A 120,041-nucleotide genomic window follows, 5' to 3' on the forward strand; every position below is an offset into this window, starting at 1 on the left:
TGTTCCTGGGACCACATAGATGATGTTCCTGGGACCACATAGATGATGTTCCTGGGATCACATAGATGATGTTCCTGGGACCACATAGATGATGTTCCTGGGACCACATAGATGATGTTCCTGGGACCACACAGATGATGTTCCTGGGACCACACAGATTATGTTCCTGGGACCACACAGATGATGTTCCTGGGACCACACAGATGATGTTCCTGGGACCACATAGATGATGTTCCTGGGACCACATAGATAATGTTCCTGGGACCACATAGATAATGTTCCTGGGACCACACAGATGATGTTCCTGGGATCACATAGATGATGTTCCTGGGACTGCATAATATGCTGATATAGCTTACTGTGTCATTAAAGCTAAACTGTCAGGTCCAGAACTTTGCTGCTAAGTTAATATAAAATGGACTGCTTCTGGGTTAACACAGCAATCCTATATGATGTCTTTAAGTACATTTTAGGCATGATTTTCCTAAAACTGCATAGGTCGGCTATCTATGCTAGCTATCTAGCTAGGTAATGGGTATGCAAGCTAAAAGATCCAGCAACTGTGTTACTTTCAGTATTTGAAAGACTGTTGGAAATCATTGTTCCAAGCAAACTAGCTGGCATAGCAAAAACTATGAGAGATTAGCCAAGCCAAGGCTACAATATCTAAAATATTATTCTGTGTAAGCAGAACCAGAACTACTACATGTTAAAAGCATGTATAACAAGGAACTTCTAAAAGAAATATCTTACCTTCTGCAGGGGATTCAGTGCGTGGCACGGAGCTTCTCTGGTTGAGGTTAAAAATAAAAAAAATAGAAAGGCCCGGCAAATGTGGTGATGTCATAGCAGCTAGTTTGTGATTGGTTGAACAATTTCAATTTAAGCACCTCCCCTGTTGACCCAGGGCCACATCTCACTCTGCAATATCAGGACGTGCGGTGTGCCAGCACAAAGTCCCCACATCAACTGAACTCCAAAAGCTTTGGGGTAAACTGAAACATCGATTGTGAGCCAGGCCTTTTTATCTAACATCAGTGCCGTACCTCACAAATGCTCTATTGACAGTCTTGTGGAAAGACTTTTTAGAAGAGTAAAGACTGTTATAGCTGATAGTCAGGCTGACAGTCAAATGTCCAGGTACTTTTGGCCACTTAGTGTAATTGCATTCCTAGTGAATTTTTAAGAACTAAGCTTTGAAAACATCTGATCTTGAGACTAGATCCCGAAACCTTTCCAAATAGTAAGCTTGGCCAGTGTAGAAATAAATTGGATTGAAAGGGTCTTCATTTAAGCTCACGGCTCCTGCCTATTGCTAGCTCAGGTAATCACAGGTGCCTTGTTTTATCAGCACCCCCTGCTGACCCCCACAAAATAAATTCTCAGATGATGTGACAAGCTCGAATAAGTGCTACAAGAAAGAAGAAATATAAAAAGACTCTGCATTACAAGCCCAAACCTTAGAAACAGCCAAAACCATTACTTCCCACTAGCAAACTTTACATTTGGGTTTTAGCAGGTGCCATTTTTGTGGTATGTTTGTTTGTCAGACTAAAATTATCATTTAAAATATGAATTTAATGCTCAGGGGTTCTACTGTGATGTGCTATATGCAGCTCTACCTGACACTTGAAATTTCACATAATGGTCCTAGAATGGTGTGCAGTTTCTCAGTCATAGAAACAAAATAAATGAACATAAATAAAATTTATATTTTCTTGTACTGATGATGCTCCCTGAGACAGTTTGGAATTTAGTAGTGTGTGTTCCAACTAAAGACAGATAAGAGGTAGATCAAATGGGTTCCTCTGTCATGGGCAAAGTATGGCCCATCTTAATAGTAAACAACTAAGTCATCGTGTTTCATTTTGACCCTGAAAGCTTTCACTCGTTAAACTCCTGAATGCTGCCTGCACTTTCGTGGCAGTTGTGCCAGCACCGTTAAACAAGCTGTTTGGCTGTTTTATTAAAAACAAATCTCCCGCTATTGACAGATGCCAGAAAAAACAAAGCACTTGGTGGCTTTGCGCAGTCATGTGGAGCAGTCATATGAGAAAAAGAGAAAGCAAACAGAAGCCCAAAGAGACTGTTTACTTGTAAATATTGCAGCTGGCAACCAAGTCAGATCAGCATATAGATATCTATAACAAATGAGAAATGTGGGGAGAGGGCAGCAGGAGTGAGTGATGTCCTTTTGGAATCAGATTATGTAAAATGTTTTTACTCAGGGAGGGTAAGTATTAACCATAAAGGTGGGTCAGGGTTGGTTGATTGGTACAAGGCTGTAGCCATGAACTTAAATTGTAAATAAAATATAAATAAAATGCAAACACTGCTGGATCACATTACACAAAGCTAGTAAACAGAATATTTTTATTTAAAATTTTACATCAACATATTGTGGAGGCATTTTAATCATATCTAAATATTAATGTATGTTGTGATTACAGCCTTGGGTAAGTAGTTAAGTCAGTAGGTAGGTAGGTAGGTAAGTAAGTATGAGAGTAGGTAAGAAGGTAGGAGAGTAGGTGAGTAAGTAGGAGAGTAGGTAGGTAGGTAGGTAGGTAGGTAGGTAGGTAGGTAGGTAGGTAGGTAGGTAGGTAGGTAGGTAGGTAGGTAGGTAGATAAGTAAGTAGGAGAGTAGGTAGGTAAGTAAGTAAGTAGGAGAGTAGGTAGGTAGGTAAGTAAGAAAGTAGGTAATAAGTAGGAGAGTAGGTAGTAGGTAAGTAAGTAGGAAAGTAGGTAATAAGTAGGAGAGTAGGTAGTAGGTAAGTAAGTAGGAAAGTAGGTAGGTATGTAGGTAAGCAAGTAGAAAAGTAGATAGGTAAGTAAGTGGGAAAATAAATATAGGTAGGTATGTAAGTAAGTAGAAGAGTACGTAGGTAGATAAGTAAGTAGGACAGTAGGTAGGTATGTAAGTAGGAGAGTACGTAGGTAGGTAAGTAATCAGGACAGCAGGTGGGTAGGTAAGTAAGTAGGTAGGTAGGTAGGTAGGTAGGTAGGTAGGTAGGTAGGTAGGTAGGTAGGTAGGTAGGTAGGTAGGTTGGTGGGTAGAAGGCAAAATGTAGCCTCCATGGCAGTTACAGCTCCACTATTGACTGGTGAAAAGAAGTGTCTAATGGCTTCACATGTGTCGGGCGAGATGTGTGCTAGTCTTCTTTGGCCAGCATGAATGTTAATTATGAAGCAGAGATTGACAATGCAATGGTCTGATAATAATTTGCTGTAATAGCTGCTAAACGTTGCTTAACAAAATTAGGGTTTTGGGATCAAGTCTACCCCAAAGTGAACACTAAGTAGCCTACGTAGTAGCCAGACTAATAGCTCCATACTGTTGTGCGAATGGTTAAAGTTTGTCTATTATTTAATATGTTATTTTGATGTCGATAGCTAGCCTGAATTCTAAGTTTTGCTAAACGTTTTGCTTTTAATAAAAGCAATACCAGTTGCATACCGAGTATTACAGAATGTGTCAAAATGTCACTATGGATTCCACACTAAATAACAAATGACATGGAACTCTGGAGGATTATGTGTGTTGGGATACAGCTAAAATGTTAGCTATTGTGATTTTTAATGATTGTAAGTGAACACGTATTTACATTTCCTGAGATTTTCAAAGAGACTAAAGGCATATAGATGTTCTCCTACAGACTGTGGAATTTAAAGGACAAAATACGATACTTTACCTTACTTACTACAAAAGCTGTTATTTCACATCATCTACAGTTCTCTGTTTACTTTTAGTTTTGAATCATTATAAAGGAGGTTTAAAGTAAGATCTTGTGGATTGAATTAGTCAAGTTTATCCAAAAACGCCTCCACTTCCAGTACAAAACTGCTGTATCTTGATATACTGATATACTGGTATAGATTTTCCTCAAGCATCAATCTTTATTAGTGCATTCTGCTGAAATGGTTATATCATCATTCCGCTATTTTATTGGCAGAATTAGTTGGCTGATTCTATCCTGGATCATGTTTGTAGAGAATTAGTTTTCCAGGCGGTGTGCGGTGAGCTCAAACCAGGGTGAAATGAGGCGTCACTCTTTCTGGTTCACATCCCACACATCCGGTCAAATGTTACTAAACACATCATCTATTTTGATCTCATCGAAATTGGAAAACTACAGCTGCCTGTCATGTCTCACATCCCGGCCCCGGCTGTCACCTCCAACTCCGAAAGTATTTAATCAGTGTGCTAATAATGTCATTCGATACTTTTAGCTTGGCGTGAAATCTAAAGCCCTGGCGTATAATGATGCATTGTTATTTGGGCTAAATCAAGAGCTCCGAGCTAATGTCCATGCTATCACAATCACATCTCTTTGTCTGACAAATAGTCCAATCAGGGATTTCATTCTGGGTTATGGTGTGTCTTCCTCGAGCTATACATCTTCAGGAGTGCCTGCTGGAGCTCAGATACAGGAACAAGAAGTTAATGGTTGAACAGTGCCACCTTAAGACCGCTGCCTAAATTGCTGTGGACTCTGGAGGCTGTAAATCATCTGATCCTGGTCCGGCCTGCAGTAATCCAGCTGCTCTGCTACTCGTGAAATGAGACTTGGGTGCTATCTGTGTCTGGAGATATAGAAGGAAAAAATATGTAATACTTCCCGTGCCACACACACACACACACACACACACACACACACACACACACACACACACACACACACACACACACACACACAGGTGCCAACTTCAGCGCTTGATATATGTTTTACTGTGATAGAGATCTATAAAATTCACAGATGAATGAAAAATATTTATTAAGTTGCAGTTTCTATGAAAAGTTTGCTAAAGTAAAAAGCCAGGCTATGCAAATGTACTCTACACTTACTGAAAAACCTGGTCAGGGTAGTGGTGGGTCCGGTTTCACTGAAAAACACTGGGAGCAAGGCAGAAATACCCTGAATGGGACATTCAGCACAGGGCTTCGGCCATCCATTCCTTAGATATTGCAGGCGGCACGGTGGCTCAGTGGGTAGCACTGTCGCCTCACAGCAAGGAGGTCCTGGGTCCTTTCTGTGTGGAGTTTGCATGTTCTCCCCGTGTCCGCGTGGGTTTCCTCCGGGTGCTCCGGTTTCCTCCCACAGTCCAAAGACATGCAAGTGCAGTGAATTGGAGATACTAAATTGTCCATGACTGTGTTTGATATAACCTTGTGAAGTGATGAATCTTGTGTAATGAGTAACTATCGTTTCTGTCATGAATGTAACCAAAGTGTAAAACATGACGTTAAAATCCTAATAAACAAACAAACTTAGATATTGCCAAATCATGTCTGTGTAGATGCCTGGCAGGCCGATAGCACCGCTGAGCTATTCTCTTCTCAGCATTGACAGTGGATGTTTCAAATTCTTAACACCACTACACCTGCTAATAGTATTATACACCTGGGCACTCAGGTCGTGCAGTGGTAAATCATGTTACCTAATCATCCCACTACTACTGGGATCTAAGGTTCAAATGATTTGCTATGTCTGAGGGGAGGGTGGCCAAGGCCCCACAAGGAATTGGGGTGTGTTACACAGCATTGAGCCCTGTGAGCCCAGGAAAACTGGACATACCGTGACCCTGACCAGGATAAAGTGGTGGTAAAGCATTAAAAAAAACATAAAAAGGTTAAATGAAAATTATATACAGTGTATACCTCATTCTTTGTCCTAAAAACGTTTACACAGTCGAGCCAGCTTTACATCACCGTGAAGTTAAAGGTTGCCATGACAGGAAAAAATCCTTTACATTTACAGCATTTAGCAGATGGTTTTATCCAAAGCAACTTACAGTACTGTGACAGTATATTGTCTAAGCAATTGAGGGTTAAGGGCCTTGCTTAAGGGCCCAACAGTGGCCACCTGGCAGTGACGGGGTTTGAACCAGCACCCTTTCCATTACTAGTCCAGTACCATAACCACTAGGCAACAACTGCCTTGACTTCTTTTTGCTAAGAAATCCCACTATGGTTGTAATGTTATATTAAAAGTACAGCTGAGTTATTATCATATTTATTATTATTTAATTTATTTATTATATAAAACACTTTACAAACTGTTACATGAGCTAAACTCCCAATCTTATAGTGGATTTCAGTTCAGAAATCCATCCTAGAACTGCTGCCACATTAAAATTCCACTGCAGTCGAACTCTGAAACACCTGGCTGAACTCTTGAGGCTTTAACTCCAGCTGAATCTTCTCTAACACAGCACCGTGTCCTGCCTGAGGGGGGGACTCTGCGCTCTTTACAGGGCTCAGTCCACTTCCTCACACCCTTTTGCATCAGACCGGCTGCCTGATTTGACATCTGAACCGTTGCCTCGTTCTCAGACCCTCGGCATTACTCTGGCACTTGTGAATCACTAACTGTGTTTCAGTATAGCTCCACGGCTTTTTTATTCATTAGCTTTTTCATCTCCCACTTTCAAGTGTCAGCACCTTCACAGCTTTCTGAGCAGGACATATCAGAGTTTCAGTCAGAATATTTCTCTGGCTGCCAGGATGACAGCCAGGTTCAGTTTAGGAAGAATGAATCTGGCCTGTCAAAATTTAAAAAGACAGATAAGAGAACCTGAGAATTCTATAGCATGGGAATTCTATAGCAGAAAGTATTTGTCGATATTTGTGCTGTCAAAGAAGATACGCCATTGTTTGCCCACTAAATGCTCTATAAATCATTCATTTACTGTCTGTTTATCCTGGTCAGGGTCGTAGTTGGTCAGATTATTTTGGTGAAAGGCAGAAAAAGCCATGGATAGGTCGCCAATCCATCACACATTCACACTTAGGGCAATTTTTAGTACCTCCAGTTAGCCTGGCGGCATGTTTTAAGACTTGTGGGAGGAAACTGGAGCTCATAAAAAAAATTAAAAAAAAACAAGGACAAAGGGAAAACATGCAAACTCCAAAAAAATGACCCTAGCTGTCTGGCCGGGGAATCAAACCCAGACCCTTTTTGCTGTGAGGTGAGGTGAGGTGACAGTGCTAGCCACTCTGCAACCATGTTCTAAACCATGTATAATGTTTTAATGTTGGTTTTAGGTATAAGCAGATGATATGCAGATGATGCTTAGCTCATTCTGTCATTTCCTCCTTCAGACACACAAGTCTGTGAGATATCTCACTATGGATGTCAGCTCATCATCTAAAACTCAATCCCAGCAAGACAAAGCTGATACTTATTCCTGGAGATCAATTTCCAACCCAGGACCTAGTCATCTTTCTTGATGACTCCTAGATCAGACCATCTGATAATGTACGAAACCTTGGTGCTGTCAACTGGATAACCAGCTGACCTTCTCTCCTCATTTAGCCAACAAGCTGTTTCGGTCATTCAACCATTTCTCTCTATAAACGCCACTCAGATTCTTGTGCAGTCACTTGTAATCTCTCAGCTGGACTACTGCAACTCCCTCCTGGCAGGTGCTCCCATTTCCACTACTACTATAACCCTTGCAACTCATTCAAAATGCAGCTGCTCGCCTGGTTTTCATCCAACCTAAACGCTGCTACATTACCCCACTGCTGCGTTCCCTTCACTGGCTACCTGTAGCCGTGTGCTCACCTACAAAGCCAAAAATGGACCAGCTACAAACTACCTTAGAGAACTCATCACACCCTGCTCTGTACCACGCAACCTCTGAGCCACTAGTCTCACTCGCTGTGATCCTCCACCCAGAAACTTTGTTCTAACAGGGTTCCAGCAGATTTGTGTCCTTGGACTGGTGTCTACTTAACCTAGAGTAAGATAATGTTTACTGTGGAGGCACTTCTGTGAGTCCATCTGGATAAGAGCGTCTGCTAAATGTCATAAATGTAAAAGAGCTAGCTAGCCAATCTTTTTATAAGCTAAACAATTCCGTTTGGTCTGTCTGTCTGTCTGTCTGTCTGTCTGTCTGTCTGTCTGTCTATCTATCTATCTATCTATCTATCTATCTATCTATCTATCTATCTATCTAATATCTATCTACCTACAGCTCTATCTATCTACCTACATCCCTATCTATCTACCTACATATCTATCTGTCTATCTAAAAACTGAAAACCTACAACCTTCATGTCTGAAGTGCCCTACTACTAATACACTACTGAAGATGTAATTAACATGCCTAGTAATGGACCCAAGAGAATGTTGTCCTAACCACAGTAAGAAGAATCACGGGTAAGGATTTGTAGAACATGGTAGCATTTTGAGGTCTCTTGTTCTCCAGTACAAATAGATGCCATTTATATGTCAACAAACTATTTCAAATGTGTGCCAGAGGAAAGCATTTTCTTTTATCTACGCACAACAACAAGTGCCCGAGGTTTGCTAAACTCTAATGGAGCTTTAACTGAAACTGGGCTTATGGCTATGAAACACAGACCACAAATGGGCTCCGATTTTCTAACACAAATATAAAAACGATCCATAAGAGAAGATTTAAATGCCTGGAGAGTCGGGAGAGATAATTTATTTGTAAATTAGTGCTCTTATTTTCATTCTGTTTTGGTTAGTTATATTAAAGAAGCTATAATTTCATCTCTACTCACCAAGCAAATGTGCACATTAGTGTATTAAAAGTGCTTGGGTGGTGCAGTGGTAAAAGTACGCTAGCACACTTTCGCTGAGATCAGGGAATCCGTGGTTCAAATCTCGGCAGTGCTACCGGCGGCTAGTTGGGTGTCTACATGTAAACGATTGGCTAATGACCGCAGTGGGGGGATGGTCCAAACAGCCTAGCCACTGGTCCCAATCCTGGATAGAATAGAAATAGAAACTGTAGCATTGGGTGCTCAGGTGGCGCAGTGGTAAAACATGCTAGCACACCAGTGCTAAGATCTCAAGTGTTGCAGGGTTTGTGTTAAGTACAGCTCTTCTCGACCAGGGTTGGGGTCTGCAGCAGTAAAGGAGAGACATAATCAGGGTAATTGGATACAACTAAATTGGGGGAAAATGGGAAAAATTCATAAATAGAACTAAAAAACACTCTGCCAAATCTGGTATGTGGACCAGATCCAATGTGTCGACCCCTTAATATAGGATCAACAAAAAGAAAGAATGTTAATGACGTTTAATGTTAAACACTTTTAATGATATATGATAGATAGCACCATAAAGAAGTATACTGGGTTTATTACTTCTCCCCTTTTATATGAATGGCCTTTTTATGTTTGGAAATACCCTTTATTGTGGTCATTTATAAATGTCAATCCTGATGATACAGAAATAAATGGTAGTCACAAACTTGAAACTAGCTTGTTGTCTTTAAAAAACTGGTGGCAAAAAACGTCATTCATCATTTTACATTCATCAGTGTAGACAAACAGAATGCAGTCATTCTCATCCAAAAATATCTCTATCACACTTCATTAATACTGCAAATGGCTGTACTGGCATACACATTTATGTCCACTGTGGTATATTTGGGGCTAATTTTAAAGTTAAATACACTTGTAAGGGATGTGTAGGTCATGGCAGTCTTGGGATTTCAGTTTTCAGGGATTTCTATAATATTTTGCTGTGACAATGATGAATGAGTACAATTTCGATGTCGTAAAATTAAAACACCTTGATATAACTGGTTAAATGTCAATTGCCTGTGTTTTATTACAAAAAAAGGACAGGATGTATCATTGATATTTTAAAGCAGAGACTATTGTAGGAATTTATGTAGCGAATAAAATCATCATGTTGTCGTCCTTATTTTATTACTTTATAGCAATTTGATGTTTATGCATTTTCTCCCCTTTTTGCATTTTCTTCCCTTTATGCTTTCTCTCTACTGATGCTGATCCCCGCCCTGATTGAGAAGAGCAAGACTGACACGCCCCCTCCGACACGTGTGCAGTAGCCGACTGCATCTTTTCACCAGCACAAGGTGAGTTCATATGCGGATCTGCTTTGTGTACGGAGAGCCACACCATGATCAACGCATTATCCCTCGACTTTGTGTAGGCGCCATCAAGCAGCCAGCAGAGGTCAGAATTGCATCAGTTATGAGGTCCCTATCCGGCTCCCACCCTGTATGAACAACAGCCAATCGTTGTTCTTGTAGGCGCCCAACCCAGACGGATGGCAGAGCTAAGTTTTGAACCAACGAGTTCGAAATGTCTGCTCTGATGATTGTTCTGATCTAAGAATTTCTCTGTAATGTATTGTTTTCACCTTTAATATTATTAAATCCACTATAGTTTAATGTACAGTTTAGTTATTCATTAATGTAATTTTTACAATGTATGGTCATATGGAAATAGGCATTTTTAAGTATATAAATATAAACTCATCACGTTGTCTCACTTATTTTATTACTTCATAGCAATTTGATTGTTCTGATCTAGGAATTTCTCTGTAATTTATTGTTTTTACCTTTAATATGATTAAATCCAATCTTTTTATTGTACTGTATTGTTTCACTGTTTAGTTATTCATTCATGTAATTTTTACAATAAGTGTGTCTTATAGAACTAGGACATTTGATCTGTTTTTCTTTAATATCCACAATATTTTACATAAAAATATGATTATATGGAAATAGACTTATTTTTGTATACTGTTTCATCTACTTTAAATATAGACTATGTTCGAGGAAATCACATGAGGCTAATTATACAAAAGAAGAGACAAAAATATCTCTGAAGAACGATGCACTCAAGCAAGCAAGTCAGCCACTGAAACACAGCTTCCCATACGCAAATCTAATACATATACATATATAATTTTTTTCATATATAAAATATTCGCCCAAATCTGTGCAAACTATATATAAAACCTATTAAAAATTGGAACAATTTCATATATTGACATATATGTGTGGCCCATTGAAATAGGTATAACACCATATAAAAATGAATCCTATAGATATATTTAATATATGTACATACACACATTTTATTATGGGTATTTCACATATGTTATAAACTAATTGTATATCTACATACACCGATCAGCCATAACATTAAAACCACCTCCTTGTTTCTAGACTCACTGTCCATTTTATCAGCTTCACTTACCATATAGAAGCACTTTGTAGTTCTACAATTACTGACTGTAATCTATCTGTTTCTCTACATACCGTTTTAGCCTGATTTCACCGTTCTTCAATGGTCAGGACCCCCACAGGACCACCACAGAGCAGGTATTATTTAGGTGGTGGATCATTCTCAGCTCTGCAGTGACACTGACATGGTGGTGGTGTGTTAGTGTGTGTTGTGCTGGTATGAGTGGATCAGACACAGCAGCGCTGCTGGAGTTTTTAAATACCATGTCCACTCACTGTCCACTCTATTAGACACTCCTACCTAGTTGGTCCACCTTGTAGATGTAAAGTCAGAGATGATCACTCATCTATTACTGCTGTTTGAGTTGGTCATCTTCTAGACCTTCATCAGTGGTCACAGGACGCTGCCCACAGGGTGCTGTTGGCTGGATATTTTTGGTTGGTGGACTATTCTAAGTCCAGCAGTGACAGTGAGGTGTTTAAAAACTCCATCAGCGCTGCTGTGTCTGATCCACTCATACCAGCACAACACACACTAACACACCACCACCATGTCAGTGTCACTGCAGTGCTGAGAATGATCCACCTAAATAATACCTGCTCTGTAGTGGTCCTGGGAGAGTCCTGACCATTGAAGAACAGCATGAAAGGAGGCTAACAAAGCATGTAGAGAAACAGACAGACCATAGTCAGTAATTGCAGATCTACAAAGTGCTCATATATGGTAAGTAAAGCCGATACAATGGACAATGTGTGTAGAAACAAGGAGGTGGTTTTAATGTTATGGCTGATCTGTGTATATGCCCCTATATCAATAATGGTCACATATTACATTTCCATGAGGGTAATATTGTCACTGTACAGATATCTGATGAACATGCTAAATCGGGTAACGTGGTTCCGCTTGCTGCTTTTATTCTCTGCCATTTTTGCTTCCCCAGAAGCCTCTTATATGCTTTTGTTCTACATTGTGCTGAAATTTCCATTTCTGGGCTTTATTATTATTCCACAGCTGTGGCCTAGTTATGACAAAATGCCCTATTTGTGTACAGATATCTCAGTGGCTTTAATAGCGGATTTATTTCAAACAGTGAATTCTGGTCCCTGGGTGCACTATTACAGGCGTGACAGATATATGGGAGAAAATAAAGACGGAGAGGGTGTGTGGGAGGGAAAACTTAATCTCTGCTCATCTCTGAAGACGTCCACGGAAATCACGAAGTGCATGGCAAAGTAATAAAGCAGCTCATAATTGCTTAATGTGAGGAGCCAAACCCATCATGGATACTCGCTGTGCCGCTTCCGTATTAAGGCATATTTTAATAGGAGACCTTTTAAGAGAGTGTTAAGATGACTTAATGATCGGGGCATTTACATTGACGTAAATGTTTATGTATTATTTTTTATGCACTAAGAGGAATTTAACGGGATTTGGTAATAAAACACAGAAATTAATGAGTAATCAGTAACTTATATATACTTATATATATATATATATATATATATATATATATATATATATATATATGCGCAGTACAATACTTTAATCATTATGATCAATAAAATGCTGCCATTTAATTTCTAGCTTATGCTTTTAAGAACACTCTCATTCACTTTCTTAACCGCTTATTCAGTTAGGGTTGCGGAGGGGTGCTGGAGCCTATTCCAGCTTTTCAATGAGCGCAAGGCACACAGTAACACCCTGGACGGGGCGCCAGTCCATCGCAGGGCGGGCACACATACACACACCCATTAAAAACACCTAAAGTCAAAAACATTAACTATTTAAATAGATTTTTAATATAGCTAATTTTTTTCCTAAAACCTACATTTTTTAAATATTATTCTATTTTTTGCATTCCCCCTTTTTCTCCCAATCTAGCTGTATCCAATTACCTGCCACAACTTCTCCTCTACTGCTACAGACCCCTACCCTGACCTAGAAGGGCGTTACCCAACACCTGCCCCCTCTGACACATGTGCATTCTCCAACCGCTTCTACTCACCAGCACAATTTGGGCTCACACAGGAATAGGGATCAGCTTTGCATATGGAGAGTCACGCACTGATCTCCATTATTCCCTGTTTCTGTGCAGGTGCTGTCGGCCAGCCAGCAGAGGCTGCACTTTATAAGACATAGCCAATCATGTCTGTGTAGGCGCTCGGTTGGCTGATAACAAAGCTGAGGTTTAAATTTGAGATCTCAGCAGTGACTGACTTGTGTGTTTTACCACTGCACCAATTGAGTAAAACCTTTTAATAAACTGATTCAATTTAATTTTCATTGTTTTAAACTCAATCATTTGTATTAAAATGTAATACTTTTTTTTTTTTTAACTCTGGCATTATGCAGATTTGGGATTGGGTGTACTTTGGGAGTTAAAGAATAAAGCAGCAATATTCTCCTTATTTAATCTTTTTCCAGATTTTTTCTTCTCATTGTTTTCCCTCCAGCAGAAAGAAAATTCAGAGTCAACACTACTAGCTTATCTTCCCCCTTAAGGTATTTTACCCACATGCAATCTTACTGGGTCAGAAACAGAAAGCAGGGAGACAACAAGGACTTAGTGGACTTATGTTGTGCCTTGTGCTATCCTCTCGTCTGCTAGAGAGAGAGAAGTGCTAGTCTGGCATCAAGTACATCATCTTTTTCCCAGACCTAATGAGCGGAGGAGGCTTTGCAGCTCCGGGTAAAGCTGCTATGCTAGCCTAATGAGCTCTGACTGCGTGTGACTGCGGCGTGTTCCCTGAGCATCCATTTTTGTTTATCTAGAATAATTGGTGCTAATGATGAGGTTTTCATGCTGGCTCTGTCTTTGGAATGTAAATGCACGTTAGTGAGTAATCAGGACTAGCCTTCAAGGCAAGAGTTTACTTTGATGCTGACTGATGTGTGTTAATATTGACGACTGGATAAGATTAAATTAAGAGTGATGTAAAATAATGTTTAATACTTTCATTAGTCTTATCAAAATAATTGATTAGTTTAGAGTAGTTGGGGTTTTGGAAATATAACATTACAATCAAGTGAGCAATGGCAGATAATTTATTTAAAATATGTTAAACATAAATTGTAATTATAGCCTGTTGAACCAAAATCAAGGTGTTAGGTTTTTGCTTGTGTGAATGATAATAGGTTATGTGACCAGAGCATAGATATTGAAGAGAAATCATAAATAGTGTAATATAATAACTGGCTAATCTCACCTTTCTCTGTTATATAATGGTTATATTTTACATAGAAATGTTGTATGATTGTTTAAATGATATGATGATAAAAAAACAGGTCTTTAGACAGATGAATATTTGGCTATAAAGTGTAAGATGAGCTTTTATAACAACTGGACCCAAATGCCAATTTATATAATAACAATAAGCAATCCATAATGAACTATTTATTTATTAATTCTATTTTTCTGAGCATTTATTTTACATCACCATTTTCAGTTCACCATCAGAAATCCAATGTAGCATGTGACCAGTCCATATTGCTGACTACAAACCAATTAGTGGATGACTAAAGAGCTAAATTAAGCCTTTACTCTGAACTTCAGGTGAAGTAAGCTTCTAAATTATGAGCAGGCATTTCTAAGTGAGAACAAGGTGCGATATTGCTTTAAGGTGCAAACTGGGATTTTATCTTAATGATTTGAAGCGAGTGTTTGATAAAGGTCAGTGTGCCACGATGTAGCCCGGCTCTGCCCCGCAAAGTTATTCATCATAGCGGCGTCTCATGGGTTTTAACCTCAACATCTCACTGCCCCAATTTCCCAGTCTCGCTGCCAAGAAAAATACAGCAAGCTGTTGTCTTTATCACCTTAATTGGAGAGAAATCTCAGCTGCTGTGAGAGGAAGATGAAATGTAACCTGGAAATAGTTCGTCCTAATGTGAGCCAAGTTATAGAGAGAGGTAGGTATAAATGTAACATAAAACTGTGCTGAAAGCTAATTACATATAATAACAATCATATATGCTGCAATGAACTCACACTGTGTCCAGTGTTTCCAGGTGGCTCCAGATGAATTACAACTTTGACCAGGATTATGCAGTTAGTAAAAATGTAAGGAATGAATAAATAAATGAATGATCACACAGGATATATGCAGCAAGCAAACCCAAACAGTTTATGCTTCTTCAGTTTCTCCTGACTTCAATAATGCATTTCTTCATCCAGTTATCTTTAGTAAACCCTTCTGATTAGGGATGGCACCTGTGGGCATTTTAGAATAAACACAAATCTTGATTCATATATTAACTCAATTTTTAATTTACTCGTTTATCAGAGGTATGAATTAATGTTTTAATTAATTATTTATTTATTCATGTTGAATACTTATCCTAATTAGGATCACAGCGGGACCAGAGCTTATTTTAAATGCAGGGCACAGGGTATGAATACTCCCTGGACAAAGCACTAGCACAACCATTAATCCACCCTCACTCATGCATATATACAGTTCAGACTGAATAGAGAATATATAAATGTATACAGTACATAGTGCTAAATATTATAACATAAAGTTGTATAATAAATAATGGGCAACTTAATCCGAAACATGGCCAAAAAATAAGTGTGCACTGCTGCAGATAATTGGGTTCAGATGTTTTTGCCACACCCATTGCTAAAAGATATATAACATTAAGCACTAGCCATGCAATCTCCAAGGAAAAACACAGGTAGTAGAATCAGCTACTGCAAAATGGAAGAGTCTGGATGTAACAACGTCTTATTACAAAGTGGTAGCCCACTTGGTGTGTAATTCTGGGTTTGCTGAATGGCAGGACAATGCTGTTTACCAGAATGTGTGTTGCCAACATTAAAGTTTGATGGAGGATTGAAAATTGCCTGAGGTTGTTTAGGATTTGGGCTGGACACCTTAGTTTGTCAGAAAGGAAATGTTAATCCTACAGCATACTAACACAAATTAGACAATCATTTGCTTAAAACTTGGTTTGTTTTAAAATATAATGTCTAACATTGGTCGTATAGTACATGTTAGCTTACAAAATGTAAAAAGAACTGGAATATACAGTATCTGCCCCTTTTAAACTTGATTTGTAAAGCCATCTTTAACAGGTTAGTGTTAGCAGCAGGCATTTGCTCACTATTGATTTACTATCTGAACAGAAAAGGTCATGCTCATCCCTGAGTTTCAGTATTCACCTTTTATTTAGTCTGGTTTATGTCCTTTAGTGGTTTCACTGTTCACCCGGGGGCCTTATGGGCATGAGAATAACTTATGATGTTAGCAGACATTCCAAGCCCCTTCGCTCAACCCAGAGGAGCGTAAATTAACATTTTTAAGAGCTGGAGAGGAAAATACATGGTCCCTCATCTTCCACTTTATTACTAAACGGCATTTCACCACAGGCAGATTGATTTAGGCATTCAATGAAGATTTGATTTCTGCACTTTTTATTTTTATGCTTTAGATGAGATCCTAGTTTGGAACTAATTAAGATTTACTAAACCTGATGGTTTTAAAATTGGATGTCCAACAAACTCATGACCAGATGCTCATGTATTTTAGGTCATACAAACATGTTGTGAACTCTGCTAACTGTTGTGAAAAAAGTCGAGACTTAAAAAATCTGCTGGATAAAAATATGCATACAGCACACTTAACATTTGCTCATATACTTTTGGAATAAATGGGTACCCTGTTTATGTGTATTCCTGCCTTGTGACCCATGTTTTTGGGTGCACTGTACACAGATTAAGTGGTTAGTAAAAGTAAATAAATGTATATATTAATGCACTACACTCATAATCTCTTAGAGACTATTATAACCCCTTGTGTGTCCCACCATCTGCATGGACTCAAACTAAAACAGAACCATTTTAAACACCTCACAGTAAAGACAAGGAAGTTTTCTATATTTTGAAAATAATAAAGGTAATGTAATAAAACCTACAGCACACATATTATAGCATGGCTGTGCTTTAGAAAGCAGGCTAAGTCAGTTTATCCTCAGCAGTAAATAACATTTCCTTTTATACCCCAGGCAAGCGCACTGTATAGATCTGCTGTATTTTACTGTGGGTAATATAAGAAATTACTCAGTAAATCACATTAATCCTTCTGAGTGTAGCCTTGAATATGGACTATTAGAATTCCTCACCACAGTCAAGAAACCTCAAGGGCTGCTTAAATCAACAGCAAATTAGCAGGCAACATTTTTCAAGTGTTGAAAGCACTGATTCAGTAGATAAAGCTGACAAAAGCTATCATCAAAAAACAACACATTGCTCACCCCATGCCCTCTCTTAGCCATTTCATCCCATGCCGGCTAATTGCGCTGCATGTACATTTTTGTGATTGGAAATTTAATAGGCAATCAAGTTCCACCAAATGTGTTTTTCACTGAAAAGCATTTTTCTAATTAACTTTGTTTTTCACACGCAGATTGACACATTGTCCATGAATATGAAAATTGCCAGATAACTTCTTAAAGCACTTGAGATTCGGACAGGGAGCCTTAGATAGTTTGCAGGCTTTTTTATTAGTGGTTTACATAATATGAGTTGGTAAATTGCTACCATTATCACTAAAAGAACAAGTGAGAAATCTTGCACTTGAAGTCATATACACTTACACACATGGCCTTCAGACAAGAATGGCCTCGGTCAGGGAGGTAAGAAGAAAGGAAGAACATTTTGGATGGACAGTCGTCTCTGCAGCACTTTATGAATCAGTTGCAAGACAAAAGACACTGGTGAGTAAAATGCATATGATGGCTTGCTTAGAGTTTACTAAGCAGCAACATAAAGATAAAGATTCTCTGGTCTGATGAAAAAAAAGTACTATGTCTGCCAAAAAAACAGGTAATATACATAACCTGGCTAATCCTACAGTGAAACACGGTGGTGGCAGCATCATGATATGAGGTACTTCTTAACAACAGGGACATGAAGAATTAAGGATATTATAATTAATTTACAATAACATTTTCACTTTACGGGTGTAGATTGGTTGTTAATATTGGCAACTGTTTGTAGGTATATTTTTCCTACTTAAGCAGCAAAAATCTCTACATAATGGGAGCACTATTGTTACAATACTGCAAGTAAGACTAAAGTATTTAATTAAATCAATGTATTTAATATGTTATAATAGGGACTGAGGCTAAATAACCTACAACTGACAATGCTCCACTTCTAGCATATTTACAAATTCTAAAAATAGGCAGAAAGATGAAGCTACTGCTCTTATTTGCTTCTGTGATCAAAGCTGCAGACAGTAAATGATGCTCTTCACACTTCAAGCCCTGGCAAGGGCGAATGTTGTTTTTGGTGTTGTGATTGTGTATCTGTATGCCAGGAAAATATTGACTGCTTTTTAAGTCAATTCAAGGTCAATGTCTAGGTGTCTAAAACTAAGAACTGATGATCAAAACTCTGTCTAGAGTCTGGTTAGATTAATGCTTTATTAAAATAATTCTTGATGCATTAAATGTATTAAATTTAAAAATAAAAATCTACACATATTTGGTATGTGTATATATAACCACATATATATTTGGTTTTAGCAATCATTTGCAATCAATCATTACATTCCAATATACACTATTCTCTGGTCATTTCTGGACGGATTGATAAAGAAATATGGGATCCATATTTCTATTTTCCCATTCCTTTCATACACTACCAATACAGAAGCATCAATACTAGTTGATCACTACTGCTAATTCAGTACAGACATCTTCACAGTAACTCTTCTGACTTTGCATGCCAATGCACTTATTCTGACTTGGCCTTGGCCCTCCACAGGATTGTCTAACAACTCTGAGTTAATTTAGTATTAGCATATAGAATAGTGAAGGGAAGTCAACCAGGATCAGCTAAAACAGTACTGAAATGCTATTTTTTGTGTTTGTGTGTTAGTGTGCTTTTTGGATATTTTATCAGAAATTTTTAAAAGTAAGTTTGTGGTGTAATTCTTCAGTCAGAAACACATGCAGGTCAGCTCTCTAGTGGCATAATGGAGAGACATGCTGTGCAACACTAGAGCAAATGTAGGCCAAGCTGAGGCCAATGCACTATCCTGAACAGATATGCCCAGGGGAATTTCTTAGACCAATATAAACTAGTTTTTTACACAAATACATAGTACATACTGTATTAAAATTTCAGTTTAAGTTGGTCCATTTAGCTGTAATAACAGCCACCACTATTTTTCTACCAATGCTTTCCACTATATTTTGGAAATGGATTTACTTTCATTCAGCCAAAAGAACATAATTTAGGTCAGACAATATGGCATGTTGTCTCAATTTATCCCAAAAGTGGGTACTGCAAAAATGGAATTACTAAGTTCTTTAGAAACATTATTCCTGACTGTTTTTCCTTCACCACTCTTTACAAGCGTGCCATACATGCATCTAGCTTCCATCAAACACAAACTTCCAGCTGGTAAAGCACTGCTTTCTACATACATAATGTCATTTCCCTTATCAAGTCCTTTGTTTATATGTTTAAACAGATAAAACTAAATGAGAAAGGGTATTTAGACACCAGCAATTGTATTAAAAAAGCTTCAGAGCCATAGCAAACATCTTAAACATCCGTGTCAGTTTAATTGGTCTAAGAATCTACAAAGTAAAAGGTGCTTTGCAGCAGATGGTACCAGGCCAACACTTGTAATAAAAGATAAAATGAATAGAGTAACATACTGAGACAACTTGGTGACAGCTTACTTTCACCAATTAGGACTTTCAACATCACTTCTCCAAAGATGAAGCCAATAGCTCAAGATAAGTTTCTACAAATAAAGATATGTTATAATTAGATTTGTCAGAATGACCTTGCAAGCACCTTCTCTAAGATAAGAAGAAATCCATAAGGATTTAAAGATGTAAAGATAATGTTGTCATGAAGAAATGAATGTTGTTAATTTGTGGTGTGTTGATAATTTTGCTTATTTGATTTGAGTCAATTTGCTCTCATACAGAGATGTACAAGGGCGACAGCAAATCAATACTAAGTTATTGTCGGTAAATTACATAATAGAATATTTCCACACAAGACCATCCAAAAAGACAATCAATGTTGATTTTATTTTATTTATTTAGTTGCATGTGTACATTTTATGCTTTAGGCGAGCGTCTTCAAGTGACATTTCATGATATTTTACAGGTTGACCAGCTTAATATAAAAAAAAGAAAAAAAAGTGTTTAGTGTTTTTAGTGCTGATGCTGAGAGAAATGTGGGCTCCCTGGAGTAAAATGAACATCCTAGTGATGCAGAGTCTTGCATCAATATTTTAAATGTGGCCTGGGTAGCATTGTGGAACAGACAGTAGGGTTGGAACTGAAGAGCTTCAGGTTCCCAGATAAACAAAATTAAACTGTGTATGGGTGAGTCGGATGATGGCAATAGATTGGGGGATCTAGAACAGTCTGGGGTCTGAGGAGTTTGGTATGTTTTCCACTTGTCCTTGTGTGTTTCCTCTCAAAACACATTTCCAAAACATGTATGAATTAGATGGCTAAATAACCCCTATCTGTGCATTGCACCTAGTGCCTCTGAGTGTCCCTGGCAGTGGCGTAACTAGGTGCTCATGGGCCCCAGTGCAAAAAAAATTTATACACACATATTTACATATATACACATATATTATATATTACTATATATATATAATACTGTATAAATAATAATGTAATGTATAAATAATGTATGAATAATTATATATATATATATATATATATATATATATATATATATATTAAAAATGAAGAGGTTTGTGGTTTGTAAAAATAAATAAATTAATAAATGAAAGAATATCCGCATGTTGTTTACGTTTCCGTTATTTTGTCCCTCGCCATTTAATTCAAAACTTCATGAAGGCTGTTTCTTGTGAATACTTTGCATACTACTCTGAGGAACAGTGTGTAGTATTTATTTTAGACCGGTTTAGTATGCAGTACACAAGTATGCAGATTTGAACATAGGCACTGTGCCTGTAAGGGCGGGAAAAGCAGGACGCGTGCGCTTCACGCGCATCATTGTCGCTCGCTGCCGGGCGCGCGCGTTGCCGCGAGAAGACAGAGGCGCCTCCGAAGAATAAAACGGAACCGTTTCTCCAAAAGTAAGTCCATAAATTCACACACATTTCAGTGTTTACGGTATTATTATTCTTTTAGTGTGTTTAACCGTTTCGCTTAAGCTGGGTTTAGAGTGAAAACCGTGGTATTACTCGTACAGCTCCATGTTCGTTGATTTCTTTCGACTTTTTTTCGACCGTCGCTGGAGGATGCTCTCCATATAGCCTGTGAAAAACCAGTATAGACATGTCTGAGGTAAAATTCAGTCTAATACACTGTTTGTCTGTAAACTAATAATTCTTCATTGTTAAGTCGTTGTAATGTATTAATAAAATGCAGAAACTGAACAGGCTTCGTGACAAATCAAGTTGAGAATTGCTGCCAGCCTCAGTGTGTCAAAACTTTTGGCCATGCTGCTGTATTATTATTCCAGCAGAAAGGTCAGAGCCTCTTTATGCTGTCAATCAGAATCACATCCCTGCTCTTTAGAATACAACTACTTCATGCTTTCTAAAGGTTACCTTACTTTAAATAGAAAACTGCTATATTTCTTTTTTCCAAAAAAAAAAAAATGATAAGTATTAATTTGCATTTTATTCATTTTACCTATTAAACCCGACCATTACTGTGATATGAAAGGCAACCTGAAATTAAACCTGACATTAATGGCTTGTTAGTTTATTGCCTTGTCAAAGAGAGCACCATTCAGGAGTATCAGGTAGTAATGTCATGTTCCTATTTTTAAAATAATCCTTACATAATAATACCACCATCCGTACAGTAAGAGGTAACTTTTTACAATTTCTAATAGGGTTATTTTCTAATCCTGTATATTTTAGGGACTGGGCTATATTTACACAATAGGTCATTATTTACAGATGATTATTATTACAGTTTGTAATTAAATAAAGTCCTGGGTAAGTAAAATCACTCTCTGCCAGTTCTGCAAATTAATTATGTCTACATCTGTTTTATAATAATTTAGCGGCCTAATGATCTATCTAGAACGTGATATAAGCAGCACTGACACATCTCTACTGATACATATTTCTGTTATCTCATGGGATACAAAGTTTCTGTAAAGTTTAAAAAGTTTACACACTTAAGTTTACTGTTAATACACTTTTATACGAATACTCTTGTACTAATACCAAATATCTGGATGTTGACTAATGTTTAATACTAATCTAATACCAACAATCACATGTTAAAGGTCTCTTCAGATCCATGTGTTAGTGAAAGCATTTCATCTGACTGAAAATATATCAAGTAATGTATAAAATGTATCAGGTTCAGTTTTTTAAAAGGTAATTCAATTTAAAATCTCACAAAAAGCCAAATAACATTATGTTGCTCCCACCCATGCTCACTGTTAGATCGGTAATTTTGGCCTCAATCCTCTGGTAACTTTTTGAAATGCATGTTCAGTGTCATGCAAGGTAAAATATGTTAGAACATTGTAAAATATATAACATTGATTTGTTTCAGTGATTTAGGCCAGTATTCCAATAAAACAGGTACTAAACAACTAATAGTGGTAAATACCTAGTCTTAGTAACTAAAAAAGGTAAAAGTATTGTTCTTCCATCTACTGTCCAGTTCAGAAATGATAACAAAGGTATATACTGGATATACCTTTTGTATACCTACTTTAACATGCTAGTTACAACACTTACCTGGCTGCTTATTAAAATGCCCTCAAAGTGAACTTTTAGTACGTAATACAGTTATAGCTTTTACCCATAAACTTTTTGTAATACAAACACACCTTTCGCTTGTTTTATAGAGTTTAATATATTTAGTATATGGTACCACATTATTGCCATCCAGTGGTTTTGTAATTAGAGGTGCTTTAGAAAGCTAACTAGAAAACAAAAAATAAATGCAAGTACATGAAAACAAGTAATACGGAGCCTTACAAACCAGCTTTTAAATGAAACGTAATTGATATGATATGATGAAGTTCAAATGTGTGTAGCACATTTGGAGCTTGTCATATCTAAATTTGTAGACATAGCAATCTCTAAAATGTAATTCTTTTGATATATGATGTAGAAGAAAGGTTTTATACTTCCGTTTCCTTCCTATGTATTTTACTAATGTTCATTTAATACATAAATACATACTCATATTAGTGGATAGGCCTTTGGTCTATAAATTGGATTGTTGTTGGTTTGAATCCTGGTTCTGCCAAGCATTATGTTTTCTTTGACATCATGTGGACCACTGGGTTTGTGGGCATTACTTACCTGGGGAAACACATGGCACCAGAATGTACAATTGCAATAATGTGGAGGCATAATAATCCGTGGATAATAATCTGAGCCTCACTGTAAAAATTGTTGGAATGATTTGAGGAACATGACAAACATTTCATTTGGCCTGACTTGGACTTCAAATTCTCAAGACCTCAATCTGATCAGCATCTGTGGTTAAATCCATTCAGGCCCCATCTTGCTACTTATGAATTAACACATCTGGTGCTAACATGTTGGTGCCATATAGCACAGGACACATGTAGAGGTCTTGAGTAGTCCATGTTTTGAGGGGTCGTAGCTGTGTCGGTGAGAGCTACAGAATATTAGGCGGTTGTAAGTGGTTTTAATATTATGGCTGATTGGCATATTTAGACAGTTTATTGTGAAAATATGAGCATCAGATTTTAAGATTTATTGTGCACATATCATTTTGCTTTTCAGTCATTTTTGTCTGTATCTTGTCTCACTGAAAATCCTGTTATTCTTTTAAGCTGTCTTGACTAAATGGATGCATACAGTCATCTCTGAATGTTTGCTGTTTGGTACAGTAAGCCAACTTTCAGAAGTTTAGCTCTAACGTGCTGGTCTAAAAATACCTCAGGGGAATATAGCACTTCTGCTGATCGAAGGATCCATGGGACTTAAAACTCATACCTCCTCTACAAAGGCATTTCCATTGCAATTAGTTGTTAGGCATTTAGGGCTTGCACTTTAGAGAGACTTATCCCTAGCTCCCAGCTTTAATCTTCTTCCAGAACGCTCTCTTCATCTTCTCATTCTCCTTCTCATTATTCTCTGGCATTTACATTCAAATGGGAGCTTAAAACCATGATAATTGATTCTGCTCCACTGTCTCTGAAGAAAGGCTTTTTACCAGCACAATTCGTTTGACAAATAATTTATTATATGACTGTGATGAATATAGCATGTACGAAAATATCGGCCTGTGAATTTAGCAGACTGGAAACTAAATCTGCTAAATTTGGGTGTCTACATGAAGACCGCAACCCTGACCAGGATAAAGTGTTGATAAAACATAAGAAATAAAATAAAAGAGTAAAATAATATAAACAATGTTCTGGCCATTTAGTGTACTCAAACAGTTTATGAATGTCATACCAGTTTGGCTTGGGACAATTCTTAAAAATTGTATATATAAGACTTTATAAGAATCTGATTCACAGTACAAACAAGAATACATGTCTATATGCTTTTTGTGCAGTTTCTTAAGCCAGCAGTTTCCAAATTAAGTTCTAAAAATTACAGACCTACTTCCTGCAAAACATCCGATTAGCCTAAAATATGAAGCTCATGCATATTAATCCATCCTGCTTGGAGGGCACCGTTTTCAAATTAAACCTTTTGAGTGGTTTATTCTTTGGTGTGAGCAAATTCTAGCTGGCTAATTGTCTCCAGTGCACAGCAAGCCGCATTTGTTTTGGTAACAGACAACCCGAGGTATCGCCCACGCGTTGCGTTATGCCTGATGATCTTTTGAATATTTAATATCACACCCATGCAATCCTCCTAGACTTCAAAAGAAAATGAACAAGAGTACAACGGTAATGAAATTTTAAACTGTGCAGGGGCTCATTGGTATGAGCGGATCACAGTGTATCCGTATCATGCACCCAAGAGCTGAATCCACGGTTGCTATGGAAATGGTCGGCTCTGCTACAATTGCCACTGACCCTGTGAAGAACGTAAACTCAGAAGTGTCCATAAGTGATAACTTTGACTCTTTGATGTCCAAGAGAGGATTGGTCATTTTTTTAGCATCTTGAGGGGAACTGGGTCATGACACAATTTTAGAGTGTAAAGATCCAATTTGATGATTGCTGTGTAGACAGAGAGGGTAGATTTGTAGGTCTCAGTTCACATGCCCTGCTGCATGCTCATTTAATCTTCTGCGGTGAAAAGAGCTACATAAATTCTGTCAGGTTAACAAGTGTTGGAGCAAGAAAATCAATGCTTGAAAGCTTACTGCAAATATTACTTCCTCTTAATTACAGTATTGCTGGCTCTGGAGGAAAAAAATTAGAACACAACCCTCATCCAAAGTACAGTTTGTTTGTTTATTAGCATTTTAATGTCATGTTTAACACTTTGATTACATACATGACAGGACAGGTAGTTACAGGTTACACATGATTCATCAGATTACGTTCAATGTCAAACGTAGTCACTTTTGTACTGCGAATGGAGAGGCAGGGTAGATTACCAAAAAAACCTAGAGCTAATGTCAGATCTAATTTTGTCAACCAAGTTTATTTCAGGGTATTAAATGCAGTAGTGTAATGCAGTTTACATTTATAGAGGATGTGATTCCTTTCGGCCACTCCCATTGAATGCGGACCACAGCGGATCATTCATCCGCATTTTTAATTTGGCACATGTTTTGCTCCAGATGCCTTTCCTGACGCAATCCTCCTATTTATCCAGGCTTGGACCAGCTCTAAGGGTGCACTGATACATGTCTTCCCAATGGCTAGGTTCACATTACGCTACGCTACACTCTAACATATTTTCCATGGCTGATTCTGCTGTGGTTTGGTGTGTGTTGACATTGTTGAAAAATACCTATAAAAACTTGCATGCTGGATTATATGAGTGCTTAAATGTCCAACTAAATATCATTTATCTCTCAGCAAGCGCTGTAATAGGGACAGTCAGACTAGACATGTCTTCACAGAAGGCATTTAGAAGTCTCTCCTTCTCTGAAATATAAAAGTGAGATACGGAGAAGGCCATCACACCGAGGAGGATTCCCCAGAAGCACATAAACACTACAGAGATAAACCAATAAAACTGATCATCTCCGTCTTGCCACTGCAGAGCTTTGATTGAGACGTGCACATCTGTGCTTCTGAGAGTAAGCAGTATTTGAAAACTGGCAGGCTAATTAAATGGGAGTCAATAAAATTGGTACCTGCTGCGCAGCAGAGGCCTGAAGGAAGGATGACAAAAACACTTTAACTGCTGCATTCAGCTAAAGCTCATTGAATAATATGAAGTGAATGGCTCACCAAAATAAAATTAGTCTCAAAGTTAAGTCTATGTTTAAAAAAGTGGAGAGCATAACTAAATAAAAGTTTGTAAGCAAATTACTTTCTAGGCACTTACAGACAGACTGTTGATCTTGTGCTTTTCTAGCAGTTAATTAAAAAAGAGGAAAGCGAAGGAAATCAGTGACAAATTAAAATGAATGTGCTTTTTAAGGCATGCCAGTAGAAAGCGATTCACTTGGTTAACTAAAGGCTGCAAAAATGGTTTTGTTTATTTGTTGATCCATTATTTAAACTGAACTAGCCATGCCAAAGAAAAGGAAAAATATGAGGCATGTTCATCTTCTCTGTGTTTCTATGGCAACACACCTCTACATCATTCAGGAGCAGGCAAGAAAAGGCGTCAGTAGAAATGTCCCTTTCCTTGAGCTTTCTTTTATGTCGCTGTCTCCCAGTGGATGAATGTGACAGCTTGCTTTTAAATGATCAGGGAGATAAAAGTCCATAGTGCATAGCTGGGAAAGTCACAGTGTGAAAAAATGCCCCTAGCCTTGGGAAATGAGCCATTTTTAAATCCTTCAGTCCCAGAAAACACAAATGTTTCAAAACAACTCCTACTATACTTTATTTATCATTTAGTTTATGGATTTTATTCCTTGTTGACGTGTGTGATGTTTTACAGATGTGACAATATCACTGGCTAATTGGATAAGCTTTCATGTGTTTGGGTTGTACAGTATTTTGCTTGGTTTGGAATAGGAAAAGAAAACAAGAAAAGTGAAGGTACTCTGGTAGCACAGCACTAAATTACGCTAAGCCACTACTACTGCTGACCAGAATAAAGCAGTGGGAGAACACAAAAATCAAATAACAATGAACAAGGAAAGTAATGCCATTACATGTATTGTCCCACAGGCACTAATGCAGTTGCATTTTATTTACCATTTTATTTAACCTAATACACTGGTGATCCAATTTATTGTATATTACAGTATGTAGAGCATGTTTTGTTTGAAGGGGAAACAGTACATTTTATGAAGAACTCGTTTTAATTACACATTAGTGTAAGTGAACATTTAAGTTTATAATAAAATTATATTGCATTCATACTGTTTAGTGCATGGTTCTTCTGTCTGTTGTTAGTCAATAGTATGATTTTTTATTACTAGTTATTTTAAGTGATTGAAATCCAAAAGATGTTTTATTATAATTTGTTTACTATTTTATGACAAATGTACAACCACACAAAAATTGAACTCAGTTCTCTTAGTGGCATTGTCATGCTGAAACAAGCAGACACATCCTGAAAAAGACATCTAAATAGCAGCATTTGTTGATTAGGGTGTTTATATGCCTAAGCATAAATGATGTCTTTACACATGGGAACCCATGACTTTGACACTAAACCCTTATACCATTACTGTATGTGCCCAATTAAAATTGTTGTTGTCCTACCGTAGAGATTTAAAGTTCATCTGCATTGTTAAATTTAGTCAGAGGGGTCATTATGGAGCTGTGAAAATAGGTATAAGATTTATAAGGAAATTGGTATGAGAGTATAAGAAAATTAAAAAAAGAAAATAAAAAGAAAAGAGAGCTTAAGAGAGAAAAGAGAGCCCACCCTATTATTTACAGCATGATTAGGGTTGATTAAACGCTCACCACTTGATATACACTCCATCACCAGAGGCCCAAAACACCCTTTGTGTTGCAGGCCAGTCAAATTCTTATAACAGTACATTTACATGGTACACAATATGACTAGAGCTGCTAAAATGTGTCTGTTTGGTATTCATACTTTTCTTTAAGCCCTTCAGGGAATTTTCTTCTGCATGAAAGGCAAAGATTGACACAGAACTGTGTTTTCATGAAGGACACAATGCATGTTTTTTTTATAAAGGAAGCGATGCATAGCTGGTTAGTATCAAAGTAGCTAGGAGCTTAGTGCTGCATGTAATATTAATTAGTTTTGACTCCAAAGTCTGGTGCTGTGTTATGCTAAGTAAGTTGCAGGTCTCCAATGAAATGGCACTGGTGTAATGAGAAATCCATGGTGCTTTACAATGCTTCAGGGAAAGCCGTTACTGTATTCATTTAAAGGCTCTCATTGTTGGTGTCCTTGTAAGATGAAAATCATGGGAGTTGTGGCTTAGTATAAGCTATGGATGAGGCAGATGGGGAAAGTGGACAAGATGGTTGCTTGGTTACTGATGTGATACTAGGCTGTGGAATAACAGCCCACTTCAAGCTAATTGTGTACACAGCTGAGGAAAGCCACAGCAGAATAGTGCAAAATCGATTGCATCAACAGCCGGACTGTGCAGCAGTCCTGTAACTATTACTCTCCATTTCTCTCTTTTCCTCAATAGCTCTCTCATCCTCGCCACAGATAGGAATGTCTGGCTAAACATGACTGTAATCATATCATTTCAAAGAGGTAACACAATACTGATTGAACAAGTTAAAGGAATGTAATGTATTTTTATTTAAACCATTATATGTGTCCCAATTTAATAATAATAGTAAGATAGCCTTTTATTATCCCATGGGGGGAAATTTGCAATATAAATAAATAATAATAATAATAAGTCTTATTTATATAACAGCTTTCACAATCTCAAGGTCACTTTACAACAGAAGTACACATAAAAATTACCTAAAGCAGGAAAGGAGAAAAAAAAAACATTAAAAAAAAGAAACAATATGGCAGAATTAGCACAGAAATACTGATTGAAAAGTAATGCCTTAAAGAGAGACTTAAAAGAGGAAACAAAAGTAAAGGCACAAAGGGATTGGGGCAAGGAGATCCAGAGTTGCAGCACTAAAATATCTGCCTCCCATTGAGGATAGCAGTATAAGGATCGATGAACCAGTGTTTTGGCATCAAAGTGGGTAATGGCTGCTGATGGCAATGTTATAGAAATGGAAAATACAGATTTGTTTTTTGAGCTAAAGTAAGACTCAAAGTTGAATGATGAATCAAACTGAACTCTGAGGTTTTTAAAGCTCTTGAGGGCTTCCTTGAAACACCGGTGGTAATGTGTGACATTTTATTAATGAAGTTCTTGTGCCCAACTAACATAAGCTCTCTTTTGTCTGTGTTTAATTTTAGAAAATTGTCATCTTGTATTTTAGTTCATACATTTGTTAAACCTATTGTAAACTTTAATAGCGTAAGGAATCCCAAAATGCAAACAGCATGCTAAAATGTGTCTCTGAAAACATGAATAATTTGTGTTGTATTCTTGTGTTCCATAATTAAATGAAAAATCCCACTCAAAACATTTGGGCTTTAAATTTAAAATTTAAACAATTTAAAATTGTTCTCATCAGGTTACATTTAACGGGCTTTAATGTTGTCTCTGATAACCTTTTCTTTTACCTTTTTAGCCCAACAAGAGGTGGTTGGCCGGGGCAATGGCAGTGCCCGGGGCCCACGAATTCCACTGGCAGAACCTGGCACGTCTCTCGAGTGGGCGTGTGTATCACTCTTTGGCCGAGATCGGGGGTCAGCTCTACATACTGGGAGGTTGTGATGCCACTGGACGAGCCACCAGCTGTTTTGAGCTTTACTGTCCAGAGGTGGACCAGTGGGTTAGTCTGCCCCCGATGCCCACGGCCAGAGCAGGTGCTGCCGTAGCAGTGCTGGGCAAGCAGCTGCTTGTGGCAGGAGGCGTGGGAAAGGAGCAGCACCCTGTCAAGGCTGTGGAGGTGTACAACACGGAGGAGGGCAAGTGGAGGAAGAGGAGCTCACTAAGGGAGGAGCTGATGGGGCTTGCCATCACCATTAAAGGTTGTAAAGGAGCAATTATAGCTCATCTTGATCTCATAACCTCAGCTTGTGCTTTTACCTTAGTAGCTTCCCCAATAAATATTATTAACACTGAAGACAAGCTAAGGTTTTTATATAACTTTTAAACTGTTGTATTTGTATGTCTGTATTTTAGCATTTGTAAAGCATTATTAATGTTTATGTTTTATTCCATGCTTTATCCTGGTAAGAGTCCTGTTTCCCTGAAATCATTGGGTGCAGTGCAGTCACACACCCAATGCAGTAACTGCTGGCCAGCCAGGCATCTACACAGATATGATTGGCTATTTGTCCTGCAATGAATTGGCACCCTTTTTAATATATTATTGCCTTGTGCCAAGTGTTTCACTGTGGAACCTGACCTGAATAACATGGTAAATGAAAATAAATGAAAACTTTTTCCACTATTTTGGCCACTTTGTTATTTTTCTTCCCCCATTTGTTTGTGGTTCTTTAGCTTGGGTTAGGTATCCTGCAATTGGGTTCTGTACCATACAATTATCAATTAGTTTGCTGTAAGAAGTCAGTAAATTTAATAAGCAATATACAGTAACTTTTTATATGCCTTATTGGTTTGTATTTTGTGTGATCAGATGGCAGAGCCTTCGCTGTTGGGGGAATGGGAGCGGACCTGCTTCCCAGAAGCATTCTTCAGCAGTATGACCTTCGCAAGGACGTGTGGGCCCTTCTGCCGCCCATGCCCACCCCTCGCTATGATGCCAGCATCTGTCTTCAGGGATCTAAGCTATACGTAGCAGGTTGGCACAGCAGAAAGTGTGTGTGTGGCTTTATAATTGTCAGAGCGTTTCAAACATGCTTGTGTGTGTGTATTCTCTTCTCCATCTGTCAGAACATTTCACGGCTGTTATTTTGTTTGGGTGCGTGTGTGTGTGTGTGTGTGTGTGTATGAATGTGTATGTGCTTTTATCCCACTTATGCATGTCATCCTTATTCAAAAAATCTTTCTCCCTCCAGGTGGTCGTCAGTGCAAGCGCTTGGTAAAAGCATTTGAATTCTTTGACATGGATAGTCGCACCTGGTCCACTTTACCCAGCTTGCCCTGTAAGAGGTCTTATTCAGGGGTCTTGTGGGATAACACAGGACGCCTTTACTGGTTGGGAGGCCTTCGTCACGGAGGCATCCACCAGAGCTCCAAGTTCACCAAAAATGTCAGTATCTTTGACACTAACCAGGGTAGGTTACTAATTTGATTTATAGCATATACATGACACACAGTGGATTCAGAAAGTATTGATTACACATGTGCAAATGGGTTCTATTTTCTATCTAGTAGGTTTGTAAGGATTACGTCTTGTTTTCTCTAGAGAAGCATATCCAGCCCCATTAAAACGTATTAATGACAAATTGATGTTATTGATTATTTATTTTAAAAAAACAAAACTATAAAACATGTTTTCACTGTCAGTATAAGTAATTAAATGCAGATTGATGGGTAAAAATGTAAATTATATCCATTCAAAATCAAATCCACAATACAAAGTGTAAACAAGGTGTTTGAATACTTTATGAATCCACTTTTTTTTTTAAAGTTAGAGATTAAACAGATCACTTGGCTGAAAGATTATTTTGCACAGCTTTCAGTGAAAACTTATAATTTTCTGTTAGATTTTGATTCACGTAAAAAAAAGTAAAACAGACGGTGGAAAGAAACAAGGTGTGACAAAATGTACTACTGGCTGAAATGAGTTATCGATTTCTCTGCAGGTACTTGCCTTTTGCTTTTGCCCTCTACTGTTTCCGTTCAAATGTGATCACTTCTAATCAGGCCTGCCGAGCAGGAAAATTGCATATAGACCTTTTTTTTCCATTGAAGACCTAAAGGCACATGCTCTCCTAGGAAGGTAAACATTATGTGGTCATTTTAACCTGATCTTTACTGCACATCCAACAGTAATAAATCATTTATCATTTTTAATAATTTTACTACTGTCTCATGTGTCACCCAACAGGTGTTGGAGACATGTGCTGAATAAATCTGGGAGATAAAGTTCCAATCTAATTTCTCTCAGCCTAAAATCCAGCAGAGACCCTCACATAACTCTCTCAATCTAATATAACAAGCCAATAAGATATCAGTCTGTGTTGCACGGGAGGGTTTCAACAATGTGACTCAGAACCAAAATGCTATTCCTTATTTACAGGTCTAAAGCCGTTTTTAGCACATCCACATCAGCTCCATCTGTTCTTCTGTCATCACACAGCTTGGCACTAAAAAATTCACAAGCATGACATTCCACAATCAAGACTGATATTTTTTGATATATACACATTAAGTTGTAGTATATATTGTAGCTGTAGTTTATTAGGAAATTTCATGATTTGGAATCCAGCTGGGTTTTATGGTCCAGTGGATCAGATTTAAGAAATATTTGGACGTTTTCAAATTACCACCTTGCAAAACAAAAGCCTTAGGATTCTGGCCAGCCACAGAGTAGATGCAGCCAAGAACTAATCAATGTCTAGTCCAAAGTTTCTAAGCTCCCCATTTTTAGTCAAGTCAGGCATCAGAGCTGAGAGACTTAACCACCCAAGCCAAACTGATTAATTTACTTAAAAAGCAAACAGGGCAATGTTGGCTGGGGAAATCCAGGTTGCTATTTGAAAGAGCAAATCTTGGCTTTATCTCTCATCTGATTAATAACAAACCTGGGAAAATCATCAGGACTGGGACTGATCTGCTGTTCCTCCATGTGCCAGAATGAAAATAAATCTGTTGTGGTGTTAGAGATATGGAACAATCACAGCCAAATGGATTTAAAGTCTGGCATATTTTATAATTGCTACTGATCTGGAATTGTATCTTGTCTTTTGGCTCAAATGCTCCCTAACTTCCATTATAGTTACTAATAAAGGTATGAGTTTGGCTATTAGCGTTTTCTTAAATAGAATACATTATATCAAATGTAATCCCAAACTGTCTCAAAAGTTCATCTGCAAGGCTTCTTGGATTCATCTATACAAACTTCATAAATCTGTAGGTGCAATACGTTGTTATATAAATAATGACTGGAGTCTATATATTTCCCATGCACAATTTTTCATACCACTCTCTACCCATACATCAGTGGAAAAGCAATCAGCACACTCCACTACTTACCAGGTATGGATGGTGGCCTATTAATATTATCGCAGCAATGACAACAGAGCAGAGTTATTGCCAAAGACTTTTTACTATTTTGTTTTGTGCTCTGATTTATCTAAATACTTGTGTGTATCTTATCTCCTTTTTTAGCTGAGAAGTTTTATGAAGGCTATTGTGATGGAGACAATTGCAGGACACTTCGTTGCTTATTGTGAACTGTGTAACTGTTCCTGCTGTTTTCAGTTCATCCTGCAACTATATTTGTGACTACTGGCTCTTTCTGTACATTATAATTTATAAAATCATCCATACATGGGTCAATTGCTTCAGTTATGTTTACTGAGTAACTTTGTTCTCAGTTGTTGGTGTCTGACAGATAGGTTTAAGTGATTCAGAAACTGCTGATCTCCTGGGAGACCACAATTTAAAGGAATGTTGAAAAATGCTAAATAGCTTTAGGACTATGTGACATGAATTTCAAAGAGGGAGCAACCTAGTAAAACATGGTGTTCCTAATAAAGTGACCAATGAAATTTGTAATAGAACAATTCATAATTGTAAGTCGCTTTGGGTAAAAGCGTCTGCTAAATGCAGAAAAAATGTAAATGTAAAAAAAAAAACATACGTATACGCTAACACAGTCGTGCTCGACAGGGGGGCCCACTCGGGGACCTCAGTGAGCCTAGAGGGGGGTCCTGTTGCATTTTAAAAAGTAATAATACTTACGCATGATGGGACAGGAAAACCACAAGGCTATTAGCATACAGAAGCTGCTTTGTGATTTTATATTAATCTACTGTATTTTAAATAACTTATAGCCTACATTGGGTCTTCAGGAATGGACACACTTGATTTGCCCTTCTCAAAAGTGAAAAGGTCAGCAGATGGGCACTAAGAATAATTCAGATACAGCTGCTGATGCAGATCCTGCTGAAGTAGACTCAGGTGAGGAAGTTTCCACCACCAGTGATACAAGCTCTGCAAGCCCTAGCAATAAAACCCATTACATCAGCCAAAAGTTCTGTTCATTAAGGATTCATCAAATTTCCCCTAAGGAAGAAGGCTGCTAAACGCTTGTTTGAAAACAACAGATTTTGTCATCCTTGCTGAAAGCATAGGAATAATAGTATAAGTTGTGACAAAGGGGCCTGAGAAAAGTTTTCTGAACACAGGAATCTAAAGAAAAAAAGGTTGCAAGCTCTGCGTCAACAGACTTGAATAATCTTTATGTATAAGGTTGATTTTGGAGTAAAAAAAATTGTTAATACTTATAACAGGATCCTGGTTGAAGTCTGAAGACACTGTTTCCATGAAGACCAAGAGGGCGGACTTTGCAGCAGCCATTGTACGAGGAAGAGTAGTTGTGGCTGGTGGACTGGGTATGTTAGAAAAGTGGCACAATACAGTAAAAAACTAATAAATTATTATAAATATGGACAGGATTTGAAAAAAAAATAATCTTTTACACCTCTTTTATACTCTGTTCAAATTACTTTCAAAGTGAATAATTTACCCATCCAGAAAGTGTCAACCATCATACATTATTAAAATCTAATATTTTTACATTATTACACCTACTAAAAACTAATATTTCTTTGTATTCCATAATACACTTTAATCCTAAATATTCTTTCCTGCATGTAAACCTAGGTCATCAGCCCTCAGTGCTGGACACTGTTGAGGCCTTCCATCCCCAAAAGAGGAAGTGGGAGAGCTTGGCTCCCATGGCAACACCCCGCTGCTCCGCCTCTAGCATCGTGATTCGTGATCGCCTATTGGTGGTGGGAGGAGTCAATCAAATCCCGAGCTCTGCACACGAGATTCTTTATGTAAAAGATGAAGAGATCATTTAGCTGTTCCAGTTTTGTAGCCTGTGAAATTTAGCCTTTAGCGACACAGTAGAGTGCTAAACAAGCACTTCTGTTTGTTTGTGATTGCAATACTATGTCAAGGAAAAAAATGACAGCGTTGTCTCACAGGGTCCTCACCTACCTGTTGCACAAATGGTAAGGCACCAAGTCTCCTGTGTTTGTGCCAGATGTGTACTTTTGTTATAGTTTACAACATGGAGCAAAAGACAATCCATGTGTAAGTTTACCATATTGTAACACAGGGTCATATTCAGAGTGGTTGGGTAAATTAATTTAGCAACCAATGCATTCAGGTTTTTGGAAGAATTCTAATGTATATAGAATTAAAATAAGCACTTAAACAGTTAAATATACTAAAGACAGCATGCAACACTATTATGGTACAGACAACAGCATAAATCAAGCGTTAGACATTTAAAATTGCATGTACAGTATATCTACAACCCTAATTTCAAAAAGCTTAGGACAGTAGACAAAAACTTGAAACTTGTATTCAATAAAAACATTATAAAGACAGTGAGTTAAAAAATGTTTGGACATAAAGGCATGATTGGCTAAATCTGGAGACTGGGAGATGGATTGGCGTCCTGTCTGGGGTGCGTTACTGCATTATACCCAGTGATTCTAGATAAAAGTGGATCCATCATGACCCAAGCATAAAGCGGTGGTAAAACAAGAAAATGAATGAATGGTTGCAGAGACTTTACAGGTAAAAGGTCATGTTAGTATTGGATTAGTATCAGTCTCTGCCTTTAATACTGTTGTTTTATGCAGGGAAAAAGCACTGAGGTTTTAACTTACAGACTGCAATAAAACACTTGTTTCTCGAAGAAAAAACAAGGTCTACATGTACTGTAGGTTTGAGTAGCATTTACGTTCAGAAATAATTATAAGCTGAACAGTGATATGTGCATTTTGAGTAAGAAAATCTACCTACATGTGTATACATCAACTCTGAATAAGACCCTTAATAAATACTGTAGCTGTCAAACAAGCGTTTAAGATGTGAAAGTGTTTACCAATTATTTGTAACTGACTGGATTCAGTGTTATTCTAAAGAAAAAGTGTGTAAAAATGTTTACAGGGTATTTTTGTAGCTTTACTTTAAACTGTCAGGTTGTTAATGCTCTAGTTTCTATTCAGATTTTATTACAGCCTTCAGTATTTTCTGTTTTATATGAAAGTAAAGTTTATAGCAGAAGAGGTGCATATTTGAGGTAGCATTACAGCGTTTATTACTTCCACCATCAGTTTGGTGCCCACTTAGTGATGAATTGTGCATTTCGAATGTCTTACAGTGTCAGAGTTTTAACTGAATAATTGTATGTGTTAAGAAATATATTGTTGAATGTACAGTACATGGACATAGTGTGTGGACACTCCCGATAGTAAGCTGGTTCTGTTTTTCCAAAGACAAATGCTGGCAGTATGATGGTTCATGATTCATTTTTAATGTGGCACTGTTATAGGATGGCACCTTTCCAACAAGCATCAGCCAACTTTATGTGCTGTTGATGTAAAGTTCAAATAGACCCTAAAGCAAATACACTTCCTTTGGAGTGTTAAATCATGCATCATCATCTGGCAGTCTGACAGACAAATGACAGTTTACTAGATACTAAAATGACGCTACCTGAATGCTAAGTGCCAGTTTTATTGCCACAGAATGTTTTTTTTTTTAAGATTATGTTTAAGATTTAAGCTTTGCCCCAGTGCCAGTAAAGAGAAATTTTAGTTTGTCCTATAATTGTGTGTTTTAACTTAGCCATGATGATGACACCCAATACAAACAGATCCACAAACACATGCTTTGACAAGGTTAGGGGTAAAAGAAGTGACCCCTGACCTTAACACCATCTAGGCCATGCATTACTACTCAAAGCTGGCAAATATATTTGCAGCAGTATAGAAGTAGGTAATATTTTAATATTCAAATTAAAACCAAGCCAGATGATTAAAGACTGGTATACCAGCAAACAGGGGGAAACTCCATATTAATGCTTAGTGTCCACATACTGGCCCTGTAATGTATTTTGTAAAAGTTACAGTATATCTTAAGGACATACCAAGTAATTTAATGAAGTCAAAAGTTTACATACACTGGTACGGATCATTTGTTATTAGGATTGTCTAAACTGGTGACTTAAATAAATAGGGCTACTTTGCATGCATTAAAAACTATATGGATTAGCGGTCTGTTGCCAAGATTGGCCCAAAAAAACCCTAACACCTTACACTTAAAGGAAAATTGGGTTTTTTATATGTAATCCAACAACCACCCTGCTGTGATTTAAAATTGCTGGAACAGGGGTGAAACTGCATGGAAAATAAGGCTGTGCTTCAAATTTTACACCCTAAAGCCAGACTGAGGCTTTTTGCTGATCACATGAACAAAAAAGCAAGTACAGGGGCTTGTTTGTCACCAATGTTCCAGTAACATCAAAGCATGCCAGACTTGTTTTGGAGTTAATTTCCTTGAAGCATAAGGTGACTGATCCATTGCAAAGGTTGGGAACAAAACCCGGACCGTGTTGAAGCAACAAGACTGACATGACGTGTGTCTCTTAGAAAACTGATGCAAACTTTTTATTTACACTTTATATACATAGATTGCATATGTTATTTATTTGATGGATGATGTATATGGTGCCAAGAAGTGAACTTTGACGTCGGATTAATGAACTGTTAGCTAACAGCTAGTATGTTAGCAGGTAATACTTCACTATTAGTATTTGTTCTGTATATTCATGGCAATCACAGCAATAAAAGTCCAGCACAATGTAACACAACTGATTTTGTAGACAGTCATGTACCATAACATTTTAGTCAATAAACGAGCTATATTGATCATTTAAGTCCCTGAATCTTTACTTTTCAGCAGGTTCGACTGAACGTAGGAATTGAATTTGAATGCTGTGCAGTTTAAAAGCTTGATTTGATCCCCATAGGCCTTGCTTTAGTCTCCTTTGACTCCTCTATGTGACATACATGCTACCGTCTTCCTAATCTTTGCAGAAGACTTCACGGTAAGTGAGAGGTACTTTACGGTGAGAGGAGACTCTGAAGTCCTGGCCGTGGGGTTTATTTTTTTCTTTATTGATTTTCCCCGCTTTTCTTGTTAGTTTGCAGAATTGAATGGCTCGTGGTCACATCTCAGCTCAGTCTCAACACTTGTTACAGGAGCTCAGCTAAACCCACTGCTGCAGTTAGAAGGTGGTTCATCAGCTAAATGAGCTTCCAGATGATAGATGAGGCACTTTAAGTCTAATTAGGCAGTGCCACCGAAGCCAGATTTTAATGAAGTCGGAGTTCCACTTGCCGCAAGCTGAGCAGCTGGTTGAAATAAGGATCATCCTGGCTAATGTTTTTTATATTGACTTGTCGAGGCATACAGACAGCATATTTAACTTTGTTCTTGGACTGCCCATCATATATGGACACGCTTTACAGAACAGTGCTCTTCTGGATCTGTTTTTGGCACAGAGTCAGTATTCAGTATAACACGAGCTATAGTACAGTATAAATGAATTCTGGATTAAGGGGTGATTAATTATCTCCTCTGCTTCTTTCAAGAAGTTGGTGCAGTATGTTATTATATTTTCTACCACCCGGTGGCAGTGTTAACCTGTAAATGAATCCTTGATGTCCAGCAGTAAAATCGACCACAGGAATGCACCCCATCATCAGTACTCTGGCAAAAAGTATGTAGACACCGATCTTAATTATTGAATTTAAGTGTGTCAGCCACATTTATTGCTATCAGGTGTAAAAAAATAATTATATGCTTAAATTGTGTGGTAGCAGTTTGGAAAGGCGACACATTGGTTATCCAAAATTGTCAAGTATGAGTGAATAATGTTATGCAGTGAATTGTCACTTTGTAAAGGGTGTTATCATGAAGTCTGACTGTATAAAAAAGCTATAGAGCCACTGTGACCCAAATCTAAATAAAACAGCTAAAGATGAATAAGCGTGTTACCTTTTTTTTTTTAATCTGCTTGATGTTTCTTCATATCAAAAGTCAATGCACACCTTCCAGTGTTTGCCAGTTCATAATATAAAACCATTAAATCATATTGGTTAAATACCTTAGTGGCCAACCATATAAAATCTGCAATGCCATGTATTAATGTTGATTCTGACTCCATTATGTAGATTAGTTTATATGGATAGTGTTTCTCCAGAATGTCCTGTTTTCTGTTCGGATCATTCAAAACTACATTTTAATTTGGTTTTCTTGGTAGAGTACTGAAGCGGTTTAACTTTGCCTTTTTCAGTGCCTTTTTCAGTGTGTTGCCGCTGCCAAATCTTGATAAGGTTTAGTCTGGCACCTTGAGTAAAACCTTTTTGCCATGGGTGACCCTGACAGGAGATAAAACTTCAGGTTTCCCTGATTCATGCAAGCCTTCTTGCCTTAACAAGGCACAATACCATGTACAGTAGTTATGTAAAATGTAATGCGCTGGTCCACCACCAATGAGATCCTTTGAATCACAGACACGACTGATTGTGTGTGTGAGGGAAGAAAAAGTCATTGTTGACTGGCACTCTCCATACATGATATTGCTCTTTGTAAGATCCTGTCTCTAAAAAGAACAACTGGCAACTGTGCCAGTGTTGGAGAGGGTGCTTGATAGTTTAAGAAGTTTTCTTGACCTATTGTTTGGTGTATACAGATAATAAGTAGTTAAACTGTGTTTGTTCACCGAGGAAGCATAAGAATGGTGACTTACATTTCTGCATCTGTTGATTCTTGAACCAACTACACAAGTGGCTAGCTTAGCAAGCACAGATTCTTTATCCTGGAAAGCTTAAATTCAAAGCATTAAAGGCAACACACATTGCAGTTGAAGTACCTTTTTAAAGACGTAGTTAATGCTAGCCATCATGTAGTCAGGCTATTCTATAACCAAGCCTTCCTGTGCAAGGTGCCTCCTGGCTACTTCCACTCAGGCACTTAAACTGTCATGTGACGTCCCTAAGCCTTAGATGCTTGCTGACCTCCTATGCAAAGTGGGTCATTTATTGGGGATGGCGCCCATACTGTAAGCAGTTCGCCACTGGAGTTTTTTCCACATTAAGCAGGATAAGTAGTGTGGTGCTGCTTGGAATGTAATCTGGAACAGCTTTAGACACAGGGTATGTCTGCTTAATAATAATGGGGCAGCAGGGTAAAGTTTAGCAAGTCCTGGTACAATAGCTCAGGACACCGAAATGGATCAATAGAAAATATACTGACTGATTTAACAACGGGAAATAGTTTACTATAAGTAGTTAGTGTTTGTGTTTGTAACTAATCATGAATACAGCATATTACATTTACTATTTTTTTAAATGTCATAACATTAAAACCACCTCCTTGTTTCTACACACACTGTCCATTTTATCAGCTCCACTTACCACACAGAAGCACTTTGTAGTTCTACAATTACTGACTGTAGTCAATCTGCTTCTCTGCATGCTTTGTTAGCCCTCTTTCATGCTGTTCTTCAATGGTCAGGACCCCCACAGGACCACTACAGAGCAGGTATTATTTGGGTGGTGGATCATTCCCAGCACTGCAGTAACACTGACATGGTGGTGGTGTGTTAGTGTGTGTTGTGCTGATATGAGTGGATAAGACACAGCAGCGCTGCTGGAGTTTTTAAAACACCTCACTGTCACTGCTGGACTGAGAATCAAAAATATCAAGCCAACAGCGCCCCGTGGGCAGCATCCTGTGACCACTGATGAAGTTCTAGAAGATGACCAACTCAAACAGCAGCAATAGATGAGCGATCGTCTCTGACTTTACATCTACAAGGTGGACCGACTAGGTAGGAGTGTCTAATAAAGTGGACAGTGAGTGGACACGGTATTTAAAAACTCCAGCAGCGCTGCTGTGTCTGATCCACTCATACCAGCACAACACACACTAACACACCACCACCATGTCAGTGTCACTGCAGTGCTGAGAATTATCCACCACCTAAATAATACCTGCTCTGTGGGGGTCCTGACCATTAAAGAACAGGTTGAAAGCAGGCTAAAAAGTATGTAGAGGAACAGATGGACTACAGTCAGTAATTGTAGAAATACAAAGTGCTTCTATATGGTAAGTGGAGCTGATAAAATGGACAGTGAGTGTAGAAACCAGGAGGTGGTTTTAATGCTATGGCTGATCAGTGTATACTTCATCCATACTGTACAATTGATACCTTTTGCCGAACATTCACACGAGCACAATTATGACTAATTATGACTTTATAAATGAGCAAAAATCATAAAAGCAGAAATTTTTTAACAAATATTGACAAAGTTAAAAATAGCTCTTCACCCGCAGATAAGTAAAATATAAGCAACAATGATGATGAACATCAATATTTTTCTTGCTTGATGATAAATGGCAGATCTAAAGGGTGCTAACTAACAGAACAGCTGTATTTACACAGCCTATGCTGTGTTTTGCATGGTTGAAGTCTGGTACTGTTATTCACACTTGTAGCCTTGGTAGTGTAAAAGCAATGCAATTCCACAGCAGTAATACTACACAAAAACTTTAAATAAGATAACTGTAAGATCACATACATGTTAATGTGGGAGCTAAACAGCAGTCCTTTAGTATAAGAAGTATATTTTTTAAATGGTTCATCGACTGACCACAGGCAACGTTATGATGTAAACACTTGAAAGAACTCAGTAGGAGAGCATACCATGTCAGAGGAGCTGCTATGACCCACTTTGAAATCCTATATGCTGGGGTCATACAGACATAATGACCTTTGTTAGGCAAGAAGAGCGTACGCTGCTCTCTTCTCTCTCCCCTTCAATTGTCCCAGTGTAAATACAGGGCATTGTCAATAAGGCCATCAGGGTTCAAGAGGACAGTGTAAATACATTGGTCACTTCGTGTTATGTACACGAGTGGAGAGAAAATGTGGTTTATGCTTTATTAGAGGAGCTCCAGAAAGACACCCAAAACACACTTCGGAACTCCAGGAGAATTAACAGTTCATGGTGGATCAATCAACTGGCAGTCAGATGATCATTTTTATACTTATTTTAATGTTTTTGGGCAAAATGCAGTTTTATCTAAAGAAAACAATTCCTAAATTATGCTTTTGACCTCAGATACAAAACTTGAATATGATTTATTAACCGAATAAATGTGTTCAATACCTTTGTCACTAAGATAATAAATCAACCTGTATCACACCAGTTTTCTTAAACATCTTTAAATGGTGAACTTCTTAGTGCTATTAATGACTTTAACTGTGACTTGAAGAAATATTAATTGTTAAAGACCACAAAATGTTGCCATTTGCCAGTTGATGTTTAATAATTTTGTCCCTAAACAGCTAATTATCCATTATATTAAAATTATTAATGGAACAGAATAATAACAATAAAAACAATAATAGAATAATAATAATAATAACGGAAAAAAGAGCCATATCAAACACCTTAAAAATCTATGTCAGTACAATTAGTTCAATAATTTGTAAACAGAAAACACAAATCACTAGGGATGTAACGATGCACCACAAGACAGTTAAAAATCGGTGCACATGTGCCACGATTCGAATCGGTTATTCATTTAAGATCAATTGATACTCAATTTAAACAGCAGAGGGCACTGGCGCTAATCACCTCACCTGGTTGACGGCACTTCACAAAGTTGCCAGGTACGGGAGTTTCCAGCCAAATTTATTTATGTGAGGATACTTTATATAAATAAATGAATAACACAAATAAACATTGTTGGATTTGTTTTAAAAATGTATTTAAATGTTTTTACACAATAAGCATTATTTGGCATAGTTTGTACCTACCTCAGAAATAAAAGGGCATTTATTATTTAGATAAATAAAAAATAAGCACAAATACAGTATTTTTTTTTTTTTTAAGAAATAATAAAAGGAAACTTTGTCATAATTTGTCTTCAATTTCATTTTGTTAAAAGAAAAATTGGGAAAAAATTGTATTGTGAACCCACTATCGTGAATCGTATCGCATCGTGGGTAGAGTGTATCGTTACATCCTTACAAATCACCCATGAACAAGTGCATCATGTGATAATGAGTGATAGCAAAGATAGGAGAGAAATTTTGCACACTATAAATTAGCCAAATCAGATCATTTTTTTTAGAAATAATGAAAACGACCTTTTTGACCCTAAACCAGCTTGTTTTGATAGAAGAAGAAATGGTTATTGTGATGGTCTGAAGCGTACCATGCTCATAATGAAGTAACAACCATTTTCTGCAAACAGTAATTACAATGTTCTGTGAAAGAGGAGAATTTAATCAGACTTTCATCAGACAAAAACACAGTCAGGACATTACAACATGCCCAGACATAAGATCAAAATAATTCTACAAAAAAAATACAAAATCAGTAACCTCCAATGGCAATGCAGCACAATTTAATGTTATTGATTTGTGGTGTCCCAATACTTTCTGAAATATTCTCTATAGTATATTTTTGTTTAAATTCACACAATGTCTTTTCACTCTGTACTTATGAATATAAAGTTGATATACATGCACAAGAGAAAGACTATATGAACTGTATGTATACTTTCTCTTACGTATATTTGTCATTTCTAATCTTGCCGCCTGCTTTGGGCTTCAGCTTTGATTTGGTTTAATTTTGTTCTTTATTTTTTATTCACTTGGTCAGTAAGATTTTTCCTCTTTTGTGGTTCTTTAGCCATATATTATTATACTGTTCTGCCTTGGTTAAGTGTTCTGCAACTGGGTTGAACCCTTACCCCCCATTTCCAGTTTAGACATAATACCACCCACATAACAGACCAAAAAAGATTTCTGTATCATGAAATATTTTGCCCAAATGACTTTGCTCAGTTTGCTTAGTCTGCAGGGCTAATTTGGTAAATTATTTTGTGTCCTAAGACAAACTAAACCAAAATACACCTTTAACAACAGACCCGTAAATTAGTTTATTTGTGTACAAAACATATAATTTAGGTACAAAGTTGTGCAGGGTGAGGAAATAGACAAAACACACACATTGTGACAGCCATGTTTGTTCCTGTGGGCCTTGCATTGCCTAAAGTAAAGGGGCTGCTAAGGGTGGCACAGAGCTATTCAGGGGGAAGAGAGAAAAACAAAAAAAAGAAGTGCCAGAGATGGAGCTGGCCAAAGTTTTCTGAAAGTTGCTATAGGAAAGAGCATTGGTGAAATCTTTGCTATAAGGACATTTTTTTTTTTTTTTAACTACATACTTTTCCTGCTTAGAAAAAATGTGTGTCTATATAGTTTTAAACCTTTTAGATTCATATGTGATTTGTTCATTTACCAAAAACCATTTGACCTTGCTATTTTCAGCAAACAAGCCATCGGACTGTGCTGCAGTCGTATGTCATAGTAACCGTCTGAGAGGTATAAGGAGTTAAATAGAGCACTGAGATGGCTACTGTTTCACCAACTGTAAAGTGTGATGAAGGATAAGTAATAATCTTAGTGATGTATTGAATGGTTTGGGCCCTACATCCTTAATAAATGTTATTTAAATGCTACAGCATAGCTTAGCATTCTGAAGAATTGTGTTTATCCATCTTTACGACAGTGTAAAAAAAAATCTCCACAGTCAGCACAAAACCTGAACCTCAGTGCTATAGAAATAGCAAAACGAACTCCCCATCCAAACGGATTCATGCTTGGAGGCAGCCAAAGGATGTTATTAACCCGCAATATATACTGTCATACTGTTAGTACAGTGGGAATCCATAATGGTAATAACAGCATCTAGTGGGCATCATCAATGAAAATGATTGCTTTGCCTGGTTGGTTGTCCAACAGTCAACAAATAGGTGCTTCTACAGGACCAGGCGACTTTTATGGTTCAAGCTCTCTCCTAAAAGTGTTCTGATATCCCAGGATGATGCATACCACACCATCTTATTCTGTACTCTGTATCTTTGTCTCTATAATAAACTCCCGAGTCTTGTCCATCCTCATCACTCCCAATGAGAATCTCAACATCTTCATCTCTGCCACCTCCTCTCCTTTTTCCCCTCTGTCTTTTACCCAGTGTCACCACCTCCAAGCAATTAAACCTAGCAGGCCTCACTACTGTCTTGTAAACTTTCTCTTTTGCTGTGACACAGTGGTCCCCAACCACCGGGCCACGGACCAGTCATTTATTAATTAAAGATTGCTGCAAAAGCAATGAAAACATTGCTTTCATTTCCAACAGTGACGGCAACCAAAACAAAGTTACAGAGTAGACTGGACATAAGGAACACACTTCGCGTGTTATTGTCTCCTATCACCCCTAGGTGGGAGCGTCTAGTGCAGGGGGAAAAGCTCAGGGTTCCCACAGATTTTCCATCATTGGGGGGAAGTATCGTCATGTACTTACTTGTTATGTTTTTATTATGCTCGTCGTATAGATTAATTTTAAATCCTCCCGCCCCGCCGGTCCGTGAAATTCTGTATTTCTTAAAACGGTTCCGTGGTGCTGTGGTAGAACTTTTCTGTCCACAAGAGATTCTTTTTAGTTGAATTGAAGTTTTATAGAAAGCACAGTTGTGGATTCTTACATACAGCATAGAAGCATACCGCAGTTAGAACAACAAAGTAATTTTACATAAGTTCCTTACTCATTAATTTCTATCACAGTGCAAAAAAGGTTGAGGACAGCTGCATACCCTTAAATCACAAATCACTCCTGCCACTCCTGTCTCTCTTCATCACCTCTCTACCACACTCTTTATTACTCTGTACAAAAAATGTCTTTTACTGTTACAATTTTGTTATTAATATGTATCTTAATCCAATCACATCTCAGACATCTTGCAAATAAGAAAAACAAACAAAACGAGTTGCTAAACCTGTGGACACAATGATCCTAAAATAACAAAGAAATGGTGAAGGCAGTTGCCCTGCTGTCTGTTTTTGACCACTCGGGTAGTTGCATAATGAGATAATGAGTATGTACACGTAATTACACACTGATTATGGTTTTTCATAATTTACTCATTTAGGAAGAGGGTTTGATTGAGTAATGTCTGCATTGGACAAACCAGTGTGAAATCGGTAATTAAATAAGCCCACACTAGATTTTATTCCATTCAGATTACATAAAATTGTCTGGAAAACAGCTAATTATTTTAGGCATCAGTTTTGCAATGTCATAGATTTAAATGTTTGAAGAACAATTAAAACATTATTAATATTTATTTCCACTAGCCACTTTATCCAATTATTTAAGGGTTGTGCTGGGTCCAAGGCCACATATGGATGTCATGTAAATAAGGTTGTTTTGGGGTGTTGCACAAGGTTCTGTCTCTTGATAAGATTATCTGGCTGAAAGCAAGGGTTTTGAAGGGTTTTTGTTTGCTGGATCCAGATACAGTGTCCTCTCTATAGCTGTCACAAGATAGTGAGTATTTTGAAAAGAATCTTATCATTATAATGACTTATAATCACTTTGATAGTAGGAGTAAACAAGCTTCACTTCAATGAAGTGCATTCAAAACATACAATTGATGAATTCAATTTCGTTTACACTATTTTACACTATTGCTCAACACACAGCAAAGATAAACCAGTCTTAGTAATTGTAATAGTGACATTCGGTGCAGTAGAATTGAATGACCAGTTACCTGTAATGATTACTTCTAATTATTTGTTAATACATTTATTACTTTTGACGGATAATATGATTAACCAATACACAGAGTGCACGTGCTTGCCTGGCCTGCCTGAAGTCCAGATGTGTCTCCTATTGAAAATGTTTTGACATCACAAAGAGCAGAATCAGCCAACAAAGACCACAGACTGTTGATCAGCTAAAGTTTACCTTCAAAATTGCAACTATTATTATTTTATATCACTATTATTATTTGTTTATATTTTCTAAACTATTAAAAGTGGAATTAATAGGAAGGGTAATGTAATACAGTGGTAAACATTTCTCTGTCCCAACCTTTTTGCAGGCATTAGATTTAATTGTATTTTGTTAATTATAAGAAGTTTGTAAGTAAAAACATTGAATATATTGAAATATTTTTTGTACTATTGTCAGTTGAACAAAGGTTTAAGAGAATAAACAGATCACAGATTGTTGTTTGTATTGTATTTTACAAAATGTTCCAGGGCGGCGTGGTGGCTCGGTGGGTAGCACTGTCACCTCACAGCAAGAAGGTCCTGGGTTCGATCCCCAGGCGGAGCGGGGCGGTCTGGGTCCTTTCTGTGTGGAGTTTGCATGTTCTCCCCGTGTCTACGTTGGTTTTCTCTGGGATCTCCGGTTGCCTCCCACAGTCCAATGACATGCAAATGAGGTGAATGTAACCAGAGTGTAAAACATGACGTTAAAATCCTAATAAATAAATAAAATAAGCAAAATGTTTTTTCTGAGAATGTGGTTTGTAAAACACCTGGCAGGTATTGATAATTTAATTCTAGGCAAAGAATTCTGCCTAACCCTGGTGTTGGCTGGGGTTGAAATAATTTAACTATTTCAGCTTTTATTTGGTTTTTATATTTGGGATTAAGCTATTCTTTTAAATATATATATATATAACTAACATGATGATGGTACCTTAATTATGTATCTAAGTAAGAAGTAAAACACTCTTTACCTAACATATGTTAACTGTTTTAATTTCTGTAAAATCTTGTAATTTTATCTGATGTAAGCAGGTCATAGGGTCACAAAAAAAGACGTTTTGCCAGCATGCATGGCCTAGGGGTGGAAAAAATGTTTGTAATGTATCTGTCCCTGCCCTGTCTGTTATAAGTTGTGAACAGTGAACAAAAATAATAACTTAATTATAAACATCACACTTTCTATTACGAAAGTATGTTGTTCAAACAGCTGCTTATTAAATTCAAATAAATTCTGTTCTGCTCAAAAGGTTGCAAGTTGTTTGTGACACCAAGTAACCTGCTGTCTCCTCTGTAAACTGAAGATTTTATGGAGTGCAGGAGCTGTACCTTGGGATCTTGTTAGGGCCAGTACATAGTGGTTCATGTTAATGCCTTTGGGAATAAGTACTGCGTGTGGTGATCCCATGAGAACAGCCTGATCTGCTTTGTGATAACTTCCTGTCAGGGTGATAGCCTTGGGAACAAAGTGCTGAGTTCTGACATTGTCTGTTCTTGGGAAAAAAAAAACATACCTGCATGTCATTCAACCTGAGACGATGGCATATTTTCATAATGCAGGGTTTGAAATGAAAATGTCAAATATCAATGACGACTAAGATTTGTAATTTGCAACTTTTTTTACCTGGCTGTCTGTGTTAATTGCTATTATTGTTGGACTGCAATAATGTTGTATTACTGTTAAGTTTTAGTTATAGATTATGCCATTTGGCCATTACCTGTCAATTGCTTAAATTGTATTCAGTCATAATTGTAAGTCGCTTTGGATTAAAGCGTCTGCTAAATGCTGCAAACGTAAATGACAAAAGATAACATACAAACACAATGTAGTGGTAAATCATTGTGTATTCAAATTTCAATCTTTAAAAAAGCAACGAATTATCAAAACAAAGGGAAGACTAGGATTAGTGGCACTGTTAGCTGAGCTAAACACACACACACACTTTACCAGCTCCACATCTGTGCATTGTCTATGTCAAGATGCCTACATGTTGTATGAGGGGCAACGAGTCCTGAATTTACCTTTCCCATCCCACATTCTTCTTTTGACCAAAGTACAAACTAAATACATTTTTGTTAATGATTAAACTGTCTCAAAGCTGAGAGAAAAGTCTCAGCAACCAAGACACCTACTGTAGTAAAACCTTTTGTTATGAGTATAACCTTAATGTTATAAGATGTTATGAGCACAGTTAGGGTGCTTTTCGACCAATCTGAGACTGAGTGGTCAGAACTACCTGTTGTATAAAAGGTGTATCAAAAAGGATGTATTTTGTTCATGTTGAGCCAAGATATACGTTTACATTTTTAGCATTTAGAAGACGCCTTTATCCAAAGCAACTTAAATTACAGTTACAGTATACAGTCTGAGCAATTGAGGGTTAAGGGCCTTGCTCAAGGGCCCAACAGCAGCAACCTGGCAGTGGTGGGGCTTGAACCAGTGACCTTCTGATTACAAGTCCAGTTCCTTAACCACTATATTATCTGTCATATATACATATACACATGTACAGCACAATGAAATTCTTTCCTTGCATATCCCAGCTTGTTTGAAAGTTGGGGTCAGAGAGCAGGTTCAGCCGTTGTATGGCACCCCTGGAGCCGAGAGGGTTAAGGGCCTTGCTCAAGGGCCCAACAGTGACAGAGCTGGGATTTAAACTCTTAACCTTTCAACTGATAGCCCAAAGCTCTACTCACTAGGCTACCACTGACCTTATAAGTCCTTTATGTCCCAATATAGTTGTTCTATTAGAAACTGTGGTCTATTAGTTTGGGTCTTAGATACGAAAATAAGAAACAGAAGTGGTTGAACACTTGTTCCCCTCAGTGTCTCCCACACACACATCTGTATGTAAACTTCTGACTGCAGCTGTATTGTATAGAGCGCTATAGGCTGCAGACCGCGCTCCTACCGAGCGGCCGGTGTGATCACGTGGTGTGGATTTCGCAACACTGGAGCTGGTGCGTTCCCAAACACGCGGTGGGCGAGCGGTGGCGCGATTGGTTCACTTTGCGGGCTATATATTATAGATCTAGGTTCTTGTAGCGGCACTTCCTTGTTAGCGCGGCTTACACAGATTCGCAGAGTCCGAGAAGCGTCATATGAAGCCATGTAACGGATCGTGCATGTTTTAACCCGCGCTAATGATTAACCCGTATCCGGCCAGGCTGCTGGTGTATAAAGCATGCGGAGCGGCTCTCGCAGCGCTGGATACCCGACACGCTCAGGCTCTCACACTCACTGTGAATGTGTGTGCCTTGCATTTCTATCACACTCAGCTCTGAAAGGTAAGAACATGGTTCTTATACAGCCTCATGCTTTCTGATTAGATACACATTACTGCACAATAGCAGATCTTTAATTTTACTTTAATTAAAAAAATTACATCTCATATTTACTGAAGATCTGATGTCACGTTGTGTGATCAGTACATCTAACACAGTAATGTTCATGATTACACTGCTTAAATGTATGATGACCAAAAAATAGAACATGGATCATCTCTTAATCTGGTTTTAATCAGATATGTAGATTTGTTTACAGTTAATGTATTTATCATTCTTAATAATAAGTTCTAGGATGTCCACTAATGGTAATGATCACACTACTTGGGCTCATGATGATATTCTTGATTGTATGATGACCAAAAATAGAACATGGATCATCTCAATGTGATTTTAATCAGATATGTAGATTTGTTACAGTTAACGTATTTATAACTCTTAACAATAAGTTCTAGGATGTCTAGTAATGTTCATGATCACACTATTTGGGCTTATGATGATTTTCTTGATTGTATAATGATCAAAAAATAGAACATGGATAGTGCCAACCTGTTTTGCCAAATTTCTGTTTGTAAAATGTATTGTAATGAGACAAAACAAATATTTGCTACACCTGTCACTTTTTGTTCAGTATATCAATAAGTTCCGATTCTAATGTGTAGCTTGTTTCCATTGTTAACCTAAAGACGATGTGTTTTTTTTCTTCTTTTTTTTGTATAGTAAATCAACAGTACATACATTCTGCCCTGAGGTGTCTAAACTTTCACATACAACTGGATGTCTAACTTTCTTTAAAAAAAAAAAATAATAATAATAAAATAAAATGTGCATTTTAAATGACTAATCTGACAGGAACACTGAACCCTTTATAAATAAGTAGATGTTAATGTTTCTTACATGTGAGTGGTAAACCAGCAGCAACTGTTTTAATTTATACTTGTCAGTCGCTCTTGGCTGTATTTGATTAGACTACTAAGTAGGGACTTAGTTTCGGTGTGGAAGAAGGGAACAAACTTCCAATGCAACTCCCATGAAGGCCTATAAAACAGAATTATATTTCTCATCAAGTAGATTTAATAGACTTGTTTTGACTAGTTTAAAGTTAAATGTTTACACAACATTTCACGGCGGTTTCTGCAACTGTTCTTTTTATTTGCTTAAATAGTAAAAATGCATCATTTTTTGTCCAAAAAAAGCTATGTAAATGTGTAGTATAGCATGGCAACTTCTTTCTCTGTCTCCATGTTGATTATGATTGACTTCTATTGGTTGTCTAATCTATGTCAATAAAACTTGGGTCAGTTTGCATCATCAGACTACAATAGCAAAGTCACATTGGAGATTTTCAAGTCAGGAAGGTCAACCGATTTGGTGCAGAAAACCAAGAGATCAAATTTTAGATGTGCTGTATGTAGATTTTTGACCCATGAGAGTCTTTTTTGACAAATAAAAATATGTTCCAATAATCTAGTCATTTCAACACTTAAAATCTATGAAAGCACAAGAACTGCCATGACCATCATTATTATGTAAACTTGTAACCTAAACTGTAAATGTATGACGTAAAACTCATCCAGATAGCAGTAACTTAATGGCAACAATTCATTTTTACTTACATCCCTAAAAAGGAAGTCTCGAAAAGCTTTTTTTTACACCAATGACAGACAAACCACATTTGGTTTCTTAAAATAATCAAATGGTATGTTGTTAGTTTTTGTCATTGCTAAAATGCTCAACTTATGCTCAAAAGTTCAACTTTTTTGTTACAACCACTCCATTTGCTAATTTTAATTATTTTTTTCCTAGCTATAAATATGGGAAAGTAAAAAAGAAACACCTCTACAGTTGTCAGTGCAGTTGTTGCACAACTTTATATGATGCCCACTCACATCTGAATTTCCCTGGCCATATTCTGATTCTATATGTTGATACTAATATGCTTAATATAATATTGAAAGAATATATCAATATTATCCTAATTATAATTCTTCTAAAACATTTTAAAAGTGTTTATTGAAGTATGGCTAATAAACCCTACTTTTGTAAGTAAAGGTCATGGTTTTACCTTCTAAAAAAGACATGATTGTAAAGGAACTAGCGCTGGATCAGCTCAATCCTAAACCTACACCTTACACTGTACTCTAATACATATCAATTTTTTCTGTTTCGTAGGTGACCACGGGACAAGCCAGCCTTACGCACATTTTCTGAGCTTTGTAATGCAATCCCCCAGCTCTGAAAACCTTTAAATACATTTCAGGATCCACGTGGTGTAAAGTGAGCCAGTGCAACTGTACAGAGTAGTGTGGGACATTTCAGTCAAGTGCCTTCAGCAGGACACAGAAGAGGACAGGCAGTTCAAGGATCTTCATTTAACAGGATCTTTCTCAAGCTAAGAAATCTTATAACTTAAACTTATAGAACTGTAAGGAAATCAGACTTTTGCTTGTGTTTAGAACTTTTAAAATGCACCCCACTTTTATCTGTCTGCCTTAAATGAAATAGCAGTGAATGGGGAACCTAATTTGTATGCTACCCAAGTTCAGGCAGGATCTTTTGCAAAGCCTGGCGTGGGCTACAGCACCTGCCTCTTTTACTCAACCTGTAGGGGGCAAATTTTAATTTGCCAGGAGCCGGGATCTACCTCTTGAATGGGATAGATCAGTGCTGTAGATCAGGTAAAGCACTGATCTAAGTGAAGTCTAACTAAAGCAGTCTGTCAGTTTCTTGTTTTCTTCATCAAAACTCCTAATTCCAAGGCTTCCGCATGGTCCTCTGGTCGAAAGAACAAGACAAACTGTCCGACATGTCCGCGGGGGCGGAAATAATAGAGGTGAAGAAAGACTTCATCTCTTCAAACGGCTCGGTCCACCCGGTCATTCTGGCCGAAGGGGTCGAGGAGAGGCAGTCCAGCACCGTAGAGTACGAGCTCACGGAGGTGACGTCCTTCCCTGAGCATCCAGAGGCGGAAAACGAGCGGACGGAGGTGGTGGTGATTGACTGTCGGCCCAATGCCAAGGGCCAAAGGGAAGAGGACGCACTGCTGGAGAACACCAGCCAAAGCAATGAGAGTGATGACACGAGCACGGACCAAAGCCCAGTGCCGCCAGTTCCTCTAAAGGAGACATCATTCTCCATTGGACTACAGGTCGTGTTCCCTTTCCTGCTGGCCGGGTTTGGGACAGTGGCTGCTGGAATGGTCCTTGACATAGTTCAGGTGAGTGTTTTGATTAAATAAATAATGATCTCTACTTCTGGATTATTATAGATGCTTATAAAAGATGTTGCCATTGGTAAGTAACAAGTAGTAACCATGGTGCAGGAAAGTAAAGGTTTCTTTCTCACCTTTCTTATTGGCTTCTTTAACTTTTTACCAGTGAATTATCAACTTTTTACAGTCACTTAAAATGAATTGCAAGATTACTTGAAGGCAGCAGGAACGATAGTTCATTGCACTAGCCAACTACCGCTGGGATCCAGAGTTCGAATCCTCAGCAGTGCTGTCGCCAGTTGAACGTCTACTTACAGACATGGTTGGCTATGTGGTACATTAATTTATTGCTCCCAGTGACCCACTGTGACTCTGACCAGGATAAAGCGATGGTAAAACTTACATAAAATGAAAAATAAAAGCTTAATTTATTCTCAAGTTTAAAGTTTATTTATGCACTGTACATATATTAAATAATAAAAAGGTGGGTGGCTGGTTGTTTTTCGTCACTGTATTTTACCATATTACACAGCCCTGGTTTTACTTGTGTCTGTAATTTATTATTGTTTCTGTTCTAGCACTAAAATATAAACCATCTTATATTTGCAGATTAACACAACCATGTAGATACAAAGCCCTAATTTAAATGTGCATTAGAAAATCTGGATTGTCTTGCTCACTTGCCTAGAATGGGGGCATCACAGTCTTGGTAAAACACTTAGAGACAGAATAGCAACTCTCATCAGCCAAACATTAGCTTATTACTGTATTAGGATTCTGCCATTACCCAAACATTTATAACTAATCTCATTAATTCCATTATGTACCCTTTAATTTTCAGGTTTAGTTTAACTGCATTGTAGTTTAATTGCATTAAGAAAGCTGGCAAAGCCAGAATTAGCTCCTAAACTAACTGGCCACGTTCATCGAGATAAGAACAGACACAAGTCCCTTTAAAAAAAAAATTTATATAGTGAATGTATTTTAAGCTTTGAAACGCTGCCAAACCTCAGAGCTATTATGAAATGGAATGATTTTAAATGGTCAGTGTTTAAAACTGCTATTATTAGTATTGCTTATTACAACATGTGCCCAAAAGTATGTTGATGCCGGATAATAAGCTTGTTGGACATCCAGTTCCAAAGTGATATGCATTAATTGGTCTCTTTTTGTGGCTTGAGAAGCCTCCACTATTCTTTGTTTGTGAGAAGTTGAGGCCATTCAGTTAAAACATCATTTGTGGACCACACTTTGTATAAAGGGGTACAATTATGCTGGAACTGGAAGGATCCTTCATCAAACTGCTGTCACATGCCATTTTTTGTAGTAAGTAATTGATATTAAGGCACTCGTGTGGCACAGCAGTCTATCACCACTGCTGAGACCTAGGTCTAATGGCTGAAGCCCTGCGATGGAATACACCATGGTATTCCTGCCCTGCCCCCTTGTTTTCTGGTGTAACCATACCTGCTATGACCTTGACCAGGATAAAGAGGTTGATCAAAATGAAATGAAAAACTGATTCTACCCAATTTTACACTTGTTAGCAATGGCTGGCGTCCAGCGATGAATCACCCAAACTTAGTAATTAGAAGAGGTGTCCACAAACCTTAACTAACTGGTTTGACTAGACATGGTTTGACTGGTTTGGTGTAAAGATCCTCCAGTGGCCTGCACAGAATGTTGACCTTAACCCCTCTGAACATCTTTGTTATGACTCGAAAGGTCGATTGCAAGCCAGGCCAGGCCTCTTCACAAATATAAATGTCACAAATGCTAATTCGACTGAAGCTCTTACAGCTGCCCTTGGTCTTGTAATAGGATGTCCACCAAGCTCATGGTCAGAATGCAGGGTGCATTATTGATGAGTAATATGCTTATAATTACATTATAACAATGAGTCAGAAGTGAGTCAGGATCGAATCATCTCTTATCTGAAGATTCCAACACCTATATTATTGCATTTGAGAAAGTAATATTCAGCTGATATGACGTGAATCGTATGACTGAACTTCTACCAGGCAGAGTAAACATTCTGTATGTTAATCGAGAGTCATGTTAAAAAGAATTAAGTAGCTCCTGCTTTTCCTTCTTGGGTAATTATGAATAAGTGCATAATGTTTGTTCAGCGAGTTAACTATCCAGGGAATCATGCAAAGCAAGATCAGTTTGAGATGTTAATAGTCACCAAGCGACAAGAAACACAGCAGACGTCATTTGAACTGATGTGTACTTGCGTTCATTCTGGCAATATGGAAATAATCCAGCCTCAGTGCAAGAAGTTTGCATATTTTTTGGAGTTACAGTTGGATTCTCTAAAAATATGACAAGCTGTCTTAAATTAGTTCATTTAATTTACACTTTATGGCCAAAAGTTGTTAAACACATGACTGTAAGCTAGATGGATATCCTATTGCTAAGCCACGGACAATTATAAGGAGCCTTCACTATTCTAGAATGGCTTTTTACAAGATTTCGGAGTTGCAAGATGTCTATGAAAAAGCATTGTAAGAAATATCTGCTGATGTAAAAGCCAGTGTTTATGTGCCTTGTCATGCTAAAACAGGCAAAAATCTGTTGCCACAAAAGTGGAATCAGTCATTTGTTTTACTGATTACAGATTTAACAGAAAAAAAACATTGTAATGTATGCATTTATCTTTAGTATGTTCATCCCAGTCTGGACTATGGTTGATTTAGGGAACCCATCCTGAAACAAACTATGTGTGAAATGAGAATACAGCCTTACCAGGTTGTCAGTAGAAGATTAGTTAACTTACTGTTCATTTAGAAGATCATCAAAACATGAACTTTGACCAGCGGGAGTTTAAACTTTTGTTTAAACTGTATGTTTTGCATAGCTGTCAGTACTTTGGGGTTTATAATGTCAGGTATTTACAATTATATTTGCTATTCAACTTACAGCTGTGCCTTGCTGAGTACTGACTACTTGTCCTGTACCCTAAGTGCTAATCTGCCGCTGCCTTTATACCCTAACAAAAAAAAAAAAACTAGACTTTTCTAAACAGCCTCAGTGCCTCGCAGAACTTATTAGCAAATCATGACTAGATGATGACGCTGTGCTAATGTGCTAATGGATGATAGATTCCTTTCATATAATCTGTATTAAATCAGTTATTTTTCTGTATTTCAAAACGTTTTGCAATAATTTACACTTAATACACTTCAGGCCTTGCACTTACATTTAGCTATCTGGAATGCTAAGTTGCCAAAGCTAAAACTTTATTCTATAGTTAATCAGTATTAATGGTACCATGGTTAGTGGATATGTGGAGAATATGGAATGCATGATTTCTGTTGGGCCATTTGCTCAAATACTATTGAGCCTTTCGTAAATTCTTATTTTAAACCCAAACGCAATAGCATCCATCACCTGTTTACCTGTTTTGCTGGCATAATGTTTGGTTAGATGTCTCTTGTAGATTAGAGAATACTCTTACGTAAAGGAATATAAATAAATAAAAATCAGTTGGCTCTAGAATCTGCACACTTTCATTACATAGCATTATTGGCTTAAATCATTGTTTATTTATACATTGATTCACTATCTACATTAACTACTTCATCCTGGTCAGGTCAATGCCACCTTGAAATGATGGGCATAAAACTGAGAACTAGTCAATCACAGAGCAACTAAAACATATACTTAAGTCTATTACAGACATCTACAGACAATTTATAGCAACCAATTCACCTTATTTCATTATTAGGCATTTAATTACATTAGTGTATTTAAATGTTTCTATCTATTTTTATGTATTTCGTTGTGTGTCAACACCTGACCATGAGCTTGTTGGACATCCCATTCCAAAACACTGATCATCAAATTGCCTCACCTTCTGGTCAAGACACCAAAGTTCCTCCATGCCAATCTCATCAAACCATGTCAATATCTATCTCAGTTTATATGTTTATGAAAAATTAATTTCATACATTATTTTAGTAATGGCTGTGGCTAAAACACAAACTCCATAACTAGGAAGGATATTGAAAAACCTTTGTCCACATGGTGTAAATACCTTTGGTGATTGAATATGTACACTATGAATATGTAATAAATAGCAGTTAGCCATACAAAAGGTGTTTGAAGTTATTAGCTTAGCAACCACAGCACAGAAACATCAATGATACGTTCATCTACCCACAAATGTTAGAAAGTTTGTTTATAAAGAGTCTGTGTTGTTTGGTTTGACGAACGCCAGGCGAGAACTGTTTGCGTCCCCAGTGGGCTGGCCTATTTTTACCTCGGGAAAACAGACTCAACATGAAGTCCTCACGCCAGTCTCTCCACACTCCCACAGGAAGCCATTTTGGGTCTACCACATCCAGACTGTCACCCCATTCTTACAGGAATCAGAGTAGATAAACAAGCGTGGGCAGCCATGTCCTCTCGGAGTACGTAGTTCCTGTAAAGACTATGAGATCAGAGTCTAGCACTTTCTACAGCTTGTTCTGACACCTAGTTTAACACTTTTTTTTTAATAGAGGGTGTGCTTTTATTGTCTATAAATATCCATGTTGTTTTGTTGTGGAACTCAAACCAGAATGAGGGATTTAGTCTGTGGAAAAAACATAGTAGGAAATCAGGAAGTGGAGTTTTCCGTTGTGGTGTGACTGGAAGAATGAGTCTGTGAGGTGACATAAAACCAGCTTCTAAAACGATTGGTCTATGATGTTAACTATCGTCTGGCTGCCTAGTCAATAGAAGTAATTTAAACAATAGAAGTAGTTTAGGGATTTCTTGAATTTCTACCATAAATGCTTCTTTCCAATCTTCATCCAATCAATGTAGACACCTGACCATGAGCTTGTTTGACATCACCTTTTTAACCAGTGGGCATTAATATGGATACAACAAATATGGAATAGGCGTGTATATAAGAATTTGTGCCCAACTGAGGTTCCAGTTCATTCTAGAGGTGTTCAGTGGTGTCAATACACGTTGGATTCACTGTTTTCCACAACATTAGAAGAACACAATTTCTGATCAGCTAGTGGTGCATCATTATTGCACTGTAACTCGCCCCATGACACTCCTTCTCTGCTACTGATGCGTCACTGAATTCTTCTGTGACCATATATATTAAGCTTCTTAAACTGCAATCTGAGCCTCTACAAACCTGCAAGTTCACAGAAGCCAGGCTTTCAGGCTGCGTTGGCCGGGGCAGCACAGTTCCCGGGAGACAACACCATATATCTCTGAACCCAGCAAGAGAAGAGGGGCTCTTGGTACAAGAAAGCCAGAGCCAATGTGGCAAATAGCCAAGTTTAAAGCCTTTTTTTCCTCCAGAGTGGCCCATGTTCTGCCAAAGACCTGGATTACTTTAAAAAAAAAAAGCCTAGATTAAAACATGCCTGTTCCTTAGAGCCTGCCAGATAGAAAACCCCAAAGTATAATTCTTGCTATATTTTAAAGAGAATTGCTTTTTGTTTACTCTAAAGTGTCTCATTTCAGCTGAATAGTTCAGCACTTTTCTATCATATTAGCGCCCGGTGAATCCTTTGTATTGATTGAGTTGTGTAACTTCAGTGCTGTAATTGCAGTGCGCCACTGAGGCAGGCTCTAAAGATAAGCACTTTCTCCACATATTGATCCAATAAGACCGCTGCTGCATTGCATCTGAGCTCAAAAAATAGCCGTGGCTGCCAGTTACCATAGTCATCGACTCTGCGATGAAACTGAAGGATTAGGCTTGGACGAGGTTCAAATGGATGCTGTTAGTGAAGGATCAGATCTACCTTCGTCGAATAATGCTTTTGAGTTCCGGGTCAGCCGAAAATTTTGTGCAGCGTAATTTGTTTATATTTTTGATATTCTTAAATGAAACTGGATATTGCGCAACACAAACTGAAGCAAAAACACAATACAGTTTATTATTTTATACACCTGTTAGCAATATGAGTGCCTGAAACACCCAAAATCAATAATTAGGAGCTGTGTCCACATACTGTTGCCCATGTAGTGTATTTCTAATGCACTCATAGTAATGCGTCAGCTTGCTCTTACAGGGGATTTTAATGGCTTAATATCCATCAGATGAGCCGTACTAAGTAACACCACAGTAATGAAGGTCACTGATAATCCATCATTCTCTTGTACTTGTTGATCTGACATTTATCGACGGCATGTTTAGAATTAAATGAAATAAAAATGTTCAAATCTCTGTCTGCAGCATTGGAAGGTTTTCTCCGAGGTGAATGAGGTCTTCATCCTAGTACCAGCTCTTCTGGGCCTCAAGGGGAACCTAGAGATGACACTCGCTTCTAGACTCTCCACAGCGGTAAGTAACAGTTTTCCTTTTGAAAATGGATCGTTTCTGTATCAGATCATGCACTGGTCACTGTAGTTACATAATGATTGGTTGACCATTTCAACAAAACCATTAACATGAAGTTCATGAGTGCCAGGAATTACCAGAAGGTCGGGCAACATTACTTTACCTTACTCGGGCCAGCTGACCTTCTCTTATTGCTCTGATGTCCAGTTCTGGCGCATGTATGCCCATGGTGGGGTTTAACAGTGGACAGGAGTTAGCACAAGCACTTTAAGCTGTTCTGTGTATGGGGCTGCATAGTCGCAGGCCAGTCAATGCACTGTCACAGTGTTGTGATGTATTAACCTCATCAGTAGCATTAAGATTAAAACTGGTAGAGACCAACCAGAAGGGCTACTGTGGCCCAAATTGCATTTTCAGTTTGTCCCTCCTCGGACCACTGTCTGTGGGTACTTAACTTTGTTTATTTTATTGAGACCATGTCAAGCCATATTCTGTATGTGAAACAGATTCTAAATCTTTTACTTGTTATGGACTGTAGATGGCGGAATCCTTGCCATTTAGAAACATTCATCTTAAACTATTAGGTCATGCAAAGTAGGTCATTTCGACCCCCTCTTGGTTGTTAATGACTAAGCCTTTTGTTAATGCTACTTTTATGCTCAGTTGTGATAGCGTTAACTGTTATCTAATTGCCCGTTTACCTGTGGAAAGTTGTCATTTATTATTCTACAAGGATCCCAGCCCTACATTCTCCCTGTCCTAACGTTTTGGAATATGTTACAGGCATCAATTACAACAATCAGTAGTTAAAATTTTTAATTTAATGCTTGTGAATGTACATAACCACTGCCTTTAATCTACTGTCCCAACTTTTTGGGGATTAATTAATGCTACTAGAGTAGCAGAATATTTTGTTACAACTGGCATGTCCCAATTATTCAACCCCAACATCATATTGCTGATCTTAAAACCCACTGCCAGGCTGTATGACCTAAAGTTGGGTTACAACTTGAGTAAACCATTGGGAACTCAATAACAACCATTAATTTGCTTTAGTTCTGTGATGTATTAAATGAAAACATATTAAAATAATATTTTAATTAATGAAAATAATTAGTTTAATTAATTAGTCTGTAATAGTGCAATATATAGTACACAATTTATATAGTACACTCAATATTTTGTTCTCACAATTGCTTGTATCAATAAATATTTTCTCAATTTACTGAGAGTTCTTGTTGTATATTTACGTTTAACTCCATACACATCTCTATAATACCTTCTAAGGAGAGGGTTTGAATGTGTATAAATAACTTGATGCATCTAACTCTCTTTATGACCGTTTACAATATCAGACCTTTAGTAATACCTGGAGAAAGATAAACCTCCTGGAAGACCAAGGCAATAAACACTAATAAGACAAATCAATATCTACCAGTTTATGACTTTCTGCGTGGCTTTTCTTATTCATTCAAGCAAGTACAATTTTATTACTGGAGCTTGACCTTTGGACACCTGAGCCATGTAAACAGTTAGGTGTGCTTTGATCTTTCGGAAATGTGTGACCTTGGAGAGTGTTTATCTACAGGCTAGGGTTCGGCCATCCCTTATTTGTGGTTTGAGACCAACAGCAGTTACACTGGCCGTTTCTTTTCACCTGCCAAAGGCGGAGTTTTACAAACGTATTGCAGACATTTGGGACACGCTGTTCTGCTATGCAGGCGCCTTGATCAGCCAGCTCAGTTCAAACAATCAGATGCTGCTTTGGTAACTATGCAGCAGATCCAAGGCACGCTGAATTTGTCTCAGTAAATCTAGTTAAGTCTGAACCCACAGAAAATCAGTCGACAGAAAATCAGTCGGGACTAGAGAGAGGACTTAAGAAGCAACAAAACCAGCTCAATGGTGCACTCATCAGCAGACGACACCAGACAAATATAATTAATAGGTGATGTGGATGTCTAGTGCCGTCTGGTGGTAACACGGGTGAATTGCAAGTCTGAATGAAAAATCTTTTCCACAGTATTACATTACATTAACATTTTTATTACATTTTTGCCATTTAGCAGACGCCATTATCCAAAGCGAATTACAGAACTATGACGTTATATTGTCTAAGCAATTAAGGGTTAAGGGCCCCGCTCAAGGGCCCAACAGTGACAACCTTTTGATTACTGGTCCAGTACCTTACCCACTAGGCTACAACTGCCTACAGTAAATATCTGATTGTGTGTCGTAAAATTTTGGTTGTGTTAAAAATATGTAACTGTGGAATAACAAGAAGTAGTTGCTCTAACTATCGATATTTCTCGAAAGCACAAGATTTGTCCTTTATGCTACTTTTCCTTTACTTGTGTTTTCAGCTTTTAAGGTTTAAAAATGTTCATAAATGGTTTTACTTTATTTCCTTTTCTGTTTGCTGCTTTTACTCTAAATTTAACAGTAAGTAGACAAGGAAGGGTAACACCAAACATCAGCAAGTGTGTGAACAGAATTAAGTTCAGTGATTAAGTCCAGGTGTAGCAATCACACCTATTTCTAACAGGGGTATAAATTAATCATATACAATAAATTAAATGCCCTTTGCTGGTGCACCATTCTGCACAGATGGTCTACAAAGACTGGGTATGAATGTCACTGAACACTTTTGAGATGTGTTGGACAGTGCCATAATCATAATATATACTGGGGGGAAGCCCTTCCCCAATATTCAAAGATGCTCAAAATGCCCCCACCAGTATACTGATGTAAACATTTTAAATAAACATATTCCACTGACTAGCTTAGAAAATGTTAGGATCGGTCACGGTCCCAAACAGTTAAAGGGCAGTAATGTTTTACAATTTGGGACACTCTCCACAATGTTCTGTTCATGGCTACGCCCTTGGTGTTGGAACATTAATTTGTAGACCAGACTTTCTAATCCAGCATCTGTGCCTGACCAAAAAAAATGCTGATGGCTGTTCTAGCAGCAAGTGGTTGAGTAGTGTGCAACCTCATGTTAATGTCCCTGGTTTTGGAATGAGATGATTAACAGGTTCATGATTAGGTGAACACCACCAACCAACAGCAGCACCAATAAAATAACTAGATTATTAGATGATCAGACTGTGACTAAAATGTAGAGCAGTGATGTGAAATTAAGGCTTGTGGTTCCAACACATGTAGGTCTGTGTAAACCACACAATACAAGGTTAACACCTCAGTATTCCCGCTGTAGCCGTTGCCCTAAATCTGCTTGTGGTTTTAAGTTTTACTGAAAGTTTACACGCATTTCATGACAGTTCTAAGATTTCAGTCATTTCTGCAACTGTTCTTTTTCCATGACATGTTTAATACATACTTCTTTCCTGTAAAAAACGTTGTAATTTAGAATGTAATCCAGGATAAAATCATACAGCAACTGCCGTAACTTCATGCCATGTCTTCCAATTCCTCATTAGTGATTGACTGCCTTCTCTGTGCCCATATTAATAGGGCTAGTTTTACTTCACCCATTGAAAAGCACACGACACATTCATGTTGTTCCTCGCCAAGGCTAAGTAGAAAACCCAGAGTCACCTAATGCTTAAAGAATTTCTGCAAATGGACAGATGTAATCCAGGTTTCACCAAACGACTGCTGCAACATGTGACATTGTCCACAGTCAAACAAGCCTTGCCTAGTAATTGGCTTTAGAGGTTTTAATGCTTATTTTGGCTTTTACTTTTACCATGTGCTTAACAGTTCGGTTCAATCGAGCTTTGAGGTGCAAATTTTGAAACAGGTTGATTGGAATGCACACTAGTCAAAGAACCCTTCATTGATTTGACTCTTTATATAGGTTTAGCCATGTCCTGGCCAAGGAGAGTTGCAGACCATCATGTACTCTCACACACATGTAGACACATCTTGACTTTCTTCTACAGTCTCATTATCTTACAAGTTGTAAGTCCTGATAAGGACAATGTTTGAAGGCCATACAGAGAAAACACTGGCACCTTTTACTAACCAGCTGGTAACATGAGTAAAGGCCATGTCGGAAAGATCACAGTTGTGTCTGCTGTTCCAACAGCAGTGTACGGGTTATCTCGACTGTATGGGGGAATGTCAGGCAGCCTGCCTCCACCTACACACTGTGACATGACCCTCGTCTTATCTCGTTGCTTGTTATCCGGGCACGGTCAGCTTTTAGCTTCAGATGGCTGCTAGTTACAGCATCGGTGCCAGACTTGCCGGAGTTCCCTTTTCACACCACGTCAGATTTCATGCTGCGGAAGAGAGGCACTGTAAACTTTTGGCACCAGCTCAAGACCGGTTTCCTTCAGTTCCCTGGGCCTCCGCTCCCCCCCACACAACGTACCAGGATAATCCACATATGGCGCTTCCCACTCAGAATGGCCTCGGCAACCTTTGTCCTGTTGCCAGGGATATTTGTTACATAGCGGTGTAGCTGATATTCCAGCGTTGTAGCCGGTCTTAAAATAGCAGAGAGCAATCACGAGAAATGATCAGACTCTGATTTACTTGGTAAACTCTTTGGTAAATTAATTTGGTCCACTGTGTTGACTAACGTTTTAGGTTCTAAAAATATGCTGGTTGCAATACAGAAAGCGAAGGGCTTCACAGGAAGTGCCCAAGCACTACTACTCCTTTGAAAAATAATGAAAGAAGCTTGGCTCGATGGCCGTGAGAGGCCACTCTTTGAGAAACGTATTCCTGCCTCGTCCTCACGCCTTTGTCTCGCCTCTCCTGTTTGGCCAAAGCTACACATCCACTATACTTCAGTGGGAGGCCACTGGTCAGTGCTGCTAAGGTGTAAAGCACTTAACCACACACACTACAATTCAACATACACTTAACCCTTCTACTGTTTTATTTGACAGGTCCTATTTGAAATATTTACTTTATTTATGCTATATGGTCAAAAGTGTATGGACACCCCTCCTAATTAAGTTAGGCCCTTTCCTGTTCCAGCATGACTGTGGGTTGACAAGTTTGGTGTAAAAACAAATATTCAGTGGCCTGCACAGATTGCCGACCTCAACCCTTTTGGAAATAAATTGGGAATTTTGATGTTGGACTGGAAGACCTGTTTTGCAATTAATCTCTGACCTTATTAATACTAATTTGACTGAATGGGCACCATCTCCTTACAGACATTTCCTTCCCAGCCTTCCTATAGCCAGAAATGTGGTGAGGGAAATGTGCAGAGAAACATTATTTCTTATCACATAGGTTCTACCAGATTCTGCAGCAAAATTGAGCCACTGGTCTGGGTTAGTGCTCTACAATAAGGGTTGGATGTGTCTGAAAAAAGGAAATTGCTTCTTGGCTGCTGTTCCAGTGACTTCTTCGGGCTGGTTGAGGTGTTGACTAAGGTGGTGGAGAGTGTAGTATGATCCTCTGTAAATGTTCTTACAGAGCTTTCTGTAAGAATCTGTGTCAGAAATGGTGTGTGGTAGACTCTGGTTCTCCCTTATCAGCAAGGGTATCGAGCAAAGGTCAGGACATGCAGAGAGCTTGGAGGTTTTTAATCTTAGTTTGAGCAGAATGTGTTTCTGCATTACTCACGTTAGATGTTTTACCAAAATAATAGACAAAGTTCACTCAACTGTAAATGATATGATCGTGCATTGTTGTTAAATTACTCAGAGTTTGGGTTGGACCTCAGGAAGGAGGATTTCTAACACTCCGTGACCCATGCCGGGTCTTATCCTATTCCGCAGAGCTCTAAACTTCTCAGCATTGGTGCTAGAGAGAGTAGTGAGAGAAGAGAGATGAGATAAGTGGGGTCGGGCAGCAGAAGGAAGATCAGATCCGTGTATGTCCGTAGCTCAATTCCCCTATTGTCCTGAGAACTGACTACTGTTTGTTCTAACAAAGCCTGAAAAAAAACCCTGTGAACACTGGGTATCCTCACTGTCTAAACACCAAGGTAGATACTCAGCTCAGAACTTATAATATTAGTATTAGAAGGACTGGATTATATGATATGAAGATATAATATGATGATACAGTATATAGTAAAAAGTATGTGGACACCTGGTCTTGAGGTTGTTGGAGATCCCTTTTTAAAACAATGAGTATTAGATGGAATTAGATGGACTATTGGCTAGCCGGGTGTCTACACAGACATGATTGGCGATTGGCCATTGGAAGGTGCATTGATCATTGCGCTCTCAGTGCCGGTCCCAAGTCTAGATAAAAATAAAGAGGGCTGCATCAGGAAGGGCATCTAGTGTTAAAAAAGAACTATCAGGTCAGATTTGCAGACCAGAATGATTCACTGTGATGACCCCTAAATACAAGAGCCGTATTTTGCATACATTGTGTATTATAACCAGGTCCAATGCTAAATAATTCATAAATTATATGAGAATAAATTATTGAAGGGAACTAGTGCTGAAACATCATAACACAGTAATGGCCCTGCACGGTGAATATTAAAGCTTTGCTATTAGCGGCGTAGCTCTCTTGCCCACACAGTAGAAAGCTTTTTGTGGTTACTCTATAATGGGATCTACTTCACATGTACCTCCTGACTTCTGTCTCTCCAGGCTAACATTGGACAGATGGACACAGCCAAGGAGATGTGGAAAATGATCATCGGAAACCTCGCTCTAATTCAGGTACGAGACTTTCTAAGAATAAAAATGGACGTCCTGTGTATATGTCATCTATTGTTTTTAGCATGGTAGCTTTTTTTGTAATATTAAAATCAGGATTTGAATTTTACCTGTACATATTTGTCATTTTACCCACCGGTCTACACTTAATTACCCGTAATGATGGAGTGAAAACATAATAAAACAAAGAGGTCTAATTTTTTTTTCTCTTTAAAGTCCTCTTTAAAATGTCTTTGCGGGGCTCCCAGGTGGCAAAGTGGGATAATCCGCTAGTGCACCTGTGCTGGGATCCTGAACCCCCCGAGCTCGAAACTCAGCACTGCTACAGGTCACTACAGGTCGCCCCCTAGTGGGCATAATTGGCAGTGCCTGCAGCAGACAAAATTGGCCATTAAAGTCTGCAGGGTGGGAAAAGACTGGACGGAAAAATGGGTCGGGTCTTCGATGCTGTTCAAGGACCCTGGTTAGCAGCCCAAGCCCATCATCAGATCTCCTCAAAAATGCTTGATTGGGTTTAAGTCTGGACTTTGGCTTGACCAGTTTAGGCCGCTCCAGGTGTCATTTTGGCGCTGAAACTTTGAGTTTGCATGTGTGGAGGAGGTTTCTATATTTGTCTGCATTCATCCATTTTTCAATTAGTCTTACGGTCCCTGCTGCGGAGAAGCACCCCTGTAGCATGGTGCTACCACCACCATGTTTCACTGTACGGCTGGTATTAGCCAGCTAATGTGCAATGCCCGTTTTTGCTTGAGAACATAAGAATGTACACAAGAGAAAAACAGCAGTGTGAGATGTACTGTATCTCATGATTCTATCACAGGTTCAGGCCACTGTGGTGGGCTTCCTGGCCTCCATCGCTGCTGTCATTTTCGGCTGGATTCCAGAGGGCCACCTTAAGATAGGTCACGCTGTTCTGCTCTGTGCCAGCAGTGTAGCCACGGCCTTCATCGCCTCCCTGCTGTTAGGTGAGAATCTTCTGTTCTTTGCTAATCACAACATGTCCTTCATTTAATAGAAATAAGATAAGTTAGTTTAGTAACCGATATGCCAATCTTTAGTACCCGTTATCCAAACATGCTGATGGGAGGAGGAGCTGTTATGGAATTTTATTTCAAACATAACATTTCCAAAATAAGTACCAGTCCTCAATTACAGTGGAAATGTGTAATACACACCCGGAACAGGAGACATCAGAATTCCCTAACAGCCCCACTCTCATTGTGTGTAAATTACACATTTTCCTGTTCATCTCAACACCAGCATGGTCAATATTTCCTTCACAAACAGGCCTTATCATGATCGGGGTGATCATCGGCTCCAGGAAGGTTGGCATCAACCCGGACAATGTGGCCACACCCATTGCAGCCAGCCTCGGAGACCTGATTACGCTAGCCTTACTAGCCGGCATAAGCACGGGACTTTACAAGGAACTGGGTAAGTGAGGGGATTCTGGGAAATCTGTTGCACAGTATTTTGGGTATCAACAGATAAGAAAGCACCGTTCTCTCCTGTAAGCTTTTATTGGCAGGTGTGTTATAGTTGCCAAAATTGTGTGGACATTCATTCAAATTAGTAAGTTAAGGTGTTTAACCTTACATTCATTATGTAAAAATGTTTCCAACGGTTTGGGAAAGGCCCTTTATGTTTCCAGTGTGGTTTGACAGGTTTGGTGTGTAGGGACACCAACGGCCGAAAAACAAACTGGTGAGGCCTAAACATTAAGGGTTTAGAAACCACAAATGAATGAAATTAGTCCTATGTAGCATTGTAGTTAAATTTTGGCCCAATCTTCTCGACTATTCCCAAAAGTTATGAAGGTCTCTGATAGATTAAAGCTTTAAAACTTCCTTTTTATAAACCACTGGAGTTGTTTTAGCTTCATGTTTGGGTGTGTTGTCTGGGTAAAGCAACCAGAATTAGTGTGTCGGTTGCGAAGCTGTTCGGTCAGCAGTGGAGGGTTGTATCAGTGTCGCAGTCAGGGTAATTGGATACGACTAGATTAGGGAAGAAAATTGGGGAGGGGAATAGAGAAGAGAGAGAGAAAAAAGTATTTAAATGGTGCTGAGGTCAGAGCTCTGTGGAGACCACTGGAGTTTTTCCACACCAAACCTGTCAAACCACGTCTTTCTGAACCTCACTTTATGCTCAGGGCCTTTCCCAAACTCTTGCTACAAACTTGAAAGCACATAATTGATTGTATACGCCTGTAAGCAATTGGTGTGACAAACACCTAACCTCTAAAAAACGAGGTGTCCACAAACTTTTGGTTAAATAGTGTATTTTTATGGTTTCATTTATTTAACTAAAAAGAGGTCGTTGACAGTATATCATTGGCTTCGCACACAAACTGATCACTGGATGACTCAGATCTGTAACCACAGACTCTACAAAGGGACTTTTTACGTTGTATTGTGGTCTGTGAGGACTTTTATAGTAAAATTAGCAGTATTTTGTGAGTCAGAATTTCTGTTACCAATGGAAACACTCCACACAAAATTGCCTGCACTATATAGGTCACTACTAATACAGGAGCAGTCAAAAATGGGTGGTGGTGGGCTAGCGTAACAGACTGCTGTTCCACCCAAGCACCTACATAAATTTATTCATTACTTTATAGGCTACACTCACTATACAGTTTAAGTGTACATCTCAGGTCTGTGTACCTAATAAAGTGCTCAGTAAGAGTACATAAACGTACCACAGAAATAGAAATACGTGTGTGCTGTCTGTGGCCACAATTTGAATGTAATCAGTGCTTTTGCAAGTCGTAGTTACTGTCATTTGCTTCAGAGAATGAAAACAGCTAATTAAGAGTAATTGCGTGTTTTCTTTAATTAGAGAACCAGTACTTTTCTTTTGCTCAGTGTGGGCTGGAGGTCTGAATCCTGGAGTTCACCTGGTTGCAAAACTGTTTGTGTAAAATTCACGAATCTGCAGGCACTGTGTTAACACGATGGCCTTAAAACATATGGCCAAACACTATAAGGCCAAAAGTATGTGGACACCTCATATAATAAGTTTATTGTTTTGTTTTAAACAGTGTTAAAAATCTATTAAATAAATATAAATAAAATACAATACTGGGACATACAGTCTGAGCAACTGAGGGTTAAGCGCCTTGCTCAAGGGCCCAACAGTGGCAACCTGGCAGTGCTGGGGCTTAAACAAGTGACCTTCTGATTACTAGTCCAGTTTATATGACAGTTGTAGCTCAGTGGTTAGGGTTTTGGACAAAATGATCAGAAGGTTGTTGGTTCAAGTCCCACCCACTTCAAGGTTTCCTTAACCTTCAGTCACTCGCATTGTATTCGGTCACATTTGTATGTCGTTTGGGATAAAAGCATCTGCTAAATGCCGTTACCATAAATGTACTCAGTAATTTTTTACTTTGATGTTTGACACTTGGTTTCATTTTATTAATCTTTTAATATTTTTTTCATTTAATTTCAAATGGTTCTTTATAAAATTCTATTCTAAACATCTTTATTGCCTTATTGATTAGAAATTATTTATATTTGTATATACAAATTCAGAAATTCAATCATATTAAAATCAATGAGGAGTTTAAGAAATTTGTCCTTGTTTGTTCCACACAGATTATAACGATTACGCCAACCCGCTGGTTTGTGTGTTTTTTGTCGCTTTAACACCCATCTGGATCCTGATCGCCCGACGGATCCCCTCCACCCGAGAGGTGCTCTACTCGGGGTGGGAGCCTGTCATCATTGCCATGGCAATCAGCAGGTACAGAACATCGCCTACTTATTTTATTTATCCACCACCTCAATCGTTCCATTATCCACTCTTGTTGTTTGACTATTTTTAATGACATTGTATTATTTTTCTTCTCTCAGTGTTGGTGGACTCATTCTGGACAAGACGGTGTCTAATCCCAACTATGCTGGAATGGCAGTGTTCACTCCTGTCATCAATGGTGAGAATTTCAGCCTAGTTGACACCACAACATTAGATCATGGAAATGCCGCATTCACAATGCAAGAATGCATTGTGATCAAAGTAAAGGAAAACATGTCACTGCAGCTTACGTAATCTGTTGTGATTTTAACCAACTATACGGGCACAGAGAATGCATCTGTAAACATAAACAAAGCTGGTTTGACTGCATGTACAAAAAAGTAAAAGTCTCTTGCCAATGTCTGTAATAAAATCCAAACTGCCCTGGTCTGCTGATTGGAATTTTGGCTGGGATGTCCACTTAAAAATTGGTTTTCTATAAATAAGCTGCGAAAACATGGAGGGCAGTGTCCAATGTCAAGCGTGCTTCACTAGAGGAAGTGTCACCAGCAACTATAATTTGTCATTAATAAAATGTATGACATAAAGGTTTATTTAAAGATCAATTCTGTAAAAAGTACATGGAACAGTGGTCTCCATGCAAAGGTCTGGATAGAAACATAAACTGGAAATTCATGTGGATGGTCAGGTGTAATCCAAGAATCACCAAAAACAAGTTTGCCCTGAATACAGTTCTCAGTGGCTGCTATGAAGACAAAACCCTATATTACTTTTTCTATTGCCCAAAGGTTCAAGCTTTGTGTTCCTAATACAGACTAATGTGCAAGTTGTGCATCAGCTTATGTTACAGCAGATTTGGCAGCCCGACTACATTTTGTGTTTGGGTAAGTTTACCTTAACAGGTTGTAATATGTCCCTGTTTCAGGTGTGGCTGGAAATTTGGTGGCAGTGCAGGCTAGTCGGATTTCTACATACCTGCACATGAACGGCCTGCCCATCGCAGAGGCCAATGCTACTCCACAAAAATGCACCACACCCTGCAGCACCTTCTTCGGCTCAGGTAAACGACTCTTGACCTGAGGACATTCAACTTTATGCGCAGGAACACTTCATGAACACATACTAAATTCTAACCGCTTCTTTTTACACAGGTTTAAATTCTCGCTCGGCTAGAGTGCTCTTCCTGTTGGTGGCTCCCGGTCACCTCGTCTTCCTCTACACTATCAACTTACTTCGGGCGGGACACACCACCCTCACTTACATCTTTATTGCTTTCTACCTTACTGCTGCACTCCTCCAGGTAATTAGAAGTAAAACCAGTATTATTAGCAGCAGTGCTTTGTGGGTTGACTAAAGTCTGCACGTCACTTACGAGTCAGCTGTTTAGGGTGCACGAAAATCTAATGTTAGCTAAGATCATAAGCTCTCAAGCCTGGCGCCCACACGGACACAATTGGCTGTATCTGAGGGACAAAATGGGTAAACAGGTTCTTTCTGTTGCAATTGCAGCCTCTGCTAGCCGGTCAAGGCAACTGCACAGATAGATTCACAGATAGTAGTGCATGACTTCATATAAAGTACTGCTCTCTGTGGGACACTGTTTTTGGCAGGTCCGGGATATGCAGGATCAAGTCTGTGGCCATTGTCGGTCAGGGTGGGGAAGTTACAGTTAGGGAATAGGATATGACTAGATTAGAGGAAAAGGAAAACATGCGACAGTAAAGAATCTACTACTAAAAATCATTGGCTGAAGATCAAGCCACGATTCATAAGCAAAGGTTCCCAAATTGTTCTTGAAACTAAACGACTTGAATGCCACAGCATTAATCGTAACTCACCCCTGGTGCTTCGTACAGGTGATGGTCTTGCTCTACCTGGCTGACTGGATGGTGCAGTGGATGTGGAAGCGAGGGATGGACCCTGATAACTTTTCCATTCCCTACCTGACCGCCCTGGGCGACCTACTGGGCACAGGCTTCCTGGCTCTGTGTTTTCACATGCTGTGGTTGATCGGCGATCGGGACACAGACGTAGGCGATTGATGCTTCTGATCACCGACCATGTGCGGAACCTCACAAGCCCTTATTTATGAGTAGCAGAATGACAACTGTGCTATTATGGCTGCAATAGCCACTATGATTATGATTTAACTCATAATACTATTGCTGTAGTATTGGTATGTAATGATTTACATTTTATGTTTGTTTGTTTTGCGGCAGAACAGGAATCCTCATTATTTTTCAATGGGGATGTTCAGCCCCTTTTACGGTTAGTCACGTTTGGCAGAAAAAAAGGTCAACTTAAACTTGAAGAATTCAAAAGCAGCAAAAGTGATGTAGGAAGCGCAACCACCAAGTGCTCGAGTGAAAAATGGTAATTGTGACCAGATCTCAACAAAGTAAACTTAAAACGTTCTAATGATCTCTTGTGCTAGGAGTTTGTTGTTTTTTGTATTAATTTATCAAAAAGTAGAAAAACTAAAAAAAAAAATTATAATAACTAAAGTCCCAGGTTGTGTGCAGATTGATACTGATCAGTGAAACTTTTTCATTAGGGATGCACCGATTTAAAAATCAAGTGTAGAACAGGAGCAGATCATTTCTGGCTACTCCCAATTGCACACAACACCATCAGAAATAAAAGGACACATAAAAACCCTAGTGACATATTAATTTGTGAATTTGTAGTATAGCTAAGAGTCTTGGATATCTGAATTTTCAATCCAGCGTCTGCTTTTATGGGTCATTAAATACAGAAGACTTAAAACCTGAAGCAGACTAAAGAAAGATTTAACAAAGGAGACGTTTTGCTTAAACACATCTAGTAAATGCCATTTATTTTAAGCAGTCACGGGAATGAGAACGTGTTTCCAGTGTGCATGATAATTTAGTCCTGTCCACTTAACCATGCTGACTGGAAAAATAATCCCACTGTGTTTGAAGTACCTCTGGTGTCGAACTGGATTTTAGAAATGCCTTAAATTAGTGGAATTTTATTGACCTCACATAGACCTATATAATTATAGCACGCACTGGGGTTTGCATGTGTAAAACACATTTAAAGCTGGGAAAAATCTGCAAGCTAATTTACTAACGGTCTACAAAAAAATGCATATTTTAAATGTATGTTTAAAACCAATAGTTTTATACCAGCTTCTTTCAGTAGTGAGGTTTGCTTTGGGGTTGTAGGTAATATACAGTATATAGTATAGATAGATGTAGTTCATTTGGGATTATTTACTTCTAGCACTCACTGTTCAGCTTTGTTTAGTTCTTGGATTAAAACATTTTGTAGTAGGGGCAAAATGGGCCACTTGCAAGAAAGCTAGCAGTAATATTGACATCTTGATACGTTTGGATACAGCTCAATTGTTACTAACTGTAACAAGTGCCTAATTGGTTAATACAATTTAATTTTGATCAATCGTTTCATTTTCTCTTCTTTCCTAGTAAATACTTATCTGACAATGAAAAGATACATAAAATGTACACAAAATCGTCTTAATAGATCATAACATTTATGTCACTCATGTCTAACAGTGACTTTTATAATATAGTGTAGAAATAATTGCACACGTTTTGATCACATTTTTTTTTTGAATTAGGCAAAGTGAGCAAATGGTGAACTTGGTTCCGCTGCAGATCTTTAAATGAAACCTGTTTAATGAGAGAAAAGTTCCTTATAATGTTCCTGTGCTGCAAAGCTTCTTTTAAAAAGGGCTACTTTGTAATGCACCATTGCATGGGATGCACTTTCTAAAAAGAATCACTTTAAATATTCTCAGAGGTTAGTCAGTCTGATAGTTTATGCCCTGACTAGACCCAGCGCCTTTAATGACCGGAGGATAGCTGTGTAAATTTTAGTGTTTAAGTAAAGTGAGTTGTGCTTTCCAATGGAATGTCATATTGCTTGTTGATAAAAGGATCACATAATACTTGGTACTAGGGAACCCTTTAACTAATCACTAGCGAATACATGTACATGCACTAGGGATGGGCATTTTAACAATTTTGGTTATTTGAATGTTCATATTGTTAAACGATTAGCTTTCAGATATCAAAGTAGAAAATGAATCATACTGCCAATAACTGTTACTCCTAAAATCAAAGGGTTAACATTTATTTTTTGCATGCACTGTTACATTAATGTGCTCTGGTCAAATCATTGTCAGATTTCTTTTAACAAAAATATTTTATTTTTTATTCCATATTAGTTCAGAGGTGGGGTGTTAAATGCTACAGTTACTCAGTTACAATCAGCTAACCTCAGAACATTGTGCCTTGCACCCAGTGTTTCCCCACTGTGAGAGATCCACTGTGGCAGCGCCAGCAATTACGTCAACATAATAGTACTTTTACTTGAAAATACGTTTCCTACAGTCCCGTTTTGTGATTTCATTTTCTCAACAACACGTTTACTGGGCAGTGGTAGCTCAGCAGTTAAGGTCCCTGATTCAAGCTGCCAGGTTGCCACTGCTGAGCCCTTAAGCAAGGCCCTTAACCCTCAATTGCTTACAGTGTACATGGTCAGAATTGTAAGCTGCTAAATGCCGTACATGTTAATGCACTTAAGTAACAGTTTGTTCAAGTAAGCATACATTTACAGAAGTGAATATTTTCTCAACAAAACATTCAGCAGTAATTAAATATTTTAAGTCATTTAATAGTTCTTTATGAGAGTCATTATTCAAGCAACAAATTGTACCTGAATATGAATTTTCTATTTTCTATGAAATTATAGTAGCAATTCTTTTACTGGAGTAATTTAAAGTAGCAGTATTTGTACTGGAATAATTAAGAGTACTTTAAGAGATATATATATATATATATATATATATATATATATATATATATATATATATATACAGTATATATATAAAAAACACTAAACACTTTCCTTAACTATCTACAATTTAATTTTATTAACAACACTTAGAAGGTATTTTGGCTCCCACCCACCTTTGCCAATGTGCCTTATTTAAATAACAGATTAATGTGCAAATATTAATACACCTTCAGATATTAAAATAATAATGCCCATCCCTAACATGCACACAGTCTAGATCAGTTGTGACTGTGAGTTTTGGTTTATGTTGGTTGCAGATGTATCATGTCTTAGTGGAGGGACTTTCTTTCCTTTATGTTCTACAATGGGGCCAGCTGAATGAATTGTGCTAAGCACAGAACATGTGAAAATCACCGAGCATGAGACTTTCCTGTTGTCTTTTTTTTTTCTTTATTCTCTGCAGAAGCTCATTATTTTGTTCATCTCTGAAATGGATTTATTCTGGCAAGCACAATGCTTGAACACTTCACTGTGCAACTGTGCAAAGCTTACTGTAAAGCCACGAGAGGTCATCTTTTTTAACAGGAGCACTCACAGTTCCTGCTCTAACTTCTGTATGGAAAAATGCATTTATACAATATGTTACAACGATGCATTTAGCAGTCATGAACTCATCACATCGTGCAATTCGCCTTCCTTCGAATTGTGCCACCGTTGTCCCATTGTGACCCTTTGGTTGTGAATACTTCTTCAGGGTATGGGATTGCTCTGTTTATTTATTTCTAGAGATGAATACAAAGCAGATGTATATATAATATATTTATTCTATAAATAATGTGTTATTTTGCATTTTATTAAATGTCTTTTTTGCATTGTGCCAGAAGAGATATTTACTGTATTTTTTTTTTTTAACATATCAGAAGTAGGTGCCTAATATCCTATAAACCTCACACTCAAGCTAGTTCAGTAGCAAACTGAACGTTGTAGGCCTTAATTGCAGCATGGCTCAGTACCACAAAGCTTTTTTCATGTTGCGTTCACTTGGTTTAATGCATTGATGGGCAATTAGCAAAAATAGAGCTGTTTTGTTGCTAGAAGAGGTGCTTATGAATTTGTAAATCACAAGGGTAAAGAAGCAGAAACTACAAGTAACCAAATCAAACCCTCCAAAATCTTTTATGCTCATTGATGTTCAGGACTTTTGTCATTTGAAATTCAATTTAAGTTTGGATCCTGGTCTAGGAGAATAATCATCTCAGAGAAAGTTCAAGGTACACTGACATTTTCCCTAATGATTCAGAAGGTTTGACTATAAATGATTTAATAATGTACTGTATATGTTTGATGTATGGCTGGTTCTGAAGCCTGAAGCCTGACTGAAATGTATGATGAAAAATTCAAATTTTCTTACTGCTTCCTTATGCCCTGCATGCCGCTGCTTAAGACAGGACTCAACAGTGGTACTTGTAAATAAGTAAAATGAATAAATAAAGGAATACATTACTCTGTCTATATGGGTGTGTTCTTATTTTCTGATCAACGTGCACAATTTAATGCAAAGTCTCACTGAATTGTAATTAAGTAAATGGAAACAAATGTCACAATTTTAAATTGCTTTGAACAAAACCATTTGCTAAATGTTATAACTGTAAATGTAAGTGTTGGATGAGAAGGCCTGTTTCACAATCAAGGCATTTTAGCCATAACAAGGATCAAGACTGATAGGCAGGAATTATATCAGTGAGGGTTTAACTTTTATCTGCAGAAGTTTGGACTCAAGTGTCCTCGTAGTTTCATGTGCTTATGAACAGAGCGTTCTTATCCATGAGATAGAGGGAGAGAGACAGAGAAAGGCTCTGAGAAAATAACTGAACATCATTGTTCTTATGCAGATGTCGAAAGGTCCCTCCCCACTGGGCTAACAAGAGTGGAACATAACAGAGTAACAAAAGAAAAGTTAAAATTCAGTGTGTAAAGGGATGATATAAACATGCTATGAGACTAGCTTTTAAGGGTGTGAGCAAATACTACAATATGTATAATTACAACAATTCCTTTATTTAAATACCCCACAATCACATTCACTTGATTAAGCCACATTATAGACAATCTATTTTCTGAAATCTTATAGGATGGTAGGGGTATTCAGAGTTCATTAAGGAAACCCAGACATACAATAATTAAAAGCAGTTCTCCAACACTGGTCCCAGGACCAAAGTTGCTATGAAGCACTCACTTTACCAGCTACACCACTGTGCCTACCACATAGTGTAACCTATTATACATGTAGTAACTGTTCAGCAATACTGATCTTCCCAACCTAAAATGCACCCTGGACCAATCATTACAGGGTATCATACTATAAGCAATTTATTCTATTTATCTAACTGCATAGCGCTGTACTATAACACTTGTTTACTTTTACTTAAGTGTACCTTGAGCTGTTGTAATTACTGACTTTCCCTATGGGAGTAAAGTTATCTGCCTATCTATATCTATCTACCTTCACTTAATCATCCCAAGGGGGAATTTAAACTAGACATTTCTACACGCAGTGATCAAGGAAATGGATCAAACCCAGACCAGTTAATACTTGTTCAAGTGCAGTCCTCTCATGTTGTTTCTTCTGGTTGTGCCAGACCAATTAAGACCATGAGCAGGATTAATCAGTGAGAGTATTTATAGGATATAGGATACCTTTTTAACCACATATTAGCAGGCTACTGAGTCAGTGTCAGTAAACCACAAACTGCTAGTGTGTTTGCATTATCTGCTAATCTGCTAGTTTGTTTGCTGCTTGTTAGCATAATGCTCTATCAATATATAGTTGGTGAAATTAAATTGTCTTCTTAAATTAAGTATTAAAATCCCTGTTAGTATGATTGATTCAATAATCTACAAGTGGAAAGTTAATAAAACCAGAAATCATCCCTAAATTGTTGTCACTACATTCTTCTACATTGTGCTCTCAAAGTAATGAAAAGCTAAAAGAGGAACCAGCAGTTACTCTTATTTGGTCTGTTTCCTGTTCTCATTTCCAGTTGCCATGGTAGTTAATTAGTCATGCCTATTGCTAGTTAAGTTAATTTGGTTAGTCTAATTTGACTGTATTTTATAAATATAAACTGTTTTTTTGTAACAATTACAAAGTGAACAAAATTCACTCTACAAAACAATTTAATTTGTGCATCTAAAATGTGCAGTTTTGTTAAATCAGAACAGAAGTATCGAGGTAGATCATAACATGGAGCTGCTTTTCTGCAAGTGAAACTGGGGTATTACACATACTCAAAAGAAACATAAATAAACAATGTATGAGCATGATAGAGCATTTTATCCATAAGGAGAATTTAACCTCATTAAGGAAGAAACCAAACCTGAGAAGATGCATTTATTACAACCTCAAACTTAAAATCAGATGTAATCTCAATGCTGAGCAATTTATTTTTTAACCGTTTTAATTGTTAAATAATTTGTCTCCTCTCTTTGTAGAACTAAACAAAATCTTGAGTTTTGCAGCACTTAATTCTATAAGTTACATTTTGACCAATTTAATTTTCATTTCCACCTTTCAATGAGTTCTGCATTTCACTTTCCTTATTTGGTCTGTTTCCTGTTCTCGTTTCCAGTTGCCATGGTAGTTAATTAGTCACACCTTTTGCTAGTTCCATTACTCTGGTTAGTCTGTTTAAACTCTGTGTTTTTGTATAATTAGATTTATATATGATTTATAATAAATAATAAAAGCAAGAGTAGAGTGTGTGATTTGTGTTTTGGTCGACCAATTTGATTTGATTTTATAAATAAACGAATGTTACATTTGATGCCTGCAACACATTAAAAATAAATGCGAAAACTACTAAAAGTATGGCATTCAGGATTTAAAAATTCATTATATATCAATAAAAAAAAGACAGAATTAGTCACCACTTGTGTAAAAACTAGTTTGTGTTACTATCCAAGTAAATAGCTCACTGTAATTGTTCTTTTTTAGACACAGTTACAAATACACTCACTGAGCACTTTATTAGGTACAAATTTTTTTGTATGGGTATTGATTATTCTACAAACTACAATGTTGTGGGTATGCAGTTGCTAACTGTAGTCTATTTTCCTTCATCAGTTCCTTCATAAACATATTGCTGGGTCATAAATATACATACAACAACTTAGATTCATTAGATGGTGCACAAAGGACTGTAATGTCATTTATGATTATGATTGATAATTGAATGCAGCTAGTGACTAATTTGTTTGACTTTTTTGTTATGACTGAGTTACCATAAGAAGAAACCCCAGACTGTCAATTTATGTAAAAAGGAAATTAAAAAAAACATAAAAAGGTCTGCTGTGAACTAGAAGCTGCTGGAACATTAATTAAGCAGAAGAGAAGCCAGCTCTCCAAAACTGCCATCCTAAATCACAAGGGAATTTTATTTTTAATCAAATGGACAAAGTAAAAGCTGGAGCAAAAGCTTTTATCTTTCACTGCGTCTTATGATGATGGAAAGAATACTTTCTTGAGAAGAGTATCACCCAAGGACAGATTAAGGATAGTCTGGGCCCCTGGGCAAAGAGTTTGCGCTTCTTTGTACGCTGGAGGTCATGCCTGTACTCTTGGGAGACAGCAGTGTTGACATTTAAAGCTGCCCCTTCAAACACCTCAAAGTTATCTCTCTGTGCTGCCACAAAGTCTTGTAAAGACAAGAGAAGTTGTGTAGCTGTACATGTGTCAATATCATGCTTCTGCAGCTGCAGGCTTGTGGCTTGGAACCTCTGTAGTATTGTGTCCCAGAAGTATGCCATGAAGGCCATCTCCAACATGTCCAATTTGTCACAGAGTGCAGAGGCTTCACTTCGAGTTACACATTTCTCCTCCATATCTTTAGACATATCATTCAATGCCTCTCTCAGTTGTGCATAATATTTCCAAAGAGCCTTAGTTGACTCAGCTCGTGCGCTCCATCGAGTGCCTGAAAGTGATTTCAGTGTGAGTTTGATATCAGTATCACGGAAAACCTTTCCCCACCTGTGTGTAGATGATGCACAAAATGTGTACATTGCCTGTACAAAGTCAAAAAAACATCCAGCTTCTGGGCTACTGTCAACAGCATTGACACCAACTAAATTCAGTGCATGTGCTGCACAGGGGACATAACAAATCAAAGGGTTTCTTTGTTTAAGATGAGCTTGGACTCCATTGTACTTTCCCGACATGTTACTTTCATTATCATATGACTGGCCCCTACAGTTACAAACCACTTTTTAAATTATTTATACATGGCAAATACAACTAAGCTGATATGATGATCATTATACAGTTCATTCTATTTCACTAGTTTACCGGTACATGTGAATGTCTGGTGCCATCTGCTAGACAGTCAGTGGAATTGCAGGACCTAAATAAAATCTTGCTAGATTCACTTTGTCCAATACATAGGTTTCATCAAACATTCTGAAATCACTCCGACTCACTATCTAAACCCATGAAGTTATTATAACTTCATGGTGGTGCAGTTGTGCAGAGTGGATTGTAATCCAGCAAGATAGAACCTGAGCACCTGAGTTTAATCACTGCCTCCAGTCAAGGTGTCCAGTTTCCTTTAATCTCTCAAAACATGCAGAAAGAGGACAAATCCAAATCACCTCAAGGGAAGAATGGCTGAGTAAATGTGTAAATGGATTTACAGTTCAATTTTACAAAATGTACTGGTCTTCAAGATACTGGTTGAGAGTTCATGTCCCAGCACTGCCATGCTGTCACTTTCTGGCACTAAAACAAAGTCATAATTCTTAAAAACTTGGTTTGTAGCATGTTTTAGGTCAAATGAAATATGCTGCACTGCTAAATACACAATATGGACAAAAGTATTGGGACACCCCTTCTAATTTCGGAATTCATGTGTTTTAGCCACAACAGTTGCTAACAGGTGTAATAAATAAATTATATTAAGAAAATTATGCTGTCTACTTTGCAGCAACATGACAGTGCCCCTGTGCAAAAAGCAAGCTCTATAAAGACATGATAAAAAGCTTGATTTAAAGAGGCTCCAGTGGCCTGCACAGGGCCCTTACTGAACTCAATCCCACTGAAAAGCTTTGGAATTAACTGGAACACCAATTAAAGCTTTCTTGCCCAGTATCAGCGCCCAGCCATACAAATGCTCTTTTGACTGATAGGGCACAAATTCCCACAGACCTACTTGTCAGAAACCTTCTCAGAACGGCTGGTATAGCTGATAGTATCACACAGATTTGTTTTTGAAATGGGATGTCCAACAAGCACATGGTCAGGTGTCCAAAAACTTGTAGTGTAGCTTAATAACTAATAAAGTGCATGAAGAAACAAATCTACATCAAAGCAAATTGATTGTCTGATATTAATATTTTTATTCAGTAAAACCATGCATGGACTTTATTTCATTACCTGCATGTTACAAATGCTTGCAGTATTTTAAATATACACAAATAATATATAACTTGAATGATTTAAAATAAACTCTTTATATTTCATTATATAATAGTTAATAACATGCTTTAAACGAATATATTCATACTCATATAAAAATTGAACTTTCCTTATACAACTTCTGTCCATTTACCGTAACCCTATAGAAAGAAATAACAATGAAAGATACATGTGATCAGGGTTTGAAAAAAGTCTGGAGTGTAAAAATAAATAATATACAGTGCTGGAAAGAGGTCGACCAGAGTTCATCGTACATTATTGTACAACTGTGACCTGCACTATGGGTATCATGGAGTTCACAGGGTGTCTCCTCTCTCCCATTTGGCTCTCTGTGATTTTCCACCACTTGCAGGTAAAAAATATGTGCTCATGAATAAATGCATGCGTGTTGGAGGAAGCATGATATTCTCAGCTCATCTCGGCCAGTGTGGAGGTGGGACAAGCAGCCAGAGAATCACAATAAGGCAATTACCAATACCAATTTGTATGTGCAAAAAGCAAACAAAATAAATAAATGATTAGCAGGAAATAAGTAGAGTTTTATTAGCTTTTTGGTGATGTGAGGTCACACTAGGGTGCAACCCCGATATAACCTTTTCCTCTTCACATTGGAGGTCACTGGAGACCAGCTGCTGACAAAGAGTGTCCACTACTTGACAAACAGGAGTGGATTCTGCGTAAGGAAAAGATATTTAATACTTTATATAAATACATTTACTTGCTTGATTTTATTAGAAACACTTTTGGCCATTAAGTTTCAGCACTTTGTTTACAAATATTTTAATTTTGTGCAATAAGCCAAGCACCAAAAAATCTTCAGGCTAAATGTGTGCCAACAACAGAATCTATTATTTATGCTACAAACCACTAGGTTGCTCACCTTGACCTTTTCTGTTGCACTGATCTAGCGTATCCAACAGGATTTTACCCAAGGTTCTCCGGGACATCCTCTGGCAGAACAGAAAAGCATATGATTACAGGTCAAACAATGATCTCCACACTTATTAATTATATACAGTGTATCACAAAAGTGAGTACACCCCTCACATTTCTGCAGATATTTAAGTATATCTTTTCATGGGACAACACTGACAAAATGACACTTTGACACAATGAAAAGTAGTCTGTGTGCAGCTTATATAACAGTGTAAATTTATTCTTCCCTCAAAATAACTCAATATACAGCCATTAATGTCTAAACCACCGGCAACAAAAGTGAGTACACCCCTTAGTGAAAGTTCCTGAAGTGTCAATATTTTGTGTGGCCACCATTATTTCCCAGAACTGCCTTAACTCTCCTGGGCATGGAGTTTACCAGAGCTTCACAGGTTGCCACTGGAATGCTTTTCCACTCCTCCATGACGACATCACGGAGCTGGCGGATATTCGAGACTTTGCGCTCCTCCACCTTCCGCTTGAGGATGCCCCAAAGATGTTCTATTGGGTTTAGGTCTGGAGACATGCTTGGCCAGTCCATCACCTTTACCCTCAGCCTCTTCAATAAAGCAGTGGTCGTCTTAGAGGTGTGTTTGGGGTCATTATCATGCTGGAACACTGCCCTGCGACCCAGTTTCCGGAGGGAGGGGATCATGCTCTGCTCAGTATTTCACAGTACATATTGGAGTTCATGTGTCCCTCAATGAAATGTAACTCCCCAACACCTGCTGCACTCATGCAGCCCCAGACCATGGCATTCCCACCACCATGCTTGACTGTAGGCATGACACACTTATCTTTGTACTCCTCACCTGATTGCCGCCACACATGCTTGAGACCATCTGAACCAAACAAATTAATCTTGGTCTCATCAGACCATAGGACATGGTTCCAGTAATCCATGTCCTTTGTTGACATGTCTTCAGCAAACTGTTTGCAGGCTTTCTTGTGTAGAGACTTTAGAAGAGGCTTCCTTCTGGGGTGACAGCCATGCAGACCAATTTGATGTAGTGTGCGGCGTATGGTCTGAGCACTGACAGGCTGACCCCCCACCTTTTCAATCTCTGCAGCAATGCTGACAGCACTCCTGCGCCTATCTTTCAAAGACAGCAGTTGGATGTGACGCTGAGCACGTGCACTCAGCTTCTTTGGACGACCAACGCAAGGTCTGTTCTGAGTGGACCCTGCTCTTTTAAAACGCTGGATGATCTTGGCCACTGTGCTGCAGCTCAGTTTCAGGGTGTTGGCAATCTTCTTGTAGCCTTGGCCATCTTCATGTAGCGCAACAATTCGTCTTTTAAGATCCTCAGAGAGTTCTTTGCCATGAGGTGCCATGTTGGAACTTTCAGTGACCAGTATGAGAGAGTGTGAGAGCTGTACTACTAAATTGAACACACCTGCTCCCTATGCACACCTGAGACCTAGTAACACTAACAAATCACATGACATTTTGGAGGGAAAATGACAAGCAGTGCTCAATTTGGACATTTAGGGGTTTAGTCTCTTATGGGTGTACTCACTTTTGTTGCCGGTGGTTTAGACATTAATGGCTGTATATTGAGTTATTTTGAGGGAAAAATAAATTTACACTGTTATATAAGCTGCACACAGACTACTTTTCATTGTGTCAAAGTGTCATTTTGTCAGTGTTGTCCCATGAAAAGATATACTTAAATATCTGCAGAAATGTGAGGGGTGTACTCACTTTTGTGATACACTGTATATAGTATACACACTATAAGTATGTGGACCCCTGAACAAGAGCTTGTATTAAAATAATATTAAAATTAGGTGACCTCTATGATCTTTTCATCTACAAAAACAGCCATGCTTCTGAGAATGCATCTCACAAGACTTTGACGTATGTGTGTGGGAATTTGTGCCCATTTAGTCAAAAGATGAGAGCATTTTTATGGCTGGGCACTGATGTTGGTCAAGAAAGCCTCAATTAATGTTCCAGTTCATTCCAAAGCTATTCAGTGGGACTGAGATCAGCAAGCTCTAAGCAAGCTTCTCCTCATGGCTTTATAGACGTTGTTTTGTGCACAGGGGCACAGTAATGTAAGAACAGAAAATGGCATTCCATAAAGTGTTGCTGCAAAGTTGGAAGCATTTAATTTTCTTTAAATAATTGATTTATTACAACTGTCAGCAAGTGTAGTGGCTGAAACACACGAATTCAACAACCAGAAGGGGTGTTTCAATATTTTTTCCCCAAATAGTGTATTTTACTCCCAAAACCATAAAGATTAAATTACATTACATTAAATTTTCCACTAGATGGCAGTGCAAATCCATTAACCAGTATCCATAATACCAGTAAGAGCACTTGGGCATATGGCTTTTATTTATTACATTTGGTTATTAAAGGTCCAGTATGTAACTTTTGGGGAAATATGTAAGAAATGGCTTTGTTTGATCAAGTGTCCACATACATTGGGTCACCAATAATAGATCTAACATACTGTATATTAGGCAGGGTGACAAACTCTTAAGCATGGTCTTTATTATAAACATTACTTATTTGTTAGTTCACATTTTTTAGGACTGTACTTTATCTCGAAGCTGCAGCAGTAGGGAGAGAGCGTCCATGAGTTTCTCCTCCAGTAATGATAGACGTGTTCGGCCTGTATCCACCATCTGAACATCTGAGCTCATACTGTTCACCTCCTCCTGCTTTATCTTTACATTCTGACACACACACACACACACACAAATACATTATAGATTCATGTGGACTCATTTGTTACCCACCAGGATAAAGTAGTATAATAAGAATTGATGAAGGAATAAATGAAGAAAGGAATATAGAAATGAATAAATGAATAAAGGAATTAATACATATAGGAATGAATAAATAGAAGAACAATTGTATGAATGAATGAATGTATGAATGTATGAATAAATGAATGAATGACTGAATAAATGAATATAGGAATGACTAAATGAATAAAGGAATATAGAAATAAATGAATGAATAAAGGAATATAGAAATAAATAAATGAATCAGGGAATCAATATATATAGGAAAGAATAAATATAAGAATAATTGAATAGTTAAATGAATGAATATAGAAATGAATGAAGGAAGGAAGGAAGGAATGAATATAGAAATGATTGAATCTATGAAGGAAGGAAGGATTGATTATAGAATGAATGAATGAAAGGTAAAGCTTGAGTAATAGCCCAAACCCATTTTTGTAGATAACATGTATTTTAAACATAATGTTTATCATTGATTTGTAATATGCTCTCACTTTTTCCGTTTCCTTTCCGCTCAACAGTGTTTGGTGTCGTCTTCCTCTCGTTTTTAATTCTGGGGCTCCAGAGTGTCTGCTGTGACCACTGTAGTGGCCTGTAAAGTTCTGCAACATGAGCAGCTGACACACCGCCATTTTCTGACATCTAGCAAAACAGAAACACATATTGGAAGCAGAGAATAGCGTCAAAATATTCAACATTCCTTCATCAGCATTCCATCGTCAACATCTCTTCAGCTATCAACTTGCTACATAAGAAAGGAATGTAAAATAGGGAGTGGTTTTAAAACTGTGACACACCCACTGATCTGAAAACAACCTAAATACCTTAATAATAAAACAGGTAAAGTTAAACGTTAATAAATCAGGTATTATATCATTAATAAAAGCAATGGTTTGTAAATTGTCTTTGACCTGTACATTGTACAAAAACACAATTTTTGTTGTTTTGCCTTATAGGAATAAAATATAAACTAGCAAATTTGTACATGTTCCGAAAACATGAGACAGAAGCATGTTAACCCTTTTGTAACAGAACTATTGTGCCATTCATGTTTCATGCAAGTCTTTAGCTGTGTAAAGTGTAGGGACTTCATTGTTGTATGTGCCATACATGGGGTGTCACGGAGGCGCACTGGGTAGCGCTGCTGCCTCACAGCAAGAAGGGCTGTTTGATAGAAAATTAAAAAAAATTAAAAAATTTTGACAAATAAATAACATTAAAACTCTCACCCTTTTGGACAGTTGTGAAGTCTGTTGGTCAGTCGCTTCACCTCCAACAGGCAGCACTGATCTTCCTCGTCTGTCCTCTCCTCCTCTTCATCTGATGCTGCTCGACCCTCAACTGCCCTTTGCAGGGCTTCCTCTGCCAGAAAAAGATAGATACATCAATTTCAAAGTAATGTGACTTATGATTAAGTAGTTGATTTATTTATTGTTTAATAAAATGTCAAATCAGTAAATGTAACAAATAAAATGTGCTAGTAAAATTCACACTTAGTGTTAACAGATACTCAAAACAATACACATATATCTCAACTAGAACTTAACTAAAAGAAGGTAAGAAGTTTGACGTGTGACATTTGGTCTATTTTCTATAATAAATTCCTTTACTAAAGTTTGAGTCGGTTGGTTTGTGTTATGCATTAAACTCCGCCTGCATTAGGGAACAATGGGCATAGCTGCACCTAATTCTAGCTCACTCTATTGCCAACTTTTGTAAAGACTTTCTCCAGGCATCTCCTCTAATTCCAAGATCATATCTGGTGAACAACTGTATAAATTTGTTCTCATTGTAAATCCATATATTTATAATCCATATATCTTATATTTCATGCAGACCTGTACAAATGAATAATTCACTTGTCTACAATAGCACATGTCCTCCTTACCTCTGATGAGGGTCTTATCTTGACCTGTGGGTAGCACTCGATGTGTAGATCTGACCAGAGGTTCAGGTCTGTGTTCACTCAGATGTTTGCAGCTGCACTGGGATCTGTCAGGAAGATCAAAACAAAGTGACAGTTTGAATACAATGTGGGTGCACTAAAATTGGGTTTACCATCATGATCTTCTCACAATAGATTCAATTAAATCTCTTTCGATTTTATAGCAATACAACGTTTGTTTGTTCAGCTACGCCTGTTGCTGAAGTGCATAAAACCAGCATAAAACCAGCACACAGCTATTGGACTCTGAAGCTTTACTCTTTGGCAGCCTGTCAGACAAATCTGGGTTTAACAGATGCCAGAAGAACACTGTCTGAATGCACAGTGCCATGTTTGGTAGAGAAGAAATAATGGTCTGGGATCTTTTTTATGATTGGGTTGGGCCCCGGAAGGAAAATTAAGCGTCTGAGTTGGGCGTTTACATATTTGGCCATTTAGTGTACTTGATGAAATGTAGGTATGAAGATAAAACACCAGGTTTGGTGTTGCTGATGTGGATAATGCAGACACTACTCTAAGTAATCGATGCAACAGGTTCTAGCTTGTTCTGTACTGGTGAAGGAATGAACGTTGCAGCACCCCATAACTACTCTGATCATTTAATTCATTACAGCTGCAGGCAGATGGGTGAAACATTCAGCTGAAGATGAGCTGAATTAGCCATAATGATAAAATAAACAACGTAAATAATTTATTCAATAGATGTATAAGATCTGAAAAGTCTTTTTGTTTAGGGTACTTCTTTAATTTTTTTACACCCTAATCTAAATATTTTCCATCCAAGGAGGGGAGCAGAAAAATCACTTAGGCTCATTTTTCTGATTTGTACAGTCAAAAAAAATCTCGAAGCTGCAGATAAACGTTGAACACTGGGGATGTAGAAGAAACCATGATCATGTTCAGATGTCCACGTGCCTTTGACCATGAAGTGCATATTAATATCAAAGAACTTGTTTTTTGTCATTTTGTCACGATAGCGGGCTATAGTGGGACTTTATCGCTGCACCACCTGTGTGTTGCTAAACAAGTCTATAGTATTATAGAATAATATTGTACTGGGATTGGGACAGTATTGGGAAATTTCTGCTTCTGTTCTTTTTCTGTGGGTATTATGGGGTAAAATATAGAAAAATCACATTGGTGCAGAAAGTTTGCTCATAAACTTGGCCTGTATGGCCTCTAATACTTTTCAATTATTCACAATTCCAATCAATCAAACTGAGCCAAACATGTCCCAATGTAACTGGGACAAACAACTGTCTCTGAGTACTTAAAACAATGATCTTTTTTCTAAGGGCAGGAAGAAGCCCAAATTCACACCTTGCACTAAGAAGAAATTTGTCAGGATGACCAGATGTCAACTAAGAACCACCAAAAAACAAACTCGCATTTAAATCTGCCAAAACACTGATGGCAACGTCTACAGTCAAGCAAGCTTACACAAGAAAAAAGCCCAATTTACGATGCTTTATGGTGTTTTTTTTCTCTATAGTTGGACCACAGTACAGACTACGTGTCAAATCAGTAAATAAATGAACCTTTGATAAAACTAAGGAGTGTTATTATTACTAAGCAACTGCTGATCAAAGAAGTAATGCAGTTAAGGTGAAAAAACCTTTTTATTTTTAGATCTATCTGATTGGTTAAAAACCTTTTAAACCAATACATTTACATTTTCGGCATTTAGCAGACACTTTTATCCAAAGTGACATACAGTATACAGTCTAAGCAATTAAGGGTTAAGGGCCTTGCTCAATGGCCCAACAGTGGCAACCTGGCAGTGGTGGAGTTTTAACCAGCGACCTTCTGCTTACTAGTCCAGTACCTTAATCGCTAGGCTACAACTGCCCTACAATACAATACAACCTGTTTAATACACGTGTATAGATTTGCTCACAGGAATCATTAACCTGCTCCAGGGTTCTCACAGCCCTTGTAAAATGCTTTTGGTTTATAATTGGGTGGAGATGGAGCTGAAGACCAAAGAGGGAGGGGCGCAATACCACTTTTAACCACATAGCTTTGAAGTTGGATGGGATCTCAGTGCAGTTGACTCATTGCCAGGCTTTAAACCTGGCGCTACCCTAGGAAACACTAATACGCAGTAATGATACGCTGCAGTGACTGTCTGCTGTAGTCATGCTTAAGGGATCATGACTAACGGGGTAGAACAGGAAACCAATTCGTCCTGGATTACTGTAGTCCAATTTGAACCATTACTAAGGAAAACCGAGCATGTCTAAAACATGTCCTGAAGGTGGTCATCGTGGATGTGTTAACTGCACTTCAAGGCCATTCTTAATGCTTGATGCATTTTTATCCTCCTCATCCTCAGGCCTGCAATTAATATCAATTAAAGTGAAATGTTCAGAACTTATGAAAGATTTTCACTGCCCACTAGTCATTCATCAATGTGGGAGGGACCAAAGAAAACACCTGAAAGTACCTGAATCTCTTCAGCTCCGCCTCAAGACTCTGGGCTCTCTCCTGCAGTGGCATAACCTGCAGTGCCTGATCCTGGATGTCTCTAACTCTCTCCAAGCCTGCAGCAAGAGCACCCCTCGCCTCTTCTGCTCTTCTCCTGATGTCAGCACTCTCTCTCCTCAGTTTTCCTACCATTGCCTCCAGCCTGCTGACCTCTTCATGTGCCCTTATCAGTTCCTCCTCCAGCCTCTGGTTATACTTCATCGCCTCCTCTAACTGACCATTGCGTGAAGCGCGAATCAGATCCAGCTCTCGAAAAAGGTCCTTGGTGCGCCTGGTTTGTTTAGTTTGTCTAGTACTGGGTTTACTTTGCGTACTGTAGCCTTGTCTTTGAACAATCTGTGGTGTTTTTTCGGTTGGTGCTGCCAGCCGCTCCTTTCGTAGAGCCACCTCCAAAGATATGCAACGGGCATCGCTGCTCTGAAGGGCCGAACGCAGGTCTTCCACAAGTTCTCTCAGACTGCTATTCTCCACCTCAACATGCTCCTGCCAGGTTCTCTGCTGACTGTCCGGTCCTGTAATTAGCATAGTAAAGATAACTTATTGGTTTAGCAACATTACCCCTAGCCAAATACCTACACCATATAGCCAGAAGTATGTGGACACTTGACCATTAGCTTTTTGTACATCCTATTTCAAAACCCTGACCATGATATGGAATTGACCTTCATCTTTGCGCTCATAACAGCCTCCAGTCCTTTAGAAAGGCTATCCACCAGATTTTAAAGTGCACATTTGTAAGGTCAGGCTGTGCCAAGCAGCCACCATTGGGCCCTTAAGCCCTTCTGCTTAGGTGATGTGCATGATGGCTGATCCTGCTCTCTGATTCCAGCTTTCAACATGCTGGTATATGCAAAAAATAATTTAAATGTATGTCATTATTACATGGGAACCAACACTGACACTGGGAGATTATGCAAAATTCTTCACAGGTAGTGGCCAGAGATGAGGATGGATCCCAGGTCTCTAGGATCCTGGGTTTGTGCAGTACCTACACTACAAGCTATGCCACTGCAACGACAAAACACATTCTGCCTAATCTAATTGTTCATAAATTGTTTTTAAATATATATATTCTTCTTATTGTGAATATATGTTATTCAGTCAGGAGCTTGTATTTGAAACTCTGGGCTAACTAATACTGGACTAACTACGTACTAAAAACATTCAAATTAAATGAAAGTTGAGATTTTAAACTACTGTATGTACAGAGGTGCCTTTACCATCTTGTAAGAAAAACTAACCTCACTTTGCATTAAATTTGCATCACAAAAGCAGAAGTGAAACAGAAAGGAACAGGAAAGAATCATTTTTAGACACCTGAAATAGGATACCAAAATGAATACTAGACAATTTTAGGCAAACATGGAAGTTTAGAAACAAAAAAAAAACATCAAAATAACTTTTCAATTACTTTATAAGGTCTTTGTAGGGTCTAATACATACTGTCCGTAAAAAAGAAGCACTGATCTGGAAAATGATACAAAGAGCTGCTTAAAAACACTGACCAAACATCTGAGCTCAGTTTAAAATATTATGACAAGGTGAAGAATATATGAAACTACAGTCACAATGCCTAGGTCAGCCTGTCCTTATAAACTCAATACAATACAAAGGCCACTAAAGAAAGGCTACTGTGACATCAACTGTCATTTCATCATTAATTTTAGGTTTAGTTGCCTTGCCTTTAATTACAGACTGTCAGAGGTTTCATCCATGTGGGTTTTTGCTTCCTGCATACGTTCCAAAAACATGCCATTAGGTGTGTTTGCCTATTAGCTTTTGTGCCGCTACTACACCCAAATGACTGAACCTGAAATTACCTGGTTCTGTGGATTCCGGTGCACTTTCTGACTGGGTTGTCCTCTTGCCGGTACTTTGACGGGACAAATCGAAACTGACGCACTTTCTGCGGCGCACCCGAGGACAGCGCAGTTTGATCTCGCGCTCCACGTGCTCGGTTTCTTCGGTAAGCGCGAGGCGCGTCGGACCCGCTTTCAGGCTGAAGGATCCGCACAGCCGCGCGTGGAACTCCCTAAAGTTTAGAGCAGGAGGTAGATCGGCGCAACTGCCCCCATCCTGGTCAGGGTTAATACCCATCACTGAGCAGAGCAGCCGGAAATCCTGGTCGGACACCAGATCTCCTCTGCTGCAGTAGGACAGGTGATGGAAAACCTCCTGCAGGTACTGATCGATCCCGGTGGCTAGAACTACGATCTCGTTTTCCACCTCTAGATCCGGACTGTAGTGATGCGCCAGCGCGCCGCGGAGCCACTCGGATTTACGCGCTGCGCGTATCGGCTGACGGCCGCACGATCGCGGTGCTGCCATAGTCTCTTGAAGCACAAACCAACTGGTAAAGCTTTTAACAGTTAAAGTATAAATAGGTCAAAATGATCCCAGAAAGGCACGACCACACAGACCTCGACAAATGACATCAAACAGAAGAACAGCGAAATGTCCGCAAAACAGTTTTGGAAACCAGAAACAGTGCGCAGTCCTAAATCAGCCCCAAACTGAGCCTCCACCCGCAAGTCTGACAGATGAGGTGAAGCACAAGTCCATGTAAACTTCCTCAGCCTCTTTCAATCCCATCTGAGCTCAGGAACACTTAAACGCTGTCAAAACCCACTAGCCTAAAGCCACAGTATTCATGAGCACAGTCCAGGGTTGCCAGATTGGCTGATTTACCTCTTACCTGTGTAAGGCTCAATCGCCACTAAACTTCCACTGTGGGACCACATGAAAGGTCCTTAAGCCTCAATTGCTTTTATTGTCCTCCCACCTAGTACAAACACTGGTCCAGAATGTAAATACTTAAGGATAATTTATTCATTTATTTATTTTTACTACTTTATGCTTGTTAGTGTCCAAAGTGACAATCCATCAGAAGGTATCGCGTACTCACCTGTTTGCTTAGATACTTACACCTATAGGTAAATTAAAGCAGCCAGTTTACTTAATGACACAACATTAATATATATATATATATATATATATATATATATATATATATATATATTAATGTATATTATATATATTAAAATATGGGCTATCAACCGGAAGATTGGCGGTTCAAATCCAGGCTCTGCTATGTAGCCACTGTTGGGTCCTTGAGCAAGGCCCTTAACCCTGTCTGCTCCAGGGGTGCCATACGATGGCTGACCCTGCGCTCTGACCCCAGCTTCCAAACAAGCTGGGATATGCGAAGAAAGAATTTCATTGTACTGTACACCTGTATATGTATATATGACAAATAAAGTATATCTTATCTTGCTGCTTCTTCAAAGGATTGATTTTGGATTGATCTCTATTTTGAAGTTCCAGTTCTGATTTAAAGCAATATCTGGCAACCCCAGGGCAGCGCGTTGCTGCTTTTACGCGTAAGTGAGGATTAAATTTCACTTAAATGGTTCAGAGGCGTATTGAAATGGTAAAGCACTGAAAAGGATTAATGGCCTTGTATTGAAGGTTAAACAATACAGCAAGTACAATGAGTTATAACATATACAGTTTATGGTCAAAACTATGTGGACAGTTGACTATGAGCTTGCTGGACTTTGTACTCCAAAACCATGAACATTATTATGAAGATGGCCTCCCATTTGGCAGCTATAACAGGCACGATTGATTTGAATGCAACTAACTTTATATAAATAAATAATAAATTTCAGACACCAAAACACATACAAAGCCTTACAACACTATGTGGTCATAAGTACTTAACCGCCCCTCCCTGTTATAAAGTTAGAGTTCCAAAATACAGGACAGATCCAGACAATTCTTGGATCTACCAGTCTTAGTTTAGCTTAAGACTTTAAAGATAGATAGTCTGAGCAAACTAAAGCAAACTTCCTGCAGCTAAATGGATGAGTTCATTCATTCATCTTGGTGTTTAAACATCCAGTCCTGCACTACTGTTTGCAAAAGGTACAGTGCAAATAGAAATTAGGCCTGCAGAATGTATGGTATCCAACCTAACAAAAACCTCCAAAACTACCATTAATAAAAGTTTACGTATTATGGTTCACCTCCAGTTTTGAGAAAAAGAAAAAGTTTGTGAACTCTTTGGTGTTACAAATTCCAACCTAATCTAAGAACATGAAAAACTACACTACATTATTTACCACTTTAATGCTGATGGTAGAGTGGGTGGCACATAGCAAAACTGGTCCCGTGAACCTGGGTTTGATCTGTGCTTTCAGTCACTTTCCGGCCGAAAAGCAGGAAACTCCCCAAACAGGTTCACAGGGCAAACACACAAACCTACATTCACACATATCACACCTAGGAAACCCAGACAGGCACAGGAAGAACATGCAAACTGTAAACAGAAAGGACCCAGACCGCTCCATCTGAAAATCAAATCCAGGTCCTTTTTCGTGTGAGATGACAGTGCTACCCACCAAGCCACTGTGGTTGAGTTATTGGTTGATTTTTGTGTTTGACTTGAGTGAAAATCAGGCAAAAACCCAAAGAGTTACTAGCAACTATAGCAGCGATGTAACAAAAGTAAAACACATCAATGTTATGTCTTTAGGATACCGTGCAATTCTTAGGCTTTTCCTCCATGATTACTGATTTAGATAACTTCCTTACAGCCTTCTTTTTCCTGGTGTTGATATCTGTTTACCCACCTTACTATGGCACTTATCGGCCATTTAAGTTGTTTTACTGTTCTCTAAATGGTATCTATTTTTGCAGTGACTCATAAGAAAGACATGTTTTTGTTAAAAAGAAGTGCTAGAACACAAAGGTAAGTGATATCAGCTTGTGACATCGAGGTTTCGTTTCTTGCCGTAAGACTGTGAGTCAACTACGCAATGCTGCCAGCTACGCTTTTATTGTTTAGTCTGGGTTATGATATCTATACAGTGATATCAGACCTATGTGCCATAGCAGGCACCTCAGCTCATCACATCATATCATATCATAGGGGCTTTTTTATGAGTTCTGTCTAGATCAGATTGACAGAGTGAAAGCTTAGGGGGCAACAGGTGGTGTCAGTGTGGGACAGCAACTAGTTCTACGGACCCTATACCTTGGTACAGGATAGTGCTCTCTAGACCCACAACACCCCTGACCAAGATAGGGCAGGTACTAAAAGAATAAGCTAAAGAATGACTTTATAAAAGGATTTGCATTCAGTCCCATGCGTTTTACCCAGTGTACTCAGTTTCTGGGTGTGCTGGACCTACTGCAACCATTACCAATGTGAAGCAGTTAGTAAAAATAAATGAATAAAAGAATGAAAGAAATTTTACTTGGTCAGATCAATAGAATATGGAACAGGCGGTTCATGTAGGCAGTCCAGGTCTTTGTTTCTTCAGCCGGCAGCTGCTTCTTTAAAGCCTGTTTATTTAGACTCAAAGGCCCATATTGGAAACTGAAAGGCCTGCAGAGTAATAGTAGTCTATCATAAAGGGAGTGTCAAAAAGAGAGAGGCCACACACTTGTCCACTATTAAGAAGGTTGCTTCCCTAGTCTTTGTCCGAGCCATATGTCCAGCTTCAGGTCATCAGGTTATAAAACCAAACAAGCCATTTTTCTTTTAATTTCTAAGGTTTAAAACAAAACAATGCTCTCCAAATACACTATATGACCGAAAGTATGAGAAAATGAGCTTGAAGGACATCCCATTCCAAAACAATGGGCATTAATATTGAGTTCACTTCACAATTTAATGGCATTTGGAGCAACATATGCATTTATCTAGACCACATATTTTTCAGGCACAGAGGCTAGACTAGTCTGGCTGCAGTTCACACCGGTCTTTTATTTAAAATGTGTGAAACTCAAGTATTCAATTAAGCTTGTTATGAAGCTCAACAATATACAGTACAGCTGTTTTGTCAAAAAAAAAAAATTCACTTTTACAACAAGAACTACTAATAATGTCCTCAGTTCTCAAACGATTACATAAAGTTGTTTAAAGGAAAGCTGATGTAACAGTGGCAAACATCTATACTGTATGTGAGACAATAGTAATAAATAGGCTATAGTAGGTGTCTAAGGGTGTTCTGGATCATTAGAACTCCTGCATGCAGAGAGAGGCAGGGATGCATAGAAAGAGACAAAAAGACTATTGGAATGACAGATGGCCTTCAGGCATCGGTTTCATGTGGTTTACTGGCAGATTTCAGAGAGTTAGATCCTCAAAAAGCCGCACTGTAACAGTAATGTGTGTACATGAATGTTAAAGTTTACTGGAGTAATATTGGGGAAACAACTCTCGGGATTACCTGTTGTTTTAAAAATCTTGCTATTATAGTCTGTGGTTTCTATTTATTGATCCACTGATTTTTCAATAGGTCACAAAACAAAGAAGCAGTTTTACGGTTTTGACTGAGTTAATAATCAATGGATTCTGTTCTCTATATTAAACCAGCCAAACTATATTTTGCACCATTATAGTTAGTCCCCCACTGGCCATAAAATAGCCTTGCTTTCTGGAAAGACTTTCCTCTGAATTTTAGAACTGTTTATTACTGTGAGGATTCCATTTTTACACAAAAGCATAAACAAGCCAAGGCATTAATGTTCAGCTGTAATAGCTGGCTGACAGTTGGAGTTTAAACTTATTTATTTAAAGGTGTTGGATGGTGCTCTGTGCAGGCTAGTCATGTTTTTTTATTAAGTCTTAGTTTACCTTGCATTGTACACATGGGCATTGCCGTGTTGAAACAGAAAAGAGCCTTTCTCACACTGTTGCCACAGTGGTGTAAGCACTACAATTTCTTTATTCATCCAGTCATTGTCTCTTCTTATTACCACCAGTAGATATATTTCAAAATTTAAAAAGCTTTTTTATACATGCCTACATTTTTTCCCCATTTTCCACCTGAATGTAGTGTGGAACATGAGCTTTGAAACTTGGGTGTGGACATTTTCAGAGTCACTGAGAAAATACCTTTGTCACGGTTGAGTTTCTTTACAGACAGCACAGTCGATTTATCACAGCACAGCAGGACAGAAGCACAAACCGTGTTTAAAGAATGCTCTTTCCATATATAAAGCAACAAGTTCACATCTTCTAGCATACACCCACAATACACAGACACAGCATCGCCTCTACAAGAGCATTCCATTCCTGAAGAACAGTACAGCAGCAGATGACTGAGGAAGGAGCAGAACTTACAGACGTGTATCTGCAAGTGTAAAAGCATGACCTCATGATGTGTGTACTTAAACACTGACATGCCTGGATAAACCCAAGAGCTATTAATATCTGTATACCTTCCACACTACAGTAAATTATAGATTTTGATTACATATAAATAAATAATAAAAACTAAATAAATGAATTCAGACTCCCACAGATAAATTTTATAAAATTATAATAATTTTTATAAAAATAATTATTCAAATTGTAAGTGCATTCAGCAATTATACAAAGAAAATGATTTTAATACATTATTACAATTACAATTTTTAAGCACAGTGCGCTACAATGTCTTAAAATAAAAATTTTAATTTTATCAGTTATGCACATTGAAAGCCAGGCTATTTTTTTTACAGTGATGCAGGTTATGAAATTGTATCATTTAGCAGATATGTCTCTACATTTTGGCATTCATCAACAGTAAGTAAACCCTATACGACCCTCACTGTTAAGATATTTGGCTGGTGGACCTTTTTCAGCACTGCAATGGCACTAACATGGTAATAACATGGTAGTGTGTTTGTGTTGTACTGGTCTATGGGGCACATACCCTGTTAATATAATTTAAAAAAAGAAAATAGCTTTAGTCTCCATCTAGAATCTGTGAACCCTCCTTTAGTTTTTATCAGTGGGCTCTTTTAGATCACAGGACACTGTTGGTTTTATATTTTTGGTTGGAGAACTATTGTCTTTCCATCATTGACAGTGAAGTTTTTAAAAATCCTAACAACACTGCTACACTTACATAACAACATACACTAACGTGTTATTACCACATTAGTGTAATTTTACAAAGTGTACAGAGGAACTAATTGGCTAATGGTAGGTGTTGATTATTTTATAATCAATTAATGCACACACCAGGTAGATGAGTCTAATGGGTAAGTAATGGGTCAGTGTATATAAACGCTTTTGTGTTTTTACCACATGAGCTTCATAGATCCAAACATGTGTTAGCCTACATAGAAGTAAACTTTATTCTGTACAAACTAACATTTTAACTGTGTTACTGTGGTTAGCCTCTAGATGGCACTTTAAGCCAAAGTGAGACACAACCACACAAAAAAAAAATCCCCCTTAAAATTGATTATAATTTGAAAACTATATGTAATGTACATTATATTCCTCTGTAATATCTAATATACAGTGTATTTGTAGTTACAAGCTTTTAATTTTAAATACAGCCAGCATATATGGATGCACTATGTACTCAATCACAGGGATCACACACTACATTAGCCACACTAGTTTGACCTTGAAACTTGCCAGCCAAAAGCTTAACATTTAAGGCCTATGAATGTACAATTATTCATTTTCTTAAAATTATTCAACACAGCAATTTTCACAGTCCTCTGGTGTACTACCTCAGAGTTATTCAAGTATCAACAGTGGTACACTTTAAAACACACTTCTTTGATAGTAAATACGTAGTATTCAAAAGTAAATGGTTTATTATTTGATATTCAGCTATTCAAAATGTTTCTGATGATAGAAATAAGCTTTGAAGGTAAAGTAACAATGTTTTATTATTACATAATAAGACTGTATTATTACATAATTATTATATAATAATAAAAATAATTATTATTATTTAATGGTAAAGTATGTCAACAAGAAAAACGTCTTACTTCTTGACATAGAGAATTAGGCAATGGCAACCCCAGACAGTTAAGCAGCTATTAAAAAGTTTAGTTAATAAGTAGGGTGATGTGACACTTTGGTAAACACGCCTGTTTCAACTTTTGAGTGTGTTGCAGGCCTCAAAATTTAAATTTGGATATTTTTTAATAAAGCAAAAACGTTATGTTTACTGAAAACAATGGTAATCTTTGTTGTATTTTTTGTCACTATAATAAAGCTTTAAGAGGATTAACAAATTATTTTTAGTTCATTTTGGAAAAAATGGCCTAATTTCTCCAGAAAAGGGGGTTTGTCGTAAACAGCATATACTGGTGTAGTAAACAGTATACTGGTGCATTGCAGTCTGAAGTATATACTAAGCCCATTTTCCATTGCACAGTGCCCTAAAGTACAGAAGAATAATACAGTGTATTTATTGCTCAAATACGGTGCTTGTGTTGTCCCAGCAAATTGGTAATTTTTTGCCAGTGCACTGTTTCTCGACCCACAAATTAAAAAACATACTGTTCGATAGGGTACCATTCACTGGAAAGGAGGCAGAATTAAACACACAGGTACAGTACATTCCAGCTAGCAATGGAAACAACTACTACATACCCATTTGTAGGGCTGATGGGGTGTATATAAATGAATGAACATTAGGTACACCTGTCTGGTAATTACAGAGTGTAATAGTATACACCCAGGTGTGTGTAGTATAGTAGTGACGTAGGTAATCTGTAGCATGCAATACACATGTGCTGTAGGTAGTATACAGTACATGCAGGTGGCGTGTACAGTACAGTACAAACTGGTTCAGTGTGTGTGTGTGTGTGTGTGTGTGTACTGCTACTATTTCTCGCACAGCCATTGGTTGAAAGCGAAAACTGGGCGTGGTGTGAGGCAAAGTGGGCGTGACTACATGCCGGTGATCAGTGATCGGACGATGCTGGGTGGGCGGGGCTTGGCAGGGAAGCTCTAGCGCATACTGAGTGACGAGCGGAGCCTGAACCGGTATCTTCATCTGCGCTGTCGGACTCAAACGTCTTATTCGCCTTTCATTTTAAGCTGACAAGTCTACAAGCCAGTCTGTTCAGTAAATAATTCTAGCAATTTGATGTCGCACATAATAATAAATTCAGAAATTAATTCAGAAAAGAAAAGAAATCACATTATGGAGACAGAAATACACGTGCCCGTGGGCTCGCCGAGTATCCGCAAAATCCCGATTCATGTCGACGAGCATAATGTCAAAGATGGAGCGATGAGATTAATCAAAGAGCTGCGACCAAGCTGGGACATTAACCTTGTTAAGATCAAGGTAGGTATGGGCGTTTTCCTGTCTTCAATTGATGAGCATTCTGGCCCTTTTCAGTGAATCATATGAACTAGCTCGGCTCACCCAAAAGAATCGGCTCTTTCGGCTTCTCATGTTTTTTACTTATAGTGACTCGGCTCCCGAAGTTCAACTAACAGATCCGACTCTTTTGCAAACGCAGCTAGGGAAATTACACATATATTATTCATATTCATTCTTCCAACATTTTAGTCAGCTTACACTAGTCAATCTTTACCTCAGCCTGAGCATGTCATTTAAACCAAGTTTCATTTTTTACCATCACCAGTGTAGCAAAAGTTATTCATAATGCACTGTCTAAGCGTGACATTCACTGAGCTAGCGTTAGCTTAGCATCCGGCTTCTCTTACATTAGCATGACCTGCTACTACAGAACTGGGTATAACATTAGACGTGTTAATATTTGTGCATATTACTACATTTGCTCTGTATTCAACTTCTAACAACACAAATGTACAGTTTCAAATTATATTATTGAAAATATTGAAAGCCCTTTTGGGTTGTGTGTCAGTAACTAGCTGGTAGTGACGTGGTGCAAAGTAGACCAATTCTTCATTCATTCACTTATTCACTTCTGTTTACCTACAGCTCAGATATTTCATGTCTTTTTAATGTGATTTCAACAATTTCGACAACTGTACTTTTTCTTTGACAGAATAATTAAAACGTGCTTATTTTTTATTAATGTAGTTCTGTAGAAAGTGCTATACAGCACTGTAGTTTTCCAATTCCTTGTTAGTAATTATGATTGACTGCTCCTGTACCCACATATATAGGGCTAGTTTGACATAAAGGCTGAAAAACAGCAGTTATTTAAATATATGAACAGTTGGCTATGTATTAAGCATGGTTACACCCACAAGCTTTTTACTATAAATTGAAAAAAATGCCCTGTAAAGAGTTTTTGCACCATAAGGTTGGCATAGACAAATATAGGGCAAATTTATGAGACTATCATAAATCGTGCCTTCCATCAGATGCAGCCTATACCATCATGGACCCATTCACTGTAAGAGCATCCTTTGGGGCGGCACGGTGGCGCAGTGGGTAGCACTGTCGCCTCACAGCAAGAAGGTCCTGGGTTTGATCCCCAGGTGGGGCGGTCTGGGTCCTTTTTGTGTGGAGTTTGCATGTTCTCCCCGTGTCAGTGTGGGTTTCCTCCAGACATGCAGTCAGGTTAACTGGAGATACAAAATTGTCCATGACTGTGTTTGACATGAGTCTTGTGTAAAAAGCAACTACCGATCTTGTCATGAATGTAACATTGTGTGTAAAACATGACGTTAAAAACCTAATAAATAAATACAAAGTCAGCAGTTAATATAACTGCTACATGCATTTTGTTTATTAGCAACGCTAGTGATGCGTAACAGATTCCCTGTTTTATGATAGAAATGTGAAGCCACTTCTTTGTTTATGTTTTGAATGATTTAAATATATAAAATTGCCCTGTGTGTCAGGCGTGGAGTCTGGCAAAACACTGAGCTGAAATGCAATACCATGAGCACACGTGCTGTTAAGCACATGGGTGTTAAATTTCACTCTAGTCTGTCAGATTTCAGCACATGTTACTTTCCATGACGTGTCCGGCCAGTCAAAAGTCTCCGTATTACTGAGGACGCACTGACGAGTGCATCTCCCAATGGCTAGTCTGTTCGGCCACCCCTCCCACTCAGACACAGTAAATCATGCCTGTGAAGACGCCCAGCTGACCGAAAGCACCACTGAGATTTGAATCCTGGATCTCATCAGTAGTGGGTTAGTGTATTCTACCACTGCGCCAATAATGCGCCCATGAATGGTCAACCTTGATTTATAACTCAATAACGTCAACTACAAAGCTTTATACTGCTTTAAAGTCCAATAAAGTTGTGTTTTACACTAAACTAGCTGTGCTTGTCTTTGCACGTGGAGATCTTAGGCTTAGACCTGCTCATTAGTGGAAACCCAATCTAAGCAGCTACTGCTGGACAGTTTTTGTACTGATGCTGCTCATGGAGACAGTACTTGCTGGTCCCATTCTGGGAGCCTGTGTAGGCTGTCACTTGACGGCTGATATGTTGTTTCTCTTAGATGGTTTTACTTTACAATAAGGCTTTACAGGTGACTGGGTCAGCTCGAATTTATGCATTTGTTAGAAATGGGTATAGCTTAGTTATAAAGGTGGTGTATACCCACTTTTGGGCATGTGAGTTAATTTATTAGATGTGTTCTATTTCCTCATGCTACATTCAAGATGCTATTTGTTTCTTTCTTTACCAATTTACTCTTGTCCTAGCTTATTTGACTGTGTTTGTGTTTAAGGTGAGGTTGTTTGCATAAGTCTTGTGCCCTGAAAATTTTGTGCACTATAATCCTTTGACTATTTTCATTTCGTCATATCACATGAGAAGAAGCCTAATAATTCCCCTCTTTCTAAACAATCGTGCGCCTATCAGGTTAAACGTGAGATAAAGGATAGATCAGCCATGCTGTTTGTTACTAAATGACCACAGGTTTTATCAGCCTCATTCTTTTCATTCCTGCATTGATTCCTGAAAATAATGGGCCAAATCAGTATCTGATACACATCCAAAATGACCATCGCTACACCAACTACAGTGTATGAATGTAAAGCCATTTCAGGAATGTCAGAAATGTGGTGGGCAGTGAGGCTAGTGGTGTGGATTGAGTGGTCTCTTTCAGTGAACACATTTCTCACATTTTAAACAGTAATCTTATGAACCAGCTGTGCCAGATTCATTCAGTTGATTGAATGAATTGTGGTTTTCCACCAGAGTCAGTGGAAGTCCTGTCTGGTTTATTGTTTATCCAACCATACAAGAAAGGTACGCTGTAGTCACTAATATTGATACTAACTTCTAATGATATGACCAATAATACTGGATGATGTGCAGTTAAAGCTTACATACACTTCAATTAAACAGGTATACTATATGGCCAAAAATATTTGGACACCTGACCATGAGCTAATTCAAAAACGAAGCCAACAGCTTCTTACAAGACTTTGAAGTATGTCTGTGGGAAATGTTGGTCAAAAGAGCCTCAGTAGATGTTCCAGTTCATTCCAAAGCTGGTCCGTGGGGCTGAGTTAACATAATTATAGAAAAAGCTTGGGTGGTGCAGCAGTTAATTATTTTCTTAAAACTGTACTGTACGTCTGTATATGTATAAATGACAAAGGCATTCTATTCTATTTTAGAATGCATCAAGGAAGACAAGTGGACCAAGTTATACACACAAGATGTACAATTAGTCATACAAAAATTACTCACCAGTACTTGATAAAAAGAGACAACCTACACATACCTAGAGCTGTTAAAACCCTCAACCACGAAAACACAAAAGCAATCCTTAACTTCCTGACAGGAACAAAAATTAAAACAAAAATATTAATGGACAAATAGATACAAGGAAAAACTATTTAAACATAACACTGATCATGCCATAAATAACACAATCGTGTATAAAGTGGCATAAAATTAAAACAGATAAATAAATGTATAACTTAACACACAAAATGTATTAATCATTCGCTTCACTCTGACAGCTTTTTACAGATGGAACGACCAACAAGCTGGTGGGCTGCTACGTGGATGAAAGCCCAGAGGACATGGTGCTGGTGAGGGTTTACGGCCACAAGACAGAACTGATAGTCGACCGTGACAACGAGCTGAAGAGCTTCCAGGTGCTACACGCTAATGGCTGTGCCCCTCGTCTCTACTGCACCTTTAACAATGGCATCTGCTATGAGTTCATGGAGGGAGATGCGCTTGGTACACAGGACGTTAGAGACCCCATTCTACTCCGGTGAGCCGCTGCAGTGAAATAAGGCACTGGCACGAGCGGTGGAGAGAGCCCTAATTTTGTGGTGTCCCCTAATTATCTTTTATTCTATGCTGTTTGTGTCTCATTAGACTCATTGCTACAGAAATGGCCCGCATCCATGCCATCCACGCCCACAACGGCTGCATCCCCAAACCCAACCTGTGGATCAAGATGCGCAAGTATTTCTCCCTGGTGGCCACCGAGTTCACCGACCAAGCTGCTAATGCCAGGTGAGCTGGATATACCCATGGCTGACAGAAATCGAGCATGCATGATGGCACTAGGACAATATCAGCGAAATTCATTATTGGGCCATAGATAACAGAAGTGTCAGTCACATGCATTGAGCACTTCATTAGGTACACTTACTTGATTTGTACTTTCAGTTTTAAGCTACACATACCATACAGATAAACATTGAAAGGGTGTACAGAGCAACAAATAGCCAATAGTAATCGTGTACTCACAATCAAACAGATCCCAATGGGATCCCCACAGACCAGATAATAACAAAGTAATAACATAGTAATGTGTGTTTTGGTGGAAGTGTAGCAGATGTGGCAGTGTTGTTGGGATTTTAAAAGACACCTAAAGTCAAGGCTGAGAGAAGAATAGCTCTCCAATAGAGATATAAGGCTGACAACAACTTGTCATCTGAAAGTGTCCACTGATAAAAAGACTAGAGGACGATTCATACACACTGTGCATGAAAAAGTAGCTCTAGTCACTAACTGTACATTTACAACTGTGCTATGTCATTGCAGTGCTGGGAATGCGAAGTGTCCATCACCCACCAGGACTAACTTTTCCTCACTGTGCCCCTGTATTGATATTTTATAAAGTCAATCATCACTAGGCTGCAAATTATAGACACAAAAGACCTGCAGATGTTTGCATTCCCCTGTTTATCAGGAACAGCCTGATAAGTAATTTACGTCATACGGCAGATGCAGTTATCGGATATTAGACCATCTGCAAGGTCAGAGCATCGTGAATAACCTGGAATTCACTAACCAGGCTAAAAGTTGCCAGTTGATGGGCTAACAATAGAATCGTTATGCAAATAAAACAATACAGGGTTCAACAGTGCTATGTCATCATGGTAACTTGGTAAATGAAGGTGTAGATTCGCAAGGGCCAGACTTTTACTGTAATGTGTGAAGAATTTGTTAGGCGACCTGGGCTTAAAGGTGGATAAAAACAAAGGCTGATTAAAGTAAGAATCAAACCGTGACTTGGCTCCCTAAAGGTTAAGCTTAAAGTTACAACTGCAGTCGAGTGGTTGTGTCTAAATAGTATAGTACTACACTAAATAGTATTGCACACTACAATACTAAATAGTGTAGTACTATATTAAATAGTGTTGCATACTACTATACTAAATAGACTACTACTAAATTAAACAGTATTACAGTGTATCACAAAAGTGAGTACACCCCTCACATTTCTGCAAATAATTTATTATATCTTTTCATGGGACAACACTATAGAAATAAAACTTGGATATAACTTAGAGTAGTCAGTGTACAACTTGTATAGCAGTGTAGATTTACTGTCTTCTGAAAATAACTCAACACACAGCCATTAATGTCTAAATAGCTGCAACATAAGTGAGTACACCCCACAGTGAACATGTCCAAATTGTGCCCAAAGTGTCAATATTTTGTGTGACCACCATTATTATCCAGCACTGCCTTAACCCTCCTGGGCATGGAATTCACCAGAGCTGCACAGGTTGCTACTGGAATCCTCTTCCACTCCTCCATGATGACATCACGGAGCTGGTGGATGTTAGACACCTTGAACTCCTCCACCTTCCACTTGAGGATGCGCCACAGGTGCTCAATTGGGTTTAGTCCATCACCTTTACCTTCAGCTTCCTCAGCAAGGCAGTTGTCATCTTGGAGGTTGTGTTTGGGGTCGTTATCCTGTTGGAAAACTGCCATGAGGCCCAGTTTTCGAAGGGAGGGGATCATGCTCTGTTTCAGAATGTCACAGTACATGTTGGAATTCATGTTTCCCTCAATGAACTGCAGCTCCCCAGTGCCAGTAACACTCATGCAGCCCAAGACCATGATGCTACCACCACCATGCTTGACTGTAGGCAAGATACAGTTGTCTTGGTACTTCTCACCAGGGCGCCGCCACACATGCTGGACACCATCTGAGCCAAACAAGTTTATCTTGGTCTCGTCAGACCACAGGGCGTTCCAGTAATCCATGTTCTTGGACTGCTTGTCTTCAGCAAACTGTTTGCGGGCTTTCTTGTGCGTCAGCTTCCTTCTGGGATGACGACCATGCAGACCGAGTTGATGCAGTGTGCGGCGTATGGTCTGAGCACTGACAGGCTGACCTCCCACGTCTTCAACCTCTGCAGCAATGCTGGCAGCACTCATGTGTCTATTTTTTAAAGCCAACCTCTGGATATGACGCCGAACACGTGGACTCGACTTCTTTGGTCGACCCTGGCGAAGCCTGTTCCGAGTGGAACCTGTCCTGGAAAACCGCTGTATGACCTTGGCCACCATGCTGTAGCTCAGTTTCAGGGTGTTAGCAATCTTCTTATAGCCCAGGCCATCTTTGTGGAGAGCAACAATTCTATTTCTCACATCCTCAGAGAGTTCTTTGCCATGAGGTGCCATGTTGAATATCCAGTGGCCAGTATGAGAGAATTGTACCCAAAACACCAAATTTAACAGCCCTGCTCCCCATTTACACCTGGGACCTTGACACATGACACCAGGGAGGGACAACGACACATTTGGGCACAATTTGGACATGTTCACTGTGGGGTGTACTCACTTATGTTGCCAGCTATTTAGACATTAATGGCTGTGTGTTGAGTTATTTTCAGAAGACAGTAAATCTACACTGCTATACAAGCTGTACACTGACTACTCTAAGTTATATCCAAGTTTCATGTCTATAGTGTTGTCCCATGAAAATATATAATGAAATATTTGCAGAAATGTGAGGGGTGTACTCACTTTTGTGATACACTGTACATAATATGGTGGGCTTGGCTGCATTTGGATTTCAGTGCCGTTCAAGCCACATCTTGCTGCGACACTTGATCTTGTGAAATTATTTAAAAAGATTTAAATCCATGTTGTTCTACGACCACATGTGTATATTTTATTCTTAACCACAGTGGCTTCCCAGTAAACAAAAAGGAAACAATTGTGGTTACCATAGCTTATTGGTAAATGGAAATAATCTACTACTTAAGGTCATGCACACCACACTATTACACAGCTAGATCTTGTCATATTTCAGCCATTCATGTGTTCATGTCATTCCAAACATTAACCATCAGTTAAAATGAGAAATAAAAGTACTTTTTGATTTCTCACTTTGCAAACATTCTGACAAGATGTTAAAACTGGGCTCGTGATTAGGAAGAATTTGTCTTTTTAAAAACAAACCTGTAATGGTCAAGCCCTTTCATAAACGTGCTGGACTGGAGTATTTTGACAAAGAAGACATTTGTAAAGTGCACTTAGATTGTGGAGTATTGTGTGCACTTAGATTGTGGCACAGCCACATTATGGGGACCAAAAGTCTGAGGTCACTAGTAAAAATGCTTTCTTTTTGCTTTTTTCTTGAACTTTTTGTCCAGTACAAATCTCAAACCTCAAAGATTTGCAACAGCTATTTGACCTTAAGAAGAGCAAGGATTCATTGAGATGGACTTTCCTCTACAACCGTCTGACCCAAATCCCATTGAGCCTTTATGGCGACACCTGACAGACAGAGAAAGCCAATCAATCTGTGGAGATCCACGTCATCCGAGTGTGATTTCCCAATATTCCAAAGAAAATCTTGTGATGTTACTGATGGCTCTTACTGCTAATGTTCTGAAGAAATTACAATGATACTGAATGATTCAGCCACTATGACACCATACAGGATGGAACACGTATAACGGCACAGTGACTTAGTGCTGACAAAGACAAGCAGGTCTCAGATTAAGGTCAAAGTGCAACTACACCTGCCAATCCAGTAGAGAGAGGGTGAGTCATTGCTTGGCTGTGGGTTTGCAGACTGCTACAGCTTTTTTGGATTAGCTGTCTAAGCTCATTATTCAGGGACAGTGCCATGTAGACTGTCTCTGATTGGTTTAGTCACACTTGTTCATCAAGGTTGCTGATTAGCAGAAGACGTCACGGTGCAACTGGGTGCACGATTGCTGATTGTCCTCTTTTAGGAAAGTACAGATTCAGGCCAGGTGTTTTGGAAGGGAGAACTGAGTAGCAATGGCTAAGCTTGACTTTTTTGCCAAAAGTAATGGGCCAAAATCAAACCACGTTTACCACTGTAAACAAAATGTCTTCACTTTCCCAATCTTACAAGACTGAGAGATCATATTCACCCTTTAAGAGTTTTTGTGGGTTCTTTGTTCCCTAAATGAATTACTCACCATCTGGTATTTGTATCACTATGACTAGGTGCTATTTTTAATTAAACACGCCTTTTGTCAGTAGGCCCAAATTAACTCTCCACAAAATTAAGGGTCAGTCATAGTCAGACTGCCAGTTCCTGCCGCGGTAAGGCATCCCCATAATCTAATGCTACCACCACCATATTTTGCAGCGGGAATGGGGTTGTCTGGCTGGTAATTAAAGCCCCAACAAAAGCTTGACCTAGGCCGATCTTTTTTGCAGTCTCATGTTTTCTCCAAACTGAAGGAGTTTGCTTGCTTTTAATGTCGACGTGAGGTTGGTGCATCTCATTAATTAACCAGCTTTGATCATGAGTCTGTGCTCTGGCAAATATCTCGACAGCTCTTAAGTGTGCATTAAAGATGCATGAAAGGTATTCTGGGAGCAGTCAGGTCTGATTCACAGCAATTATTGTAAAAATGTATAAAGCTCAAAAAGTTACACTATATGGCCAAAAGTATCTGAACATCTGACAATCAGCTTGTTGGAAACCCCATTATGGGATGGCTGCTTTCTGCCAGATTTTGGGGGAATTTGTGCCCATTTAGTCAACAGAGATGTCAATGGCCTGGCTGGTAATTGACGTTCCAGTTTATCCCAAAGGTGTTTTCGGCGTTAAGGTCAGGGCTTTGTGCAGGCCACTAGAGTTCCTGCTCACCAAACTCATCACACCATGCCTTCATGGAACTTGCACTGTACATATGGGCGCAGTCATGCTAAAATAGGACAGGGAAGAAGGAAATCCCTGCACACATGTCCCTACATTTAGTAAAATGATGTAGTTGCTGTAAAAATGATGTAAAAATGCACACTTTGGCACATTACTACATGTTTACATGTTTCTTTTACCAGAATCAGAGAGGAAGTTCCCAGTAAGGAAGTGCTGGAAGAGGAAATGACGTGGATGAAGGAACACCTGTCTCAGCTGGGCTCGCCCGTGGTTCTCTGCCACAACGACCTGCTCTGCAAAAACATCATTTACAATGAGAAGGAAGGTTAGTGCAGGACATGTTGCATGTTGAATCATCCATTCCTGAGGAACGATGTTTAGGGCCCGCGGACTATGTTTGTTTAGATTTTACTGTTAGTTCCATTAAAGCTGTCAGTTTTTTTACATGGCTGCTTTGTCTTGCTCGGACAGGTTACGTTCGGTTTATAGACTACGAGTACTCCAGTTACAACTACCAGGCATTTGATATTGGGAATCATTTCAACGAGTTTGCAGGTGAGTATATAGAAAACGAGTTTGTGGAATGCCATAAGTAAGGCCCTACCTAATTCATGGCCGTGAAAATCGCATCACGGGCCGTGAAATGAGACGTGAAATTCAAACTTTAAGGTTTGTTTTTAGACTTTTGCCATTTTTCAATCGCATAGCGTTCAAGTGCCTCACTTTACTATGAGGCAGTCCTAGCAATCCTATGGCAATTCAGTTAGCAATCGGTTAGTCAAAATGTCCAAGATGTCAAAGTGTTAAGCAGCTAAAAACACGATGTAGGTAACTGAGTGGGGAAAACTGCCAACCAATTCTGTGCATGCAGAGGGGCGTGTCAAAACACGGACAAGAATTTGTCTTTAAGACAGTCACTGGATGTTCTAGGGTTACATTCAACCATTAGGGTAGCTGTGTTGTGTATTGTAGCTTCCATTTATTCTATCATTATGTTTATGAGTATAATTGGAAATGTCACATTTCTCTTTAAAACTATGAAATCTGCACATTTTCCCATGAATTTAGTAGGGCCCCAGCCATAATGCATCAAGGTGTTAAGAGTGTGTGCTAAATGTATTTGTCGTTACAGGGATGAGTGAACCTGACTACAGTTTGTTCCCGAGTCGGGAGATGCAGCTGGATTGGCTCCACACTTACCTGAAGGCTTATAAACACTTTACCAAGAAGGGCGAGGAAGTGAACCAGTGTGAGCTTGAGACCCTCTACGTTCAGGTCAACAAGTTCTCTCTGGTGAGTAGCTTAATAGCAAGAGAATGGTGGAAAAGAAAATGAGGAAAATTAAAGAAATACGTCAGAATTTTTCAACCTGTTATTTTTTTATTTTATTTTTTTTACATCTTTACATTCAGAAAAATAATTTCTATGTTTTTGTCTGAGAAGTTTAGCTACAGTTGTACTCTAACACAGCACTCAGTTACTAATAATAATAAAAATAAAATAATTATAATAATTTCATGTTCATATTTTAACCACCGCTTTATCCTGGCTGGTTTCCCCAGAGTCACTGGAGTGTTTTATCACATTGTGCTCAGACAGCACGGCAAAACCCGACCGGCCGATAACACCACTGGGGATTCAAACCCTGGATCCTAGTCATAGTGGGCTAGCGTAATTAAACGCTGTTCCACCCAAGCACCCCTATACTAATAACAACAACATGTCAAATGAGTATAGCACTGTTTGCCTGATTTTTAAAGCATCATTATGTAGATAAGATAAACAGTGTTAAGAAAAGAGGAATGTGTTCAATTTAGTCTAAAGATATAATGAAATGAATGAGAATAGAGAGTTCTGGCATTGTTATGCTGCACTAGAATTTAATACGTGTCCAAAGTCTGGTTCAAAGGCCATGGACAGATGTCATTTGGCCGTTGGGTTCTGTCTTATGTTATGCTAACACAAGTGTAATATGTTCCCTCTGTTTTAACAGGCATCACATTTCTTCTGGGGTTTCTGGGCTCTCATCCAGGCCAAATACTCCTCCATTGACTTTGACTTCCTTGGGTAAGCAGATTTCCAATATCGTTCCTATGTAGTGTTTTGTTGCGGGAACAAAGATGACCAAAATTTCACCTGGAAAAGTAAAACAGTGTTCACTCACCAACCACTGTACAAGTTCCCCCACCTTGTTAAGCCTGCAAAGTGCCACTTTTGCCCTAAGCAACAGGTCACTGCAGCGATTAGAGGTCCTGGCACTCTACTTTTGCCCTGGTCCTGAAGCATGATGAGCTCAGATAAGCACATGTCATTCCCCTGATGTCTTTGTATGGTTTGAGTTAGGGGATACTGACTCCCAGTCTCTTACACACAACTGTTTTAGAAACTTGACATTAGAAAATGGCAAAACTAAACCCTACAAATGCCAGTGCTCAGTACCAATACCAGTACCCATCAGGCTTATATCTATAAGAAAAGGCAATCTTTGGATCCAATTCCTACCTGGCTGCTTAACAAAAACAGCTAAAACAAGAAAATCACATTAATTAATAATGATAATTTTATCTTTGTCACAGCTCAGATGGTGTTTTCCTAGTGTGGTAGTAAGCGATCATGCTGAGATCACACAGCATTTTATCACAAAGTAAACCTAGAGGTTATTAATTAGGTTTTTTGTGTCTTGTCTCTTATTAATAATAATCAATAATAATTAATCAAGTTTCTGCTGTCAGTAAAGGAGAGTCATTTTTCTTTTGCACTGTTGCATCAGAGAAACATGAGTCAGTAAAAAGCTTGGCTTTGGCACACTATCATTGTCAACCTGAAGATGGGTTTTGGTTTCTAGTAACAATGTGGGCTGCGTTGTTTTCTGTCATTTTTTGTCTAAACAAAGAATCAGGCATTTTAACCTGATATCTATATTCAGTCTGTATACATTATATGGCAACCATGAGATTGTCGGACACATCTTAATATTTAAGTATAACAGCTCAAAACCTTAAAAAGTACCAAAGAAACGTTTTATAATTTTCTCATAATGCAGCTAGGTTACAACACTCAACACATTTTTGATTTCGTCCTCAGATATGCCGTGCTGCGCTTTAATCAGTACTTCAAGACCAAGCCAATGGTCATGGCTCTCAAGATCCCAGAGTGAAACCCCCAAAGATTTCGACAACACACCAACCCTGGAAGCACAGGAACACTTTTGGATTGGGGAGGGTTTGGGGTACAGCAAGGGTGGGTATGAGGATCGCCTAAGTTTCTAGATCCTTTTGCTCACTGGTAAATGTTTTGTTCCTTACTGACAGACTCAATCCACTCGTGTCTGTCTATCTCCAGTCGATCAAGATTCGGTCAAAACAAACATCGGGCACTTCTGGGGTTTTTTGCACTTTATTTATTCATTTTTTCTTCCCCTTTTATATTTCTCACTAGCAGTCACCCACAACCCAAAATGAAGGCTTGCATGAGAAGCTGTGAGGTGTGACTGCTTTGAGATTGTATTGGGCATTGCCGTGTCAGTGAGTCGATTTGAAAACCCATAAAATACAGACTGTAGATACTTTATTTTTTTTGGTCTCAGCCTCCTAAAGCATATCCAGTAGTCAGGGAAACAAGCTGGTTGACTGAACCTTTTTTTTTTCATCCGTGTAATTCAGACATTCCTGATAAGTTAAGGCTACAGCGGCCATTCGCCCTCTGTTTTCTGATGTTTTTTTTGCCTGTTAGGCTTTACGCTAACTGAGCAGCTATGTTGAATTTTCCACTCATCCAGGTGATGGAAAAATCCCAGCGAGAGAGAGGGCGGGGGCTCTTTTGTTCTTGTTCTACCTTAAGAGTTACGTACTGGGTCACTAACCAGCCTCATTTAGTCCATGTTCCAGACGCTCAGCAATCTTTCCCTGATATCTAAACCCCTGTGTTCAGCTGAGGAAAAAAGGTCCTGCAGTTATGTAAGGGTGTTACATCACTCGAGCCGGAGCAGCAGATGTTCAGGCTTTGCACTGGCTCATGTTCCGCAAGCACTAAATCCAAGCTTGCGGTTTCTATGGCATTACAGACAACCGAGAAAGGATCTGCATGCCAATTTGCCCTTCTTCCTTTATGCTAATTGGCTTTCTAGGCCAAAAGCAATTTGGTCATTTCTTTTATTCAGAATTGGTGCATCAGTGAGGTTTAATCAGGCCCAAAGGGCAGGATTATTCGCTTTTACCTACACAGGCACTACATGACTGTTAAAAAATGACTAATTACTATTTGTGTACCACCTTCTGGGTTTTCTGGGCTCTCATCCAGGCCAAATACTCCTCCATTGACTTTGACTTACTCGAGTAAGCAGATTTCCAATATCTTGTTCATAGGTAGGCTTTTGTTGCGGGAACAAAGATGACCAAAATTTCACCTGAAAGTAAATAATAGTGTTCACCCACCGACCACTTTACAAGTTCCCCCACCTTGTTAGGCCTGTGGACTGCCACTTTTGCCCTACGCAACTCTTCATTGGCAGCAATTGGAAGTCTTGGCATGACTAATTATTATTTGTGCATCTTGTTTATTTTCATGCTCTTTTCTTTAAAATAGTGTTTTAATTGTATAAATTGTATAAAACCAGCGAGCATGTTCTACTCATCTCCTGCACCTTTTAGATCAGTGTGGGTTAGGGGGTTGTTTAGGTGCCAATTTCAAAGCATCGCCTTCTGTCTCGTATGGCAGCTCTCAAAGCGGTGGCGATACAAAGCTTACGTGACTGTAAACAGTGACTCCTGTGTACCAGTGGCTTCTCATTCATAGCAAACCCATTTTGATGGACCTTAGACTACAGCTGACCACCATACAATGTTTCTGTTAGAGAGACCACTTCTCCTCATACTTTGAAATACACGGTAAAGTTGCCATCTGTAGTAAATCATAATCAATAACAGGGAGGTCTGAGAAAATGCCACAGAGTTGAATAACAGAACTTTTACTCCACATGTTCGGAAAAACAAAACACATGAAAATAAAGACAACTGAAGTTGTGAAACGTTTGTTACGGACAAAGAAGTCAGAAAACGTGAAAGTAGTTATTAAAATCTTTACAGGTGTAAAGATTAAATTCTTAACAAGTGTATGTAAACTTTTGACTGTATATACTGTTTGGTGTGTTTTGTATTTGTGTTATATTTCCACGCTACTTCTGTTAGGAGGGCATTCCTCTTTACTATATCACTAGCCACTATTGTGAGCTTTTGTATATAGAAGAAGGCAGTTGGTGCCCTCCGCCAAGCATTTATTTATTTAAAAAAATTAAAAAAGGCAAAAAAAAAAAAAGTCATTGCAATTTTTCTCCCAATACTGACCCATATTTACTCTTTCAGGTTGAAAACTAAATATAATTCACCAGACACACCACTGAAGTAAAGTAGCTTACAGGGGTCGCCACAGTGAATCATTCTGGTACGCTTACCAGTTTTTATGTCAGATGCCCTTTTTGATGCAACCCTTATTTTATCTGGGCTTGGGACCGGCACTGAAAGAGTACTGACAAGTGCACCTCCCAATGGCTGTTCAGCCACCAATTGACATAGTCCATGTCTGTGTAGATGACCGACCATCTGGCCAGCGTGACACAAGTTCCCACTGAAATAAACTAGCTTATAAACCAGTTGTTGAAACGGACTTAAATTAATACCAAAAATTTATTACAAATAAAATAACATTGACTAGTCTTTCAGTCAGGTAAATTCTGTTGGTGCAACCATCCACAGTTTGAACCGCTCTTCGCTTTGGTTGTAGGGATAGGCGATATGGCATAAATCATATCTACTAAATTTATGATACTTCATATTCACAGTGATTTAATCAAACTTATTATTCAGATGTGACCTGTTTTGCAAACTATATGGACATTTTCCTAAAATGGTTAGCCTTTATTATTTATAAATGCCAAATACCATAATAGATCCCCATTATCACACTGTTCCTGATTCCACTGCATTTAAAAAGCTAATTTTGGCATAGCCTGTATGATTGTTCTGTGAGCTAAAGTACTAGTATTTTTGGTACTATCATTAACAGCAAAATTTTTCTGAATTGTTGGAGAACTCAGAAGTCAGACATGCAGTTGCACTGATTTACCAGCAGATCACACTGTACTATGTAAATAGTTTGCACCATCTGCCAGTAAAGTAGTCGAATTGCTGGTGCTTTGTTAAATTTCTGCCTGATTCTGCAGTAGAACCTTAATTCTGCTACCAGTCTATGATCTAAAAACCTAAATATGTAAGAGGAACAGTTATACAGTTGATGTTAAAAAAAAAAAAAAAAAAACTGCAACTGTATTGAGATTTTAATATATTCATATTAATTAATGGCATATCATCCAGCCCTAAATGGAATTCTAATTTGTAACCATAGCTGTGCATTTCACCCAGCATGTCTCTAGAAATGTTGGTCTAAATCAAGTCTTTCAGTGCTTCATTTTACATTGCTACTGAATGAAACATTAAATAACTACATGATAGTTGGTTGCTCATATTTTACAAACAAATTCATATTAGGCCCAAAAAAAGCTCAGTGATATTTAAACCTAGACCTGTGCTCATGTTATATTAATGTTGTCTGCTTATGAGACCGTGTCTTACACTTTAACTCCGGTCAATTTCTCTTCTATCATCTTTCTTTTAACTGTAGGCCAATGTAAACCCTATTTTAGTCCTGTGGCATTTTCAGTGCAACTTCAAGGCATAATGATGCTTTTGAAGCTGCCGGGCAGGAGTTAGTCGTGTCTGACCCAAGTCCTCAATGTTTAGGTGCACCTGAGCTGTCGAATGTTAATGGTTGATAACGGTAGTTAATAATGAAACAGCCGAGGCTGCGTATAACTGCTGCCAAAAGGTCCAGGAACAACATCATGAATAATTTTGTAGTCAGTGAGTCACTAATCCTGATCCTTAATGTGCCATTACTGTGCTTTAGTCTGGCTCTGATGTCTCAGTTTTTCTCAATGAAATGCTTAAAATTACAGAAAACTGCTTGCATAGATGTACACTATACTGTATAGCCAAAAGTATGTAGACACCCCTTTTTATTACTGAGTTTAGACGTTTGTCACACCTATTGCTAACAAGTATATTTGTCTACATAATCTACATAAAATAAATAATAAGCTTCCAACTGTGTGAACAGTTTTGGGAAGGCCCTTTTCTGTTTGACAAATCTGGAGTCTCCACTAACCTGCACAGCATCCTGACCTCAATTCCACTCAACATTTTAAGTTTGATGCAGCATTGACGAGCCAGGCCTTACTACTGCTCGTTTTATTTAATGAGCACAATTTGTCCCAGACACTTAGAATCTTGTGGTAAGCTGTATGGGATGGGTTTTGAATTTTGATGTCTGAGAGAATTAAGATCAGGTGTCTACATACTTTTGGCCATAAAGTGTACATCTGCGAATTACTTTGTTAGAAATGTTTGGATTGGCCCAAATCTGATCATATCATATCCTGAGGAGGGTAGAGTGGCAAAAATATTTCTATGATAAATGGCCAGCATTTAAGAAGCTATTGTTGCAACAGCTGCGATTTTCTGAAAACAGCAGAATGTCACAAAACAGGAAAAAACTCAAATGAATCTATAAACCGGTTTACTAGGATGGAGTAACCTGACTGGTGAGTGAGGGTCTTGGAGGTGAAATATCTTGTACATGTAAAAGCCATCATCAGTAAATCAATGAATCGTTCCAGTGCTTTACAGCAGTGCTTTCCATTCGCTTAACAGCATAAATGTAGCACATTACAGCTCACATTTGTAACTCTAAGATTAGGATTTAATCTTTTCATTTGTAGCAAATGTAGCAGAAATGTAAAAATTAAATGGCTAATTTTTAATGCCTTATTTTAACAGGGCTTACTGAAGCGAAGATGAAATTGTTAAATTGGCAAAACTATCAAACCATTTGTTGTTGTTTTTTCTAGTAACTGTAACACTTTGTAAGATATTGCTGTAACAATTTAGCAATTTCTGAGGAATACAAAAATGAGCTTTTTTATTTATTCATTGGCTTTATATTTCCAGCTTGTAATATAAAATGCTCGCCTTTTCTACAGTTTATGACTAATGGAATGGAAGTGTAATGATTTTTATGAGTTTAGCACATGTTAAAATAACTTATTGTACTTTTATTTAAAAAGTAGTTGTAGACTTTTGGCTGTAATGAAGTTCAATCAAATTTTCTGGCTATCGCTTTTATGATCATACCAAATGCATTCCAGCTTGCAGTTCTTTTGCAGTTTGATGTTTATTTTCTGTGAATGTACTGAAATGACTTGAAACTGTGTACAGATAACAGTGTGCTCTCCTAATCCTGACAGACTCATATTTTACTTTTTGTACTTGCAATGTGATAAGACTGGATTGAACCGAACTGACCTGAAGTTTCTGGAATGGTTGTGTGTGGACCAGTGTGTGTGGTGTGTGTGACTGACCAGTAGAGGGCGCTGTGGGTTTGCGGTGATATTGAGGACTGTAAATACTGTGAAATAATGTCGAAAAAATATAAATGTACTGTAAAATGATTCTCTCACTTCAGTTCTAATGCTGAAGAGAGAAGTTTAACATTTTGTTTATAGATATTTCCATTAAAATGCTGTCTGAATCAAAGCTGTCTGTTCAAAACCTGGATTCATTTATTATCTGTCATTAAGCTTCATGTCTGGATTACTTAATAGAATAGAAGAATGGCTTTATTTATCATTTAAACATATACAGGTATACAGTTCAATTCTTTCTTCGCATATCCCAGCTTTTTTTGGTAGCTGGGGTCAGCCATTGTACAGCGCCCCTGGAGCAGAGAGGATTAAGGGCCTTGATTAAGGGCCCAACAGTGGCTGTATGGCAGAGCTCGGATTTGAACTCTCAACCTTTCAGTTGATAGCCCAAAGCTCTACCTAATAGGCTACTAATAGGTCAGATGATATATATATATATATATATAATTTTCTAAGGGCTCTTGTACCTTTGTTCACACTGGGTCATAGAGGTTCTATTTTTGTTAGTGAGCTTTTACTTGCAACCAATGTTCTTTCCTGATGCAGCTGGTTCATGTTTACGATACACATTTGGACTATTTCCTTTGAAATTATCTTTAATTATTTTAGGCCTTTAACTGTTAGTTGCTGCATGCTCTTTTAAAGTCGGGCAAATTACCAGTTAATTACCAGCACTGATTAGCTATTAAAGAGCTCTGATAATGACCCCAATTTTGAAGTGAAGCTCTTGTTTACTGGTGTTGTTAGAATGTTTTTTCCAACACCTGTAGAATTAGACAAATTATTATTTGTAAATAAAGCTTAAATGTTTGGTTTATTACAAACAGTTCATGTTAAAAAAAAAGATGAATCTGAAACATGCCCCAATAAAGACGAATTGGAAATTGATACAAAACATGTCAGTATCCAGATCAGTAATATACAATAAGTTTACAAAGTTTCAAAATTAATAGTGCTACTCTCCATCTTTCAAAACTTATACTAATATGCAGTTCTGAGAGGCAAACCCAGCTTTAGACCAGCAAAATCGTTTTACTAAAGCCTGTGTGGACAAGTAAACTATTGCTGCAGGACATGAATACCCTGGACAGGGCACAAATCCTTTGCCAAGTTCGAGGTTATTCCAATCGTTCAATTTCTGCAACTATATAATCAATTTAGGATTGCTACACATTGGATTGTTCTTGGAGATTTCTGTAAAAGATTGGTCGGTACTTTCTCTTCATCGAGTTTCCGGACAAACACTTCAGTATCCTATTTGAACTTTTGCCCGACTCTGATGCATGATGACCTACATTGAGTTGCTGTGGCTCCAAAGAACAGCAAAGGAAGTCTACTACTAAGGATATCCTGATTTAAACATGAATATAGAGTCCAACATCCCTAGGCCTAATGTGGACAGAGCTGCTCTTAGTGTTTCCTTTTATAGTTTGGACATTAAGATCAAACATCACGACAGTGTTTGATCTTTAGTGGTAAATGAATGTTTGAAATTCTTTGTTGTTTACGTGTATGCAAAAGGTTGAGGACCACTGGTCAAATCATACATAAGGCAGTCGTAGCCAAGCGGTTAAGGTACTGGACTAGTAATCAAAAGGTCACTGGTCCAAGCCCCACCACTTCCAAGTTGTCACTGTTTGTTCACTTTCACATAGGGGGGAGCAGTGTGTCATGATGTATAAGTACAGCATATATTACTATGATGAACTAAGTCTAAGGTTTTTATTCAGAACCAATTATATAATAACAAAACATAATTTATCCCTTCTCTCTCTCTCTCTCTCTCTCTCTCTCTCTCTCTCTCACGTGACGGTACCACATCAGATCAGGAGCAGTAATGTGAGCAGCAGCATGTAAGATGTGAGAGAAGCGGCTGTACACACATGGTTTCTACTTTCTGATAAAACAGGAGAAACGTGCTGAATGTAGCGGAGAAAAAGTCAAACTGAAGTATCGATACTGTCGATATTTGGATCGATCCGCCCATCCTTAGTGATAAGGTTAGAACAGCCGTGTGAATGTGTCTATACCCAACCTAGCCAACTAGTTCACAGCTGAGATACTAAAACCCAAATAACTCATAAACTATAACTATTATTATGAATGATATACAATAAAGACTTGTACACTGTGTGCAGTACACTAACTATAGGAAAGACATTACAGCTGTGAGTTAATATCCAAGGTAAACAACATCGGTATTTGTTAGCTTAGTTGCTAGTGTTAGCTGCTAAGCTAATTGCCGTGATATCTGTTTCTATAAGCACTCTGTATCTATAACCCTATCATGTTAATATTGTAATACATACATATTTGTAAGTAGTTGCTCTCAGTAGTGTTGTAGATAAATTCTTGTTTCTGGTGCTTTACTTTCTCACAACGTTACCATCATGAAGTATCACTACCAAGCAGCTAACTCACTCATACCACGTAGTTGTGTTTGCTGGGTGAATAAATGTGTTCATTTTTAATAGTATGTCCTTGTTAATTTAAAATAAAAGACAGATGCTAACCTGTTTACATTTATAAGCACAAAGTCCAAAGAAAAGAGCTCTTATTCACCAAAACAAACCCACGGGGAAAGAGCCTCACTACGCATGCGCAGATTCATTTGCATAGGTTGCGTAAGTTGCGTAAAGTGCGTAAGGTGCGTCCGCACTTTACGTACTTATAATTTACACTATTATTTCCATAAAAATGTTTCTGTATGTGCAAAGTAATCAAACACTTACAATCTTCCAATGCCTACCAATGTACTGATGTCTGTTAGGATTTTAACAACATAACAACGTGACGGTACCACAACAAAAGACAGCAGAGCAGGAGGGGAGGAGCGAGGTGAGCATGCAGGATGGGAGCTGCTACTGTCTGTAGCAGTCTGTCTACTGTCTGTCTACTGTCTTTACTTTCTGATTAAAGGGGAGAAACGTGCTGAATGTTGCTGAGAAAAATGTATTTCAATAAATACAGTAATGATTAAACAGTAAATCAGTGTTTACTATATATTCCTGTTTGGTTTGCCATAATACATGCATAACATGTGCAGCCAATGGAGGAGTAGTGAGGTGGGTGGTTGAGTTCATGTCGTGGAGGGCCCCCCCTCCGCCATGGGCCCCAGTGCATCTGCCCCCCCCCTGTAGTTACGCCACTGTGCACTAGTCTTTAGACAATAATTTGTGAACTGATTAACAAAGACTTTAG

The 120,041-nt window shown here is 38.3% G+C and overlaps 4 protein-coding genes across 6 annotated transcripts; 3 read left to right on the top strand and 1 right to left on the bottom strand.

Annotated features, from left to right (window-relative positions):
• The first annotated feature begins 20,993 nt into the window (after nt 1–20,993).
• On the top strand, nt 20,994–36,285 carry klhdc8a (kelch domain containing 8A). 3 transcript variants are annotated; one of them, XM_062986985.1, is made up of 7 exons: nt 21,030–21,069; nt 28,658–28,725; nt 29,679–30,081; nt 30,693–30,857; nt 31,075–31,293; nt 34,480–34,581; nt 34,853–36,285. In XM_062986985.1, exons 3-7 carry the CDS (start codon nt 29,706–29,708, stop codon nt 35,053–35,055), a joined length of 1,065 nt encoding a protein of 354 aa, XP_062843055.1. In that variant the 5' UTR covers nt 21,030–21,069; nt 28,658–28,725; nt 29,679–29,705; the 3' UTR covers nt 35,056–36,285. The 3 variants fall into 3 exon arrangements, with proteins under 3 accessions (XP_062843056.1, XP_062843055.1, XP_062843057.1); XM_062986987.1 differs by lacking the exon at nt 21,030–21,069 and adding an exon at nt 21,195–21,280; XM_062986986.1 differs by lacking the exon at nt 28,658–28,725 and having other exon boundaries at nt 20,994–21,069.
• A 13,616-nt stretch (nt 36,286–49,901) lies between these two features.
• slc41a1 (solute carrier family 41 member 1) lies at nt 49,902–73,241 on the top strand. The gene is made up of 11 exons (XM_062986280.1): nt 49,902–49,976; nt 52,146–53,190; nt 59,378–59,485; nt 66,022–66,093; nt 66,911–67,055; nt 67,378–67,524; nt 69,687–69,834; nt 69,945–70,024; nt 70,772–70,906; nt 70,998–71,146; nt 71,703–73,241. The coding sequence occupies exons 2-11, from the start codon at nt 52,741–52,743 to the stop codon at nt 71,886–71,888; spliced, it is 1,620 nt and encodes a 539-aa protein (XP_062842350.1). The 5' UTR covers nt 49,902–49,976; nt 52,146–52,740; the 3' UTR covers nt 71,889–73,241.
• Nucleotides 73,242–81,439: 8,198 nt separating this feature from the next.
• On the bottom strand, nt 81,440–91,559 carry si:ch211-112f3.4 (EF-hand and coiled-coil domain-containing protein 1). Its single transcript, XM_062987180.1, has 8 exons — nt 91,052–91,559; nt 89,191–89,743; nt 86,687–86,791; nt 86,029–86,166; nt 85,294–85,441; nt 84,590–84,727; nt 81,981–82,050; nt 81,440–81,773 (listed from the first exon to the last, which is right to left on the bottom strand). The coding sequence occupies exons 1-8, from the start codon at nt 91,557–91,559 to the stop codon at nt 81,619–81,621; spliced, it is 1,815 nt and encodes a 604-aa protein (XP_062843250.1). The 3' UTR covers nt 81,440–81,618.
• A 7,513-nt stretch (nt 91,560–99,072) lies between these two features.
• Nucleotides 99,073–114,019, top strand: etnk2 (ethanolamine kinase 2). The gene is made up of 8 exons (XM_062986956.1): nt 99,073–99,331; nt 102,918–103,177; nt 103,285–103,425; nt 108,490–108,632; nt 108,779–108,862; nt 109,440–109,600; nt 110,301–110,374; nt 111,392–114,019. Exons 1-8 carry the CDS (start codon nt 99,128–99,130, stop codon nt 111,462–111,464), a joined length of 1,140 nt encoding a protein of 379 aa, XP_062843026.1. The 5' UTR covers nt 99,073–99,127; the 3' UTR covers nt 111,465–114,019.
• Nucleotides 114,020–120,041: the final 6,022 nt, after the last annotated feature.

The sequence above is a fragment of the Trichomycterus rosablanca genome, chromosome 24 (genome assembly GCF_030014385.1).
Source record: "Trichomycterus rosablanca isolate fTriRos1 chromosome 24, fTriRos1.hap1, whole genome shotgun sequence".
In the NCBI taxonomy this organism is placed as follows: domain Eukaryota; kingdom Metazoa; phylum Chordata; class Actinopteri; order Siluriformes; family Trichomycteridae; genus Trichomycterus; species Trichomycterus rosablanca.

Bases quoted from the DNA above. Each gene is read 5' to 3' on its own strand.
- klhdc8a (XM_062986986.1), top strand. From the start codon at position 29,706: ATGGCAGTGCCCGGGGCCCACGAATTCCACTGGCAGAACCTGGCACGT. The intron at 30,082-30,692 runs GTTGTAAAGGAG...TTGTGTGATCAG, and splicing joins GCTTGCCATCACCATTAAAG to ATGGCAGAGCCTTCGCTGTT. The intron at 30,858-31,074 runs GTTGGCACAGCA...TTCTCCCTCCAG, and splicing joins ATCTAAGCTATACGTAGCAG to GTGGTCGTCAGTGCAAGCGC.
- slc41a1 (XM_062986280.1), top strand. From the start codon at position 52,741: ATGGTCCTCTGGTCGAAAGAACAAGACAAACTGTCCGACATGTCCGCG. The intron at 67,056-67,377 runs GTGAGAATCTTC...CTTCACAAACAG, and splicing joins CATCGCCTCCCTGCTGTTAG to GCCTTATCATGATCGGGGTG. The intron at 71,147-71,702 runs GTAATTAGAAGT...TGCTTCGTACAG, and splicing joins TTACTGCTGCACTCCTCCAG to GTGATGGTCTTGCTCTACCT.
- si:ch211-112f3.4 (XM_062987180.1), bottom strand. From the start codon at position 91,559: ATGGCAGCACCGCGATCGTGCGGCCGTCAGCCGATACGCGCAGCGCGT. The intron at 85,442-86,028 runs GTGAGAGTTTTA...CTGTTTTGCTAG, and splicing joins CTTCACAACTGTCCAAAAGG to ATGTCAGAAAATGGCGGTGT. The intron at 84,728-85,293 runs GTGAGAGCATAT...TGTGTGTGTCAG, and splicing joins GCGGAAAGGAAACGGAAAAA to AATGTAAAGATAAAGCAGGA.
- etnk2 (XM_062986956.1), top strand. From the start codon at position 99,128: ATGTCGCACATAATAATAAATTCAGAAATTAATTCAGAAAAGAAAAGA. The intron at 99,332-102,917 runs GTAGGTATGGGC...TCACTCTGACAG, and splicing joins TTAACCTTGTTAAGATCAAG to CTTTTTACAGATGGAACGAC. The intron at 108,633-108,778 runs GTTAGTGCAGGA...TTGCTCGGACAG, and splicing joins CATTTACAATGAGAAGGAAG to GTTACGTTCGGTTTATAGAC.